The 143,585-nt window shown below is 32.0% G+C and overlaps 5 protein-coding genes and 1 long non-coding RNA gene across 10 annotated transcripts in view; 3 read left to right on the plus strand and 3 right to left on the minus strand.

Annotated features, from left to right (window-relative positions):
* The window catches only part of LOC111702348 (uncharacterized), a 61,868-nt gene extending 6,101 nt beyond the window's left edge, over window positions 1–55,767 (minus strand). The window contains exons 1-26 of the mRNA XM_023474003.1: window positions 55,683–55,767; window positions 52,301–52,341; window positions 51,428–51,620; window positions 50,377–50,507; window positions 46,570–46,709; window positions 46,157–46,210; window positions 45,371–45,567; window positions 44,337–44,443; window positions 43,341–44,096; window positions 42,405–43,099; window positions 41,608–41,650; window positions 40,272–41,510; window positions 38,049–38,126; window positions 36,547–36,606; window positions 36,159–36,208; window positions 34,348–34,509; window positions 33,827–34,065; window positions 31,523–31,584; window positions 30,681–30,830; window positions 30,008–30,085; window positions 29,655–29,700; window positions 29,129–29,418; window positions 28,841–28,909; window positions 28,489–28,534; window positions 27,433–27,647; window positions 26,978–27,042 (exon numbers count right to left, since the gene is read on the minus strand). Of these exons, the coding sequence (XP_023329771.1) occupies window positions 26,978–27,042; window positions 27,433–27,647; window positions 28,489–28,534; window positions 28,841–28,909; window positions 29,129–29,418; window positions 29,655–29,700; window positions 30,008–30,085; window positions 30,681–30,830; window positions 31,523–31,584; window positions 33,827–34,065; window positions 34,348–34,509; window positions 36,159–36,208; window positions 36,547–36,606; window positions 38,049–38,126; window positions 40,272–41,510; window positions 41,608–41,650; window positions 42,405–43,099; window positions 43,341–44,096; window positions 44,337–44,443; window positions 45,371–45,567; window positions 46,157–46,210; window positions 46,570–46,709; window positions 50,377–50,507; window positions 51,428–51,620; window positions 52,301–52,341; window positions 55,683–55,688 (5,212 nt within the window). The 5' untranslated portion in view covers window positions 55,689–55,767. The remainder of the gene's footprint in view (window positions 1–26,977; window positions 27,043–27,432; window positions 27,648–28,488; window positions 28,535–28,840; window positions 28,910–29,128; window positions 29,419–29,654; window positions 29,701–30,007; window positions 30,086–30,680; window positions 30,831–31,522; window positions 31,585–33,826; window positions 34,066–34,347; window positions 34,510–36,158; window positions 36,209–36,546; window positions 36,607–38,048; window positions 38,127–40,271; window positions 41,511–41,607; window positions 41,651–42,404; window positions 43,100–43,340; window positions 44,097–44,336; window positions 44,444–45,370; window positions 45,568–46,156; window positions 46,211–46,569; window positions 46,710–50,376; window positions 50,508–51,427; window positions 51,621–52,300; window positions 52,342–55,682) is intronic.
* A 5,571-nt stretch (window positions 55,768–61,338) lies between these two features.
* LOC111702350 (uncharacterized) lies at window positions 61,339–73,057 on the minus strand. 3 transcript variants are annotated; one of them, XM_023474007.1, is made up of 16 exons: window positions 72,954–73,057; window positions 71,683–71,763; window positions 71,154–71,266; window positions 70,444–71,097; window positions 70,336–70,388; window positions 69,151–69,253; window positions 68,292–68,318; window positions 67,271–67,354; window positions 66,372–66,448; window positions 66,078–66,139; window positions 64,619–64,653; window positions 64,323–64,432; window positions 62,811–62,874; window positions 62,321–62,394; window positions 61,950–62,061; window positions 61,339–61,455 (listed from the first exon to the last, which is right to left on the minus strand). In XM_023474007.1, exons 2-16 carry the CDS (start codon window positions 71,712–71,714, stop codon window positions 61,427–61,429), a joined length of 1,629 nt encoding a protein of 542 aa, XP_023329775.1. In that variant the 5' UTR covers window positions 71,715–71,763; window positions 72,954–73,057; the 3' UTR covers window positions 61,339–61,426. The 3 variants fall into 3 exon arrangements, with proteins under 3 accessions (XP_023329775.1, XP_023329773.1, XP_023329774.1); XM_023474005.1 differs by having other exon boundaries at window positions 66,360–66,448; XM_023474006.1 differs by having other exon boundaries at window positions 66,360–66,448; window positions 71,683–71,773; window positions 72,954–73,051.
* A 4,315-nt stretch (window positions 73,058–77,372) lies between these two features.
* Window positions 77,373–99,444, minus strand: LOC111702353 (uncharacterized). Of its 3 annotated transcripts, XR_002765391.1 has the most exons (9): window positions 99,375–99,444; window positions 89,997–90,032; window positions 89,655–89,706; window positions 89,373–89,409; window positions 82,860–82,946; window positions 81,390–81,477; window positions 79,581–79,625; window positions 78,886–78,945; window positions 77,373–77,620 (listed from the first exon to the last, which is right to left on the minus strand). XR_002765391.1 is itself a non-coding variant. In XM_023474012.1 (8 exons), the coding sequence occupies exons 3-8, from the start codon at window positions 89,693–89,695 to the stop codon at window positions 77,565–77,567; spliced, it is 354 nt and encodes a 117-aa protein (XP_023329780.1). In that variant the 5' UTR covers window positions 89,696–89,706; window positions 89,997–90,032; window positions 99,375–99,444; the 3' UTR covers window positions 77,376–77,564. The 3 variants fall into 3 exon arrangements, 2 of the variants coding, with proteins under 2 accessions (XP_023329780.1, XP_023329779.1); XM_023474012.1 differs by lacking the exon at window positions 78,886–78,945 and having other exon boundaries at window positions 77,376–77,620; XM_023474011.1 differs by lacking the exons at window positions 77,373–77,620; window positions 78,886–78,945 and adding an exon at window positions 78,952–79,114.
* Window positions 83,739–85,032, plus strand: LOC111702354 (uncharacterized). Its single transcript, XR_002765392.1, has 2 exons — window positions 83,739–83,928; window positions 84,616–85,032. It is a non-coding gene; the product is annotated as an uncharacterized LOC111702354 (long non-coding RNA).
* Window positions 99,445–104,470: 5,026 nt separating the features above from the next.
* LOC111702358 (uncharacterized) lies at window positions 104,471–112,565 on the plus strand. The gene is made up of 12 exons (XM_023474016.1): window positions 104,471–104,616; window positions 105,472–105,530; window positions 105,766–105,801; window positions 106,204–106,275; window positions 106,439–106,479; window positions 107,280–107,329; window positions 109,665–109,741; window positions 109,954–110,031; window positions 110,688–110,707; window positions 111,139–111,204; window positions 111,576–111,632; window positions 112,446–112,565. The coding sequence occupies exons 2-12, from the start codon at window positions 105,486–105,488 to the stop codon at window positions 112,507–112,509; spliced, it is 606 nt and encodes a 201-aa protein (XP_023329784.1). The 5' UTR covers window positions 104,471–104,616; window positions 105,472–105,485; the 3' UTR covers window positions 112,510–112,565.
* A 22,489-nt stretch (window positions 112,566–135,054) lies between these two features.
* Window positions 135,055–142,062, plus strand: LOC111702349 (uncharacterized). Its single transcript, XM_023474004.1, has 3 exons — window positions 135,055–135,226; window positions 140,910–141,226; window positions 141,923–142,062. The coding sequence occupies exons 1-3, from the start codon at window positions 135,096–135,098 to the stop codon at window positions 142,060–142,062; spliced, it is 588 nt and encodes a 195-aa protein (XP_023329772.1). The 5' UTR covers window positions 135,055–135,095.
* The last annotated feature ends 1,523 nt before the right edge of the window (window positions 142,063–143,585 follow it).

A 143,585-nucleotide genomic window follows, 5' to 3' on the forward strand; every position in this document is an offset into this window, starting at 1 on the left:
AATGCAATGCATGTATTTTGCACAGTTCACCCAACATCATTATATTATCATAATCGTTCTACAAAGCTGAACAAAGCTCAAGTGAACAGAAAAAAATAGTTATGTTTATTTCATCTTAGATAAAAACTATTTCTGCCTGTGTACAGTCAAATCACATATTAAGAACTCATTTATATAAAACTAAATAAATGAAATGAAATGAAAAATGGAGGGAGGGATAGTGTTCTGTATTTTGAACCCATTGATAACTAGTGTTAAGGGGGAGGAGGGAATATCAAATTACTAGAAATAAATACTGATTAATGTGTGTTAGCAGGAATATATTATTCAAATTCTATCTCATTTATACATTTCACTTACACACGATGTCTTTATAAACTTTTTTATTATTTCTGTTTAGTTTAGTAAGATAATAAAATATGCAAGTAGGAAGTGTCATTAATTCCACCCAAGCTTGGAAACTAGGCATTATTAGGCCTAAGCTATCTTCTGACCACTCAACGTATAAATTCTTAATTGTATTTTATAAGGAACCCTATAATACAGGCGTAGAGTATAGAACATATTGCGGGGTTTACAAGGTTCTAAGATTCAGGCCTCAGGAGAACAATAATCTTTCAAACTAACATCTAAAACTATATTTTTTTTTACTTTTAAAAGTTACTAGAAATATCTAAGGAGGCTATAAAAGTTGCTTCAAAGTAAGCAACTTTTTTTATATTCGTATAAGGACATTTTTCCTAAAAATCCTTTTCTGGTCAATTTTCTTTATAAATAAAACCAACTAAGCGGTTATCAAGGTCTACAAAACCATTTTATGATTTTTTGTGTGTGTGAAAATATCGACCTCTCGTTGACACGTGTTATATTGAGCTAAATATGATTGTACATTTATTATTCTGTTGATAAACATTGTCAGCAATATATTAACCCTAAAGGTATAGGGGTGTGTGTACCTGTACAATGTACTGTGTATACGGTGAACACAGATAACTCAGATATGACAAAATATGTCGGTTTTAATTTTCTTAATTTAAATGTACTTATTTGAATTAATTAACTTATAATAATTGTGCAATGCGGGGCTGAATACATAGGTATAAAAATGTTCGTTTTACACTTTTATTATATATCCTTCCAAATGTGCTGAAAGCCCCTTAACTATATATTTACATTGTACGATAAGTACCAGAGTTAAAACAACAACTGTCTCTGTTGTCCAATCTGTATGCCTGAGGGTACCTTGTTAACCCCTAGTTATCTGCCAAACCATGCAACCAACTTGTATATCGCATGTGAGAGTCTTGTTTTTCAAATGTATTCAAAAACTGCTTAATTGCTAATTATTTAAATAAACACAAATATAAATCTCGAAATTTGAATAATTAAAACTATACAATTTTACAACAAGCTGAAACAGGTGTATCGACAGATAAATAAATTATCAGATCGACAGACGAATTGATCAAGAGATAGGCAAATATAAACGCAAATAGATGATAGAATGACAGATATATAGATAGATATAAGATTGTAAGTATATATTTGAAAAGATAGATAGGTAGATAGATAGATGATTCCAAGGTTATAATGCAAGGAAAGTTAATTGCAGTTGCGTATACTCTGCGTACATATTGAAACCAGTTCTCTCTGTGCGGAATTTGTAAATAAGAGTGGATGCATCAGTGTTCGTTTGGTATCCGAGGAGGTTAAAAGTATTAAATTTTGATAATTTTGATAATTCACATAATAGTTTCCTATGACCAGAATATTTTATAGATTTTTTATGTGCAGATGGATCCCATGTCAGGCTTCGACATCCGTCTGGTGTTTACATTACCGCCCAGAGTCAGAGACAGTACACTGCAGAACAAAACATGCGAACACCTCTGAAATAACTTTCCTTGCATTATAACCTTGGATGAATGGATATAAAGCTAGACAACGAGTAATCTTATATTATTATCTTTAATCTCAGTATCAACGTCATTATCATAGATGGTAGTTAGACGGACAATATTTTTACAGGAGACATTCATAAAATAGACAAAATTCATACAGGAGGCAATATTCATACAAGAGACAATATTCATACAAGAGAGACGATATTCATACAGGAGACAATATTCATACAAGAGACAATATTCATACAAGAGACAATATTAATACAGGAGACAATATTCATACAAGAGACAATATTCATACAGGAGACAATATTCATACAAGAGACAATATTCATACAGGAGACAATATTCATACAAGAGACAGTATTCATACTAGGAGACAATATTCATACAGGAGACAATATTTATACAAAAGACAATATTCATATAAGAGACAATATTCATACAGGAGACAATTTTCATACAAGAGACAATATTCATACAAGAGACAACATTCATACAGGAGACAGTATTCATACAGGAGACAATATTCATACAAGAGATAATATTCGTGCAGGAGACAATATTCATACAGGAGACAATATTCATAAAGGAGACAATATTCGTACAGGAGACAATATTCATACAGTAGACAATATTCATACAAGAGACAATATTCATACAGGAGACAGTATTCATACAGGAGACAATATTCATACAGGAGACAATATTCATACAGGAGACAATATTCATACAAGAGACAATATTCATACTAGGAGACAATATTCATACAGGAGACAATATTTATACAAAAGACAATATTCATATAAGAGACAATATTCATACAGGAGAAAATATTCATACAAGAAAATATTCATACAAGAGACAACATTCATACAGGAGACAATATTCATACAGGAGACAATATTCATACAGGAGACAATATTCATACAAAAGACAGTATTAATACTGGGAGACAATATTCATACAAGACACAGTATTCATACTGGGAGACAATATTCATATAGGAGACAATATTTATACAAGAGACAATATTCATGCAGGAGACAGTATTCATACAGGAGACAATATTCATACCAGAGACAATATTTATATAGAGGACAATATTTATTTGGAAGACAATATTCATAAATCGGCAGACAATATTCGTACAGGAGACAATATTCATATTCAACAATAATCTTTTTATGGCAAACCTTGCTATAATATGGTCACATTGTGAGGTAAAAAATATGTTCTATTGATATGGTCGACTGATTTTAATTAAGTTTATGCAAGTTTAAACTTACAAATTTATGCAATGTATGTACTGGCTAAAAAAAAAAAATATAAAATATTTGCCTTTTCAGAATATTAATGAGATTTGATCTGAATCTGAAATTTACGATTTGACCAGGCCAGGTGTGTTATTTAACCCTGTTTTCTGAATATTCTTGAATATGAATAAAATTAGAGTTCTATATTTCTGAAACCACACTTCAATATCTCGTCAACATATCACCTTTCTCGCATATTATGCAGGGATCGGGGAATAAGAATCCAATAGTTTAATATAGTTTTTTAACTTCCAAAATAAAACGATGAGACAGTTGAATTTGTGAAAGAAAGTAAAAATTTTAAATTCAGAGTTTCCCACAACGGATGAGATTTCATTCTGTTCGGATTTTTTTCTTTCAGTTTTTCCATTTCCGGTTCCCAGCAGCGTAACACTTTCTATCTTTCCCAAATCAATAGGTATTAAGTATACCAATAAAAGAATAAATTTTACATTAATTTCATCAATATTTAAAGAGTATTGGTCGTATTTAAAGTCTCATCCTTTATGGGTAACCCTCTGTATACAAAAACTTTAAAACCTCTTCATAAAGGCGAAAGTGTACAAGAGATTTTAACCAAAAATTTAAAAAAGTACTTTTGCTAAAACAGGAAATATACCCATTCATAAACTGGCATGTTAAACAATTCATTGAACAAAAACTTTAGCAAACTTTTGATTTTACTAATTTGAATTCATTTATGCAAACTGTGCATGCCTATTGCCTTTAGTCAACAATCTTCTACCAAACTTTACTTCCTTCCTTGTCCGTCTCTATATTCACGCATTGAAATATATGCAAGTAACGCATCATGTCAAAAATAGAAAATCTAATTTAAAAAATATGAAAAATTGTTTCTTATTCAAAATCAGCCACACTCTCTTTCTTCTCTAAAAATATTTTCTCCAAATTATGCATGGAAGTTTTTATGTGGTTCTTTTGGATTTTTGACTTCAAGGATGCAAGAGAAATTTGGAAGTTTCAATCCTATCAAATGTTTTTTTCTCCAAATCTTCTTTTAATCCAATATATGTATATATTTGAAAACACAGTATCAGGGTTAAAAACAAAGGGACCTGGAACAAGTTGAGATAAATACGCTGTTAAGGGCGGGGGGACTGAAGCGTGTGATTTTTACCAATATTTTTACGGCTGACAAGTCTATCAGAATGCATTTCGGTCACGAACAGAAAAAAAACCTATTCCCTTCCGTCCTATACATTTCAGTACAAAATATACCAGAAAACAAAGGAATTAGGAAGTATTTGATCCGTGATTCCATCATGTTTTTAACCTTTATATAATTAAGTAAATTGGCCCAATTAGGAAGAATAATATTCCTTATATCTCAAAGTAAATTATCTTTGGAGTTAAATTATTTAAAGTCATCATGGGGTTGAGAACCTATACTATGTTTGAGAATAATGGTGCACGCTGCATATCTTTATCGGAATAACTGCAACAATTTCAAAACATTTAAAAACACGACCAGAGGCCGAATAGCCGCAGCTTAAATTTGAGACCCGGCTCAAATATGGTTGATTCCTCTTTAAATTGTATTCAATGTTTAAAGATTTAAGCCGGCGTTCAATTGAAACCATTTTTTGGCGGATTCTAGACGCGGCTCAAATTCATTAAATTCGGACTCAGCTCATTGCGGCAAATTAACTGATCAAAACAACTAGGTTCGATAAAACCCGACTTAACTTGTTAAACTATTATTGTAATTTTACTTAAGGGATTTAAAATGAAAATTACATTATGTAAATGTCGCCTAAATTACATTATGTATATGTCGCCTAAATTACATTATGTTTATATCGCCTAAATTACATTATTTATTATTCAATGTTAAAAGATTTAAGCCGGCGCTCAATTGAAACCAGTTTTTGGCGGATTCTAGACGCGGCTCAAATTCATTAAATTTGGACTCAGCTCATTGCGGCAAATTAACTGATCAAAAAAACTAGGTTCGATAAAACCCGACTTTACTTGTTAAACTTTTATTGCAGTTTTACTTAAGGGATTTAAAATGAAAATTACATTATGTAAATGTCGCCTAAATTACCTTATGTATATGTCGCCTAAATTACATTATGTTTATGTCGCCTAAACTACATTATGTGTATGTCGCCTAAATTACATTATGCTTATGTCGCCTAAATTACATTATGTATATGTCGCCTAAATTTTGTCAATTGTCAAAGTTTGAACAAGACTCAATCTGGTCAACACTGAAACAAAGAGGGCTTAAAATTCGGGGAATTTTTGAATCCCGGGACAACATGGAAACAAACTAGTTTAAAACTTCAATAGGTTTTCTGAATTAGGCAACTTTTTTCCGTCTTGTTTTTTAATGTAGCTAGGCAGTAACAGGCAGTATAAATCTCGATGCAGGGCAAGGGCTTGAAGGTTGGTTGGTACGTGTCATTAAATATATAATGATCAAGGATCAAGGGTACGGGTTGAAACTGTATTTTGTGATACGTCTATATCTGCTGTCTAATGTTTTGTCCACGCACAATAGTCCATGTCTAATGTAAGTGTGATTATTGTATCCATTTAAAAAATGATTATCCACTTGTCCAAGATCCAAGTGTTCCAAGATCCACTTGTCCAAGATTCACTTGTCCAAGATCCACTTGTCCAAGATTCACTTGTCCAAGATCCACTTGTCCAAGATCCACTTGTCCAAGATCCGCTTGTCCAAGATCCGCTTGTCCAAGATCCAAGTGTTTCAAGATCCAAGTGTTCCAAGATCCAAGTGTTTCAAGATCCAAGTGTTCCAATTTCCAAGTGTTCCAAGATCCAAGTGTTCCAAGATCCAAGTGTTCCAAGATCCAAGTGTTCCAAGATCCAAGTGTTCCAAGATCCAAGTGTTCCAAGATCCAAGTGTCCCAAGATCCAAGTGTCCCAAGATCCAAGTGTCCCAATATTTAGTCGTGCAAGTGTCCCATTTAAGTAAATGCGATAGATGTTAAAAAATTAAAAACGTATCGACCAAGTACTTCTAAACTGTGAAAAACCCATTTTCAAGATTTCTGTTGTTATCTTTATGTTTGAACCTGTGACAGTCGGACATTTAACAAATATGAAGTGAGAAGATTTAGTTTCATAATTAGGAGACAGATAGTTTTGTATACATAACAAGAGATAAGAAAATTACTAAATATGTGTGTGAACATGAGCTGAAATGAGATATGTCTCGTCTCAGACTGATTTTCTGGTTGAAGAATTATATATATTGAAAACATATCATTAGGAAAATATTTCTTGCGTGTTAAAACTATTTGTAAATAAAGATACCATCACATGTAATAGAATACTCCCCTTCCCCTCTCAGGAGGACAGGGGGGGGGGGAAGCCGACATCGTTTCTGCAATTTCTGTCATTTCTGTCCTTTGTCATTTCTGTCATTTTTGTCCTTTCTGTCATTTCTGTCATTTCTGTCCTTTCTGTCCTTTCTGTCCTTTCTGTCCTTTCTGTCCTTTCTGTCATTTCTGTTATTTCTGTCATTTCTGTCATTTCTGTCATTTCTGTCATTTCTGTCATTTCTGTCCTTTCTGTCATTTCTGTCCTTTCTGTCCTTTCTGTCATTTCTGTCATTTCTGTCATTTCTGTCATTTCTGTCATTTCTGTCATTTCTGTCATTTCTGTCCTTTCTGTCATTTCTGTCCTTTCTGTCATTTCTGTCATTTCTGTCATTTCTGTCATTTCATTAATGTCTTTATTCTTTTTTATTTTTACAACTGTAAAAACCTAACCCATAACCCTCTATCAGGTCAAAAATAATAAATAAATCATACATTTTTAAACTTACTAATTAAATTACATTTTCCTCCTTTTTCTCTTTTTCTTATTCTTCTTTAAATTGAGGAAGGTTCCTGTTTAATTATCTGTTAGATCCTAATGAAACCCATTCTCCCCTGCCCTCCTGCTGTATACAATATATACGTTTAATATATTGAATCCCTCTATGCAGTTTGCATTGTTCAGTAACAGCCTTGAACGTATTTCTCAGTTTGCTTTAGTCAATAAATAGACACAAATGTACATACTACAAACTTATTTTTAACTGAGAATTGAAAAATAATATAATTTCAAGAAAATAAGAATTGAAAAAGTAGAATAAAAAATAAGTAAGGGAAAATAGAATCTACATTAATAAAAAAAAGAAAAATTGACAAAAAATGATTAATCTATTATATAATCATCTAGTGAAGACTTGGGGGCTGAATGAGGGGAGGGGAGTATATCCAAACGAGGGGAGGGGGGGAGGGTTATTAAGGAAGGAAGGGGGTAAAATCAAAGCATGACAAAAAACCTATTTAGTAGCATACAACCTTTAATGACATTGGTTATTATGTTAGAGGAAGTAAGCGCCGGGAGGGGAGGTATATTTAAGTACAAAGAATTACATTATTATAATGTAGGAAGGCTGTAGTTTGTGTATAATAATAATAATGAAACACAGAAATGATTAGATGACATCAGTGACGTATTTAAGGAGGGTTATTGAGGTTACTTACCCCCCCCCCCTAGAATCTTGGGGGACATAAATATCCCCATTTAGAAACCTGATCTCCATGTCCATGATTACCATTAAGAGGAAAAATGTTAAAAAAAAATTGCCACTTCGCGCAGATAATCTTACTCATTCAACTTTAACAAAGTAACATAGATAAGTTTTACCAAAAAATCGAGTTTTTTAATGCAGTAGCGTACTTGCACTTCATGTCAAATTAGGTATAAAGCTCTTTCAGGGGTAGGGGGGGGGATAAAATGTTTAAAGATTCAGACTATTAAGAATTAAATTTAAAAAGTAAGACATTTCTCTTTTAATATGGTAAAATTATAATGAATATATATATATATAATATATACACAATGAGTTAAATAAATTCAGTTTTTTACGGAATAAATCATAAATGTAGTCAATGTAATTAGTGAATATAAAGTATCCACTATAAATAGAGACTTAAGAAAAAACGCTCGATTTTTGATAATTTTGAAATTCCACGATTTTTTTTTAGAAATTCGCGAACTTTTGTTTTTTGTTTTACAATGTATTCAACGAGAAAATGTTAACAAATGAAATAGAAGATGGGCGCGATGCGCCCTAAAGGCTAGCGATGAATATTCTTTAAAACAATGCAAGCAACTAAGCTACCAGGGCACAGGTGGCTGATCATCGCGGATTTTTTCATATTGGTGGATTTGCTATTTTATAAGCTGTTTAAAAAGTTTATAATGGACAACCTTTAGGGTATAAATTAAGTCAGGTGAAAACTGAAAGGTGGTAAAGGAAGCCTTTTTTTTATAAAGATTGTTACTCCCAGAAATGATTAGGAAATTGAAATGAAAGCCAGCTAAAACCCATAAATTGATATAAAACCATGAATGGGGTTGTACAATGTCTTGGGGGGGGGGGAAAATATAATTCAGGGGGGGGGGGAAAAAAAATCTGCGCATTACGCGCGCAAAATTTTAAATTTACCCCACCCCCCGTAGAAAATCCGTATTTACGCCCCTGGATGACTTAAATTACATAAATTTATATAAACCATTTCTTGAAAATAATATTAATTGTGATTAACTTTTACTAATTATATTATGCTCTTCTCTTTCTCTCTATACGACCTTTAAACTATATGATCCCTTGAATCCTTACATTATACCGTTTTACTCTGCTTAGTGACATCAAACCACATTTTCCCGAGAACATACCCCCCCCCCTCCCCCCGGCACTCCGCATTCAAGTGAACCATTCCCAGATAGTAAAATATCTCCTTCCAGTTAATTATCTTCCGTTAAATATTCACCCCACTACACCACCAGGTATTGGGTTTAGAGATGGGTAGCGATTATTTTTTCATTCGTGTTTTGTTTACTATTAAAGGTCTTCACAACAATCTGAGGTTTTTCACATGATCAGAAGTTGCATATATTTATTTAAGTAGTAATCTCTATTGGTTTGTTTGTGTGACCGATTATCACTCAGGAACCTCTGGACCGATTTGCCTTAAATTTGGATTGTGGAACTCGGTAAACCCGCAGGAGTGTTCTTAGCTTGACGCTTGGTTTAAAGATCTTTAATTAAGTGGGTTGCCTTTTATAGGAACGTTAAGTTTCCAGGCAAAGCTGGGTTCACAAGCTACTTCTCTAAAGGTTTCGTTTTTTTACTTGAACCAACTCAATTTAATAAAATGACATTATATTTTGTGCCCGAGTAAAAGCTTGGCATTATGTTAAAAAGCAAACTCAAAAATCTTTTAAATGTGATAAACATCTTGGAGCCTCTTTAAGTCGATAAGCTTTGAAGATTTAAACCCGAACTAAAAAACTAAAAAACGATGGCCATCTCTAATTGGGTAGAAGCTTAACACTATCTGATGAATATAATTCCTATTTATCTAGTTTAGTGATCTTAACGCCCTGTATACGCTACATGGAATAATTAAATATTATAATTACTTAAATGAGCTTACACTGGGTTCAATATAATTTTATAATTAGACAAATCTTAGTAGTAATCTTATTATTATTTATACACTGGAGTTTTGGAGGGGAAGTGGAAAGAGAGAGTTTAGAATTAGACACACAATGCACTTCCGCAGATTAGAAATAGCCTAAGGGTGGGGATGGTAGGGTGCAGAGGGAGGGGACAGGGTTGGGTTGGAGAAAAATAGAAAGAGAGGGGGGGGGGAGATGCTGGGATAACAGGAGTAAATTGGTTATTTGGTGTCAATATATATCATGCTTAGTGTCTCTCAATATTGATTCTAAAAGTTAATTAAATCTAGAAAAACTGTTTCTGCCACTTTACTGAAATGTTAAAATAAATTAATGTGAATCAAATTTCATTTGTATGGATAAATTGAAACTCTTGTAGTTTCAATCTTAAATCAAGATTTTCATACCTAAGATACGTTTTTATTGTTAATTGTTCAAATAAGAATATCATGCATGGTCAATGGTCATGCTTAATCATAATTAATATAAATATAAAATACAATAGGTTGAACACAATTGTAGAATTAAGATTGGTTAAATGATGGAAGCCGGAGATTAGAATATTTAAAGGAAGCGTTTCCGCTTTTTCAAGCTTTTATTACGCGCCATAAAATACATTTCCTGTCTTTCAATCTAGAATACTGTAGAATTATTTGATTGGAATCTTCTTCAAAGCGCCTCAGCGACGACCTGTCCTAATTTTTCATTCCGCAATATTTCGATATATTCGTCACTTGTCAAACCTTAAACAATGGTTCAATATCGCCCATAGGCACAAACCATATTTCCTTCTTTTCTTAAATTAATTCACAATAAAATATTTAATGATTCTGTGATTGCCTAATATGTGGATCTGTGGTCAGTTCACGGTTTTGAATAATATTATCACTAAATCTTTATAATTAGATTTACGTGAGTAGTTGTTGCTTCTATTTAGGACGCGCTTCACTGTCCGGATACACTAGATACAAACACTACTAACTCCGATCAAACACTGCGGAGACTAAAGCTGGAGTAGAGGCAGGACGGTCCGGTACATTTACGCAAATCAACGCAAGAGCAGACCGCGTATATACGCTGACAACGACGCGAAAATTGGTATTTCTTGGGCTGTAGTCCTACCAGACCAACTGTAGCCATAGTAGACAAGACAACAATAAAAATAAATCTTTTCAATCCAAACCAAACATTTGGAAGATTCTGTCACCTGCCCCAATTCCCACCAACATTATTCCTACCAGCATGCATGTAACTATCAGTACAGCTAGTTTCTAATCTAAATTCACGAATTGCAACTGTTTCTCTCACTACTCCCTTACAAATCTTGATAAAAATATATAAACGTGCTCACGTCAAACTAAAGTAAATTGTGCGTAACATCAAAATATTTTATGTTTTCAATCATAGCTCCTCTTATTGCAGAGAAATTGAGAAGAGAAGACCTAAACGTGACCAGACATTCTAATACTTGAGATAAATCAAAACTAGAGAAACTACAAGGTTACAAAGTTGTCCAAGTATTGACGCATAATTTTGTCTATTAGTGTATACTAAATCTTAATCTATTGTATAATTCTAAAAACAATTCTCATATACAACACATATTTAGTTTTTGTATTGAGTGTTAAACTGCAAATACGCAAACATTGCATGGGTTTGGCAATCATGCACATTTACAAAACTAAATATGCACAAGCTGCTGCAACCGACCCACGCCGACCACTATCTTGACAAACAAAAAATAGAAGAGGAAGCTAGGATGAATAAAAACAGATGCAAGGTATGTCTACACAGCTCTGAAATAAAACATTATATTTAAATACAAATAATGAAGAAATTGTTATATCCTTCATCGTTTTCTTGAAAAATTTATCTATATATAAATTTGGCTTGTCTGTTTGTTTGTCTGTTTGTATCCAATAAACGTCAAAACGGCTGAACCGATCGGGCCCACATTTTTTGTGGGACCTCGCGTTATCCCAGGGAAGGTTTATGAATGATTGAAATTTTAAAAATTTGTGTTTAAAAGTTTTTTACTTTTGTAAAATTTTGAAAATGCTCGAAAAAATATGATGAAATCCGCAAACTTTTTTTGTTTTTGTTTTATACTGTACAAAGAGAAGATTCTCACAGATAAAGCTACAATTAAAAGTTCAAATAGAAGATGGGCGCGAAGCGCCCAAAAGCCTAGAAAGAATGGCGTGAAGCGCCCTGAATTTCTAGTATATTAAACTTTTAACAGAATTTTAACTTTTTCTCTAAATGTCTGAAAGGATGAAACTTTAATGACGACCTTAAACTCTTTCACGTACTCTTTTGAAGAAAAGAGTACGTGAAATAGAAAAACAAGTAGTTAAAGAAAGCTCTGGAAATAAAGCAATAAGTCCACGAACTGTTCTTGGAAACATCTACAACATCGTGTTGCAAAGATATAGGGATTAAACTGTATGATCTTGTAGAATTCATAGTTTGAAATTGTTTAATACAATGGTCCATTCAAAATCTACCAAGTCCGACGTTTTTTCTTATAAATGTACCCGTCCGACGTTTGTACTGGTCCGACGTTTGTACTAGTCCGACGTTTGTACTGGTCCGACGTTTGTACTGGTCCGACGTTTGTACTGGTCCGACGTTTGTACTGGTCTGACGTTTGTGCGTCCGACGTTTGTACTGTCCGACGTTTGTGGCGTCCGACGTTTGTGCGTCCGACGTTTGTACTGGTACCGGATTAGTGTTTCTGTCTTAAATATAATCTTTTAATAGTTGATGATTTAGCAAAAAAAAAATTATAGCTGCTCTTATATATACTTTGTCTGTCTGTTTGTTTGTATCCAATAATCGTCAAAACGGTTGAACCGATAGGGCCCAATTTTTTTGTGGGACCTCACGTGACCCCAGAGAAGGTTTATGCATGATCGAATTTTCAAAAATTTGCCTATAACAAATATCGATTTTTGAAAATTTTGAAAATCAACGATTTTTTATTAAATCCGTGAAATTTTGTTTTGTTTTTGTTTTCAATTTATTCAAAGAGAACATATTCACAATTGAAAAAGAAGCCTAGTGAAAGTATAAAAGAAGTCTAACACAATTCTTAACAGTCGTCTTTGAAGTTTCTTTCTTTGTGGCTAACCCTGTACATTATCTTTAAAGCCCTTCAATTGAAATTCTAAAGATAGAATTTATGAATGAATCAATCGTTAGATGTAAAGATACAATACAATGTAATGCGAATACTGTAGTGCACAGTGTAAAGATACGAAGAGGAACAAAAACAGACACAGACAGATGAATCAGAGAACAAAACATTTGGCAACTAATACCTAGACTTACACAGGGTACACAGACAACATCTAGACAAACATCCCTTTATAGAACCCAACTTTCAGAATTCAACTCAAGGAAGGAAATTTTAATTAAATTAAAACCTTTTTTAAGCTCAGCAAAACGGCCCATGCAACATCATAAAGAATAAAGAGAATATGAAATCCCAAGATCGTTCCCGACTTTATCTCACTTTTTTGGTTCTTACCAGAGGCGTATTTAGGGGGGGGGGGGTTGGCCCCCCTGGATCAATGAAATCTATGGTTTCCAGGTTTTTTTTAGGCCTAAATAAAGAAAAAAAAATTAAGTTAATCTCCTGGACAAAATTCCTGAATACGCCCCTGTAAAAACCTGTAAAACTGTAAAAAACCTAGCAAGTAAGATATTTTCTTATATATGTTTCAATATTGACCTTATAAAGAAAAGCTTATTTTTCCAAAATATCTAATTTTAAGATTTATTAGAAAAAGAATAAGATTTTAAATGGAAGAGTAAAAATGGATGTAGATTATAAAAAGAATAAGATTTTAAATGGAAGAGTAAAAATGGATGTAGATTATAAAAAGAATAAGATTTTAAATGGAAGAGTAAAAATGGATGTAGATTATAAAAAGAATAAGATTTTAAATGGAAAAGTAAAAATGGATGTAGATTATAAAACGAAAAAGATTTTAAATGGAAAAGTAAAAATGGATGTAGATTATAAGATTTTAAATGGAAGAGTAAAAATGGATGTAGATTATAAAAAGAATAAGATTTTAAATGGAAGAGTTAAAATGGATGTAGATTATAAAAAGAAGATGATTATAAATGAAGGAAGAGTAAAAATGGGAGAAGGTTGTAAAGAAAAAAAAAAGAATATTAACAATGAAAGAAGAGTAAAAACGGGAGAAGATTTTAAAGGAAAGAAGATTAAAAATTGAAGAAGAGTAAAAAATTGGATAAAGTTGAAAGGAAAGAAGATTTTAAATGGGAGAAGAGGAAAAATAGGAGAAGGTTGTAAAGGAGAGAAGATTAAAAATGGAAGAAGAGTAAAAAAGGGAAAGGTTGTAAGGTAAAGAAGATTATAAATGGAAGAAGAGTAGAAATGGGAGAAGGTTGTAAAGGAGAGAAGATTAAAATTGGAAGAAGAGTAAAAAAGGGAAAGGTTGTAAAGGAGAGAAGATTATAAATGGAAGAAGAGTAAAATGACAGAAGGTTGTTAAGGAGAGAAGATTATAAATGGGAAAAGAGTAAAAATAGAAAAAGAGTAAAAATAGAAGAAGAGTAAAAAAGGGAAAGGTTATTAATGGAAGCTAAAAAGCAGATAAAAGAAAAATGTTGAAAAAAAAACGAATAAGTTAAATGAGAGTAAAGAATACGAAGATGAAGAAGAAAAGATGGGTTCGGTTCCGTGCCCCCTGGCTATCTCGAGTATTCAATCAATGATACGATCAACCTAAATATCAATCTAGAATCTAGATTTATCATCAGACCAACATCGTTGCTTAACAATCATAGTAAAATTATTCTAATTCCTGGGATTTATTCTAATATTGTCTACAATTGATGTACGCTGTATAGTTCAAATAAATTATGCGATCGATTTATATTATATGTCTAGAATTTATAGCTATACATATATACGTTGGACACTACGGAATAGTTAATACAGTAATAGGCGATTTAATCAATACAATGAAGACGACTTTTTATTTAGGTTTCGATTGTTAACAAGCTTTTTCGAATTTCAAGTTTACAAGTAATCAAAGAGAAGATTTTTTAATTGCCAGCGTATCTGGACTTCTATGTATTTTTGCTGTTTAACAGGCTAACAGCTTGACATAAATGAAAATTTAAATCAAAAGTCGTCTTCGTTGTATTGATGTAATCGCCTACCACTGTAGCAAAATAGGAAAAAGTCTGCTGAAATAAAATTCCATTTTTTCTTTGTAGCATAAAATAATATTCTTTCCCCAGTTAAAAAATGTCTTTAAAAACGTTTTAAAAGTTTAATACCTCCTTTCCCCCTCATCCCAACCCAATCAAAGAGCAGTGAAACAAACATTATTATCTTTTTGTACTGCTTCACACTAAAAATTTAAACCCGGATAAAGAATTCTTTATTACAGTACACCTGACAAATGACTAGAAATGTACAGCTCAGCTTGAAAGGACGGTTTAAAGCCCGAGGTGGAGGTTTTGAAGAATCATTTTTATCTTTAGGATCCGACCAATAATTGGGTTGAAATATATCTGAATATAATTGTTGGTTGCACTGCAGCTAACCTGGTAAGTATAGATCGCGTCTAGGATTGTATATCCGAGGAATCCAATCATTTAAAAATTTTTGTAAACATAGATTTAGACATAGATTTAGCATTAAAAGTAAATATTGATTATTCACAGGACCGACATAATACCATGATCTAATTGTTGTTACAAGAAAGCCTAGACTGTGCCCTACAATGATATAAACCAGATGAGAATATGAAGAAAGAAACCATTGTTATGAGATCCATGAAATAGATTCCAGATCTTAGATCTTGATAGGTCTGTGGACACCAATCACAAAATGTGAGAATATAATCATCATTTCTTCCCCCCACCCCTACCCCGGTACTATACTCATTGGCACATTTACGGGTTTTGAATTTTAAAATGCACGACAGAATTAAAGATTGCAGAGGGAATAAAGTGAAAAGTAAAAAGGAAAAAATCTAGAATTATTTTCATAGTCTAATGAAAATTAGGTGGAGAGATCGGTCAACTTATGTAAAACAATGTGCTTGTCTATAATATTTTCATCGTTAAAAAAAACCACACCCAAACCATCTTAGTTTAAGTATTATATATAAACCTTATACAGACAGTTTTAATTTAATTTAATCAAAAAATTCCGAATTGGATCTCTATATTCTGATAAATATATCTGATGAATTGTATTATTTGAATTTGATGGAATAAACTTCCAAAATATTTTGTTATGGATTTAAAATCAAAATCTCAGCACGAATATAATCATGCACTAACCTTGCAAATAAACATTTCTTAATGAGCATTTGATTAAGCTAACATTATAACCCCCCCCCCCTCCCCCTCCCATAACGTAGGCATAAAGAAATAAATGCAACAGAAAAATTGAATCAATAAAAATTTAAACCCCCGAAGGATTCAATGATCATTAAGATCTAGTTTTTAAGTGAGACAAACATTCCAGCAAAGATACAATCTAAAAACAATCTAAAAAAGAAAGCACAAAGTTTTGCAAAGAAAGCAGGTTTGCAAAAAATCCTCTGTTTCAAGGTGGGAAAAAGCGTAGAGTGGGGCATCTGTTAGATAAATTCAAAATACCTGCCTTGCATACCAATAGACAAGGTATGGGGGAATAATAATATATGAACTGGGGAAGAAGGGGGAATCTAAACAATATTTTTTTTATATAGAAAAAAAACTGAACAGTTGGAAAATTTTATTTGGAATTATTTTTCAGAATTCTAGAAGTTGGCATGAAGGATGTGATGAAAAATAAATATTTTCTTTAATACAAACTTCGATGACAATAGATTTAATCATTGATGCAAAATTTTTACAAATTTTTCAATAAAAACGCAAATTTTTCTTATTAATATCATTAAGATTGTTAAGAAGAGTACAAAATAAAAAATTTTATATTCATAATAATCAACACGATAAAAAATAAATTCCCTTTAGAGGGGGGAGGGGGGTTATATAACCTCCTCCTGTGCCTGTCTATAAGTCTGAATACTGTTGTCTCTATAATGTTTATCTGACGTCCTTGTGTTTGTGTGACCACAAGACTAGTATCCAAGTATACGGGTATACGGAACTAATTCTTCAAATTGTTTCATCTTTATACACGTACACACTACACTATCAACATACACACCATAAAAGGTATATTCTAAACAAATATACAGTTAGCATTATAGTCTACAGATTTTAGTCTACAGAATTCTCAAATATTCTGGATTTTAGTCTGTTGATATTCTTAATAAATTTGAACCTTAATAGCTTAACTAATAATTTAAAAACGCTGACGTAGAGTAGACAAATTAAATGTCCATGAACAACTTACTGGAAAAGCCGTTTCATAAAAGAAAAAACGAAGATATCCAGATGATGGATGCATAAGATGACCTGCAGTTTAATTGAATTGAATACTTATGGCACTTTTTAAATGTAAGGTCGCTTATTATAACGTTGATATCCACCTTTAATTTTTTATCTTTTCCTCAAAATATTCATGTAAATTTTTAAAATATTTTCAAGTCGAGAATTTGAGCTCAAAATGTGATTTAAATCTTTAAAAATTTAATTTTATTTAAATACTTGAAAAATTAAGAGAGAAGAGTGTGCTAAACAGGTTTTAAAAACAGTAAGCATGCAAATATTTTATATAAAAAGAAAATGAATTAAATCTTTTAAAAAAACATGTTATTTATGATAAATGCCATCTGCAATCTTAGTAAAAATAAAAGAAATAATAAAATTAAAAAAAAATAAAAATTAACAACTACTTAATTTTGCATTTGATTCCGACAAATATTTAATTTTATTTTTAGTTGAGCACGCAGAAAATTCAAGTTGCGGCAAATGTATTTTTAAAAAATGAACAAATCAAGATATGCTACTAAAATAAAAAACATATTTAAAGAAAAAATACGACCTTGGAGACGGATATTTTACACTTATTTGCACTGTGTTGATGATCTACGGAACGGCTGAACCAAAATAGAGGAACTGTTAAGCAAGTGCAAATAAGAATAATTAAGTAGGTTTTTTTTTGCACAGAAAAATAACGTGAAATTGAACTTTCCACTTTTGGCAATGTTAAATTGCAATACAGGACTATCAGATTTAAATCAACGTAATATTACACGAAATTTTTAAAGCTCTTGAAAAGAAGGGCGCGCTTTGCCCTGAATTTCTGGTTATATTATATCTAAAGAGGCGGCTCTGTTCATTTTATGGGTGACTAAGATTAAAACCTGGGGTTAGAAAGGTTGTGAGAGGAAGGTTGGAGGTTAACATCTTTGTTTAAGGTAGCATATTCTAATATACAACGATTTTAATTATAAATTATATTTATAAACTCTAAATTTTTTTTGGTCTATAGTATACATTTACTGTATAGTGCATAAGCAGAAGATTCTGTGTCTGATGTGTTTGAGTGTAAATTTAGTTTGTGCTGAGTTAAAGATTGAGTGTGTGGTGAGTGTAAAGATTGAGCGTGCGCTGAGTGTACAGCTTGAGTGAATGCTGAGTGTAAAGATTGAGTGTGCGCTGAGTGTAAAGACTGAGTGTGTGGTGATTGTAAAGATTAAGTGTGTAGTGAGTGTAAAGCTTGAGTGTGTGGTGAGTGTAAAGATTGAGTGTGTGGTGAGTGTAAAGACTGAGTGTGTGGTGAGTGTAAAGCTTGAGTGTGTGCTGATTGTAAAGCTCGAGTGTGTGGTGAGTGTAAAGATTGAGTGTGTGGTGAGTGTAAAGATAGAGTGGGTGGTGAGTGTAAAGACTAAGACTGAGTGTGTGGTTAGTGTAAAGCTTGAGTGTGTGTGCTGATTGTAAAGCTCGAGTGTGTGGTGAGTGTAAAGCTTGAGTGTGTGCTGAGTGTAAAGCTCGAGTGTGTGCTGAGTGTAAAGATTAAGTGTGTGGTGAGTGTAAAGATTGAGTGGGTGGTGAGTGTAAAGATTGAGTGTGTGTTGAGTGTAAAGCTTAAGTTAATGATGAGTGTAAAAATTGAGTGTGTGCTGAGTGTAAAGACTGAGTGTGTGGTGAGTGTAAAGCTTGAGTGTGTGGTGATTGTAAAGCTCGAGTGTGTGGTCAGTGTAAAGATTGAGTGTGTGATGAGTGTAAAGCTTGAGTGTGTTCTGAGTGTAAAGCTCGAGTGTGTGGTGAGTGTAAAGATTGAGTGTGTGGTGAGTGTAAAGATTGAGTGTGTGGTGAGTGTAAAGATTGAGTGTGTGGTGAGTGTAAAGATTGAGTGTGTGGTGAGTGTAAAGCTTGAGTGTGTGGTGATTGTAAAGCTCGAGTGTGTGGTCAGTGTAAAGATTGAGTGTGTCTGAGTGTAAAGCTTGAGTATAAAACTAAAATACATGTATTGAGTAGCACACTGCTGCAATGGTTCGCATGTTTACAGACACGCATGAATAATTGCCTGCAAACCGCAAACTGACATTGCAAATATTATTCAATTGCGAAAATTCTTTTCCAACCTTTGAATGAAAATGAATGAAAATAAAATGTTGAGAGAATATTAAGAAATCTTGACAGAAAACTCTGGAAAACTTTCAAGAATTTCTGTCTTGTTATTTCAAGCCAATTTATAGCTATTTTACACCGACTGTAAATGCATCTGAAGCAGACTAAAATGGGAGGAGGGGGTGGGTGTAGAAAGTGAGAGGGGTGGAAATGAAGAAAAATATCTTAAAAATTGGAATTCTACTTTTTGAGCATTCTACCTTATATTTCTACCTTTTGACCATTCTACCGTTTGTCATTCTACCTTTTGTATGTTCTACCTTTTGTCATTCTACCTTTTGAAATTCTACCTTTTGTCATTCAACCGTTTCTACTGTAGCCAGAAAAAGTGTCGATTTGATTTTTTTATCCGGCATATTATTAGTCTAAACTTTTCCCTCGTGAAAGTATAAGAAATCTTATTAAATTCTTAATTTTCAACCTTGAATGACTAGCATAACAGTTTAATGTGGTACAGGGAGGTTCAACATACTTGAGAACACTGGACAAACTCACCAAGGTTACAACTGAATGCATTGATGAGGTGAGGGGGTAGGGTGGGGTGGGGGTATAAAACTTGAATAATCCAGCTGTGTAATAGTTATCCTAGCTAGTGTAATGAGCAGAACTAATCGTGGTTTAAAATTTAATTGAATATACATATATTAAAGGGACTGTAAGTGTAATTTCAAGTGAACCTCCATGCAAAGATGGCGATGTCCGATTTACAATGTTTACAATGAAAAGTTTTGTTTAATCAAACATAATTAGATATCAATGGTTTTTTTTGCTTTTTTAATTATTTTTTATTTGTTACTTTTAAGAAACATTGGAGAGATGATCTGAATTAAATACTTATTTAGCTTTCCACATGTTTGATCAGATTATGGTTTCAATGGTACCGTTGTAAATCATTGCTATTCTTGCATGGAGGGTCCCAACAGTCCCTTTAATCAAGAGGCAAGGTGAACTTGTTTAATTCATGAATACAGATGAATCCTTGATAATAAATGAAGAGAGAAGAAATGAACCATGTAATACAAGAGGACGAGGAAAAATAAAATCAATGAAGGAGAACTGTGGATATAATGTAATTTATAATGTAAATAAGGTAAATGTAGGTATATTTACATTGTACACTGTACACTGTACACTTTACACTTTACACTGTACAGTGTACACTGTACACTGTACACTGTACACTGTACAGTGTACAACATTTTCCAGTTCAGTATTGTAAAGTGTACAGATTTAATTTTTAACTTTGATAATTTTGGAGCATCAAGTGAATTTGTTTTTGATATGTGTGCTGCGTATAGCAGAAGTAACAGATATCATAACAATTTTATAACATAATTATTCTAACCCTTAGATCTATTTATTTATACATAGTTCCATGTCGTAAGTCTGGTACCAGTACAAACGTCGGACGGGCACATTTATAAGGAAAAACGTCGGACTTTGGTTAAGTTTGAAAGAAAAGACCATTGCTATAAGAAATAAATTAAAAATCACTCACTTATTGTGATAAAAATCAAAGACAACTGAACAAAGTCTCATCCTTTGAAGGTAGCACTGTATAAAACAACAGACAATAAAGGATTTGAGTTCAATTGTCACAAACTCTGATGCTTCAAAATACATATATCTTTGCAACCCAACATCGTGTAACCTCTAATATTTTAACCAATGAAATCTATAAGATTATACCGTTTGAGTTTGAAAGTATTAAATGTTAATACCATTATCAGGTTGCAAAAATATAGGGATGAGCATATTTGAGTTGGTGGCAAGAACTCAGTTCCTTTGGGTAGATTTTAATTAGACCAGTCGATAATAGGAAATAACAATTTAATAAAAAAATCTTTTTTTTTCCTTGGTCCGACGTTTGTACTGGTCTGACGTTTGTACTGGTCCGACGTTTGTACTGGTCTGACGTTTGTACTGGTCCGACGTTTGTACTGTCCGACGTTTGTCCCAGTCCGACGTTTGTACTAGTCCGACGTTTGTACTGGAACCGTAAGTCTGTATCTGTATAGCATTGTGCATTACAAGTTACGGGACTGTAATATTAAGTGTAAAATACATTACTCCTAAATTACGGTAATCTACGTACGTTTTAAGATAGTCAAGCTTAAAAGTTTTGTAATCTTAACAAAATACGATTTTGATTTTTTTGACAATGCAATTTTTTCTTTCGAATCTAGGTAAATGTTTCAACCCGGCGGAAATTTACCAATCTCACATCCCTCACCCCCCCCCCCCCCCCCCCCCCCCCCCCCCCCCCTCTCCGAAATCAGAGAGTTGGTTAGATTTCATGATGTTCAAGTATTGCAAAGTATTGCATAGTGGAAGTTATATAATGATTTGCCGGTTGGTTGATCCTTCAAATCCTAGGATTTCTAGTAGATGTAGAAACTAGAAGACAGTGGTATTATTTAAATATATATATCAAATCAAATCAAATCAAATCATGAGTGTTAGGGAAAGCTTTAGGCTCCATTCTATAAGCCTGGAGTTTCGAGTCCTGACAGAGATGTTTTTTTTAGCCCGGATTTGTTTAATGTTTTTGCTACTAGATGTTACTAGATGTAGAAACTAGGAGACAGTCGTATTATTGAAATATATTTCTACTGAATGTAGAAACTAGGAGACAGTAGTATTATTTAAATATTTATATCAAATCAAATCAAATCATGAGTGTTAGGGAAAGCTTTAGGATCCATTCTATAAGCCTGGAGTTTCGAGTCCTGACAGAGAGATGGTTTTTCAGCCCGGATTTGTTTAATGTTTTTGCTACTAGATGTTACTAGATGTAGAAACTAGGAGACAGTCGTATTATTGAAATATATTTCTACTAAATGTAGAAACTAGGAGACAGTAGTATTATTTAAATATATATATCAAATCAAATCAAATCATGAGTGTTAGGGAAAGCTTTAGGATCCATTCTATAAGCCTGGAGTTTCGAGTCCTGACAGAGAGATGGTTTTTCAGCCCGGATTTGTTTAATGTTTTTGCTACTAGATGTTACTAGATGTTACTAGATGTAGAAACTAGGAGACAGTGGTATTATTTAAATCTATTTCTACTAAATGTAGAAACTAGGAGACAGTGGTATTATTGAAATCTATTTCTACTAAATGTAGAAACTAGGAGACAGTGGTATTATTTAAAAATATATCTAGTAGATGTAGGAACAGTTGTACTACTGAAATATATTATTAAATATACAATTTGTATTTAAATAATTGAATATTAAATTAATCTGCAGATTAACCAAATAAAGAGATCAAGCATTGATCTCGATATCCACAATACAAGAGTTTCCAGCTCGGAATTAGCTGAACTTATTGTCTAAATCCCTGGATAAAGCCATTAAACCAAGGTCTATACATTACAAAAGTTTTGACTCTTCCTTGAAGGATATATTAGCAAGATTCTCTGAGAAAACCTAGGTTTATCTAGTGCTAATTGGTGGTGAAGCTGGTAAAAAATGTATTTTTTCAATGCAAAACTATATATTTTAGGTTACATGAACAACTTTAAGGAAATAAATTAGACAAAGGTTGCGTGATTAATAAGAAAAAGGGAAGGATATAAAATTAGAAAGAGACAAATATATCTAGAAGAACAATTGGTTTAGAGATAAATATCTTTTCAAACCATCTCCCTTTCCGACTCTTTTTCAGAAAAATTTTGATTGACATGTTAAAATAATTTATAGTTTGTGTTAGTTATATATTCAGTTACTCATCATTCTAATTTAACAATATAAATCAAAATTATAACAGTACCAGGTCAAATCAAATCCGAGTTTCAGGGATATCCATACAACCAACCGAATCAAGTACTGTAACCCAAAAACCAATGTTGTACAGTTCTGCAGGTTACAAAAACCAAATAAGAACAGTCCTATAGTTTTAACATGTCTAGCAACTAAATTATTCGCAATCTACGAACCCCAGAATTATTCATGAAGAGAACGCCTACATTCAAAATACAGAAATTATACTTTGACCTTTNTCTTCCCCATCTCCCTTCACCAAACACAAACTGAATGCGCCGTTTTTGTATTATTTTAATAATTTATTGTTAACAACATTCAGTGTACAGCTTGCATGCTTCTAATACAAACGGTTGGAAAATAATGATAATCACCAGCTGTTAGGGGTCAACTTGGACTTAAAACTAAACCAAAAAAGATCTTTCTGAAATTAAATAAATAAAAAAGTGAATCATTTGCTGCTTGATAGAAAAGACAGTACACACACACCCCTGAATATTATAATAATATATAATAATAATGTTGAAGTATTTAACTATTATCTAGATTCTAGTTCAAACATTATCATCACTTCTACTTTCAAAGGTCAGACAGATTTGCACTTAGGGGTTAACACTTTATAAACCAAAATATAACCACTAGCTGTCATCTCATACATTCAANACTTCTCTTTCATGACATTAACTTTAACGAATCTCCTTGTTTTTCCCTAACTCTTTGTTCTTTTCCCTTTGAATATCGACATTTCCCTCAGCATATCAAGGTTTTATATTTATTCCCCCGCCTGTAAATACTTTACATCCCTCTACCCTCTACTTTTCTTAACTATCTTCAGCAGACATCCTTCACTTCAAGGTTTAGAGTTTAAGGGCCTGTACATACTTTACATCCCTCTACCCTCTACTCTTCTTAACTACAGGGTGGCCAAAACTTTTTTGAACCCATCCGTACAAAAATCCGTACATTTTCAGAAGAAATCCGTACAATCCGTACAATTTTCGAAAAGTGCAATCCGTACAATCCGTACAATTTTAGGGTTAAAAAAAAATCAATCCGTACAATCCGTACAATCCGTACATTTTGGCCACCCTGTAACTATCTTCAGCAGACATCCTTCACTTCAAGGTTTAGAGTTTAAGGGCCTGTACAGTGTACATACTTTACATCCCTCTACCCTCTACTCTTCTTAACTATCATCAGCAGACATCCTTTACTTCAAGGTTTAGAGTTTAATGAACTGTACAGTGTACATACTTAACATCCCTCTACCCTCTACTCTTCTTAACTATCTTCAGCAGACATACTTCACTTCAAGGTTTAGAGTTTAATGAACTGTACAGTGTACATACTTCACATCCCTCTACCCTCTACTCTTCTTAACTATCTTCAGCAGACATACTTCACTTCAAGGTTTAGAGTTTAATGAACTGTACAGTGTACATACTTTACATCCCTCTACCCTCTACTATTCTTAACTATCTTCAGCAGACATCCTTTACTTCAGTCTTCAGAGTTTAAGGGACTGCAGGCGCGTAATATGGCAATGTCCGATTCACAAAAGTACCCTTTCAAACCATTGTCTGATAGTAATAGAGTATGAATTAGAAATCATTGTTTATAATTATGAAAAACGATTTTTTCAATTGTTATTTATCTCAAATGCGATTTACGCATTTTAACTGCAAGAAAGCATAGGAATTATTGGAATTAATCCCTTTTAAGTCTAGAATAACGACACTTTTTTCCACATTAGTGATAAGAAGAATTTGTTTCAAGAGTATCGTTGTGATTTAGGCACTGTCATTCTTGTATTGAGGATCAATATAAATTACACTTAGAGTCCGTTCAAGTGCTCGAGGAAAAATTTTAATTCATTAATTCTGAGATATATATAAATCTTTGATCAGAAGACGTAGAAAAGATTGGAATTGTGTGCAGAGAGATCTCATTAAGTTTAAATTGTATTTGAGAAATCAAAATATAGATTTCAGATAATGAATGGATAATCCGCTAAATTCTTTTAATTCATGAAATTAATTAATTTAAAGACGACTTTAACTTCTCATCTCCTAATTCATAATTACACTAAATTTATCAAATTATGAACCATGAACCTTATAAACTAAAATATTTACTTGCTGCCGAGAAAATCTATTAGTTACTACTTCAAACTAAAACTTTTAACCAATACCCTCCTCATTTAACAACACTTTCAAAAAACTCGGAAATTTTGAAAGATCTATTAACTATCAAATTGACATTTTAAATACAGGCTCATTAGAATATCTTCCCTCATTTGCACTTCTTAAGATATGGAATAAACTGCCACCTGATTTAAAAAGAAGTGCCTCGTCAGGTATATTTAAAAAAGTTTTTTTTTTTAAATGTTATCTGCAGACGCATACATCTCAAAGTGCAATTCTGTTATTCTTGCAAAAAATGAATATAGAACTTTGTAGATTTTTGATGCTTAATCTTATTCTGTTAATTACGTACTAAACATAAAACTGAAAAATCAATTATTTTGTTATGCTGCACCTCGGTCTCTCTAAATTTAACTAGTATTCCCTGACTTATTGTAAACTTTCAAAACCTAGTAATATTCATCATATTGTAAACGTTTTAATATTAATTAGGTGGGGATAATACCCAAAACAGCAAATAGCTAATCTCCACCTAATTGCTAGAATTACATAAGTATAGTAAACAATATAAAAATAGTTGCAGATTTTTTGCCTGTAACATTATAACTTGTATGTGTATTTTTAGCAATAAACTATATCTTATCTTATCTTATCTTATTCAACCCCTTTGGAACCTCTAATAGACTATATCTTATCTTATCTTATCTTACCTTATTCAACCCCTTTGGAACCTCTAATAGACTATATCTTATCTTATCTTATCTTATCTTATTCAACCCCTTTGGAACCTCTAATAGACTTTATCTTATCTTATTTTATCTTATCTTATCTTATCTTATCTTATTCAACCCCTTTGGAACCTCTAATAGACTATATCTTATCTTATCTTATCTTATCTTATTTAACCCCTTTGGAACCTCTAATAGACTATATCTTATCTTATCTTATCTTATCTTATCTTATCTTATTCAACCCCTTTGGAACCTCTAATAGACTATATCTTATCTTATCTTATCTTATCTTATTCAACCCCTTTGGAACCTCTAATAGACTATATCTTATCTTATCTTATCTTATCTTATTCAACCCCTTTGGAACCTCTAATTCCTGAGCTACAAAAAAGTATCAAGGGCCAAAAAAAATTACTAGTCACAGGACTGAGGCCTTGCAACAATTCAATGTCAGTCCGAGTGTCTAGTCCGTTGATTTATTTTCATCATTGGGTAGATTGCATTGTACAATGTACATTGTACATGTTTATGTATATCATTTTGAGAAAATAGTTAATAACTTTATTAAAACTTTATCTTACTAAAAGTTTTCTTTTTAAAGTTAATCTTAAAGTAATTTAGTTTAACTTACAGAATTTTACATTTTGATAAATATACATCATACATTAATATATTATATACATGTATATATACATAAAATTCTTTTATCTGTACCAAACTTGAACAAGTCAAATTTTCTTCAATTTTATAAATATTCTGTAAATTTTGATTTTGATTTTGGAACTGAATTGATATATTTTTTTAACTAATTAAAAAAATTGGAGGGGGTATTCTAATGTAATATTGATACCTATGTATAATTGATACTACCCATGGGCCATATTTAATGTAGATCCTCCTACCCTTTCACTTAAACCCATCTACATTTTACTCACTTTTTGCAGGCCAGGAGAAAACTAAATTTGATCAAAATCCAAATCCTGAATGATAAATTAAATGTTTAAATAAATTTTCCTACCTGTAGATCGACCGCTAGTTACACTTCGCTTGCTCTCAGCTGACACACGGCTACTCACAGACACTCTAAAATAAGATAAATATCCACAGTTCGTAAATAACAGCTTAAATATGCGATGGTGAAATTATACATAAGATAAGAAACAGTTGACCTCAAAACATATAAAAATTAACAGAATTTTTGTTATCATATTTGAACTAAATTGTGCGAAATGATGTGTTAAAATAAAATAACAATGGAATATTTTGGCCACTTTTAAAAATGGCCTCATTTTATGTTACTTCATTGTTTCTTGGGAAGATCAAGTAATAAAACATTAGTTTTTTAAAAATTCCTATTTATATATCTTTAACTTAAAACTATCTCAGGCTTCAAGTTATCTTTTTGGTCTCTGTGACCTTTGAACAAGGAGGTTTACATAATGATAAAATAATTTAATTGAATATAATGATGACCTTGATATTGTGCTGGTATTACTGCCTGATCTTGTTCTATCCGCCAGTCCTGGACAAGGGGAACCTTGTTTACTTGATGGAGGTAAACGTTTTATAAACACACTTTTCTCACTTGACGGACTTAACATATTCTTCGGGGATAGAACTGAGTTCTCATTCTTGGTAATATTTGATCTGACCGGCGGCTGGGAGCTTGTACTATTTGTCCGGAAAACCTAGAGGAAAAATCATCTTTATCAAACTTAAATGAACTGTAGAAGTACATTCAATTGATTCTCTATTAAGGGGCATGTCCGATCAACAACGTTACCCTAAGATCAATAATGAATGAGATATCCATGTTTTTAACTTTTACATCAATTATTTTCAATTGTGGTTTACCATTAAAAGTGGCGTGAAACCCAATGGAGCATTGTTCAGGACTTTACACTTTCCAATCTGTAGAAACGACGATATCTTTTACATTATTGATCATTAAATGTTAAAAGGGTACCATTGTTAATCTATGGCATTCCTCTCTTATGGAGGGTTACTTTAGAATACAACTAAAAACTTTGAAAACCTTTTTATATGAATACAAGCCTCAAATGTCGCATAAGACAAGCTTTTTTTTAGATTTTGATAATGTAAATTGTACTAGTCACTAGAAATGTTAAGGTAAACACTTGTATATTAGAATCAGCAAAACTGATATAAATTGGTCTAAATGTGAAATCAGTTTAACTCGTTTAAAAAACATGTAAACTCTTGACCTATGAGAGGGATAAGAATGAGTTAATCTAAAGAGAAGAGATTTCAATTAGTTTTGCTAATTTAACAATTGTAAGCTTCACATGATTTTATGTAATAAAGCAAACATAAAAAGACATTTTTTAGAGTTTCTAGAAAAGATAGTTGACCGTTCATTGCATGGACATTGGACAAGTCAATGCCAAAGCCAATGATATTGCCAATGCCAATGTAAATGTCAACGACAATGCCAATGACGATGCCAATGGCACTGGCAAAGCCAACACCAATTGCTTCCAATGATGAGTACAAGATGTCAAATCCTACCTGTCTACGACCAGGAGGAGGTCCGTCTGCAGTAACAGGTCGCTTCCTAGCAACATCATAATTTTGAAAAATCAAAAAAATATATAAATAAACCTTCCGACATCAAGGTATTGTGAATTATTCAATCACCATAACGAATGGAATAGAAATACAAGCCACAAGAATGTTATCTACTGCCCAGGAAAGAAAAAATTAAAAATTTGCAACTTTTTGTACACATTGGAAACGTTTTACCCAAAAAATTATTTATTTTTCCTATTTCCGCTAAACAATATTTATGCATACCCCCATTTCTGGGTGAACAAAAAATGATTTTCAAAAAAGGGGGGGAGGGGAATTTGCTCCTACAAACCTATCCTCCATGTTCTCCTTGTTCTGCAGTTTACCAAGCTTACGTTTAGGAGATCCAGTCACACTACTTCTACAATAAATTAAAACAATTAAGAAAATTATTATAAACTGACACCAATAAAAATGTATAAATATAAGTGAAAACAAAGTGAAAACAAAGTGAAAACAAAGTGAAAACAAAGTGAAAACAAAGTGAAAACAAAGTGAAAACAAAGTGAAAACAAAGTGAAAACAAAGTGAAAACAAAGTGAAAACAAAGTGAAAACGAAGTGAAAACACTAATGACAACCTGGGACTGAAGTCCTGTCCACTAAGACTACCAGCTGTATCTTCCATTAGTAGTATCCTATCATGAAGACTATCATTAGAACCAAAGGAGGACAAATCCTGTGTCCTCGAGCTCATGGGGGACAAATCCTGTGTCCTGCAGCCATGGGATACATCATGCGTCCTGGAACTGGTGCGGGACAAGTCCTGTGTCCTGATATGAGAGGATATGTCCTGTGTCCTGGAACTCATGCTGCTCTCTTCTCTGGACAAGTTTGACCTTGATGATTGGCTTCCTGGTGACTTGAACGCCTAAACATATAATTTACAAGATTTTTCATTGTACGTATACTTGTGAAAAATCACCCTGCTTCCTCAGTCCCTTCAATGAAAGACAAAGCGGAAAAATTCATGACTTTATTTTTCCTGAATGTTTACTTTTGGGGAAAATGAATGAATTTACTTTTTTTCAAATATTATGAGGTGAGATAATAACTAAATATATACACTTCAAAGCGATGGAAGTATAAAAATAAAATTAAACTAACCTGGTCTGACGTAGGTTTTCCATCTCTCTGTTTACTCCGTTCTATTCTGAAAAAAGAACTTCAAGATTAATCATCTTATTTAATTTTATTTTAAATAAATTCAATAGTTTGATACCATAACAACGGATCGATATAAAAAAACGAATGAACGTTTTTAGGCGAGAATTAAAAGTCAAACGTAAGTAGAAAATTATTTAAATCCATGGAAAAGAAAAAACTGGAATATTTGGATAAAGAAGAAAAATAGTTTTTAAAAACTTTTGAATTCTAATAAAACTTGCTAAATTTGGATTTAATTAATTATCATTATTATTATCATAATTCAGCAAATTATAACGTTTAATGTAACTAACCGATCCATGATTGCATCCCACTTTCCAGGTTTACGTATTTTCGCAGCAGGTTTACTTGCTCGAGCTTTTACAGGCTCACTGAAAAAAATCTAGCCATTTAGGATGTCAGATTTTTTTAAAATTCTTTATGAAAAATAATTTAATTTTTCCTAATTAAATGGTTTTATAAACGAAAACCAAAGCAATCATGCATCTTCAGGTATTTGATCCAAGAAAAGAAGCCATAAATCATAATTTCCCATGGACTAAGAAAATCTGTTAAAAATACTTTAAACTTTACTTTGATTTACTACAATTACATCAGAGATTCTAGTTTACTGAGCACATAGTTGTCCAAATGATTTAGTTCGTAACAACCTTTTAAAAACGTAGAAAGCTGTAATTAATTTGAGTTTTAAATTAACACTACTCAATTAATATTAAATCTAACTATGAGATTCAAAAGTATCTTTGATAATGATACAATGATACACAAGCATTTGTATGTACATATGATGCAATAATAAATGCAAAATTTTGATGCACAACAGTTGGATTGCCATTTATTTGCTTTAGATGGGTGAAGATTTAAATTTAATCAAAACCTCTAGAAGGTAATGGATTTATAACTATATTTGGACCATTTATTCAGAAAAGTCACGATAAATCCCTTTAAAGAATAACCCTATACTACCTTGTATTTCTTTTTGTTGACATGGTTGATGAGGAGGTTGCTAGTTCTCCTCCTACACCTTTAGCTCTTACAGCTCCAACAGCCCCTCCTCCTCCACCTTTAGCTCCTAAAGCTCCTACTCTAACCTTTCCCAGATCAGTCCTCTCAGATCTTAACAAGGAAAATTCACCGCGGGAAATGTTGCCGAATGTAATTGAAGACAGTAAGTTGTATTGAGGAATTGAAAATAGTAATTGTTGTATTGAGGAATTTGGGGAATTGAAAACAGTAATTGTTGTATTGAGGAATTGAAAACAGTAAGTTGTATTGAGGAATTGAAAACAGTAAGTTGTATTGAGGAATTGAAAACAGTAAGTTGTATTGAGGAATTGAAAAAAGTAAGTTGTATTGAGGAATAGAAGACAATAAGTTGTATTGAGGAATAGAAGAAGTCCCAAATTAAATCAAATCAGACTTAAACCACCACCTTTATTTCAAACTGGAAGGGAATTTGATAAATTTACTAAATTTAAGAATTAAATGATGCAGGTACTTTCTTTACTAAAGACAGTTATAAAAAAGAATTTTCCTGAATAGAAACTTCACAAATGTAGTTTACAAAAATGAACTTCCCCAAGTTTGGGAAAGATCCATTTGTGAATTTGCACATTTGGAAAATGCCCTTGGGAAAGTGCTAAATGGGAAAATTCCTAAATCTTGTAAAGGTTTTAGTTTCCTATTTTTAACACTTTCACAAGAAGCATCTTTTAAAATAAGGTTAGAAAATAAAAAGTGTAGGTATCAGTTATTCTACCATAATATGATAGCTAAATATAAAATTCTTGAGGTTAAGAAAAACCAACCTGAGATTGGATTTTCTTGCGTCAGATTGGTTTAACCCCTTGAGACCAGTTCTTAACCCGTCCTGGAAAATTAGGTTATCTCTAAGGGACAAGGTTTTTAGAGAAGATCATACCTTTTCTATAAAGGTGAAATAGCCCTAATCAGTTAAGGATTTTGATTGGTAAAATTTTAATATTATGTGTTAATACATCACACAGAAAACCTTAAAGAGAATGACGAAAATTCATTGCAAAAAATTAAGAATCAGCATAAAATTAATTGAATAATTAATGTTTTGACTGCATACATCATCTACGGGAATTAATTGGGCATCTTCGCTCTATGCAAAAAAAACTTTTTTTTAATTTTCTCATTACAAAACATTAGATAAAAATATGGATTTCAAGTTCCAACCCGGTTTCTCCAGAACCCCCTTAAATTTTATTTGTAAACACTCCTTTAAGCCGCTGTGCCCGTGCATTCCGATATTTTGAAAGTCTAATTTAAAAAGTTCTTTAAAAATAGTGGAAGATAGGATCTCTCTCTTAAATTAATCCTATTTTCAAAATTCAAATAAAACTACAATCTCATTTATATTATTCTTTTTCTTTTAACTGCTTTCAAAGTAAATATACAATAATTTTATGCTTTCAACAATTAAAAAATAATTCAAAATATCTAGATTATAAACTTTGACGTATAACATCTCACATCCGAATTGACTAATCATGTAGTTTTTGCAGTTCAACTTGTCATATTTTGCACTCCATTTTGACGTATGACATCTTAATCTCAGATATATTTTTTCCCGTTTTTGTTCAATTGAAGACTGACATCTATAACTTTACAAAACTTAAGTAAAAAAGTTAAAAAATATAAGACTTGTCATGTTCATTAAAAATCTGAAACGTGGAGGGGGGGGGGGGGCGCTTTTTTCGGCCGAATCCCAAACAATTTTTTTTCTTTTAAACATTTAGTTTATCCATTCCTCCAAATATTAGAAAATGAACTGAAAAACTTTAGCTTACGATTTTTATGAACTATAATAATAAGATACCGCTCTTGGAAATAGCTTAAGTAAGGATTAATATTTAGGCTTTTTTCAAACCGTGGGTTAACTATTAGTTTTCAGGGAGCCGTTTGTTAATAGCCGCTAATTTTCAAAAACTTTACGTTTCGTTAACTATACGTTGCCCAGCCCAAGTTCAAACTAAAAAATTGCTGAAAAATCATAGGTTTTGTTTTATTTGTATTTTTGCGTATTCATTTTTAAAACTGTTTATTTCATGGAACCTTAATTTTCTGATTGAGCAGAATAAAATAATTTTACTACCCTGAGAACCAAATAGTGTTAGTTGTATACAATTTTCTCCTCACCATGTTGACCCCTCCGTTATGAAAGAAACATTTTATATATGTATTTCACTTTAGCATGGCTCCTGGCTTTGATCGATCAGATAATCTACAAGACTCTACTAAATAAAATCCATTGATTTTACCGACTTTATGCTAGTATTATAGATGCATAAATACTCTAGTATACACTTCATATATACAGGATCAAATATCAACTTCATTATGTTAGATCAGGCCTCTAGTTGTAAACTGTAAAACAATAATACAAAACTATCATGTCATACTCAGTACCATGGTGTCTTAAATATACATATCGTTTTAGAAACAGTTTTATAAGATTAACAATTATGTTTTCTACAGCTAGTGAACTGTTGTATTAGAAAGCACTGTTCTAAAACCTCCATGAGCTTGATAGCCACAGTAAAAACATTTTTTGAAGCTATTAAGTGCTTCACAAGATATGAAACCGCAAAAGCATATTTTCGCAAGCTATCGTTAGAAAAGATCGGAATTTTTGTGACTTCTGATTTCTTTAGGTTTCAATTGTCGTCATTAAAAATATTCAAAAAGAAATAAACTAAATCTGTCGACAGGGGCGGATTCAGGGGGGCGGCAGGACCTTCGCAACCCCCTGAGATTTCAGAATAGCTTCTCACAAGCACTTAAGGGAAAGAAAACAAAGTGCAAAACAGGAAAAATATCTATTTAAAAAAAATTTCGCCTACGGCACGTTTTATTTGTTCCTAAATCTGGTTTTTTTTTGTTCTGAAATAAATCTAGAACCCCTATCACTTAAATTCTGTATCCACCCCTGCAGTCTGTCGATCCATATAAGAAGTTTACTACTTTTAAAGGGATTTTAACTATACAAAAGTCTTAGCCTCAGGTTATACCAGACGTTCATATCAAAAAGATATATTCAAATGCGCGACGGTTTTTACTTTTAACAATTGTTATACATATTTTACCTTAGAATTATTTATCTGCTCCGGCCTTTTCTTTGGATCCTTCCCTTCAGCAACCTCCGATATATCTTGGTTAAAAACACCGGACACTGCCTCCAAAATCTCTTGGTTGGATACTCCGTATATTACCTCCGATAATTCCTGATTTGAGAACCCAGATATATCCGGAGTGCTTCGATCTAGGCTAATTTCTCTGGTTATTGGTCCCACAGGACGGAACTCCTCGGTATCGACTCCGGAACCTAGAAGATCATTTTAAATATAAAAAATTAACTTTTACTAAGTTTGATAACTTTAATGACCCTTTGTTATCAAAAGTGCCGTTAACATTAAGTGCTTTAATTATACATTAAATCTTTGTCAAAGAATATCTTAGATAGCAGCACACACAAATTGCTTGAAAAAAAACACCATGGTAGCAAACTGTGAATTTCAGGTAAACTTATTTATTCTTTCTTTGATAAAGATTAAAACTGTCAGCGTTAACGACACCCTTGAAATGAACTTTTTCTAATATGCTTTACCTTCGTTCCGACAAATTTGTCTGGAAAGTGGAGATATTCCATGAATCTTAAAGTCGCCTTCTTCTATTATCACCACTTTGTGAATATCGTCTTTTCCATCCCGCGGCAGTAGTTCTACGTCTGCCAACGATTTTTCTTCTTGATTCTTCGATATTCTGCCGTCTGAAGAAAAGACAATAAGACAATTCAATTAAATCTAAAATTAAACAAATCCTCTAAACGAATTTAAGGAGGGGAGGAAGGCCAGCCACAACAATTTCTAGTCCGAGCCACATTCTCCTCAACTTTCTCGTCCGAGCCATCTCTAAATCCCCGTCCTTCCAATATTATTTTTTAAAAGTGTTTAGTCCTCCAAGATGAAACAATTTAAGAATCGGGCCACGTTAGGGCATAAATGAAATATTGAATATTAGTAAATCGAACAAAAATAGATTCAATTGAATTAAAATTTTTCGAGTTCTGTGTCCTTAAAATGTTCACCTTTTTTACACGCATTTTCAGATATTCTTGGTGTAGAATGCCGCAAATAATTCCGAGATTATAGAACTTCAATCTTTTTTCTTAATTAAAGTGAAAACCATAGATTCCGGGTGATTCCACGGGGAAAAATGATAGGCATCTGGCATAGGTATGCCAAATAGTTTGCAATTTATTTTATATTTCATATCGAGAAAATGAGGAGAATGTGGCTCGGACGAGAAGTTGTGGCTGGCCATCCTCCCCTCATTTAAGAGGATATGGGATTAGGGGACGGGCAGAGAAATAAGGATGGTTAGATGGAGAGTATCCATATTGGATAATGACACAGAAAATGGAAACCAGGAATGAAATGGAAAGAGGAACAAAATGAGGGTCACAAAGATACACGGTATCCCGTTGAAGAAATTTTAATATGACAAGTTTGGGGTTTTTAAATTATTGTCTTCTATCTTAACATCTTAAAAAATAGCAGATATTTAAAATCTAGATAATTGATTTAATATGGGGGGGGGGATATTCTTAATACATCAGTCATTTCAAAAGGTAAAAAACAGGTAGCTCTGACATCGCTTTTGTTCGCTACTAATCTTACTTCTATCTGTAGCGTTTATAAGGAGAAAATTGTTAACACGACTTTTACTTAAGAAAGTAGCGTCCATACAAATTCAATAAGTTGCAATATACGACTCGTATGGTAAAATAATTAATTTAATTTTTAAACAAATCATTCAGATATTACAACCTTAAGTCATCGATTATTTTTGGAAGCATTCGAATATAGTTATTATTATTTCATAATATTTGTTTTATATACAATGCACTTAACACAAATTTTATTCCGCTATATAGGTGTCTCTGCCATATATAATCATTTAAAGCTTCGAGAGTAGAGACATCTGGCGGCCAACTATTTCGGCGTTTTAAGTGCTTTAATTGTATACAAAACGAATTAAAAATATTATGAAACATTAACTATATACGAATGCGTCGAAAAATATCGATGACTTTAGGTTGTAATATCTGAATGATTTGTTTGAAATTAAAGATTTTTTACGATTACAGTAGAATATTGCAACTTTCTGAATTTGTATTAACGCATACGTTCTTCAGTATAAGTCGTTTTTAACTATTTTCTCAACAACAACAGATAGAAGTAAGAATGGTAGCGATCAAAAGCGATTATTTTTCGCCGTCATCCTATACCCCCTTTCATTTTTTGCGAACACTTCCTTTAATTCTCATGTTTACTGGGAAACACTGTACAAGATTTCAGTTCAGATATCAATATAAAATTCGAAGCTATCATATATTTGCATTATCATTATTCTTACCTATATCTGAGTAGAAACCACTAGATTCCATATCGGTAGATAAAGAAACACTAAAATAATTTTAGAAATATTTTAAATAATTTCCAAAATGAAACTTTTCCCCCTTCGTAAACAGGACATTTAATGCTTAGATTACAGAGATTGTAAGCTTGAATTTCTACAGATTTAACATTTAACATTATATGTAGATTTAAATTTTTTAAGGGAGATGAGTTCGCTTTCCAGCTTCTATCATCTTTAAAATTTCATAATTTTTAATTACAATCTTCAAAAAAGGATTGAGGGTCGAATAATGCAAAATTTAAATAAATTAAAAATAGCCTTGTAAAATATCATTTGCGCCGTGCAAAGTTTTGATTGGTTGTGGGGGTATAAAAACATTTTTTACCTAGCAACCAGCGAATGTATTTCTCCCGTAGAGTATTGGGAATCAAACAAAGAATTCTTCCTGTAAAAAAATTCAATTTTATTATTATATGTTTAAAGAATCAAATAAATTTTATTATTATATGTTTAAAGAATCAAATAAATTTTATTATTATATGTTTAAAGAATCAAATAAATTTTATTATTATATGTTTAAAGAATCAAATAAATTTTATTATTATATGTTTAAAGAATCAAATAAATTTTGAATTTGCTGACCTGTCAAAAACCTTAAAATATTTCAGTTTTTAACGCAATATGGTTAAATTGATTAATCCTTTACGACAAAATATGATATTTTCTACCTAAAAATATGATATTTTCTACCTAAATATGATATTTTCTACCTAAATATGATATTTTCTACCTAAAAATAAGGAAGTTTTAAAATCTAACATCTACTAATGCCCTCCATTGCAAAAAATTACTAGAAAGTATATGTATCCGTCTACAGTGAGAACTCTCGAATAAGAAGACGACTTTTAGACTCAAAGTTATGACTTTAAATAGTCTAATAAACATGAGATATTTTGCAGTGTAAGGAGACCTATTTATCCTAACTGATTTAATGTGTTATTGTAAAATTGTTTGCATGCTATAGTATGCTAAAGTATTGCTATAATGTCGTCTTCACATTTTACAGTTTTCTGGTTTTAACGATGCTATCGTTTGCACATAATTGTCCAATTGAACTAACGCACATTTGCACTAATAGTCAGCTAATCAGAAACAGGTTTGTATTACGATTGAACATTATAGTGCAAATGAACACAAATCAAGCTTTACTGTGTTCAATTGGGCTAAAATTTATTTTCCCGACAGGAATATTTTATTTTCCCGACAGGAATAATTTATTTTCCCGCCAGGAATATTTTATTTTCTCGCCAGGAATATTTAGTACAAATTATCCCTAGTGCAATTGGGCTGGAATACTGAAAATATTTGTTCAAACCAAACTAATTTTTTTCTGTAATTTTAAGTGCAATTGAACGTGTTAGCAACAAAAAATTTGTTTAAACGGACTATAAATGTTTTTATTTTTAAATATTATTAGTGCAATTGAACATTAGTGCAAATAGACATTTCCAACCAAAACCTTGTTTAAACGGAATATAATTGTTTTTATCATTTTAATTACAATTTGAGGGCAACATGGTGGATTTTTGAATTTTAGTTCGACTGAACTTTTTTAGTTCCTTTGCACCAAAATATGTTCAACTAACTTCGTTTTTACCCACACTTTTAGCTTTAGCACAATTGAACATTTTTTGTTCATTCCTACTAAAATATGATCAATGAAGCTATTCAATGAAATGAGCCGAATTTAAAAAGATAATTCTTCACGTGCTCAAAAAATCTTCCACGCGGATGTTAGTTTGATTGAACAATTAAGTTTCATTAGTACGAATGTACGTTAGTCCGATGAGTGCAAACGATTTTTCACCGTTTTAACTATACCCTTACCCCTGGCTATAGGTTGAGTCGAGGAGTGGATCTGAAGACATCTGTAGTTTTTCTAGAAGTCGGTTAAAAGGTCGCAATCTGAACAAAATACGTTCAAAATAAACCTTAAAAATACGTTAATGGATTGATAACGCAATATTAAAATTTACAATACTAAGTGTCATTTACTGCTTAATTCGGTGGCATTCTGTTTACAGAGTTTACAGTAATCTCTTCTCCAAAAAGGGGTAAAATAAAAAATGTCATCCTTGAAGAGATTTTAAGCCAAGCAACCAAAGAAACCGGTCCATGTAACATTTTTCGATTTAGAAGATATATTTGGTTCAGTACCGCACCCTCTCATCATATCCATCATACATACCCTCAAAAGGTTTAATGTCCCTGCAGAAATTCAGCTTTATATCAACACCCTGTATAAATCAACTTTCTCGTGTATTTACGGAAAACTTCTCTACTGACGGGTTTCCCTTTAAAAAATTCCTTTAAAAAGTATTCCTAGGTGACCGCTTGGAGGGACAGCAATCCTATTAAATATATCACTGGATTAATTGATATTTGCTGATTTTTGATGTATGCCGACATCCCGTCCCATACCCTTCCAGGGGGAGGTACCGTCCCCCCCCCCCCACCTCCTTGTGACCGCACAGAAACCAGATCTAGTATGCTATCGATAGAATGGAGGAGAAGATGGATATTTTTGAGCTTACTGTCTTATTGGAAACAAATATAAAAAATGCCAACACTCAAAAGATGAACTAGCATAAACATTTTATGATTTTTATCACAGATATAACAACTAGGGATGTGTCTGTTCACCCTTTTGAAATCGGCTCAAGAGAATATATCTCACCATCAAATAAAGCAAATCTAAAGAAACTGCATAAGTTCTAAAAACCCTGTGTTAGTTTCAAAGCAATGTGCGAAAATCTATCAAGCCTTGCAGTGATGTCATCATACCACATTTTTAGAAAACGAAAAACACTAGACTGGGAACATGAAACTCCATTTCTGAAAACCACCTCTGAATAACTAAACTATACTCAATACACATGCTAAAAGTCTTGTATGGCACCTGTTTTTTGGCAAACCCTGTCAATCATAATATGCGATATCCAGAGAAAAGAGTACTAGTATTAGATTGTTAACTTTTATATTGTTTAATGAAATTTTGCTTTCGACAAATATAAATGATGAATAAAATAATAGAAAGATATAATTAACACATATTTACTTTTACAATATTCTAAATCACTCAAATCAACCAAAAGTTTTAAATACTGAAACGGAATTTACCTAATTTCCTAGGAAATTGACAAAAATATAAAAAAAAAATAATCCTTTTCTTGATTTGACTAGTTAAAGTTAACCTAGTTACTAAAATATAATTCATTTACAACCGTTCAATTAATTACCGAGCCTCAAAACATTTAACAAACTATTTCAAACCAAGATTTTTGTAAAAATTTTAAAATAATAAATAATTTGATCCACCCTAAAAATAATTTGAAATAAAGTCAGAAATGGTAAATAATGTTTACTGTTTTGTTTTTATGTTTCGTTTATTATCAAATATCATGAAAATTCAAAGGAATGGTAAAACTTGAAGTTTCTTGTCAGAATCGAGTTTTATCACGATACAAAGTAATCTTTTCAGGATTAATCCGTATTTTCTCTGTTACTTAACTTAATTCTAAACCCATCACAAATGCTTAACCTGGGTTTCATGATTTTATCTTAACCTCAGCAAATCGTGAACTTTTATTATCTATCACATCCAAACAGTAGTTGAAACATGGCATAAAGGTCAGAACTTTTGTAATGATATTCAGACTAAATTAATCCGTGTTTTGTGTGGTCTGAGAGATTTAGATCTGCTTTCGGTCAATCGAGATCGCAAAAACACAAGTCTGCTGTTCTAAACGGATTAAGTATAATAACTTCCGATTAAAAGTTTCCACTGTAGAGTTATGCGATTGAAGAATGAAGATTACTCCTTTTTTTATTCAAAAATTTCAATCTCAGTTTTTTTCTTCGTAAAAGAAATCACATGTTGGAATCCACGTCCCCATTCACAAAAAGCTAAAATATTTTATGAGATTATGGAAGAGCTTTTCATAAACGATAAAAATAATTGTTCACAAAAAAAACTATGAGACAACATAAAATTATTTTTTTTAAACTAACATGACAACCCTTTGACAACTTGATCGACAAATTTTTTACCTTCTTCTGGTCTCAGGAGTTAAAGGAATATTAATATCTTCTTTAAGCTTCACATCATCTTCTTTAACTTGCCCAGGTTCTAGTGCTACATCTTCCTTTACTATACAAGGACCTCGTGCTAAATCTCCCTTTACTAGACAAGGACCTAGTGCTACATCCTCCTTTAATGGACCAGGTTCTTGTGCTAATTCTTCCTTTAGAAGAGCAGGGTCCACTGCTACTTCATCCTTTAATGAACCATGATTCACTGCTACTTCTTTCTTCAGAGGACCAAGTTCCAGTGCTACTTCTTCATTTGGTGTTCTAAGATTAAGTGCTACTTTTTTCGTTATTTTGCCAGAGTCTAACACAACATCTTTCTTCAGTGGACCAGGAACCAGTGCTAAATCTTTCTCTAGTAGACCAGGGGCAACTGCTACATCTCCCTTCAAAGGACCAGGGTCTAGTGCTTCATATTCATTTAGTGGACCAGGGTCTAGTGCTCCATCTTCCTGAAGTCGACCAGGTGGACCAAGTTCCAGTGCTAACTCTTCCTTTAGTGGACCAGGTTCCAGAGATACTTCTTTATTTAATGGACCAGGATCTAGTTCTACATCTTCCTTTAGTTGACAAGGTTCTATGACTACATCTTCATTTACTGTACATACGTCCTGTATTATACCTTCAGTTGAATACCCGGTATATGTAGCTTGACACTCACTGTCAGTATTTAATCCTGGGGTTGTCTTTTCATTTCTTAAAACACTGTAAACATTAATATTACTAGAATTAAATTCACAATTGTACAACTTTTCTTGGTCTAGTACAGGCGTACACTGTACAGCATGAATAGTACTATCACTGTTTACATGAGGGTTACATGCACCCTGATGTTCTATATCTATACTAGAACTAGAGTAGAAACCAACGGCCTCCATAGACTTTACGGCCTCCACTATACCATAGAGGCTGGTGGGTTTAGTAGCCGTCACGTCATTAATATCAGACTCTATCCCATAGAGTCCAGCGGTATCAGACTCCTCACTGCATTTCCTGACTGGCTGGTACAGGTTGGCGGTTTCGGTCTGTGATATGTTTTGGTTCCAAGGTAGAGGATCAGGTGTGATATAAAGATTAGAGGCACTATTTTCCTTATCAGAGAGGTTTGTGGGTTCATTCAAACTATTTCCAGGATTGTTGTGAAAGACACTTATATCATGTTCACCAAGTTTTAAGGCTTTAGCAGGAACAACATTTTCACTAAACAAAAAAAATTGTTAAAAGGTTATAGGCAAAAAAGAAAATAAGTATGGATAAATGACGATTTTGCTAAATATTCAATAATCAAAATTTATACCCTATACATGCGTCTAGATCTTTGTTGGTCAAAGCACACTCTCCTATAAATAAAAAGATTATACTTTTATAATGGAAAAAAACAAATACAATAGGAAATACAATAAGTAAAAAGTTTATCAAAGTACATTTTCTACAGAAAATAAATATCAATTAATCATTGAAAATATTGTATACACTATACATAGTTAAACAGACTATCAACCGTGTTTAAATTATTCTCTATTTAAAGACCACCATTTCAAAATGTAGTAAAAAATGTCATATTTTCATAATTTTTACTTAAAAATGCGAAAATTAGAAGGCTGATGCTTGAAACGAAGGATCATTTAAGATATAGGTTTTACTTCTAGACTGTTATTGATCTTCGACTTGTTCATAGATTTTATGACAAAGTTTCATTGATTTCTCAGTGCAGTGAATAGTATTTAAGAGATTGATTAAAATGCCTTGCGAAGTTATTTGAAAACTCTGATGAAAAATTCATTACTTATTTGATGTTTGAAAACTACTGAATAATCTAAAAATATTTAAATAACTATGTATTAATTCATAGAACAGAAAAAAGCTTTTTTATTTAGAAAGCGAACCTCGTCCTCAAAGGAAAAATGTTTCACACATTTACACAAACTATCTATTTTCAAATTTAATATTGTTTCGTTAGATGAAGAATGTTTAACTTAATTACTGATCCAATAACTAGTGCTTTCCATTATCAAATAATTTGAGCAATAATAATTATTGGGAAATCCAGGAAGCCCTGATATAAATTAGAAACCAATAATATCATTGTTTCACCTTTGTGGGTTTCTCCGGGTTGAAGGAACAATCTAGAAGATTCTTCTAGGTCTTGTGGGATTTGATCTTGAGGTTGTAGGATTAGTTCAAAGGATTCCTCGAGGGGTTGAAGGATTTGATCCAAGGAATCATCACCCTCTTGCAGGATTGTAGCCATGGATCTTTTTTGCTTTGGAAAGGCCATTTCATAGAATTCATCGTTGCCTTGTGGGATTTGTTCTTGATCTTTGAGGTCTTCTTTGCATTCATATCCTTGCTCCGAAGAGTCTTCTTGGTTTTTACATGTGGAGTCTATTTTTGGTTTGACAAGACTTTTTGCAAACTTCTTGCTGTCTTGTAGAAATCGATTTGGGGAGTCTTCTTGGGGTTGAAGTTTTCTTTTAGAAGACTCATTTTGATGCTTTAAGATTGTATCTGAGGCTTCTTCTAGGGATTGAATGACTAAATTGGATCCTTCATCTAAAGACTCAAGGGAAACTTTTGGAGACTTTTCTACGGATTTGTAAATTGAATCGGTCACAGATTCCTTTCTATTCTTCTTCTTATTAGATCTCGTTCTAGACCTGAGTAAGGATTGAGTTCTCTGAAACAGGATCTTAGAAAGGAAATCTGACTCAGGGGGTGTGTGATAGGATTCAAAGGAGTCATCTAGGAGAGGTGAAGGAGTTGAATATATCTCAATTGTTTGGTCCAATCTGAACAAAAATATATAATTAAGAACAGACATTTAATTATATAAAACATTTTCATATATTTTTTACATGAAATGCTTAACTTTAAAAGGAAAAGAAATTTTTGGTTAAAGCAACTAAAATTCTTCATTTGACCTCTGGTAACGTAGTTTTTCTTGTCGCTTAAATACATTTGGGCGAAAATTTCCTTTACTTCATTTTAATTTTTAACAAAAAAATCTCTAAAGAGTTAAAATAAATATACCTATTTTCGAAGCATGATTGAATGGGACTTGAACCTAGTGCTTCAATTTCTTCTAATTTAGACGAATCAAGACAAAAACGTCCTCGCTCTTGGCTCCCACTACGTTCGTTACTGCTGGGACGGATTTGATGATCGTTTCTTTTCCCCTGAAATCCATCAAATCGTAATTCTTCACTTTCCCTCAACCAGTCCGTTCCTCTTCCAGGTAATCCAATATTTTTCTTCAATTCACTTTCATTCTTCCAACCATACTTATTCACTCTTCCTTGAAAGGGTTCAAACTTCTCCATATCCTCTAGTTCATCTAGAGTAGTGTTCAGCCTATTCTTCGTCTTACCCATGTATGTTGAAGTAAGTTCTAGTTCATCTAGATCTAGAGTAGTGTTCAGCCTATTCTTTGTCTTACCCTTGTATGTTGAAGTAAGTTCTAGTTCATCTAGATCTAGAGTAGTGTTCAGTCTACTCCTGGTCTTATCCGTGTATGTTGAAGGAAGTTCTTTTTCATCTAGATCTAGAGTATTGTTTAGTCTACTCATGGGCTTAACCTTGTATGTTGAGATAAGTTCTATCTCATCTAGATCCATTGTTATATTTAGCTTGCTCCTAGTTTCATCCTTGTGTTCTAGTTTTAGTTCTAATTCATCTAGATCCAGGGTTCTATTCATCTTACTCTTGGTCTTATCTATGCTAAAGGTTTTGTTGAGCATTGTGATAGAGGTGGTGGATAAGGAGGAGGAGGAGACTGCCGGATTACATCTTAAAATATAAAATAATTATGATGTTATTTTAGCAGTTTCCCAGTCACGGGATTTTAGGTCAAGGATTCTAAAATGGAGCATAGATAAAAATTCTAAAATGTGTGTTTCCTCTTCCCCCTCTCTCTCCTAAAGTACCTCGCATAATGCAAATCCTTAATAATACAAGTATGTTACAGATTCCCCAACCTTTCTCCCTTGAATTATCTTGCATATTCCCCCCTTCCCTCCCTTTAATTACCTTCTATTGTCTGTATGTGTCTGTGAATTCAAATCATCCCAGGATAGATCTTTGACTAAACTAGAGACAGAAACCAAACTCTGGGACATCGAGTCAATAGAAAACTCCTGGAAGAGATTATTTTAAATATGAATCAATTCCCCAAATATATAGCAATTTGAGAAATTTCCAAAACCTTAAAAATATACAAAACTCATATACCTAAAGGAATTTGGGAAATTTCACAAATACCTGGGTATCTGGAAAATTTCCCAAATGCCTGGGTATCCGGGAAATTTCCCAAATGCCTAGATTTATTGGGAAATTTGCCAAATGACTGGGTATCTGGGAAAACAAAATGCCTAAGTATCTTTGAAATTTACAAAATTCCTGGTCATCTGGGAAATTCCCAAATGCCAGGGTATCTGGAAAAATTCCCAAATGCATGGGAATCCGGGAAATTTCCCAAATGCCTTGTTTTTGGGAAATTTCCCAAGAATCCCGTCATTTGAGAATTAAAAAATCCTAAAAATATACCACCCTCAAATACCTAAAGGAATTTGGGAAATTTCTTAAATCTGGGAAATATATTTCTAAGATTTCTGAAATGACTGGATATTTAAGGAATTTTTCCCAGATACCCAGACTTTTGGGAAATTTTCAAGATAACCCGATATTTAGGAAATTTCCAAATTACCCAGACATTTGGGGAAATTTCCAAATACCTATTTTAATAAAAAATGTAAATACTGTCGTGTCATGAAATCCCGTCATTCATTGTAAAGAAATATGATACTTGTAAGTGATAGCATACCATTTTTTATTCAAGCAGACAATTTAAAAAGATCTTTAATTTCTAAATTAGAAGAAAACACTTAATGTCTTCATTCAATAAGACCCAATGAGACCCATAAACTGTGGACTATGAAGACAAGCTTGCTTATTGGGCTGTTTCAGATCATACCTTGAGTCTAATCTAATCTACCCATTCCAGTTTAATTGGTTTAATGGTTTAATATTTTAAAATAGTTCTGATTTTTTCTTTCAATATTTACCTTCATCTGGCCTGGACTGAGGATACCCAAACTATCCTCCATATCACCTGAGGACCGTTTACTCCCCTGAGAGGTCTCTGATCTTTGATCAGATAAATCTGATCTGAGGTCACAAGAGGTCACTATATCCGGAGAGTTTATAGAGTTCAAAGAGTCCAATGTAAAGGTTTTGTTTAGTTCAGTGCTGATGGGAACACCTAAGATCAGATTAATAGAAAATGGTTTTTGCTTAATTTAATGTACTAAAAAGTAAGCAATTTTAAATAATAAAAAAATAAATAATTCTCAAAATTCAATAAAATACAATGTACTAAATTTGTCATAAGCAAAAACCGACTTTTAATTATATAAACTGAAACATCTACAGGTAACCCCTTAAAAAGTAAATGTTTAAGAAGACTGCACAAAATCTATTTGGTCAAATTTCTTAAATTCGGGGTTTTCTGCAGCTGAACCTTGATTTCTTTGCTGCATCGATTATCAGTATTTGATTTTATTTATATATTTCACAAAAGACAAAACCTAACCATATCCGTAATATCACTTATAAACTGAAAACTCAACTAAATAGCACTAAACTAATGGGTTATTTCCTGATTAGTACCATCTTGCCCCCCCCCTCCCCATTTTAAATGTACACGGTTGCATAATTGTTATATTCTATCTAAGTATCTTAACCTAACCTAACTTGTAATAGATTGTATAGATGACAAAGTACATAATACATAGAGGGGGGGGGGGCACAATTGTTCTTGAGATTGAATATTTGTAACTAAATGAAACTACCTAGATCTGAGGGTCGCCAGGCTGTTGGCTGCAAACTTCTATTCCGCATAGAAACTGAAGAAAAAAAATCACAGATTTTGTTGTCGTTAAATAATTGAGAATTTTTGTTAATCAAAAAATATAAAAGCATAGAAGTAAGATAGTTTTATTAACTTTTATTCCCCAGGTTTTATTGCTTTTCATTTTATTTTTATTCCTCTAAAAATCTTAAAAAAGATAAAATAAGAAATGGAAAATATTAAAGATTAAGCCTTAATGTAATAAAAAAGGCAAAATAAAGATTATATATTTATTTCAAAATAAAAAAAATATATAAGTTAAAATTTGCTTAAAAGATTTTTGTACAAAAGAAGATTTTAAAATATTTTTTTTCACCAATTTCCTACTTACTTCTTAATCTAACGATTCTTTACCTGTATTAGTGGTTGCTGTCTTCTGCCTGCGCGTAACAGCTGGTTGTTGCTGCTGTTGCTTCTGTCCAGTAGTAGGTTGATGTTGTTGCTTAAGCCCAGCAGGTGGATTCTTTCGCTGCAGCCTAGCTGACCCTTGCATTCTTCAGTAAAAATAATTAAATAATAATGATGAAATAATAAATAAGTTGTTTTCACAACATTTAACAATTCTGAGGCCGAATTTAAAGAATTTGAGCCGCGGCTTAAATCCGCCAAAACCCGGTTTAAATTAAGCGCCGGCTAAAATCTTGAAACATTTGATACAATTTTAAGTGGAACAAACCATATTTAAGCCTCGGCTTAAATTTAAGCTGCCGCTCAAATTCTTTAAATTCGGCCTCAGGATTATCAACTGAAGATTTCACAAAGCTGAGATCATCTCTAAAAAATGATTAAACTCACTTAGTGAAGAAAGTTGATATTCAGATACATCAAATATGATACAAACGACAATAAAATACTGAATGATACAATAAATGGTACAAATAAATTCTAGTAATTAATGATACAATAAATACTAGTATATAAATATAAGCACTAAATGTTACATGAACAATAACAGTGCATGATTTAACAAAATTTAAATACCAAATGATACATAAAGTAAAATAATTATTAGTAACGCAAGATAAAATGAAAAAAGTACTGAATGATACGCTATGATATTTGTTCAAAGTTTATGAAATGTAGTGGTTATTCTGCAGTATGCAAATACGAAATCTGCAAACTTTATCTTCATCAAATTTCTGCCAACCCAGTCAAAACTTTTACAAAGATAAATTTTGAGTTTCTTATTGTAACTTTTTTGCGAACATTTTGTGTCGGAATATAGACTTGTCATTTAGATGCATAACAAGAAAATGTTGGAAAAAAATTAATTGTTTGTTGTACATGAGTTGCTAGCCAAATAAGCTGTAAACTATAATAACGTAGAGGATCAGATTATAAGACGGTATAAGATAGTTGTATTTTCTGTTCGTAACTTTTGGACTTCATAATCATATCTCCAATGAACTCCTGGCTAATGGCTCAATTAACCGTAACCATCATTGAGTTCAAATATGGAATCAGTAGAGAATTCTAACAACAATGTACTGTACAGAATACTAGAAGAAATTGATATATAACTAGGGGTGGGGGGGGGGGTAATTTGGCAATAACCATACTTTTCTTCCTGCAACTGATTTATTTAATATTATCCTTTACACTGCCAGACCAGAGGGAGGTGGGTGAGGGGGGTGTAATATTCCCCTTGATATTATTAATATGTCTAACAAAAGAATGGTTGCAATCATATAAAAATTGAAAATATTAAAAATAGAATTATTCAGGAAATTTCTTTCTTTGTTTTCAAATTATTGGGTACTTAATTTCACCCTAGAATAATAAAAAGCAAATAGTTTTTTCTTTCTATTCTTCTGGTTAACTTCTGTATTCCATATACTTCGATATACTTCGATATACTTCTGTACACTTCTGTACACTTCTGTACACTTCTGTACACTTCTGTACACTTCTGTACACGTCTGTATACTTCGACATACTTCGACATACTTCGACATACTTCGACATACTTCGACATACTTCGACATACTTCGACATACTTCGACATACTTCGACATAATTCGACATACTTCGACATACTTCGACATTCTTCGACATACTTTGGTATACTTTGGTATACTTCGGCATACTTCTGTATACTTCTGCATACAGAATTCTGAATACTTCTGCATACTCTTTTGCATACTTCTGTATACATTTCTTTATATATTTCTGTATATATTTTTGTATATATTTCTGTTTATATTTCTGTATATATTTCTATATATATTTCTGTATATATGTATGTATATATTTCTGTATATATTTTTGTATATATTTTTGTATATTTTTCTGTATATATTTCTGTATATATTTCTGTATATTTCTGTATATTACTGTATTATTATGTAAATTTATGTATGATTATGTATGATTATGTATATTTCTGTATATTTCTGAATATTTCTGTATATTTCTGTATATTTCTGTATATTTCTGTATATTACTGTATTATTATGTATATTTATGTATGATTATGTATGATTATGTATATTTCTGTATATTTCTGAATATTTCTGAAAATTTCTGTATATTTCTGTATATTTCTGTTTATATTTCTGTATATTTCTGTATATTTCTGTATATTTCTGTATATTACTTTATTATTATGTATATTTATGTATGATTATGTATGATTATGTATATTTCTGTATATCTCTGTATATTTCTGTATATTTCTGTATATTTCTGTATATTTAGGTAAATTTCTGTATATATTTCTGTATATTTCTGTATATTTCTGTATATTTCTGCATATTTCTGTATATATTTCTGTATATTTCTGTATATATTTCTGTATATATTTCTGTATATATTTCTGTATATATTTCTGTATATATTTCTGTATATATTTCTGTATATTTCTGTATATTTCTGTATATTTCTGTATATATTTCTGTATATTTCTGTATATTTCTGTATATTTCTGTATATTTCTGTATATTTCTGTATATTTCTGTATATTTCTGTATATTTCTGTATATTTCTATATATTTCTGTATATTCCTCTTCCTTTGTATATCGGAGCATTATATACGTCCCTTACAGGATTAAGGAGGAATTTACCATGATTTAGTTAAGTATAAATATTGCCTTTAATACGCTAAACCTAGAGGCCCCTTTAGTTATTAAAAACTATCTTTCTCACATTTTTTAAGTTAAAAGATTAGCACAATTGCAAAATTAAATTTAAGTTCTTAAGTTAGATATCCTAGAGAAGATTTTTATATTTGGGTTGTTTTAAAACTTCCCCTTCCCCTAAAACACTATAATCTTTTCAAACATTAATCCAATTAATTTCTGATTAAATCGAGTTTCTGGACCCAATGTCTAAGTATGTATATTTAAGTATAAATATTTAACTATTTTCATTTTTCTATTTATTTTAATTGTATTTCTTTTAAGTATGTTCTGTTTACTGTGAACTATTTACATTGTTCACACAATAAATACATTCTGTTTACTAATGGGTAGTTAATTAGTTTTTTTTTTGTAGAAAGTAAAATAAAATGGAATAGTTTTAATGGGCAAAAGCAAGCACATTTAAAAATTTAGTCTCAATAAACTGCATCTATGTTTACGTGATGGCTTTAAAGCAAGTATTATACCCCGGTATTTGGTAAACTGTAATCACGTTCCCAGGGTATGATTTAGTACTGAATTCCTACCCTTGAGTATGGTTTAGTACTGAATACCTACCCTGGAGTATGGTTTAGTACTGAATACCTACCCTGGAGTATGGTTTAGTACTGAAAACCTACCCTATAGTATGGTTCATTACTGAATACCTACCCTGTAGTATGGTTCAGTACTGAATACCTACCCTGGAGTACGATTTGGTACTGAATACCTACCCTGGAGTATGGTTTAGTACTGAATACTTACCCTGAAGAATGGTGTAGTACTGAATACCTACCCTGGAGTATGGTTTAGTTCTGAATACCTTCCCTGGAGTATGGTTTAGTACTGAATACCTACCCTGGAGTATGGTTTAGTTCTGAATACCTTTCCTGGAATATGGTTTAGTACTGAATACCTACCCTGGAGTATGGTTTAGTACTGAATACCTACCCTGAAGTATGGTTTAGTACTGAATACCTACCCTGGAGTATGGTTTAGTACTGAATACCTACCCTGGAGTATGGTTTATTACTGAATACCTACCCTGGAGTAAGTTTGTGAACTGGAACTAGAATTCCAAAACCAGGAGGACAAGAGAAATACCTCCGACCATCCACGGATCCTCCATGTTTTCCAACTTTCCGATCCAACTCAACCCCACACCATACACCATCCTTAACAGTATATGTACATTGATGTAAACTCAACTGTACACCACTACTTGTACAAAGTAAATTCTCATTATAAACCATCATGTGCAATCACTTTGTAGTCTATATTGTACAATGCACATATATACAAGTGTTAAGTTTAAGTTTGACTGAACAGTGTACAGTGTATACTGTACGTGCTGCAGTACTGAAAATGAATTCCTTGCTCAGCATTTACTTAATACTAATCATGTACAGTGTACTGTACAGTACATGAAAATAAATACACTGTATACATTCTCATTCAAATTTGCAAGAAATGAATAAATGATTTCTATTGATTAAATCTAGCCGATTAAACGTTAATCTTGAAGTTAATTTAAAATTAGATTATTGATTTATATGAAAATATCCAATTCTTAGAGAGATTTGTAAATTCATGAAATCATTTCATTATTCTCGTAAAATGTGTGATGAGCCATTAGTTAATTCTTCATTAAAAACTAAATTTTAATTCGAAAATATTTTCTTGCATTTCCCTTTCAAGTATGAAATCATTGCATGAATGTAATCGAAGTTCTAAAACTAAGACATTGTTAAAGTTGGCTCAGATTGTAATCAGTTCGTTTATTAAATAGATTATCAAGTACAATAGGTGACACTAGATAATACATTTAGTACAGTTTGTACAGCTGTATATGTATATACGTCACTGGGGACATTTTAATCTCAGTGTCAGACAAAATATTATATAATGTTGATGCTAGCGTACAATTGGCGCAATTTTATTTGACCTTTTTCTTTAATATACTGCTTCTTTTCATTTTCAACCAAATGACACCACGCATATTTGCTTCAAAAATTCCATTGATACCTATTGTACTTGATAATCTGTTTGCTTGTCTATAAAATAAACGTTCGTACTTCAGCAGTAAAGAACTAACCTTAAAATGTACTGCTCCGATATATTTAATGATTCCTGTCTCGAACCCCTTGACATTAACCCTATCTCCGACCTTGAACCCTCTCCCGCTCTCAGGTCTAACCGGAGCATCCGTCCTTGTTCCGGGCCCTGGTCTGAATTTTGTGGATGTGTTTTCCATGATGGGACAGGTTTCTGCAAGCTCCCAACACTCTCTAAAGTTCAAGTCATCAGTTCTAGAACATCTTGAAAGAGAATATAAAATACAAGGCTATTATGGCACTTCTCGTCCCATTTTTCTAGTAACACAAATAGCTACTAAATTTGGTTTTCAAGATATTTTCTTTGAACATCAATTTACTTTAAGTAGATTTCTTAATTATTTGAGCGTCGACATTTTTTAGGCAAAATATCTAACTTTCGACCATGGTGATAAAAAAGTTATTCTGACCGGCCACAAGAAACAAACAAAGCAGATTTACATGTAGAATGGAAAAAATTGAATTTTGACCAAAAATTGGAATTTTGACCATAAATTGGAATTCCGAAGAAAAAAATCGAATTTATTTAACCTCTGTTACCCCAATACAAGGATTTCCTCAAAAAACATCAGTCAATTTGGTTCAGCCGTTTAGCACGTTTATTTGTATATATGCAAAGAGCTTTATTAAACATATGAGTTCCGACAAGCTTTTTATATCCATTCACGGCGTTTAAATCAAGGGAAAATAAAAATAGTTTTTCCATAGCCCTGTGTCTAAAAAAGTGTATTTTTACTTTCTGTTATCTATTTTTCGTTATCGGGCTGCTCATTATAATGCATTATTTATTCTGTATCAGAAAAATTCGCAATAAAGGCTCTTTTCATTCTTTCTTTCTTTAAAAATATTAATACCTCCTCTTGGCGTAGCTATTCCATACCGGTATCCGAGATTTCTAAAATATCAAAATATTTCGATTTATTTAGACAATACTGTTAAACTAGCTGAACAATGAGTAATACACTCAGTGTAAATTTGATATCTATCCAATCTCATATTGGACATTTCACGGTTGTTCGCGGTTGTTTTGCTGACGGCTTTCCTCCACCATAGTCACAGTTAAACTAGAGTAAAATAATTTTAATTTGATCATTGGGCATAGAAATACAGCAATACTGTGGGAAAAATATTTCTATTCAAATTTTGGTCTTTGAGATTATCCTTTTATTTTATTCATTTTTTAACTCCTAAAATATGTATTTCTCAATTTGAAATATTTCTTTTAAATTCAAGTTTACGGATGAGAGATTTTAAACAAAATAATGCTTCGGCGGATTTAGTTAAACATTTCTAAATATTTTGTGATCAAAACTTTGTGTAGAGTGAGTTCAGAAACCCGGCCCTACATCCACATGAAATATACAAGTTATGGGGATCACATTTTAATATAAAATAGCATCTAAAGAAAGAGAAAAATCTCAATCAACTAGTATAGTGATACCTACTGAGAAAGCTGTAATCTGTAGGGCGTGACCGCAGCGCCCGGCCCCTTAGCATACCAAGCAGTAGCGCTCGGCCCCCTAGCCTGTCCTAGCCGCAGCGCTCGGCCTAGAAATTGTATTAACCAAAAATCGTTCTCTAGGATAGATCCAAAATAAGACCCACGTTCTTACTAAAAAATGTGTTCATACTTTTCAGAATTAATTTGAGATTTATTCCACTTTTAGTTTTATCGCTCTTTTCAATGTCATTACAGAGTGCATGTGTACTGTAAAACAGTAAAGTTAAATTTGTACAAAAATGAAATGTACTGTGTTAACTCTGTACACAACAACCTCATAAATATTCTCAATAACATAACCTTTCCTCAAATACAATCAAATACTTAGGTAGGGGCAAAGCAACTTGCAAGCTCAGGGGCGTATAAAACAAGTAAGGGCTAAAACAGGAATATTTCCTTAACCTCCTTTCGGGGGAGCTCGAAAGCCGCCCCGATAATGGCTAAAGGGATATTCATAAAGGATATTAATTGGGTGGTGTATATTTTTCGACCTACGCAAATCCGCTAGACTCTACTTCTGACCTACGCCAAATCCGTTATTATACACATCCGACCTACTAGCACGTGGTTTTACAGGGGTCCATACATATCCAAATATAACTTATAATTTTCTCGAAAAATATGCTCCCACAGTATTTTTTTTTTAACCTGCACTCATTTATGCCCCTTAACATTCTTCAATATAAGCTCAGGTTCTTTTTATTTTTGAGACAAAGACTAAGGATTTGTCTAAATTCACTGTTAATACAAGGAGAGAAAAGTTTTAGCCTTCTAAAAAGAATTCTTCATTACACAAGATGTACTGTGGGAGAGCAGAATTAACGATCTTGCACTTAACGCTTTACACCCTATAAGGCTGTCTGAGCTCGACTCTACTGAAAAAGTTATTGAAATGTTTGTGCAAGGAAATCCCAGAAAATTCTAGCTTAAAAGAGTTGGGGAATATGTAGATTGAGTAAATTCTATCTAAAAATTTCTGAAGAAATTTCGTTTATTAGTAAAAATATAATCTTAATTTTAAAAATTCAATGATGGTGATGGACCAAACCTCTGTAGAGTAAAAAAGTATATGCTAGTTCCACATTTATTGAAAATATATTTCGGTCTGGGTTGACCCTCGTCAGTTCTAACGATATAATAACCATCAAAATCGATAAAAAAAAATAAAAAAAAAATAAAAAAATGTAAAAATCACAAGAAGATAAACAAACAAAAAGATTAATCAAAATAAAAAGTTGGGCTGTCAAATGGACATAAGGGAAAATTTTTAATGATGCTGTGATTATTGATTTAGTGAGCTGTGATGGAGTTAAGTGATAAATTAATAAAGTTAAAAAGTTAGTTTTTCTAGCAGAGGAATAATTTTTAGACTCTATAAGGTTAGTAACCACCCAAAAATGTAGTCTTTTTGGTGTAAATTTTTCTCACGCGCGCACATTGTGCCCCCCTAAGCAAAAGCCCTAGTACGCCCCTGATTATACTCACACTTTCTTATTTAATACAGGGGCGTATGAGGGCATTTGTTTAGGGGGGGCACAATTTGCGCGCGTGAGAAAAAAAATTTGGGTCCCTCCCCTTTTTTGAAAAAATATTGGTACCTTTTTTTAATTTTTTTTTGCCCCTCCCCTGGCTGTTTTTTGGCCCCCCCCCCCACCTCGAATTGTTTTGTTCACCATAAAATACACCAAAAAGACTACACTAACCTTAAAGAGTCTAAAAATTATTCCTTTTTTTTTAAAAACTAACTGTTTAACTTAATAAATTTATCACTTAACTCCATCACAGCTAACTTAATCAATAACTACAGCATCATTAAAAATTATATTTTCACTAATAAACAAAATTTCTTCTGAAATTTTTAGATCGAATTTTCTCAATCTACATATTCACCAACTTTTTTTAATCTTCAATTTTCTGGGATTTGCTTGCACAAACATTTCAATGATTTTCTCAGTAGAGAGCTCAGACTCCTCAGACAGCCTTGTAGGCCGTAGGGTGTAAGGCTATAAGTGCAAGATCGTTAAGTCTGCTCTTCCGTCATAGTACATCTTGAGTAATGAAGTATTCTCTTTAGAAGGCTAAAACTTTTCTCTCCTTGTTTTAACAGTGAATTTAGACAAATCCTTAGTCTTTGTCATTATCAGATGTTACTTTTAAACGTTGTTTCCTTTTAATTTTGTATTTTCCAAGGTAACAGGTCCTCCTCCTGGAACTCCCAGGGGGGCAAGAGGACTACTGAGTACTGCCCCCCTAGGTACGCCAGTGTGCCTGTCCTAAGGAAGGGAAATGCAAGCAGATGTAATATTAAAAGAGCCTCCCCCAATGGGTGCCCCCCTCAGCCTCTCAGGGGGGGCACGCGTAGAGGGGGGCGGGGGCTCCCCCCTCGTACGCCACTACGTATTTAAATCGCTCACCAGACTTAAATTTGCCCCCTTGTTTAGAATGCCACCAAATATTTATAATCTGCACCTACATTTTATTTATTTTTATCCCCAAATGTTTTATAAATACACCAAACCTTAAGGAAAGAAGTTTTACTCCCGACAAAAAAATAACCCCCAAAGGAGGCAAAAAAATATTGCCTTTTGCCCTTTGCCTCCCCTTGCTGAATGTCTAGTTGCGCGCCTGCACAGCCTCCCCCTCCCCCTCCTATCCCCGGGTTTAAGGGGGTATTTCAGGTTCCAGGGGGCTGCTGAGCATAACATGTAAAATGAAAGTATAAAGTATAAACCTACCTTCATGATACAAGTTTACATTTTGTAATTCTTTTCTAAACTTTGCAATGGTTACTGCAGCTCATTTTAAAGCAGCATAATTTCTGCAAAAATACATTCTTCTACATGTACAGGGTGTCCCAATAAACATGGGAATTCAGTGACGAATTCAATATAATCTTTTTAAATAATTCTTTGATTTAGTATAGTGATACCTACTGAGAAAGCTGTAATCTGTAAAAATTTCGTCTGCTATGTTCACATTTTGCAGTTTGCTTATGTTTTGACTGCATACGGTTGTACTTAGTATAAAACAAGAAAATTGCAGTATACAACTAGAGTAAACTTGTCCGTCTTCTCTTTTCATCCTGCGGAGACATTATAGACACATCTTTACAGCCATTTACCGCTTTCATAAAATAAACTGTAGCAGACATAATAATGGCTTTTGAAATTTGGTATTGCAATGCTAATTCGTAACACCCTGTATTATTCATGCATATGTATGTGGTTTCCTTAAACTGTAAACTTGCCGTGACAGAAAATATTTTATAAAGTAAAAAATAGGAATTATTCCTTAGCTTTTGATCCGGTCCCGGAATATCGGAATATCGACTTTTACTCCTTTAGTCAATTTAGTTATTTAATGTTGAGAAAGAATTATAAGAAAAATTGGTTAAAATTTTAATCATTTAAAGTTTTAAATCAAAACTATTACACAAAAATTAAATATGGTTTATTCTCTTTTTTATTGTTTTAAAGGGAGCGTTTGACTAGACATGGATAGTTGAGCTGAGAATACAGTTTTTAGAATTCATTTGAAGTGTTTACGGTGCATATTTGTTCAGCAAGAGCGCAAATTCAATCTTTATAATCCTTTTTATTGTTTATTTTATGGAGGGATAATTTTGAGAATCGGTTTGTACATTTTTTTTCAATAACGACAACTAAAAATTTAACAAAACTTCTACAGTAAACTTATTATAGATGTATAGTCCATAATTTTTAATTTAAAATATTGGAAACGTAATAATTGTTTCGAAGAAATGAAGATTTGTCCTTATGTTTCTTTAACCTCCCTGGATATAACCCCATCAATTATAAGCACAGACATTTTATCATTCTCTGGTTTTCCTAATAATTGGATAACTGTTCTACAAGTTTACAACTTTGCAAAACTCAAGACTAATTTGTAAAGTTTTGCGGGCAATTGATCTTTGTAGTAAGCTTTTTGCTAATCTACTTTTCTTTGTGCTTTTATTTCGGAATTTTAATGAAATATGAGCATTAAAGTTATCTGATCATTTCTAGCTGTTAAAGGGAGTGACCGGAAATGTATGGTAGTTGAACTGAGAATGCAGTATTGTGGAGAAATTTTTTAGGAATCATTTGAGACATATACGGTATATTTTGTTCAGCAAGAGCGCAGATGAGTTATTGGTTTCTGTAATGTCTCATTGTTCACACATATTTTCTATAGATTTACTGGAAATTTTATTGAAAAGACGACATTTGAAGAAATCTGCGAACAAATTCATAAAGAATAAGGAATTCAATGAAATAATGGAAAAGAAATAATTGATTCTAACATTGACTTACTGAGAAAATTTCAATTGAAAAATATGTTCCAAAACATCTAATCAGTTTACTATAGAATTTTATTTACATTTTTTGTCGATCGTTATTCATTAATTTAAAAAAATGGATTCTCAAAACGTAATCACCAAAGACTTTGCGCTTCAACTCAGTAATTATACATCATTAAAACGTTTTATATGTCTCAAATATCTCCACAATACTACATTCTTAGTCCAACTACAATACATTGCCGGTCACTCCCTTTAAACATTAATGAATAGAAAACATTCTAATGCGTAGGTAAGGGTACAGGCCCCCCACCCCGTTTATACATAGATTCTGACCCCCCAGCCTTTATAGGATTAATCTGCTTGCGTTGACGTATTATGACAGCTCAAAAACTAGTTTTATTGTAAACTATCAACACTAAATATATTAAATATATTGTGATTGCTCAGGCCATGTACTCAAGAAATCTTCTGTATTTGTTAGCTATTCTAGAACGTCAGTAAAAGCTAAAAAAAATTATGTTCTATTGTTTCTTAAAAAGTACTAAATTAAAGTAATGTGTACCATGAACTGTTGTACTGTTGTACTCTGTATACGGTGTACTCTACTTAGTTATGGGCGGGCAATAAGTTGGTTCGTTAATCCAAAAAAAAGAAATCTATTTGTAATGAATTGTTTTCTAGTTCTTTGACTGCTTTCAGGGTAAACTTTTTGCATAAAGTGTTAAGATTAAGTCAAATATTTAAATTAAGTAGATGTAAAAAATAGAATTTCCAAGATTTCAGAAGAACACTTTTAAAATTCCAAAAGCTTTAAAAGTTTTAAAAAAACAAATTAAATTATTGCTGATCATTATAACTGTGCCTTGCGTGACGTTTGCACCAGTGGCGCAACTAGGGGGGGGGCGAACCGAGTTTCGCCCCCCCCTCAGCATTTTTCGCCCCCCCCTCGCCCCCCCCTCGACCCTGACACTATTTACTATAATTTTTGTTTTTTGGCGCAGTTTAAACAAATCTGGTCTACTATATTTGAAAAAAAAAAATTTTAATTATTATTAAAACAATTTTCTGTATAAAAATTATTATTATATTTCAACTTTTATATCATGATTCATGGTTAAATCCATAGTTGTGTGACTCAAGCTGTTCAGGGTCAAGGAATACATATATTTGTGTACACACAGTATACCTATACTCTTCGTAATTCAAAGTTCAAACTCAACTCAGTACGAAGCGAGTGCAACAGTGTCCGTGACCGTAGCAAACACTAANAAACCCTTGTATAGGAGTAGGGTTACGGCTGGGAAAGTGAGTTTCGTAGTGATTGTGGAACATATGAAGCACCATTTCTTCGTATTTATGCTTTAAATGGCTTCATATATGTTCCAAATACTTGATCAATTAAGATCTCTCTCTCTATAGACTCGATATTGAATAGAGTACAGTCAAATCGAACTTAAAAACAATTTTCTGTTAAAAGTGAATACAGTAATTTATTTACGTTTATCTGCTAGCAGCCCCGTACCAGGGGGGTGCAAGGGTGCAGGTGCACCCCCCTTTCTTCTAAAAGAGGGGTGCAATAACTAATTTGCACCCCCCCCCCCTAGTCCCATATAACAGAAATTGTTTTCATAAGTTTCTAAAATCTAGTTATAAATTATATAGCCCGAGTAAGAATAATAACATCAATAGACTGCTGAAGAAAAATTAACATTAATCTACCTAATACATTAAAATATTTTTTTCAAAAAGTCCTGTAAATCACTTTTGCTTAAAAATCTTAATGATATTGTAAAAATTTAGTATGCAACAGAAAAAAAAAATTGTAGCCTTAGAAATTTTTTTTAATGAGATCCTTGTGCATAAAAACCTTTTTTAAGTTAAATAAGTACCAAAAATATTCTTTAAACTAAAAGAAAGTCTCAGCAAATTCACAAATGTATCTGATGACATCACACAACTACAGATATTTAAAAAAATCTGTAGAGTGTAAATTTAAATCTTTCCTTGGATGGGCCGACTATTACGCCAAAAAATGGATACCAATTTGATCACTTTCAAGTGCGTAGCAGCTTTATTCATAAAACACCACAGCTGGAGACTCCAACGACAGCATATTTTAACCCAGTTTCCTAGAGTTTAAAAATACGTTTTAAGAACATGAAACCCGAACTCTGCCAAACCCGGGTTTCAGGAAACCGGGTATCGTAGCGAGTTTTATAATTTTCTTTGTACTTGTTATTCTATCTGAAAACTGACGAGGATGTACTAGTTATTCTATCTGGGTGTTTGTATCAAGTTTTGCACTCTGCAGATTATGTGTACCGTATAATGTGAATTGTGTATTGTGTATTGTGTACTGTGTACTGTGTATTGTGTACAGTTCAAGACTATATAATAGTGAGGAGTAGTGTGTGCAGTAAGTATGTACTTACAATCTAACTACTGTGTACCAAGTACTATGAACACTCTAAGATCAGTTGGAGTGTGTGTACTGTGTACTGTGTACTATGTACAGTGTACACTCTAAGATCAGCTGGAGTGTGTGGAGTGTAAGTGTGAACGGTCCAAGACCACTAAAGAGACTGGAGGCCCCACTATACATGAGAAAACAACCTCCGAAAATTCAATTAGATTTTAATCTATAGAAAAACTTCTCACCACTTTCTTATATCTGTAAAACATGAAACATAAGTGCATTAGGTTGATGAATAAAGCTTTTCTTTAATTAAAATATGGAATTGAATTCTTTAAATAAGTTCTTAATCTATATAAGAGCAAACTGAAGTGCCCAGCGTTGTCCGTGAAATAAAAAATATCGAATTTTTAAAATAAAGATTGATTTTAAAAAACATTTTTTTAGCCTATGTTATCCCAGGGTATCAATGTGTTCCCTCAAAAATGTTTGCCCAATCGGTCCAGCCGGTTGGCCAGTTAGCTATAGCTAAAATGAATACATACACAATATTCAATGTACTGTATGTATGTACCTAGTACAGAGCTAAATTCATAAGTTAAATTTCATCTGAAACACTCCGGTATGATGAAGGAGCTATCTAGTCTAACTTAGGAATAACTTACCTAAGGCGAAGAGCTTTATTATATAGTTGATTTTCATAGAGTTCGGCCCTAAATCAATCATACACGACAATCCTTTAGTAGTTTTGATACGCTTTTTAAAGATAAATGTGATTCTTGTGGCCTTATGTATTATATTACATATTACATATATTACATATTACATATATTACATATCTGTATTGTATTGCTATACAATACATGAAGTCCTCTGCAGACTTGATAATTTTTTTTATCTTCTGTGGAACCATAGCACAATTACATTTGTTATCCCTGAAATCTGTGTTTAAAGAAAATCTTTCTTTAAATATACGGAGACTTCTATTATATAAAGTTAAAATCTCTGTTTGGATGTTGTTTGTATGAATGAAAGATCATAACTCATGAACCCCTTGACCGATTTGCCTCCAACTTTGGTAGGGTACCTCGTGAGAACCACGGGAATGCTTTATTTTGAGTGGGTCCACTTTAACATGGAAGAATAGCTAAAATCAAGAATGTAATGCAAGGAAAGTTAATTGCAGTTGTGTATACTCTGCGTACATATTGAAACCAGTTCTCTCTGGGCGGAATTTGTAAAAAAGAATAGATGCATCAGTGTTTGTTTAGTATCCGAGAAGTTAAAATCATTAAATTTTGATAATTAACATAATAGTTTCCTATGACCAGAATATTTCATTGTTTTTTTTTATGTGAAAGATGGATCCCATGTCAGGCTTCGACATCCGTCTTGTGTTTACATTAGCGCCCAGAGACAGTACACTGCAGTACAAAAGATGTGTTCACTTCTGAAATAACTTTCCTTGCATTTCATCCTTGGATAAGATCGTAATTTACGACCAAGCGCGGGTAAACGGCGGGAGTAACTATGAGTACCCTGGGCAACGTCAGGCACTTCAGCTAGATATAAAATTGCAAAGCTAGTTAACCAACTCGTTCATATTAAAACAAAGATTCAAAAAACAGTTTACCGAATACTGTTTGATTATTTTTTTCGGAAACCTCTGTCACACTGATGTTTAAAAAATCTTTTATTGTTATTAAATTCTGAAACCAAATCACAAAATGATTAAATATGTTGGATAGTGGATAAATGATGGTTTACACCTTCTTACTCACTTCAACTTCATCTGAAAAATTTTTTTTTTTTCAATCCTTGAAATTGAAGATGTTTTTTTTAAGCAGAAATTAAGAAGTCGGGCTTTTTCTACTGTTAATCTTTTATTGTTCAATGTGATTTAATTTAATTTAAAGGTTGGAAGCTCTGACGCAAAAATCGATGAGAATTTTGCAAATATTTCCTTAAAAGCCAAAGCCAACAATAAATGTAAATTTTACAAAAAGGCATAATCTAGTTAAAGTGGTAAAATTAAAGCTCAAGGCGTTGCGACACTTCTAAGTGGACCCTGTTTTGAAAATTGATCTTTTCACAGCATGCTGATTCTATGTTTTTTTAAAGGTTTTGTCTAATCAGAAGCCACAATAAAATAAAACAGGCAACGTCGGATGTTTTTTATTATTTAAAACATAAAGAGAAATGTTTAGAATTGTTGAAAAATTTAGGGTTGAAAGTTTTAGTTTAATGAAATAAATTTTTATAGACAAGCAGACTTAAAATGTTTACCATTGAGGTGGATGTTTGCTAAGTCATTCTTGTCTAAGAAGACGACCTCCTCATACGTTGGTAGAACAGGGTTGTAGGGCTCCTTCTTCAGGGTATAGTAATCGTCAGTATACTTAATATAAACATACGGAAATATCGTCAGGCTTTGGATTATATTAGCTTGACATAAATACATTCAAGGTCGTCTTCAAAATAGGGTTTTAGAGAAATAATTTCTAGAAATGAACAATCCAAAATTTTAGATTAAAGTCAGCTCTGACCCTCGGTCCATAGCGTCAATTCTTAACTGAATCTTGTTTTTCAGCTTAAAATTTAGATTTTTCAGAGAATTTGAACGGAACCCCCTATTTTAAACCAATTTATAGAATCACCTGAATAGGTTTAGGAGTTTTCTTACAAAATAAACATTCAAGAAGACCAGTTAGAAGAGAACTCAGACTGAAACCTTAAAAAGACATTTTATTTGTCAAGAATCCGAATTTTCAATGTGAATGTAATGTAAATCAGTTTTTAAACTTAAATTAACACTGAGTAGAGACATAATTATTCAACTTGTAAAAATTTTACACAGTACAATTTATAGGTACAAAAGTTTAATTTCTCTAAAGAAAAATCGTTAGATATTCCACAGTTTTTTTTAATGCTAGCAGTCCCCATAATAATGAATGTGATAAGCAAGATTTTTGTTCTTATAACTTGGACTGACATAGCCCCGGCTCAGTGGGAGAACGGCGTAGTTAGAATTTGAAATATTAGCAAGCAAGATTTGTTAACCCCTAAACCGTTGAGTTAGCTCGAAATTAATTTCATTTCAAATCTTTAAAAAAAATTAAATATCATATTAAAGTAAATAAATATTACCTAACATAACGATTAAAATAAAGGTTTGGAAGTCAAAGTTTCTGAATGCTGTTTTAACCTTGTCCTTAAATAAATTAAAAACTTAACAAATTAAAAATCGTAGAAAAAGTTGGATTATTACACACACTAAACTGAAATACAAGACTATACCATATTAAACAGAACTAAACTAAACTATGTAAATTTGAATAATATCAAACTAAACCAACCTAAGCTCAATCAAACAAACTAAACAAACTAAACAAAACAAAGCAAAAAATATAAACCAAACCATACTAAACTAAACTTGACTGAACAAAACTTAACTAAACTAATTCAAATTAAATCTACTTTTTAATCAATTTAATTTATCCAATTTTTCTTAAGCTGAACTGAACTAGCCTAAACTAAAATAAGCTGTAAGCTGACTAGTGTATCATGTGTATCCTAAACCAACCTTTGATAAGCTGACTATTGTATCATGTGTATCCTAAACCAACCTTTGCCAAGCTGACTATTGTATCATGTGTATCCTAAACCAACCTTTGCTAAGCTGACTATTTTATCATGTGTATCCTAAACCAACCTTTGCTAAGCTGACTATTGTATCATGTGTATCCTAAACAAACCTTTGCTAAGCTGACTATTGTATCATGTGTATCCTAAACCAACCTTAGATAAGCTGACTATTGTATCATGTGTATCCTAAACCAACCTATGCTAAGACTAGTGTATCATGTGTATCCTTAACCAACCTTTGCTAAGATAGTACACTCGTGAGTATACTAAACCAACCTTTGCTAAGTTAGTGCAATCGTGTGTATCCTAAACCAACTTTTACTAAGACAGTGCACTCGTGTGTATACTAAACCAACCTTTACTAAGACAGTGCACTCGTGTTTATACTAAACCAACCTTTGCTAAGACAGTGCAATCGTGTGTATACTAAACCAACTTTTGCTAAGACAGTGCACTCGTGTGTATACTAAACCAACCTTTGCTAAGACAGTGCAATCGTTTGTATCCTAAACCCCCCTTTGCTAAGACAGTGCAATCATGTGTATCCTAAATCAACCTATGCTAAGACTAGTGTATCATGTGTATCCTAAACCAACCTTTGCTAAGACTAGTGCATCATGTGTATCCTAAACCAACCTTTGCTAAGCTGACTATTGTTTCATGTGTATCCTAAACCAACCTTTGCTAAGCTGACTATTTTATCATGTGTATCCTAAACCAACCTTTGCTAAGCTGACTATTGTATCATGTGTATCCTAAACAAACCTTTGCTAAGCTGACTATTGTATCATGTGTATCCTAAACCAACCTTAGATAAGCTGACTATTGTATCATGTGTATCCTAAACCAACCTTTGCTAAGCTGACTAGTGTATCATGTGTATCCTAAACCAACCTTTGCTAAGATAGTGCACTCGTGTGTATCCTAAACCAACCTTTGCTAAGACTAGTGTATCATGTGTATCCTAAACCAACCTTTGCTAAGACTAGTGTATGATGTGTATCCTAAACTAACCTTTGCTAAGACTAGTGTATCATGTGTATCTTGAACAAGCTGGGAAGCAGAATATTGTGTTTCAAATAATTTATCAGGTATATTCATCTCATCCCTGTCATTCATTAGACCTATGAATATAAAGATATGTAAACATTTAATTTTTAAAAAAATTTTACAACAATTTCCACAAAATTTCACGTACTCAATTGAATTGCTGATATATTGCAAATTTCAAATTTATTAGTTTGAAAAAATCCGTTTAAGAAAATTCAAAGAATTCTTTCTTGAATCAAAGATGATAGATATTATCTTACCTCCTTTGTTCTGATAGTTTATCATCTGCAAATATCTTAAGAAAGAAAAAAATTTCAATTTCATAAAAAGATGTTTCTGATTTGTAGCGTACATTGTTCAGGCGTTAAAATATGTATGGCAGGAGGGTTCTAGGTTTGTCTGGAAAGTTTCTATGTTTGGTTGGAGGGTTCTATGTTTGGTAGGAGAGTTTCTATGTTTGGTTGGAGGGTTCTATGTTTGGTTGGAGAGGTTTTATGTGCAATTTGAGAGGTTCTATGTTTGGTTGGAGAGGTTCTATGTTTATTTGGAGAGGTTCTATGTTTATTTGGAAGAGGTTCTATGTTTGGTTGGAGAGGTTCTATGTTTAGTTGGAGAGGTTCTATGTTTGGTTGGAGAGGTTCTATGTTTAGTTGGAGAGGATTTATGTTTGGTTGAGAGATTGGAGAGGTTCTATGTTTAGTTGGAGAGGTTCTATGTTTGGTTGAGAGAGGTTCTATGTTTGGTTGGAGAGGTTCTATGTTTGGTTAGAGAGGATTTATGTTTGGTTGGAGAGGTTCTATGTTTAGTTAGAGAGGATCTATGTTTGGTTAGAGAGGTTCTATGTTTAGTTAGAGAGGATTTATGTTTGGTTAGAGAGGATTTATGTTGGGTTAGAGAGGTTCTATGTTTGGTTGGAGAGGTTCTTTGTTTGGTTGGAGAGGTTCTATGTTTAGTTGAGAGAGGTTCTATGTTTGGTTGGAGAGGTTTTATGTTTGGTTGGAGAGGTTCAATGTTTAGTTAGAGAGGGTCTATGTTTGGTTAGAGAGGTTCTATGTTTTGTTAGAGAGGATTTATGTTTGGTTGGAGAGGTTCTATGTTTGGTTGGAGAGGTTCTATGTTTGGTTAGAGAGGATTTATGTTTGGTTAGAGAGGATTTATGTTTGGTTAGAGAGGATTTATGTTTGGTTGGAGAGTTTCTATGTTTGGTTAGAGAGGATTTATGTTTTGTTGGAGAGGTTCTATGTTTGGTTAGTATGTTTGGTTAGAGAGGATTTATGTTTGGTTAGAGAGGGTTCTATGTTTAGTTAGAGGGTTCTATGTTTGGTTAGAGAGGATTTATCTATGGCAGAGGGTTCTATGTTTTTTTTTAATGGCGGAAGGGTTGAGGTGTTTTTGTTTTTTTCCTTTTATAAATAAATAAAACTACATCTGAAAAATTATGATTATTATCAATGTTCTTGTAAAGTAATATCTAGATTTTCACAAAGGAAAAGCAGTAATATCCTTAATATTCTTAAACTATGGAAAAGGACGAGTAGAGTCAATATGAATCGTAGCAAGTGTTCAGTGTACACAGACCTACTTCACTAAGTAAAACTGATTTTCAAGCAACTGAAAAACTATTTGATTCAAAACAGCATCAAGGTTTTTTAAAATATCGTCTTCCTTTTCCACAGTTTTATGGGTCTCATTGTATAGTTTAAAGAATAATAATCGAACCTCATCCACATGAGAAAGTCGAAAAGGTTTCCTATTTCAACTTCAGAAGATTCATCAGCACTCTAGATATATATAAAAAAGTAAAACTAAATAGCAATTAATCCGACCAACCTCAGTTTTCATGATTTAGTAATATACAGTTTCGGATAAGATCCTCTTTTGGTAAAAAAAATGGGTAAAGTGGTCACAAAAATTATGGATTAAAAGGTATAAATACCAAAACTTCTTAAATGATACACATGTAATTGAAGGATTATATGGTATCAAAAAATGTTTACCAACCTGATCACTTACAATGTAAAATTCCGGGATTGAGTTTTCTTGTATCTCAGGTTCAGTTTCAGTTAGATCAATTTCATCGTTCTTATCATCTTTACAATTATTATTGATGTTTTTAGTTAAACTTAATACTATTCTTTATTATGAATTATATCAACTATATCAATTTTTCAACGCCATTTTGAAAAAGGATTGTCAGAATAATACTTGAACCAGCGCAGTCAAAAATAAGATTTCACCATTAACCCTTGCCAGAACTGTGTTAAATAAAAAGTTAAATACTTGAGACAATCATATAAAGTTAGTTTAATGGCGAGTAAAACTATAATTAAATTTAACAAACAAATGTTTAACTAGAAGAAAGAAACATTTAAAAATAATTGTTCTTAAAAATTAAATATTTCATCTCTTATATTTTGGTTGGATAGATAGATAGTTAATCAAGATTCTGCACCCTTGACTGTACCTGTATTTGGTTGGATAGATAGATAGTTAATCATGATACTGCACCCTTGACTGTACCTGTATTTGGTTGGATAGATAGATAGTTAATCATGATACTGCACCCTTGACTGCACCTGTATTTGGTTGGATAGATTGATAGTTAATCATGATACTGCACTCTTCACTGTACCTGTATTTGGTTGGAAAGATTGATAGTTAATCATGATACTGCACTCTTCACTGTACCTATATTTGATTGGATAGATAGATAGTTAGTCATGATACTGCACCCTTGACTGTACCTGTATTTGGTTGGATAGATAGATAGTTAATCATGATACTGCACCCTTGACTGCACCTGTATTTGGTTGGATAGATAGATAGTTAATCATGATACTGCACCCTTGAATGCACCTGTATTTGGTTGGATAGATAGATAGTTAATCATGATACTGCACTCTTCACTGTACCTGTATTTGGTTGGATAGATAGATAGTTAATCATGATACTGCACCCTTGACTGCACTCCAGATCTTGTTCTATCCCGGAGCATCCTCAGAAAAAAATAGTGTTAAAATTTCAAACTGCATTTTATCACTACAGTTTCAGTAGAAGTAAATATTTCAATTTACTATTAGTGCCGTTTAAAGGATTCATATCTCTAGTTGGATGATGAGATAGATAGAAAGATAGATGTTACCGCCATACTATTTCTATTGGTTCAGAATAGACAACAAACACATGACTAAACCCTGATTGGATCAGGCGCTAATGGAATCGGCATACAAGAGTTTTGCCCCATCTAACCACTTTTTTGTCAGCTGGTTGATCACTTTGTTGTCTACAGCTTTATTGGCCCTGTGTATAACTTTATTGTCCCCTCTGGGTTTAGAATTTGTAGTAAAGAATATTTTTAGTGATTTCTCAATCATGTGACAAAAACTGCCTATGTTGGTCGAGAAATAGATATTTTGAGTTGGAATTTCTTTCTAACTTTTCAAGAATTAAGAATAAAATATGGTTAATGACAGTGTGAGTGACTCCTTATTATCTGAGCTTCAGCATGGCAAATCTTGTCTGTGTCTGAAAACGACGGAAATATTGAAAATAACACATTTTGGTGAAAATTGTTCAGTTCGAGGATTTTTAAATTTAAAGTTTTACTGTTATAATCTTTAAATAAATTAGTTTAACGGAGAAATGAAGTATTCTGAAGTTTGAAAACACCTGTCTTTAAATATATATTAGTAATTAAATATACAACAAGGTTTAGAAAAGAAAACTTCCATAAATAGCTAAAAATTATGTTTTTCTTCTAGGTTTCATAAATAACAATTTTATGGAGATAACACTTTCATAGAAAATTGCACTAAGAAAAGGCAATAAAAACACTATATAGTTTTAACTTGTGAAGACAGTCACTAGAAGACAAAAACATAAAACTAAGTTTTAATTAAAGAAATCCGGGAAACGCAAAAAATCTTTTTTTACCTTGATTGCAGTAATGGTTTGCCTCATCTGAAAAATAAAGTTTCTATAGACTTCATAAAACAATGATGTTTTTTGGCAAACCGTATTTCGTTAAAAAAACACGCTTACTTTATAAAAGATTTACTATCGTAGTTGAATGGTCCGTATTTAAAATCTGCTCTTTTAATGACTCTCAGAGATATTTCGTCGTTTTAAATTTTTAAATGTCTATTTTCTTTCTTTGTTAATGCCGCGAAAAGTAGCGCTGGCATTTTGGTTTAGTTGATGTCGAATTTAAAGAATTTGGGCCGCGGCTTAAATTTGAGACGCGACTCAAATATGATTGGCTTCACTTAGAATTCTATTCAATGTTTCAAGATTTAAACCGACGCGCAATTAAAATTGGTTTTTAGTGGATTTGAGACGCGGCTCAAATTCATAAAATTCGGACTCTGTTTAAATATTTAATTATAAGAGGTCAGACTTTTTTTTAAATTGGCGCTAATCTTCAGAAATTTGGAAGTAAGGAATTAACTAATTCAATTGGACCACAAAAGACGCATATTTGCTCTCTGAAGAAAAATACTCAGGTTCAGATTAATATTGAAAGACTAGTTTTGTAATTGTTTATGACTGTACAATTACTAAGAATTTTTGTTAACTATCTTTATGTATGAATAGATTTTGCCCCAATCTCTGGTTTTCTAATCACTACATTTTTACAACCCAATGTTTTAGACCTTACTCATTTCAAAATATGAACAATACTGGATCTAATAATCTAAGATTGAAATATCATAGGTTGACACCATCATATTGCAAAGATATAGGGATAAGACAATTCAAGTTTGTGGCAAAAACCTCAATTCCTTAGCATTACCTATAGAGTCCTGTTTACTTCTAGCTGGATATTGAACCTGGTTGTCGCTAAAGCTGAGGTAGAATAGGTTACAACCTTGATTACAGGCAGCATTATCTAAGAACTAAACAAATAAAATACAAAAATTAATTAAAATAATTATTAATGCCATCTTCTTATCTGTTGAATTGAACCAACAATTTATAAAAATAAAATAAAGATAAAAAAGGTTTCACAAAGAAAAAAATAGACTAGTTTTTCAAGCCTTTACACTTTTCATTGTTCTATAGGCAAGTTTTCAGAAATTTGTTAACTAGGCTTTAAAGCCAAAAATAGTATTTGTTTTCTTAACTTCGCCCATAGCCCTACCATTAACAAAAAAGATTTGACTTTTTGTCATCGATTCTTTAGATATTTTGGATTTGGTGCGAATTTACAGTTTAGCCCAAAACTTCGGAAACATCGAAAGAATTTATAGAATGTCGTTTTCTCATGAAGCTTTTAAAACTGTTCCTGCGACTGTTAGTTTATTATTACAATTACTGAGATTTAGGTACAGGGTGTTCCACAAAACATGAGTTGGTAAATAGTTTTTAATGTATTAGATATTAAAGGCTGTTTGCAGTTCATTTCGTTTAATAAATCTTTTGCTCAAATATATTTTACTTTGAAGTTAATATTACTATAATATGACTCATATATAATATTTTTATTGTTGTCTTTGGTATTAAACAACTTAACAATTTATTGAAGAAGACACTCTAAACTATTTACCAACTGTCATGTTTCGTGGGAAACTCTGTATTATAATACAAAAACCATTAAAAAATTATCAAGGCGACATTTTATAAATTCTTTCAATGTCTTTGAAATTCTGGGTCTCAACAACAACATTTCCAGAAAATGTGAAAGCAATGAGATCTTTCCTTGGATTATTAAATACTCTCAGAACAGAGCAGTTCTCCCACAAAACTTTATAATTGAGATGATAACATTAAACCCTATAACCAGTGCTACAGAACCATACAATCCTGAACAAAGACACAAAAATGCCTTTGACAAGCTAAAAAGTAAAAGTCCTTCTCTCAACATCTCCTGTTTACAGGAATATAATTGACCCAAACTTTAAAAAAAATACTATTCACAGATGCAAGTGACAAAGGATGCTAAAGTGCAGTTATGGGAAAAAATTAGAATTAATATTACTGTTGAAGAACAATATGATCTGCATTCATCGAAGAACCATTTCAGAGCTTCATCTGACAAATATTCTTATTATTATTTTAATAATTTTTTTTCGATGCGCTTACTTACCAGACACAATATTTCCAGATTCATTTACTTCCATCTTCTCAACTTCATTCAGATTCTCATTTAAAGCTTTATCTTCTGAAGTATCTTCTTTAAACGATTTGATTTCGTCTACTTTTGAATCGGAAACCGGCTCACTCTCAAAATTATTAATGGCTTGTTGAGAATCATCATTCAAGTAATTTTTAGGAGCTTTGTTCAAATTTTCCCCGCGGATAATTTCAAGATTCTCGTCCGTATCTGTTTTCAGCGCTACTTTGGAAGCTGTATCCAGCTTTTTTTCAACGGACACATCAATATCAGCCTTGGAATCAATTGAGTCTTCTGAAATAGCATTGTTATGATCAGAAACTTTCCTAAGTTCATTTGTATCAATATCAAATACTTTGGGTTTCAAGTCCTCCATCTGATTTTCAACCTTATCTACAGAAGATTTGGATTTGATTGATTGTTTTGGAACAACCTTATCTTCAAGCCAACTCCAGTCCTGATCTTCAGCACTTTTAGATTCATTGGACTCCTTGGATTCATTGGACTTCTTGGATTCATTGGACTCCTTGGATTCATTGGACTTCTTGGATTCATTGAACTCCTTGGAAACTGGACTGGATTCTTCAGACTGTTTTACATATTTCCAAAAAAATTTGGAAATATCCTCTGAACAAAAAATACTTGAATTAAGCGTTTTTTCAAATCTATCGCAATGTCCTCACCTCTCACATTTTCAAAACTATTAATTTGTTGAAAGTCGTCTTTTCTCAAAGTATTTTCCACATCCGAGGTTAGAGCTTGACGCAGCAAGCTACCCTCAAGGGTGGAGCTCAAACTTGAAATAAAATAATTGTTTAAAAGTTTTTGCTTATATAATTTTAGAAAAAAATCAAATAATTAAAAAACAGCGCGAAGAAAATATCAAAAACAATGTGGGAATAACTACAGTGAAAGTTGATAACCAGAAAACTGTGGAGCAGGAAGAAGGCACTATACCAATACTTAAGCGTATTTGATGTTGTTACAAAGCAAATAGTTTCACTACGCACTTTTTTAGTGAAATGGGTCTAATTACACTGCAAAATTGCAGTGTTCCATGCTCATTGGACGTTTTAAAGTTATAACTTGATTATAAAAGTCGTCTTCTATATCTCCGAGTTATAACTTGATTATAAAAGTCGTCTTCCTATCTCCGAGTTTTCTCGTTATAATAAATGTTTATTGCTGTATGTCTCATGAACAATTACTGACCTCAGAAAGCTGATGAATATAATCAAAATCATTGTTTTCCCTTCTTCTCCTATTTTCAGTTTCTGGTGAGAATTCGTCCACCTTATGCAATCTTTTAAAGGTCTATTACTTGCAAACTTAATTTCAAAGATGACAATACCCGATTCACAACGGTACCCTTTAAGCTTTTATTTGATCAATGATGTGGAAGATATTGTCGTTTTTTCTAGGTTTAAAAGTGTTTAGTTCTGATAATTCCCATATATTTTCTTGCAGTGAAAATGCGCAATTCACTTTAGCAGAGCACCCACAATACAATTAATCAGTATTATAAACATTGTTTTCTAATTCATGCTTTGCTTTTTTGGTACCGTTGCAAATTGGGATTTGCCACATTTGCACGGAGGGTCACGTGAAATTACGCTTACAGTCCCTTTCTTATTAAAAGCAATCGTGCCCTATCCCTTCCTATCCCTGCCCTATCTCTGCCTACTGTATACACTGTACATCTGATTAAAGCTGTGTAAACCTATACCCTGACTACTGTACACTGTACATATAATCAAAAGTAGTAGAAACCTATACCCTGACTACTGTACACTGTACATATAATCAAAAGTAGTACAAACCTATACCCTGACTACTTTACACTGTACATATAATCAAAAGTAGTACAAACCTATACCCTGACTACTGTACACTATACATATAATCAAAAGTAGTTCAAACATATACCCTGACTACTGTACAGTGACGTACACCGTACATTTATTTAAAAGCAGTAATAACCTATATCCTGACTAGTGACTACTGTACACTGTACACTGTATACCTAATTAAAACACTACTCACCTATTAGCTGACTACTATACAGACTACATATAATAAAATATAATAATAATTACTGTACTGCAGTGTAAACGATACATCCAATTAAAAGTAGTACTAACCTATAAACTGAATACTTTGCAGTGTGCAATGTACACCTATATAAAAGTAGTACTAACGTATACCCTGAATAATGTACACTGTGCACAGTTCACCTATATAAACGTAGTACTAACCTATACCCTGAATACCGTGCAGTGTGCACTGTACACCTTTATAAAAGTAGTACTAACCTATACCCAAAATAATGTACACTGTACACTGTACACCTATATAAAAGTAGTACTAACCTATACCCAGAATAATGTACACTGTGCACTGTACACCTATTTCAAAATAGTACTAACCTATACCCTGAAAAATGTGCACTGTGCACTGTACACCTATTTAAAAGTAGTACTAACCTGTACCCTGACTGCTGTAAATTACTGCTGCTAAGTATGTGTTTAACTGAATATTTCTAGAGTCTGCTTGAACAGCAGATTAACAGTCATAAACAGCAGCTAGCAGAGAAACAGGTGTTTAGGGTAGCCAAACCTAAACCTACCTGGGGANGGGGGGTTGCCGTACTGAAGAACAACCAAACAATAATATTTTTATTTTATTTTTCTGAAGTGCTGATATTAAAAGATTCAATTAAGACTTTCGATGTCCTTAGCAAAAAATTTCTCATGTTAACTGTGTATATTTTGTTGTACTGGACATTCTGACTTCAAAATATTTTTTGATAAAAAACATCAAAAGAAGAGATATTTCTAAACACAATTTTAATGACCCCTGTTCATATCTTCTGCATTTAACAACTGTTCTCTAATTATCTTGTAAAAATTAAAATTATGAAATGTTTAAAGATCTTTATGAATCATCATGCAAGACAACATTGACCATTTTATATTTTTCTTTCTTTCAAATTTCAAAATTTAAATAAATTTAAATTAACTGTTACTTCTTTGTAAAAAAACAGCTAGTATCGTTTTTTTATTAGTTCATGCTATTTTTATTGTTAAAATCTTCCCTTCAGATAGGTGTCTCTTAGACTCGTTAGATGACTGTTGATAATGGTCATATTTGCCAGTAAAAAAACCACGTAACCGCACATAAAAAATGTTTTCAAAATTCTTTCTTTTAGCAAATTTCTTAAATATATCGTCTCTGGATGATGGTAATCGGTTTTAGTGATTATTCCACACACTTGGATTACAAGTTCTAGAACACTTCACATTTCAAACAAACACTAAATAATTTTTGGAAATTTACGTTTTATTTTTCCCTTGGGTCATTTGAGGTCCCAAAACTAATAAGTTTGATCGGTTCAGCCGAGTTCATTAAAACAATCAATTATGTATAGATACCCAACTCCAGATTAAATAAAGCAGTTATTGAATCAATGTTGTTATTTCAAATCTAAATTTATTGGTAGTAAAATGTAAACAGGGAATCAAGTCATAAAAGTTTAGTTTAGTGCAGACAAATGAAAAATATATGTATTTATATTTTTGATATTCAATATAACGAATCGCTATTCAAAATCAAAAATATGCATAATGTATCCTTACCATCTAATAAAACTGGCATAAAAGAATTGAAATTATGTTTTTTTCAATGTTAAAAACCTATGATCTCCTGACCAATAAATCTAATTAAAACTTTTTAATATAGTTGATTCATAATTAGCTTATCACGGTTTTTTTCTCCACATTTTTAGGAATTCCTGGAAAATTGAAATAATGTTGTTTTATAGATAGATAAATATATTTTATATCATTTAGAAATCTTTTGTGAAATTTAGCTCTATTGATGTTGGACATTATTTTAATCTGTTATCCTATTTAACCGGATATTATTGTAATCTGTTATCCTATTTAACCGGATATTATTGTAATCTGTTATCCTATTTAACCGGACATTATTGTAATCTGTTATCCTATTTAACCGGACATTATTGTAATCTGTTATCCTATTTAACCGGACATTATTGTAATCTGTTATGCTATTTAACCGGAAATACTTCCTACCCACCATAAATCTAGCTAGTTAGTAAAATATTTTTTTCCAAAAAGAAGCTGGGAGTTTGTTTTTGTGAGTAATTTTTTTCTTTCTTTTTCACAAATCTTAGAAACGTAGAGAAAAAGATTAATCGTTATAAACAATTATATCTTCACAATATGATGTAATAGAAATTTAAAATTATGAATTTTGTTAGATTAAATCGTAAAAGTTTAAAATATCAAAGATTTATATTAATAGGTTGCGAAGATAGAGGGTTTAAAATAAAGTATTAAAAAAGATAATTAATGAGTATTTGAAATTTTATTCATACTCATGAAAATAATTCTTAAAATTTAAATCTTTATTGATATATTAAAAACGATATTATAGTTAAGAATGCTATGATTTATAATGATATAACAATATGTATAATTTACAATAATTCATGAATATACAATACATATATTGATATATTGTTTGAGCAAAGTGGAATAGATTTCGTTTATGAAATATATGCAGAAGCTGAAACATACTTTAGTCGCAGAATTATATAACAGAAAATATCTCATTTACTTTTAAAGTTGAAGTTTAGAAGAAAATAATAAAACCTCCGTAAACGCCTTTCTTGTTCAGATTTAACGAAAACAAAATTGAACAAATTGTATTTAAAAAAGAAGATTGTGAATTACTGCGGACAGAAAAAAAGAACTTATATAAATATAAATCACAAAGTTGAGCAAAACTTCAAGGTCAAGCATGCATATGAAAACTGCAAACAATTAAATTGTGCACAATATTTTATTGTGTTATTGAACAAAGTTGACAAAGAACATAAATGTGCCAAAAACATTTCAATTTGTAAATAGGTACAAGAAAATAGATACAGGGTGTCCCAAAAAACATGGAAATTCAGTGACGAATTTGATATCGTCTTTGTTATGAATTAGCATTGTAATACCTAATTTCAAAAGCCATAATATAATTATGTCTGCTAGAGCTTATTTTATGAAAAGGGTAAAAGACTGTAAAGATGTGTCTATAATGTCTCCCTGCAAGATGAACAGTGAAGACAGACAAGTTTACTCTGTTTGTATACTGCAATTTTCTTGTTTTACTAAGTACAACTGTATGCAGTCAAAACATAAACAAACAAAATGTAAACATAGCAGACGAAACTCTGACAGATTACAGCTTTCTCAGTAGGTATCACTACACTAAATCAAAGAATTATTTGAAAAGACGATATCGAATTCGTCACTGAATTCCCATGTTTTTTGGGACACCCTGTACAAGAAAATAGGTACAAGAAAATAGGTACAAGAAAATAGATACAAGAAAATAGGTACAAGAAAATAGGTACAAGAAAATAGATACAAGAAAATAGAAACAAGAAAATAGGTACAAGAAAAAAGGATACAAGAAAATAGATACAAGAAAATAGGTACAAGAAAATAGGTACAAGAAAATAGATACTAAAGATAGGTACAAGAAAATAGGTACAAGAAAATAGAAAGAAGAAAATAGATACAAGAAAATAGATACAAGAAAATAGAAACAAGAAAATAGGTACTAGAAAATAGATAAGAGAAAAAAGATACAAGAAAATAAATACAAGAAAATAGGTACAAGAAAAATGATACAAGAAAATAGATACAAGAAAATAGGTACAAGAAAAAAGATACAAGAAAATATATATAAGAAAATAGGTACAAGAAAATAGGTACAAGAAAATAGATACAAGAAAATAGAAACAAGAAAATAGGTACAAGAAAAAAGATAAAAGAAAATAGGTACAAGAAAATAGATATAAGAAATTAAATAGGTACAAAAAATAGATACAAGAAAATAGGTACCACAAATTTTTTTTTTAAATGATCACAAAGTTTTTAGATGAAGTAAGAGCACTGTGTTTTTACTGAAAATATAAATTAAAAAAACTGATTTTATATAAGATGCTTATAAATATAATGTTTTCCCAAAACAAGAAAATGAGTAACATCCAAATATCTAAACATATGTAACATCAAAACGTAATTCAACATTTTCAATGCAAAAAAAGCATAATTATTATATGTTATATTTAATACTTTTGAGAATAATTTAACACCTCTTGAAATATTTTAGAATCTCAAACATTTTTTTTATAATTGATTGTGCAATGATCACAACTGTGCATTAGATATACAATAAAGTATAGACTGTAGAAGTAGAAGTAGAATGTATAATTTATTATTAAAAATTTATTTCAAATAGTAAGTAATGAATTTATTTAAATTAAACATATATTATGAAGTACAATAGGGGCATTTCATTTTCACTTTTTATGAAAAAATAAGCCCCCTTGATAAATATTTACTCCATCATAAATGTAAAATTTCAAATGATTATTACTTTTGTCATTTTAAGTAAACGAAACTGAGTTTGGTTTTAACTCTCGTTTATGTTACAATAAGTTTCGTCCACTAGACCGCTACTACTAAGGGTATATGAGAGAAGGGTGAATCTGAGTAAAAGATGGAAATATCATGCAAATATATTTACAAAATGTTTTCGTTATATAGAATATTATTACTAGGCAAGTTTTGAAATATATTGAGAAGAGGTAATGTTTAACATTTTGATTAATAAGGAAGATACATTAATGTAAATACCATTAAAGAGACTGGTCAGATATTTGATACAAAACTTATATTTTTGGCTTTTAAATCTTAAAAATTGCCTGAAATCTTGATTTAGTCTAGATCTTTAGTCGGACTTTTTCTTGTCTTATTTAATTTTTAATTAAGTTTGTCTTAACAAACAGATTTATAAAAATAACATCCAAATTCAAATATTTTAAATATCTGAATAATCTCTTTATTTAAACAGTTTTTAAACATCTTTCTAAAAAGTCAAAAAAAAATTATTTCAGCATTTAGTGAAATCTGGATGTATATGAACTATAATAATCGCCTATTTTAATGCGGCTGCCCGTTTTAAAATTTTAAATCTTTACACGTGGTTGACCCACGTTTCGCCGCCATGTTTTATTGACTGGACTGGGTTTGGTTTGGTTCTGCATCTTGTCCAGCTGATACAGCCTCTAGTTAGGTAATATTTCGTTAATATTTTATTAATTAGAGAAAATGAATCAGAATAAAATTTTCCTAAAATACTTGTATATGTAAAGATTTATGCTAATTGTCGTTATCAGCAAAAAACGTAATACATTTGCAGGCATGCAGTAATATGAACATGAAAATATAAATTAACCAATTATTTTTTTACAACCCGTTAAGAATTACAGCGATGTCTATCATCAACCTTGATTTAAGTTATGTGTCTTAAAATCAGATTTGTTCTTTTACGGCTTTTACATATTCATTATTCATGCAGCATGTATTTTATGTTTGATGAAAAAACAAGCCGTTTTTTGTTTAAATAAATCGGATGCGTTAAAGGCTATATTAAGAGTTGTCTGAGAATAAATCTAGAGAAAAGTAAATCTGAAAGTGCATATGGGAATACTATTTAATATATATTAAATACGTGCAGCCAGAACCTTTCATCTGGTGTTTCAGAATGTATATACAGGGGGACCCACAAAGAATGAGACTTTAGAGACGACTGTACGGATAGTATTTAGTCCTTATTCTTGAATTTATGATTCTCTGCGTGTAAAATTAGTAACTTTCTTCGTCTTAGCATAAAGTAAACTAATAAAATACAATTTATAATGCTTAAGATCAACTTGACTCTTGCTATCGTCATATTCAAAGAGTTTCGGGTCGTAATTAAAGTCTCATCCTTCCTGGTTAACCCTGTATGAGATAAATTTTTGCTCACAAGTTCAACTAAATAGAATTATACTTGAGTTAAAGAAACTAGACAAAATATGCTCAAGATAAGCTACCTAAATATATACTCGAGTTGAGTAATAATAACATGTTCGAGTTAAACTACCTAAATATATACTCGAGTTGAGTAATAATAACATATTCGAGTTAAACTACCAAAATATATACTCGAGTTGAGTAAAAATAACATATTCGAGTTAAACTACCTAAATATATACTCGAGTTGAGTAATAATAACATATTCGAGTTAAACTACCTAAATATATACTCGAGTTGAGTAATAATATCATATTCGAGTTAAACTACCTAAATATATACTTGAGTTGAGTTAAAACAGTATATTTGAGTTAAACTTGCTAAATATCTATTCGAACTAATGAGTTAAAACAGTATATTTGAGTTAAACTTGCTAAATATCTATTCGAACTAAACTACCTAAATATATACTTGAGTTGAGTTAAAACAGTATATTTGAGTTAAACTTGCTAAATATCTATTCGAACTAACCTACCTAAATATATACTTGAGTTGAGTTAAAACAGTATATAGCTAGATATACATTCCGTTTAAGCTAAACAATAGTATTATAATTCTCATGTTGAACTTGGATGTTTAATCCACTTATATATGCATAAATGAATTTAAAATAAACGTAAATGAGAAACTAAATTAAAGTTAAGATAAATCAGGTAGTTCTGTTGTTTCAAGTAGCTTGGCAGCCGCCGCAGCTTTGATTTCAGCTAAAATAAACACTGCAGTCATCTGTTATCCTTGCTTTGAAAACCTTTCCAAAAATGTTAATCAAAATATGGGGAAGTTTTGAAGTGAAAAAACTGATCATAACTGCATTTACTAAATCTTAAAGCTTTATTGAACAGCGCAAATCTCTATTCTTTTATGAGTCGTGGGTTTTTAACAATTTTTCTTGTAACGTTTTAGTACTGTAATTGTATTAGTTAACGCAATGCCTCTTTATTTACAGAGCTTAGATTCATGTCCAATTCACAACAGAACCCTTTTTAGATCTTTATATGATAATTTACGATGGAGATATCCTTGTATTTCTATACTGAAAATTAAACTTACGTTTCCTTGATTATACGAAGGTTAAAAGGTAATGTTGTGAAAAGAAAATACCACTCTCTTTAAATAAAGGGACACTTTAAACTACGCCAACAGTCCCTTTAAATAGTTCTATTTTTGTACCTTGTTGTGCTTCGAGTTCACTCACAGCCTGTAGTTGTTTGATAACTAAATTTTTCATTCTTTATTAAAATTGAAAACTTAAAATTGCATTAATAAAATCATATATAAGAGAACAGAGTGTTGAAAGCATTATGAAAAATGCCATATAGCTCGTGAAAGGTTTGACATAAAACTCTCTATTATGAAACCTTAACAACTCTTAACTACCTAGCAAACAGACAATAATGGTGTAAAACTAAAAACTTGCAAAGGTATGTGACCCCTGTTCACAAAATACAAAATGCACAAGTTAAATTTGGCCTGCAAAGCTAATTCTTTTTTCAATTGTATTTTCCTATTCCATTTTTCAAGAAACCATCCTTGAAAGTATTAGAAAGTATTGGCATTTCAAATTTTCCGAATTTTATTCTAAAACTAAAATAGATGTTGGACACAGACCTTGCATAGCTCCCAGATACAGAGAACCTAGCCTAGCTCCCAGATACAGAGAACCTAGTCTAGCTCCCAGATACAGAGAACCTAGCCTAGCTCCCAGATACAGAGAACCTAGCCTAGCTTCCAGATACAGATACCTAGCCTAGCTCCCAGATACAGAGAACCTAGCCTAGCTCCCAGATACAGAGAACCTAGCCTAGCTTCCAGATACAGATACCTAGCCTAGCTCCCAGATACAGAGAACCTAGCCTGGCTCCCAGATACAGAGAACCTAGCCTGGCTCCAAGATACGAAACTCTGTCCTAGTCTATCTCCCAGATACAGATACCTAGCCTAGCTCCCAGATACAGGACCCTGTCCTAGCCTCTAACTCCCAGATACAGGACCCTGTTCAAGCCTCCAGCTCACAGATTCAGAATCCTGTTTTTCTAGCTCCCAGTTATGGGATCCTGTCCTAACCTTTAGCTCCCAGAAACAGGATCCTGTCCTAAGCTCTATCTCTCAGATACAGGATTCTGTCCTAGCCTCAAGCCTCCAGATACAATCATAATCTCAGGTTTTACCTTTAGGATCTAATTCTTTTTTCCCTGAGTTCTAATTCTGAAAACTTTCTTGCAATAAAGGAAAATAGGAATTTAAAATCTAAAAATTGAGAACACTTCTTTTTGTTTCTGAGTTTGAAAACTATTCTATTATTAAATTCAATGAAAAAGTATTTCATGAGAGGGTAAAAGGTTCGAAATGCTCCTGAAATAACTAAAAATATATAAATCAGAAGTTGAAACCTTTCCTACAACCTCGCTCCTTCTCCTATTTGCAGTGAATAATATATCAAAGCTAGAGAGGCGGCAAGAAAATACAAAATCCTACAAAGCTACCAAGGATGGTATGAAGTAAGGATAGAAAGGTAGAAAAGTACATTAATAGTTACTCCAAACCAAATAATATAAACAATATCTTTGTTTGCATAAAATATGTACTGCAGTTTCTGAAAGAAATATAAACAAAACTCGGCCAAGTTATACGTGCACTGAGTTTGTTTTCAATCTTTATATAAACACTTTAAATTCATATTCTTTATTTTGAACAATTCTTGAGAAAGTATAAAACTTGAAAGGATTGTATATTGTATATATAGAAGATATGTAAACTAAGTCTTACCAAAAGTACTAAAAAGAACATTATTCATTTATTCATTTAAAACTCCTTTTTTTTAAAGATAAACACCCACACAGCCGAACCATCAAAAAACAAATAAATAGAATGAATTTATAAATTAATTGAATGAATATATGAATGAATAGATTGAATGAATATATGATGAATAGGTTAAATAAACATATGAATGAATAGGTTGAATAAAAGAATGAATGCCTGAAGAGAAAGCATATGGAATAACTGTCACCATAATGAATATTGTGAGGAGTAAGATGAGTACTGTTGGCATTATTGCTCGAATGTCCTTAACAAAAAAATTAATTAAAAAATTAAGTTTTTAGGAAATTACCGATAAATATTTATATATGAAGAAAGAGCGTTGGAATTATGAACAACTTAGTGAATTTATTTTAAATGTCGTCTGTATATCTTGTAACTTGCTATGGTTACCAAGAGAAAAATAGTCATGTATGCTCGAGTGTCTAACATTTTACACTGCACATTTAGCATGTTTCCGAATATGTTTGTATGTAATGAAAAACATGTATCTATACACGCCCCGAATTCTCTTCTATACACTACAGGTTTTTTTGATACAAGAGAATACAGGAAATACAGGTCGATTTGCTAAACATTAATATTTCTTAACTCATCGGCGAAAGCATAAGACTTCGATATTTTTTATTGTTCCAAAGAAACCAAGAAGTAAACTGTACAGAAAGCAAGGAAATTTCTGCTCAACAAGAAGAAAACCAAGAAGTAAACTGTACAGAAAGCAAGGAAAGTTCTGCTCAACAAGAAGAAAACCAAGAAGCAAACTGTACAGAAAGCAAGGAAAGTTTTGCTCAACAAGAAGAAAAACATAAACTGTGGATAAAAGTGCCAACACACGTTTGGGCAAATTTAAGTCATACTATACTATATATATATAAAAATTTAAGTCATACTACACTATATATATATAAAAATTTAAGTCATACTACACTATATATATATATAAAAAATTTAAGTCATACTACACTATATATATAAAATTTAAGTCATACTACACTATTTAAGTCATACTACACTATATATATATAAAAATTTAAGTCATACTACACTATATATATATAAAATTTAAGTCATACTACACTATATATATATATATAAAAATTTAAGTCATACTATACTATATATATATAAAAAACAATGAAAGCATTGTTGAGAAAACTTGTGAAAATTTTTTCAAATACTGTTTTGAAAATAATCCTTATTAATGATAAAAAAGAGGCAGATATAACCCTCAATTGCAATAAGTATAGTGTTTTGATTCTGTTTCTGATAAGAGATTATTTTTGTCTACAATTGTCATAGAACATTATAGAACATTATTATAATCTATTCACTCAACCAAGAAATGGAACAGAACACAAAACATAGGAAGTCAATGCCAATTTATCAATAAACATAAAAGAACAAAATATTTTTTAGAAGGAAAAAATAATAATTTTGGCGAGAGAACGTCAAAATGAAATTTTCAAGCTCAAACATATCATTATATATAAAGCCAATGGTCTGAAGTTTTGAAAATGTAAAGGAAATATTGCAAAATGTAATTTGTCTCTATAAAATATTGTTTATTATGATTATGATTGTGACAAAGATATTGATATTATTGTTTTTATATTTGTTAAAAATAATTACCTTGCATGTTATTCCTCTGTCTTCTTTAATAGTAACTTTGCTCCTACCGCTCCCCCCAGATAATACGGAGCCAACATCAAGGGCTCCCTAAACACAAACCAGGCTTACACAACAGCTCCACATGTACACATATATTGAATAAACACAAACCAGGCTAACACAACAGCTCCACAGTCTACTTGTATACATATATTGATTAAATACAAACCAGGCTTACACAGCTCCACATGTACACATGTACATATATATTGTTTACACACAAACCAGACTTACCCAGCTACACATGTACACACGTACATATAAATAGATTAAACACAAACCAAACTTACCAACCTACACATGTACACATGTACATATATATTTATTAAACACAAACCAGGCTTACAGACTCAGCACCACTCGTACATATATTTTAATTAAAGAAGATCTACGATCTACGATCTATTTTAAGTTAACCTCTATCTAACGTTATTATTTAGTAAAATAGGAATAATCAAGATTCCAATTTAAAAAGAGACAATTGATCTGAGTTGGGTTAAAAGCCAAGATAACCTATCGTAATTGTCTAACTTTTTGGCTAAAAAAATTGTCTTTCACTGAGAAAGAAAAAAGTCGGACTAAGTCGGTTAAAACGCTTCAAATTTCGAGGTTTGTTTGGAGTGATTTGACAATTGTCAAATAGGTTGTCAAGTACAATAGATGGCAACACAGAATGCGTACACTTTAAGTACAGCTGTTTAAACGTCATAAGTGTCAACTCAAATTTTCTGTTTGACAAAACTATAAATAAAAGTGATATTTTTAGACTAAAATGCTTATTTTTTAGTGAAATTAGTGCAATTTTATATTTTCATTATTTCTGTTTTTACACTTTTTCATTTAACGTTCTATAGACTAAATAACGGGGTTGAAACTGATTTTGTACATAACCCTTTAACAATGTAATTCGAAAGTATAACGTTAAAACATATTTCAGAAATGTTTAATGATATCTTTGGAGAAGTGCTCTGGAAAGGTCTAATCGAGGATAAACCCCCAGATCCGGGGGAAATACAGGCAAAAAGAAACGGTAATTTTCTAATGAAATGTCGTCTTCTAAGAATATTTAATTTTTTTCTCAAATGTCGTATTTTACTATTTTTGGGAACATGTAAGAAATATATAAAATTTTTCAAAAGCGCTTTATTTATGAAATCATTGGAAAGTCTATATGTAGATATATATTATAAACAGGGTGTCCCAAACAAAAATTTAGAGTAGGGTTGGGTACTGCAGAGGCACCAATTTTTATTTAATGTTCACAATCATGTTAACATTAGAAATGGAAATCTTGATATTTCAGTTATTTATTTCCAGGCATTCTTTTTATGTTACAATCACTTCTTTAATTATGAAGCATGAGCCGAAAAATCGATTTCCCAGATTTTTCAAATTTTGATTTTTTACATATATTCATTTTTTCATAAATAACCAAAATATTCACAAATTTTCGTACATTTTATGTAAGTTATCTGTTGCAGCCAAAATTTTGGATCTGCAAAGTGTTTTGTGAGATAACATGAATATTATATTGAAATTTCGCAAAATGGATGTCTTGTGATTTGTTTTGATAAAAAAAGACAGATCTATTTTATTTATCTTAAATCCATCAAGGTGGGGGGGAGGGGATACTTTAAAGGTATACTATGAACATATACTAAGTCAACATTACATTATGATATTTTTTGGTCTTCATTGATTATATTTTTTCATTTAGGGGGCAGGCGAAGAACTTGTTTTGTGCCTGGATGCCGTCCACCCCCTGGAACATCCAGATTCTAATTTCCAAAGAACAAAAAGAAGCAGGAATTGTGGCTGAATTCTTTGAAGATTGACGACACTAATGAAATCGGAGATAGCAGAGTGCGTGCTCTTCATTTTGCTATGTCTGATTTTAATCCAAATTTGAGGACTTTTTCGAAACTTCCAGAAATCTCCCCTGCAAGGAAATTTCTCTGATCTTCTGCAATTCCATCAATAACTGTAAAAGAACCAAGATCTCCATTATCAACCTTTTTTGTAAAATTCCAAAGAATAAGGCATCTAAATGTTTTAGTAAACAAACAAGGGCATCACATGATACGAAATTTAAAACAAAAAGGCCAATTCATGTTTTAATAAATAGTTAAAAATATTCTTGTATTTTTACTATTGTTTTTTTGTTGTTGTTGTGTATGATGATATAATGTGTATACTTCAGTCATTATTTAAACCACCAAAACTTCGTCACTTTTAAAACAAGGTAATCCAGATGATTTTTTGTAAAATTTGTATAATGTATGAGTGTTTCAAAAAGTTAGAAGTCTAAATTTTTTTAAAAATTAGCTGGCTTTAGAAATTGAACAGTAAACCTATAATAAACCTAGAAATATTTACTTTAATGCTGTTTAGAGGGCTGTGGCCTGGACGCCCCCCCCCCCTCCCTCAGACTATTTAGTTTACATAGATATACAGTGAAAAAAATTAAGCCACCAAACGACAGTAAAAATACTCTTATCTAATTTTGAGTTGTAAATATTTTTTACGTATTCCTACAAAGACGACATTTATCTCCACCGAGTCTTGGAAATTATAACAACTAATTAGAGGACATGTAGTCTTTCTTTTTTCATTTGACACATATGACGTTGTGCGCAGTTAGTCGATTTTTCTGTTGCCATCTATTGTACTTGACAACCTATTTGGACAATTGTAGTTTTCTCAATTTGCGATTTGCGGCATTAAATCTGGCCCCTCTGAGTTGCGGCATTTAATCGGGCCCCTCTGAGCTTGATATTTAAGTGTCAGTTGCAAACTATATTAATTATAAAGGGGGTTTGCATTAGTTGATTAATTTTGAAACATTATTATTTTTTTATTTGTGAAAATATCTTTTCATAGGAAAACGCCAAAAAATTTAGTCCAGAACTCTGTACGCAGGTTTTTGTAAGTAAAGATATATTGCAAACCTAAAATAAAAAGATTCCTGTGAAGTGAGAAGTTTTCAAAAGAAGTTTGGAGGGCCACTGAGTTAATTCATCTTCAATGTGAACTCATAAATTTTCTTATTAAACACACAGCTCGTTTGTTTTTAAGGTTTCAACATTTGGGATTTCTGTTTAATAACTGTGTTTACGAAGTTAAATAATTGAAAATAATAATTTTTGAATAGTTTAATATTTTAATGTTTGAGAAAATAGAAGTAACGTTAAGAAACAATATTTTACTAAACATTAACACATATATATATATATATATATATATCTACTAATTCACGTTCATTGCTGATTTATTAAAAAGTTTTTTATCTTTTTGATTAAGTTTCTTCTTCTTCAACTTTATAATTATGTTTTGTTGTGGTGCATTGAGCACTTAATTAGAGATTAATTTAACATTTATACTGCAGAGACTACCAGGGCCTGACCAGGGATACTATGGACCTTTATCACTTTATACTTTCTAACTTTTTTATGTCAATCAACTTTATCCGCATTCTATCTATCTATCTATCTATTATGGGACAGAGTAAGTGGGGAGGGGGTGTTTTTTTCTGAAAAACTTTTAAAAGGACAAAAATGTAGTTTAAAATTGTTAAAAATGTTTGAGCAAAGTTTAATCAGATTGTGTGAAGGAAAAGCGGAGATAGTATTGGTTCTAAACTGTATAAACTTTGCAGAATACAAATATATTTATATATTTTCAATCAAATATAGACTGGGCTAGGTTTAACCTTGGAAAGAACATCTTGGAAAGTTTACTAAAGAGTTACTTTTCTTAGCCATAGCCACCTATTGGATAACCCCCCCACACTGCAGTACACTGAAGTCCAAAAGATGCGTACACCTCTGAAATATCTTTCCTTTCATTATAACCTTGATATGACGGGAAAACTGGACTATAAACCAAATGAATCATCTTCTCCTAGTGAAAGTAGTGCGTAATGAGTAGAATTAAAGAAAATAAAACCTCGGATTTATCATTCGGAGCGTTGACTACAATTTACTTCATTTTGACAATGTCCCCCGGACCTATTTTGTGTTCATTCTTTAAGAAAATGGTGCAATTTGTTACAGTTTGTAAACAATTCAATTAAAAGGGAGAGTGAAAGGGGATATATAAAAAACCGAGGAAAATACCAGGAACTCTCATACTTTTGTTGACAAATAGTTTTTGGAAGAAATAGTACTGTAAACTTATTTAAGCACCGGGCAGACTTTTAAATAATTAGAGCAGACTGTACAGTACGAGTACACATACGGACTATGTAAGGCAAAACAGAAGAGTAAACCAAATGAAATAGCCCCTTTAAGTGATATTGAATGCACTGTGTAGTGTGTACTGTCGACTGCATGTAGAAAAATACCTCTGGTACCCTAAAGTACATTGTACTGTAACCGATTTGTAAATAGCTTTCTTGTAGTCTATAGTACAGTATACTGTAAACTGTTTGTAAACAACTCTTTAGTATTCTGCAGTACAGTGTACTATGTACTGTATGTAAATAACTCTCTAGTATTGTGCAGTATGAAAACAACGCTCAAGTGCCCTGTATAAAAATAAAAACAAGTCTTTCTACAATAAATCTTCAGGAAAACAAGTCTAGCTGTTAAACTACAATAAATCTTCAGGAAAACAACTCTAGCTGTTAAACTACAATAAATCTTCAGGAAAACAAGTCTATCTGTTAAACTACAATAAATCTACAGGAAAAAAAGTCTAGCTGTTAAACTACAATAAATCTACAGGAAAACATGTCTACCTGCAGAACTACAATATATCTACAGGAAAACAAGTCTAGCTGTTAGAACTACAATAAATCTACAGGAAAATAAGTCTAGCTGTTAAACTACAATAAATCTACAGGAAAACAAAATGAGTATATCAAGAAAAATCAAAGATTATAACAATAATAAAGACAATTAAAGACAACAAAAGAATACAAAAAAACAATAAAAGGCACTAATAGACAATACTCGAGATAATGAATACATTTCAAGCTAATGCAAAACAACAAAAGACAATGAAAGACAATAAAAGACAATGAAAGACAGCATTAGAAAGATAAAAAAGGCAAGGAACGACAATTACAGACAATGAAAGAAATTTGAAGATCAAAGACAGACAATACAGACAATACAGACAATACAGACAATACAGACAATACAGACAATACAGACAATACAGACATTACAGACAATACAGTCAATACAGACAATACAGACAATAAAAGACAATCCAAGACAATGAAATAAAATAAAGAACGACTGTTATATACTCTGAAAGACATTTAAAGACAATAAAAGACAGTGAAATACAATAAAAGACAGTGAAATACAATAAAAGACAGTGAAATACAATAAAAGACAGTGAAAGACAATAAAAGACAGTGAAATACAATAAAAGACAGTGAAATACAATAAAAGTCAACAAAGACAATTGAATCAATCTTTCGGTTTGAAAGGATATTTTCGAGCTTATCAGATTTCGAGTTTAAAACTTTTAAACCTTTGAAAGTATTGGGTCGTACATTATTTCAGACGGGTCCCAACAAATTTGTAGAATTTATTTTAATGTAAATTCTGCATTTACAGTCATGACAAAAAATTAGGCGTTGTTTAAAATTCTACGGTTTTCTAAAAATGGTTTAAATATTAATGAAACATGATGAATAAATAATTCACAGAACTCATTAGACTCTAGTTAAAATTCAGACTCAGCCGTTTATCTGTTTTTATGGAAATGAGTTTTATTATAATTATGCAAATTTCCATTTTCTGAAACTCTAGAATATGCATGATATTGGAAATGTGAAAATAAGCCCCTAGAAATTTAAAGGGTGTGTTTATGGAAAATGAAATGATGAATGCAGAAATCTCCGCTGACACATACATCGAATATTAGAAATTAAAATTTTAACAGCCTCATACGTTGGCTTCTGACAGAATGATTTCTTTGATACTATGAAAGCATGCTTCTATGACAAATCTGTTAAAAATTATTTAAAACTATCGGTAAACATAATGTTAAAAAAGTGTAATTGTAATAAATCAAAAATATTTTGGTAAGAACATTTACTAAAAGTTTAATAAGTTTATAGTTTTTCTACAAGCTCAAAGCTAGTCTATTTTAAAATATAATTTTAGTAAGAATGGCGAAAAGAAAGTTAAATTTATTCTAAAGATTAAAATTTTATTCAATTTATTCTTCTCCTGCATATAATTTCTCCTCTAAAAGGACAATGCAGGGCTTTTTAAACAAGAAAAATGAGGAGGAGGTTGGGGGGGGGGCACGCACCTCTGACCCTTAAATAAAAGTAAATTCAACCTAAAGTCTGACCGCGTCAACCTTGTTGCACGAGCTAGTCCTATTGAGTGTCTGCTTTATTTAGCCAATGTCTGGGCGATACAGTACAAACTGGAACCGGAATGGTTGACCAAGCTCGGAAATTCAAATGCACTACGGCTGCCCGAGCGGGGGGGTTGTAGTTTATAGTACCTGACCCTCGTCATCACTGTTTGGAAGACGACTTTTTCTGAAATAGAAAATATGATTTTTAAGAATAATAATCTAATAAAACTTTAATTACACCGCTTTAAAAAAAGCAACAATTTTAAAATAGGTGAAAACTTTGCACTGAAACCTGATTAAAACAGCGACCAATGAGAATTTAAATTGGATTAAATTACAGAAGCGACTTGGATTAATTCTAAAGGACAACGACTTAGCTCGTCCAATTATTTCCAAATGTTTCCAACTTCCTCTGGTTTTTGTTTCTACCTGTTCATATTTTCTCCTATAACTACAGATACAGGGTCCATAACTTGAGACTCTAGATAATTAATACTATTGATGGATTAATTATAAAAAAGACTGCGACCTATACAGAGTATACAATATTGTATATTATTAGTACTTTTTGTGTGTCAAATATATCATTAATGAAACGAAATTGCTTATCTTCAATTGTACTCATTTTTACAGGGCGTAAAATAATACTATTTCTAAAGAAGAAAGCCACAGGGGATTATTATAAACCTAATTAACTAATTATTCCAGAAAAAGTTGGATAAAATGCTTGTTTTTAAATTATCTTTTTATGATTAAGTTTTTAGAAATTACCTTATTCCTGACCTGCAGAAATACGAGTACACAATCCTACAATAAACAAAATATTTTTTTAAACAATAATACTTCCTATTTTTGGTATTATCAATTTTTTTAATTTCTACATAAACCAGTAAAAATGATGTGGTTGTACTCCGGTATTATTCTGGTATCTGATGTACTGGTACATAATTTTTATCAATGAGTACAATCTGTGTAAGCGTACATGATAGTCTAAATATTTGAGTACAGGGACCGAATTTAATGAATTTGAGCTAGAGTTAGGCAGTTCAGCGACTCCGCAAATTCATTAAATTTGGTCCCAGGTAATTTTGTAGTATTAGAAATTACTCAATGATATTTTTGTATCAAAAGCAATTAATCTACGATAGAAACACAGAGCACTTCTCAGACCAAATTTTATTCGTAATTCTTCACACAGCTCAGTTAGAAAACAAACATATTTGGTTCAAAATTATAAATACAATGCTACAGATTACTCACAGATCTTTATTATTCAATCAACATGTCTGTAATTTCAAACGATATGTTTGTAAATGCTTTTTAAAAAATGGGGTCTCAGCCATATTTGTTATCAAGATATAGATAAATGAATACACAAATAGAAACAGCTTAGCTGGCCTTGTAAAATAAAATGATGAAATAAGTTTGTGCAATTTCAGAACTTCTTTGTATTCCCTTTTATTCTATGTTTACTGTTCAGATATGATAAATAAGCTGGAAACCAGAGAAATAAACTCAGTTTATTATATCTCGGAATTCTAATATTGTAAACATTTCATTTTATAGATAGATAGAACGTCTGAACAAAATAGAACAGATAGATAGAAAGTCAGAACAAAATAGAACAAATAATTAGACAGTTGGAAAGAAATTGGATTGCTATAAGAAAGTCGGAACAAAATAGAATAAATAGATAGAAAGTCGGAACAAAAGATATATAATGGATAGATAGAAAGTCGGAACAAAAGATATATAATGGATAGATAGAAAGTCGGAACAAAATAGAATAAATATATAGAAAGTCGGAACAAAAGATATATAATAGATAGAGAGAAGGTCGGAACAAAATAGAATGGCTAGATAGAAGGTCGGAACAAAATAGGATGGATAGATAGAAAGTCTGAACAAAATAGGATGGATAGATAGAAAGTCTAAACAAAATAGAATGGATAGATAGAAAGTCGGAACAAAATAGGATTGATAGATAAAGAGTCGGAACAAAATGGGACCCATTGAGAGCGGAAAAAATTAGGGCAAGATTCTGCCTGAAAATCTAGAACTGTAAAATTTGACCCAGTTAATTTTTAAATATTTAAAACCATTCAATCAAAATTTGATGCAAAGCGACTAAGAAAACAGACAAACAGAAAAACTACTTTATATATATATATATATTGATGAAAAAAGAGGAAATTATATTTATATGATTTGAATTATATCACATCTTAACCTGGGTTTCCAATCAAATAGAAATTATATGATGTTCGACCGGAATACATGACAAAAAATTATTATGTTACACAAAAATCTATAAAGAAGGCAATAAAAGCAAAATCTTAGGTTCTTAGATAAAAAAAGATTGCTATATAGATGGGCTACTTAGTTAGATGCTGATGAGGGTAGAGGGTAATTTATTTGTTATACAATTTCCGCATTATCCTGTACTCTTCCCAAACCTAGAATCCATCTTGATTTGTCTTAATGTATTCCTTAATGTTTATGTTATATTTACTTTTATACATGTTGTTTTCAAAACTAGTTCAAACAAAACTAAACAGTTTTTAAAGTGCAATAAAGGGGTTAAAGAGACTGTAGACGTAACTGAGAGAATGGAGTTTCCGATTCACAACGGTACCCATTAGTAACAATTTTCCTCTGCATTGTAAAGTGATAAATTCTAAAAATTCTCTTTAATGTCCCTGGAGTATATATCCGTTCGTCACATTTATACAAAAATTACGGAGGAAAATTATTAATTTTTAGCTAGAGAAAAAGGAAATCTTATTTATTCTAGATTAGTTTTCTAGGGTTCGGTTGTGAATCAAATATGCAACTGAGTAAACGCCTCTAGTTTTCCTTTAAGCAGAATCTAAAACTAAAATCTAAACCCAGAGCCATGGCAAAGATTGATCCAAGAACCATACCAAGGGTTGAACAATGACAATGTGCGAAGGGTTAAACTAAGAACTGTACCAAGGTGTAACTAAGAATAGTGTCAAAGTTAAACTAAGAACTGTTGAACAAAGAACTGTACCAAGGGGTGAACTAAAAACTGTACCAAGGGTTGAACTAAGAACTGTGCCAAGGGTTGAACTAAGAACTGTACCAAGGGTTGAACTAAGAAATGTACCAAGGTGTAACTAAGAACAGCGTCAAAGTTAAACTAAGAACTGTGCCAAGGGTTGAACTAAGAACTGTACCATGGGTTGAACTAAGAACAGTACCAAGAGTTGAACTAAGAACTGTACCAAGAGTTGAACTAAGAACTGTACCAAGAGTTGAACTAAGAACTACACCAAGAGTTGAACTAAGAACTGTGCCAAGAGTTAAACCAAGAACTGTACCAAGAGTTGAACCAAGAACTGTACCAAAAGTTGAACCAAGAACTGTGTCAAGAGTTGATCTGAGCACTATACCAAGAGTTGAACCAAGAACTGTACCAAGAGTTGAACCAAGAACTGTACCAAGAGTTGAACCAAGAACTGTGCCAAGATTTGAACCAAGAACTGTACCAAGAGTTAAACTAAGAACTGTGCCAAGGGTTGAACTAAGAACTGCACCAAGAGTTGAACTAAGAACTGTGCCAAGGGTTGAACCAAGAACTGTACCAAGAGTTGAACTAAGAACTGTGCCAAGGGTTGAACCAAGAACTGTACCAAGAGTTAAACCAAGAACTGTACCAAGGGTTGAACCAAGAACTGTACCAAGAGTTACCAAGAGTTGAACTAAGAACTACACCAAGAGTTGAACTAAGAACTGTGCCAAGGGTTGAACCAAGAACTGTACCAAGAGTTAAACCAAGAACTGTACCAAGGGTTGAACCAAGAACTGTACCAAGAGTTCAACCAAGAACTGTACCAAGAATTGATCTAAGAACTGTACCAAGAGTTCAACCAAGAACTGTACCAATAACCAAAAATCATGTAAATATATAACAATGTGTTATTTATGAAAATGTATGTGGAAGAGAGTTGTGAATAATACTCTGGGGAACACTTACTTCTTGTACATAGTACATATTTTATTGTACATAATCGTATATTTACTGTACATAATACATATATTTATTGTACATAATACATATTTTACTGTACATAATACATATATTTATTGTAAATAATACATATTTTATAAACAATACAAATGTAAACTAATGTACATATCTAAAACAGATGCTATTTCTGAAACATTTAAAAAGTGCGAGAGGGAGGGTATTTCAATTTATGATGCAAGATAAGAAATTGCGAATTTCCAAACCTATATTTATTGAAAAATGTTCTTCCTACTGTTTAAACCTGCAATGTAGTGCAGTATTGTTACCCCCCCCCCCCCGGCCCCTCTCTCGGCCGTGTAGAAGTACATTAGTTTCTCAGCTAATGACTTAGCCTTTTTGTTAATATGTTTACTGTACATATTGGACAGAGATATATTTAGTTATTTCGTTAGAAAACTAGAAAATGCGTATGTATACGTATGTAATCCCACTACTACGATGTATGTATTTTTGTAAATGCGTCCTTAACAGTAGCTCTGTAGCAATGCGTCCTCAAACTTGCGTTCACAACATTAACACGTCCTCTTTTTTTAAGGAGTAATGTGGATAAATGTCCGCATTCGAAATTATTTGTTAATTTTTAGTTCTAAAAGAAACTGTAAGCGTAATTTTAAGCTAACCTCCATGTAAAGAGGGCAATTAACAACGGGAACCCTTGAAACAGTAGAAAGATCTTTCTGTTAAAACATATTGAAACCCACTTGTTAATTCCTCTAAAACACGCAATTGTACTCTGTGTACAAACAGTTGATCAAACATGCAAAAGTAAATTTAAATTTTCTGCCTTTTTAAGAAATTCACTTTTGTTATTTCTTAAAATATAACAGCTAGCAAACAAAGTGTTGTGCAATTAAAACACCTTTCAATAGATTAATCTAGGGATATGTCCGACAACCTTGATTAGTCCAAGGTTTAAAGGGTATTGTGAATCCTTGATTAGTCCAAGGTTTAAAGGGTATCGTTGTGAATCCTTAATCAGTCCAAGGTTTAAAGGGAATTGTTGTGAATCCTTTATAAATCAAAGGTTTAAAGGGTATTGTTGTGAATCCTTAATCAGTCACAGGTTAAAGGGTACCGTTGTGAATCCTTGATCAGTCCAAGGTTTAAAGGGTATTGTTGTGAATCCTTGATCAGTCACAGGTTTAAAAGGGTACCGTTGTGAATCCTTGATCAGTCCAAGGTTTAAAGGGTATTGTTGTGAATCCTTGATCAGTCCAAGGTTTAAAGGGTACCGTTGTGAATCCTTGATCAGTCCATGGTTTAAAGGGTACCGTTGTGAATCCTTGATCAAAATAATAGTTATAAACTAGTTAATTTTGATACTTGATAATAATAATCATATATTTGAACTAAAATATCAAATATTAAATAAAGGTTATAAACTAGTTAATATTTGTTAAAATGAAAACATTTTGTCAATTTATGTAAATTCATTCCATTTAATATTCCAAGTTAAAAGAATTGAGGACTAAAGAATTCTGTTTGAATTTAAAGTTTCCCAAAGAGTTCCAACCAAGGAGTATGAAATAGAAGGAGATATAACTGACGCGGCCTGCCCTACCATATGATTATACATACATGCTTTGCAGACGGTACTCCATTTGAATAAGAAATATTTGTCTGATGTACAATTACCGCGTATACAATAACCTATTCTGAATATTTATTGAAGTACCCGTCTGCAAAGCATGTATAATCATATGGTAGGGCAGGCCGCGTCAATTGTATCTCCCTTCTATTTTATACTCCTTGGTTCCAACTCCAAGGACAGCTGGATAGAATAGTAGGAATTGTTTTCAACAATTTCAAGTTTTAAACTTAACCAATATCTTCTTTCAGGGTTGGTTAAGAAAGGAAAACACTTTTAGTTCTAAAATGATTTAAAGTTTAAATTTACTGTATGTTAAAAAAAAAACAAAGTAGTCAAAAAATTTTAAATGATTGGTTGTATCAAACAATTTTGTTAATTTGGTTGTGAAATAGCTTAATATTTAAATTCAAAATTCTAAATTAATCTAATTTATAAAATTTATTAAATTTGCGGTTGCCCACCCTGTATTTGGATGAAGTGTTTACTTACTGTTTACTGGTGAGGGAGGGGGGAGAGGGGGAGGGATGGAAGGAAGGAGGGGGAAATATCGAGGTTTTTTTCCTTGTCTTGTCAATCAAAGTTTAATCCTTAACTAGAAAGAGGGGGGGGGGGGATTTTATAGAATTTGAAAATAAAACATTTAAAATGAGACCAGCAAAGAAAAATACTTAACTTTTTTCGAACAAAAAATTATTTTTCGAAATTTTGTTTATATTCTCTTTATGAATATTTCACTTCCGGTTAGAAATATTCGATAAAAAGTCATTTAGTGAGAAAAAAATGATTTTATTTAATAATTTATCAAATAATTCACGGTTTACACATGGAAAACATTAAAAATTGATAAATGGAAAATTTTCTGTCTTTTTCGTTCAACATTTTTTCAATGTTATTTGTGGATAGATAGAAAGAAACAGAATATAGACAGAATTAGACAGAATAGACAGAATAGACAGAATAGACAGAATTAGACAGAATAGGCAGAATAGACATAATATGCAGAATAGACAGAATTTAAACGAAACTTTCTTGTTCAATTATCAAGCCAAAGTAAAAGTGACGATCAAGGGGAGGGGAAGGGAGGATTATTATAAACCTNTTTTCTACAATGGAGAGACTGTTAATGAAACTTCAAATATAGAAACAGTCCTTCAAAACATTTGTTCCTTAATGAAAAAAAGTTTTTTTTTGTATGCAACAATTTTATTAAATCCCACTAGTTAAAAAAATGCAAGGACTAAAAAATGCCCTCTTTCATTGGAGAAGAATCGTTTGGTGTTATATTTTTTCTTTTTATTGACTGTATATTTAATGTATACATATATATATATGTATATATATATATATATGTATATATGTATATGTATATTTCATTAATTGAATGAAAAGTACTTTTTATTGAATTGCAACACTCTTGATATCTTAGAGAAATTAAACTATTCAATTACACTGCATCAATAATTCTTGAGATGGTGCAGTCTTAACTGGAATTTTGAGCAGAAAAATGAAATAAAGTATAACACAATTTTAAATTTGCAGCAGATGAAAAAAAAAGAGTTCATCATGATCAATAAAGAGACAGGTCTAAATGTTGAATGCTAAATTTTGAGCAGCTTAAAAAAAGGAGGGACAAGTCAAAATTGTAAAATTTGAAAAAAATAAAACGACAAATGTGTTCAGCGAATGAATTCCTATAGTCTTATGAATGGTTTTTTTGCGTTACTTTTTAATTCAGTAAACTTAATTTATTAATTTATTTGGCATTCTGCAACTTTTTCCAGAGTTTAAAAAATGTTAAAATCATATTTTTTAATATTCATTTCTCACTCTGTTAATATCCTTTGCTCAGAATATACATTTTCAATTTCATTTATCATTGTTAAAAGCTGACACCTTGAATAAGAAATATTAACTTGGAGGAAATATAATCTCTGCAGCAGGGAAATCAGAATTTCCCAGAATTTTTAAAATAAAATCACGAAAGTTAAAAAATTATGCTAAAAGGACAGTTGAGTTAACATTCTCAATTGACCCTTCATTTAAAAGAGTGGAATGTCAGATTTACAACGCTACCTTTCAAACCATTATCTTGTTCAGAATAAGAAAGATATCGCTGTTTTTCTTTCTAAAATGTTTAAATTATGAAATTTGTCTTTATTGTCTCTGCTGCATTAACCCATAAGTCTTATTTTAGAGAAACCACAATTTGAAATTTAAAATGTTAGGATAGCTAAACAAGGATATCTCAGTCAAAGAAATGTTTAAATGTATCGCTGTGAATCGAAAATATCACTCAATAAATGGATGGTCACCTCAAGAAAAAATTCCGTATACATTCCCTTTCCCGGAAGTTGAGGGAAAAGGGATGGGATGTATATTGATATGAAAGCGCAGTATGATATAAAAATATTTACCATATTTCAATATTGAGTTCTAATAATCTTTAATTATTTCGCAGTAGAAGCCAAACTCTCCGTTGGTTTTGAAATAAGAAATGTATCTTCGCTTTACTCCAAAATTGAAAATAATTTCTGAAGAAAAATGTATTTATATTCCGTCTTATAAAAATCGTTTTGTTTGTTGTTGTTGTTGTTGTTGTTGTTGTTGTTGATGATGATTAAATTTGTTTGATCAGAGCTGAAAACTTCAGAACTGGATACCTTTAATCCCGATTGCTTAATCTGAATATCCAAGGTGGACACAATTTTAATTTCCTTCTTAACCCGCTCTTTTTCTTTCTTTTTCTCTCCCTGCCAGTTTCCGACCAATAAGAGTTCACGCATTAGTTGGCGCGCAAAATTTCAGATTTCTGATTGGCTGTTCTGGTTTCCCAAAAACTCCAATCGATTGGTTGAGTTATATACACTTTTATTGATAAAAATTTAAAATTAAATAAAACTTGAAATTTACAAAAAGATAAGATTAACCATTGATCCCGATATTCATAATTCTAAAGTTTTTAGCTCTGATGAACGTATCTGTCGCGCGGTAAGTTTGATGTTTTTCTTGTGTATTTGTAATTCTGAACTTTTCAGGTATTCTAGGGCATTTTTGTTATATTGTGTCGGAATTTTTACCTTTTAATTTTTGTTTGCTTAGAAACTTTGTTTTTAAGTTGCTCAAGTGTTCTTAATAGCTTTTAGTTTTGCATGTTCGAAGAATTTTCAGAGTTTCTGGTTTGCTCTGTTTCTACATATTTTATTTTTGCATATATCGGATTGTGTTATGCTACGTTTTCTAAGGTTTGGTTCAGTTTATGGTCTTCAATATTTTTTATATAAGTGTATTTCGCTAGGTTAGATATGTTTTGCTGCATTTGGTTTGGTTTGGTTTGGGTTTAGTTGGTTTGGTTTGGTTTATTTTGGTTTGGGTTGGTTTGCTGTTGGCAGTTTGTACTTCATATATTTCCCTTGGGAGTTTCAGACTAGAGTTTACAAAAGTATATTTATTATTCGCCTGTAATAGACCTACTTTTTAAACCTGGTAAACCTTGTAAACCTTGTCAATCTTGTAAACCTTGTGTAAATCTTGTAAATCTTGTAAATCTTGTAAATCTTGTAAACCTTGTAAACCTTGTAAATCTTGTAAATCTTGTAAATCTTGTAAATCTTGTAAATCTTGTAAACCTTGTAAATCTTGTAAACCTTGTAAAATTTTAGCCTTAAAAACCTATCCGCACATTTATTATCGTTGAACCTTGCCAACTCTCTTTATCTGGATCAGGGGCGTAGTCAAGATTTTTTTTTTATTTCAGAGGGGGGTTTCAGCAACCTGAAATCCATAGATTTTACTGGTCCAGGGGGGGGGGTGAGCCCCCATAGTCCCCCCTGAGTACGCCTCTGATCTAGATAACTTTTAAATTCTTTAAATGAAGATTTAAACAAAAACTAACAGATTTCTGATTCTTTAGTGAATTTTTAAATGTAAAAAATCCGAGTATTTTAAGTCTGATATTTTTAAATCCTAAGTCCTTAGTTCATTTGAACTTTTAGCCCTGTTGGTTTAGCCGTTTCACGTTTATTGGATCCAAACAAGTGAACAAGGAAAAGTTATATAAAAGATAAATGTTCTATAAACAGTTCCTCATCAAGATATTGTATATATATAATATATATTGTGTATCTGGCTATAATCCTACAACTCTATTACAAGATGGTAGATACATATTACTAATTTGCAGAAACCTAATATTATAATAATAATACAAAGATTTATTATTACATTAATGTATCACGGCAGTAATCTGATTAAAGGAAATGTCGACATAATTTCAAGTAACCCATTATTTATAGAAATCAATGTCCGATTTTTAACAGTAACTTTTAGAACTGTTTATCGTTTGTCTGTAGAAAACTCAATTAAAATTATCAATTTTTAGAAAAAAAAACACTGTTATCTCCATCTTTTTTAATTATGTATGAAAATCTTTAAATGGAGGATCACTTGTAATTGCGTTGAATTTCACTTTTAAAAATGACATATTTCAAGAATATATAGATTTTACCTCTAATACTAGGACCATTCCCTGCCAACAAAAAGTTTTCAATTGAAACGAATGAGCCAAATTATTATCTGAAATTATAAATCAAATTATGATAGAAGGTCTATCAGAATTTTAGAGTCAACACCATGATTACCTTTATGCATTTGCATTCTGACAATGCATCTTGTTTTTGTTTTAAATTTATTGCATGCAGTTAAGTTTAAATGAGAACACTGAAGAAAGGCAAAGGTGGCAAAATACCTTGTCCATAACTTTAAAATCAATCCGTCCCAACTTCCAATAGAATAAACAAATTTCGGAAGTACACGTATTATTTCTTCATGTGAACACTATTTTTGAGACCAAATTGATCTAATGTTTAAGGGATCGGAGCACTGGAGATAACTATTGCTTAACGAAGGTAATATTGACAACTTATGATGCCACTGTAAACCAAGATGTGCACACTCTCATGCCAAAATTGAGCCGTATTTTGCCAGATAGAGCCGACGGCCAAGTCGTTGTGACACTTTTATTTCAAGGCTGCCTAAAATTTGATGAATTTAATAGATATATCTTAGAGAGGCTAGAAAGTTTGTGCCTTTTTCTATTAAAAAAAGGATCTAACAAATTTTGTGAGCTGAATATTTTTCTCAAGTCTATCTTTCTAATCGCAATATCTTGACAACCTGATTTAGTTTTAGATCTTTGATATTTTAAACGATGAATTCGGCCACAAATCAAAAACTCAAAAGTGAAAGGTTTGTGTCATCAGGTTTCAAAGAGATTAAAAAAAAATAGAATTTGAGGAGGGTTTTCACGCCCATTATTCAAAATCAAATAAACGATCGCAAACATTTGATTTGCTGATTCTGAGAAGAATTGCAAATATTGTTTTTTCAATAATATATACTCTTTTCCTTTATCGATAACTATAGGTAGGAATATACATTGTACGTGATGTATTAGGTAAAAAGTAAGAGTTTTTACAGGGTGTCCCTTAAAAAACTATAGTTGATGCCAGAGCTCTAATTTTAAACCATTATTCGTTTTTTTTGTCTATATTAATATTATCTATGAACAATTTCTGATCTAATGGTGCAAGTTTTTAAACCTTGTATATCATCTAAAATGAAACATCTGAAGTTTGAAAGATCCTCTGATGCAGTAAAGTTTCGTTTTTGCAGTGGGCTAACCGTTATTTTGCAAAGAAAGCTTTTTGAAACTGTGTTTATTAGAAAACATAAGTTTAAGAGAAAGGAACAGTGACTGTAGAATTAGAATTAGAAAAGGGAAGGAGATGGGGAGGGGGGGAGGGATAAGGTCGGAAAAGTGGGGAGGGGCCTAAAGTTCTACCGGATCCCATCAAGTACTTCTTTCACAGGGTATATACTATATAATAGACCCGGCCTGAGTAATACTATCAGGGTTCATACAATATATAGGGTACTGGCATTCAAACAAATTATTTAGTCTTCTTAGAAACTTTTTACTTTTTCAACTTTTTTAAAACTTTATTTCCTTCTTCTATCACGCGCTACAATGCAAACTTTAATTCTACATTTCTCACCAGATTTCTTAGTTTTTACAATCCAGATTTTTAACTAACAACAGACTTGTACTGTTTTTGACCCGGACAAAGATTAAGATTACTCCTGGTTCTAATTTTACATAATTCTAACTTTAAGTTCCAACAAGATAAAGATTAAGATTACTCCTACCCTTCTTACTTTTATTTTGAACCGGACAAAATTCAGTATACTCCTGGTTCTAATTTTTATTTTGAAACAGACAAATTCAGACTACTCCTGGTTCTAACTTTTATTTTGAACAAGACAAAATTCAGACTACTCCGGGTTCTAACTTTTATTTTGTACCAGACAAAGATATAGACTACTCCTGGTTCTAACTTTTATTTTGAAACTGTCAAAATTCAGACTACTCCTGGTTCTAATTTTTATTTTGAACCAGACAAAATTCAGACTACTCCTGGTTCTAACTTTTATTTTGTACCAGACAAAGATATAGACTACTCCTGGTTCTAGCTTTTATTTTGAACCAGACAAAATTCAGACTACTCCTGGTTCTAACTTTTATTTTGTACCAAACAAAATTCAGACTACTCCTGGTTCTATCTTTTATTTTAAACCAGACAAAATCTAATTCTAACTTTTATTTTGAACCAGACAAAGATATAGACTACTCCTGGTTCTAACTTTTATTTTGAACCAGACAAAGATATAGACTACTGGTTCTAGCTTTTATTTTGAACAATACAAAGATATAGACTACTACAAAAGTTGAATCTCTATCTAAATGGAAGTATGAAAATGTACTGAGAATTCAAGTTTTGCATTAAGTGTGTGCAGAAAAGAAAAAAATGGTTTCACCAAAAAAAATTTACTTTTGGTGTTGTGCAATGTTATTTTATAAATATTTCCAAGATTTACTCAATAATACTCAGCTCAGCACCATAAATTGACAAAAAATATAGGACATTTCAAACCCCTGGCTATATATTCTAAAGGTGCAAACTCAGATTATTTGATTTAACACAATTTATAGTTTGAAATATCAAAACTGGTTCTAACTTTTATTTTGAACCAGACAAAGATATAGACTACTACAAAAGTTGAATCTCTATCTAAATGGAAGTATGAAAATGTACTGAGAATTCAATTTTTGCATTAAGTGTGTGCAGAAAAGAAAAAAATGGTTTCACCGAAAAAAATTTACTTTTGGTGTCGTGCAATGTTATTGTATAAATATTTCCAAGATTAACTCAATAATACTCTCTCAGCAACATAAATCGACAAAAATATAGGACATTTCAAACCCCTGGCTATATATTCTAAAGGTGCAAACTCAGATTATTTGATTTAACACAATTTATAGTTTGAAATATCAAAGGTCTTCGACATTCGGCTAAAGGATACAAAAATCAGAGTTTATAGAACATACTTCCGTATTGTCAAAGAATACAGGACCTTTCATAAATTCATAATGAATTCATAATTAAAAATATGAAATTTGGCAAAATTAAAGCAACGATTATTTTAAGATAAGTAAAATTTGCATAATTTCAGGGAGACATGTAAAAAGTGTAGGATTAGTTTCATGCTTGTCCCTTCGTATCCACGGATATAGAAATATATCTCATTTAATATCCAGTTATCCCTAGTTGGATATCTAGATAACCTCTGGTAGATATCCTGTGTCTTCAGAGGCCAGCTAAAGACTGGAGGACAGAATGATGTCTAGATAGATAGATAGAGGATATCTACTTCGGTCCAAACTATGCCTGTACTAAACCAACGGAATGGAAATTTGTATTTTCCGAAAGAACGAAGATAAACAATAAACATATTTTCAAAATCATACTGCAGTACTCTAGTACCGGCCTGGCTTACCCCAATCAAGGTTATACTGCAAGGAAAGTTATTTCTGAGGTGTACGCATCTTTTGTACTGCAGTCTCTGGGTGGTAATGTAAACACCAGACAGATGTCGAAGCCCGACATTGGATCCATCTTGCACATAAAAAATCATTGAAATATTCTGTTCATAGGAAACTATTATGTGAATTATCAAAATTATCAAAATTTATTGCCTTTAACCTCCTCGGATACTAAACGAACACTGATGCATCTATTCTTGTTTACAAATTCCGCCCAGAGAGAACTGGTTACAATATGTACGCAGAGTATACGCAACTGCAATTAACTTTCATTGAATTACAACCTTGACCACAATGCTCTCATTGTTAATGCATAATAAGTAGTACTCTTGGTCGTAAATAAAAAGATCCAACAAATTAAGAAAACAATAAAAATAACCTTTAATTCCAAAATCATTACCAAAATTGATCACAAAGAAATTTTCTAAAAAAGAGTGTTTTAGATTTTTTATTTGATCTCGCAGAGGTATGTTTTCAGGAAAAATTGCCCTAAACATACATTTTTAAACTGAATTGTGAAAAAAGGGAACTTTTACGAAAAAATGGAATAGAAACGAAACCATTTTTATTTTCATCAATAGTTTCTATTAAGAGAATAGAATCCGTCCTTAGTCCGCTCAAAAACTTTATTGGTAATAAGGTTTTATGAAAGGAAGCAAACTATGGGTTGGATTTAATCAAAAAACCAATTCCATGTACAGTACATGTCGTAGACCTTAGATATTTAAAACTATGAATTATGATGGATCAATTAATCTAAGTTTGAAATATCCAAGCTTTACATGGGTTGCAAAGATAGGAGAACTATAAAAGGGTGAACGGTAAACAATTGTATTTTTAGTTTTAGGTTCGTAAACTATGGATAATTGAACAAAATTAATCTTTAAATCGGCGATGAAGTTCGTACATATATGTAACAAAGAAGAGATTAAAACCTTCCTTGATAAATTCTGAAATTCAAATGTGCCCTCACAAGCCATTTATAATGCTGTACTTCATGATTCCCTTATGGATAGAATAATTCAGTCCACATTCTCATCAGAAACATTGAAAAACTTTACACAAATTTATTTCAGCAGAGAAAAAAAAAGTATAATTAATTCATTAACATCCTTCAGGCTATAGAATAAGAAAAATACTGCCCAAGGGAACAGAAAAAGACGAATTAAAGGAACAGAAGAGATCCTTTAAAAATGTTGCTCTAAGGGTATAATTGCATAATTTATTATTACTAAAACATTTCAAAATGTAAAAAAGATTTATTATGAATATAAAACTAAAAAATATTTAAATTATATCAAAAGACAGACCAAGTTATGATCTGTTTAAAAGATCCTAAAAATTCTAGAAAAAACCTTTAATTGATCATCGAGGACAGAGAACTCAGTGTATATGTCTCTCAAATGTTGTGTAAAAAGCCGTAAAATTGGAGTTTACGCTAGCGTAGTGTGTGAGCTCAACACGGATGACGTCAGATTTATTCTTAGAAAATCAAGAAAATTTTATGTCCAATGCGGTTTTTTAAAAATTAATATTTTTATATGCTGCCACTAGTAGAAAGTAAACATTAATATTCCTTAAATATAAAACAGCTTGCAAACAATTATAGGGGTTTCTGCAGATAAATAAGGAAAAGTCTTTCATCCTTGAAGACTAAAAGGTTTTAAGGGTACTGTTGGGAATCGGGGAAACCCATCTTTAAATGGGAGGTCACTTGACATTACGCTCACAGTCCCTTTAAGGTTTAAGATTGCTGGAACATATTTGTACCTAAATACGATAGTTTTATCTTCTTCAGTACTTCTAGGGATGTTTCTTGTACAAACATTTTTTATATTCCGGCTTTATTTTCCTTCCACATCCATACTCAAGAACTTTAAACGTCTCAAACCACACTTTAATGTCCCAGCTGGATATATTTAGCCTAACTTGTCACTTATCACTTGTTCAGTTTAAATCCCGATCCAACCTTAAAATGTCCCGCCTCAATCTTTGAAAAAGTACAATGGTCGGCGATTATATAAATACAATGAGTACGATTTTTTATTAATAATGATTTGATCACCAACAAACATTTTCAAATTTTCAAGCAATTTTCAAAGTTTACAAGAAAACGAAGAAACACTGTTAAGCTCTTTGTTGTCATGTTTGTGTGTCTCTGCTGTTTATAACAGATTGGTAGAAATTAAAATTAAATATAAAGTCGATTTCATTGTATTGATATATACGACGGCGCCTGTACATGAATATTTGATTTAAAATGATTATTTACAGTACACATGAAGCAGTTCATAAACTAAGGAACAACCCTAATACATCAGTACCTTTGTTCATTTTTGTTCATCTTTGTTTCGTAAACATGATTTTGTTGTTTCACAGTTAAAACATTTAACACCGAAGACTTTCAGTCTCAGGTCTCGTCCACAATATGGAGTTGCAAAGATATCGGGGTTAAAAAAACTAAGTTTGTGGCAAAACTCAGTTCTTTTAATTAATTCATTAGATAAAAAAGAATAAAAATGTATTTTTGCAGCGTCGGATGGCTCTCATATTAGTATTCATTAAATACAGCTCAAAATCCCAAGAAAATATTTTTTTTGTTTCACCATCCACATGCTATATGTAGTATATGTTGTAAAATGTACATGATAACACTGAACAGCACTGTTACTATCGATGTACTGTCTGTATTGCACAGACCAGATGTCCAACAAAATTGAGGAAATATGTTATATTAATTTTAAAAGATTTTATAAATTATCAATTGATATTTGTGTGAGTAAAAAAGATAATCCGTGATTCCTCGAAATAACCAATATTTTCTTTTTTTGATATTTTTTGAGAACATTCTGATAAGTAATAAATTTAGCTCAAAACATTTAAATAATTTTACACAGATTGTTTAAAATACATCAAAAAAAATATATTCAAATTTAACATATTTTTTCTTCTGAAGATAATCTCCAGACAGATAGATAACAAAACGGATGAGGTAAAATAAAATTGACATGGTTTTATTAATTTAGTCCATATTTTAACAAATTTAATTTATTATAATTTAAATAAAATTATAGAAATTTTCTCAACTTTTCAATATTTTTTTTCCCAAGTAATTAAAATAAATGTTTAATTAATCAGGCAGTAGTGAGAATAAATGTTTTATTAATCAGGCAGTAGTGAGAATAAATGTTTTATTAATCAGGCAGTAGTGAGAATAAATGTTTTATTAATCAGGCATTAGTGAAAATAAATGTTTAATTAATCAGGCAGTAGTAAGAATAAATGTTTAATTAATCAGGCAGTAGTGAAAATAAATGTTTTATTAATCAGGCACTACTAAGAATAAATGTTTAATTAATCAGGCAGTAGTGAGAATAAATGTTTTATTAATCAGGCAGTAGTGAGACTGAATGATCTGGAAATGAAACTGAATACATTAACAATAGATATTCTAACTAAGAAGCAGGTAAAATTAAATATGTAAACAGGGCAGGGGAGGGGGTTGGTATGCACTATGCACACTCTTTAAAGTTAAAATTAATTGTGGGCTCCTGAATTCAGTTTTTTGAAAAAAATTTTAAGAAAAAGACGACATATAAACTTCAAATATTATTATACAATTTTTCTAGGAGAAAAGTGAACCTATCTGGCCAATGTTTGATTGCTCAAGGTATGCTGCTATTTTTATTAAATTTTTTGTTTTAATAATATTAGTCTTGTTATTTTTCTTATTTTTATTTCTGTTATTGATAAAAAAAATGTTGTTACTTGATTATAACTTTGAATATAACTAAGTGATATCAAAAGAATAAATAAAATGTCATTTTTAAGTTTCTGAGAATGGAATGAGCTACAAATATTTAGTTTTTTAATGTAATAATTTTATGGAGCTCTTTAAAACTGTTCCCGCATATTTCATGGCTATTAATTATTTTTACAATTAATGAGTTTTAGTTATGATACAGGGTGTCCCAAAAAACATTGGAATTCAGTGAAGAATTTGATATCGTCTTTGTTACGAATTAGCATTGTAATACCTAATTTCAAAAGCCATAATAGTATTATGTCTGCTAGAGTTTATTTTATGAAAAGGTTAAAAGATTCTAAAGATGTGTCTATAATGTCTCCGCATGATGAACAGTGAAGACGGACAAGTTTACTCTATTGTATACTGCAATTTTCTTGTTTTACTAAGTACAAAACATAAACAAACAAAATGTGAACAAAGCAGACGAAACTCTTACTGATAACAGCTTTCTCAGTAGGTATCACTGTACTAAATCAAAGAATTATTTAAAAAGACGATATCTATTTCGTCACTGAATTCCCATGTTTATTGGGACACCCTATAGTATAAACCCCATTGAAAATTATCAAGACGACATTATATAAATTCTTTCCATATCTCCAAAGTTCTGAGTTAAACTATTATTATTATCATTATTATCATTACTATCATCTTAATTTCAGGACGAGTAGGCTGCATGATCGAGGAATAATAACTTATAATACTTGTCTAGGTAAAAATTAAAATCTATTAGATTTTCACTATTTTCACCTTTTTTAAGATAAAATAAATTTTAATTATTTCTGACCCTGTGTAATAGTACGCAACGTATGCATTTTGTGTTGTGTAAGCCATAATTTTTGTTCGTTACTAAGCAGAAGGAAAGAAAAGTTCTTTCTTGAGGCAGTATGCTACAGTGAAACCCTTAATAACGAATACATCGGAAGAATTTATTAAATGTCGTCTCGACAATTGTTATATGAATTTTATACTTTATTACGTAAATTTCAGTATTTGCGAAAATAAATAAATAGCCATGAATATGCGGGAACAGTTTTAAAGAGTTCCATATAATCATTTAATTAAAAAACTAAATATTTGCAACATTACATTATCAGAAAGTGAAGAATACGACATTTGATCAATTCTTTCGATGTATTCGTTATTAAGGGTTTCACTGTAGGTTATATCCAACTTCCATATTTAGACTTTTATCATCTGTTTACAAAATATAAAGTATAGTGAATATTCTCCAGTTTATACCGGGTGTCTCTAAAAAGTGCTTTTAAGCTTTTTAGTCTACAGAAAAGTGGCGACTTTCAGAGCAACATTAAAAACTAAAATTGTTAATAGGCGCACATAATCCAGTTCGAATATATTTAGAAGACGACATTCTATAAAGAGTATGCATATTTGTTCAATTAGGATACTTAGTTAAATAGTTGTGTCCCTTTTTAATGCAAATGTTTACAAAATTCTGTATTTTTTACTAATACTACAGAATAGTTGTACTACATGTACATTTAACATGCAATTAGTTTCTTGCTATTTTTGTGATTTCATAAATCAGGAAAGAATTTTGAAGTGACTCACTGTTAAGTTTATTTCCTACAATAAGATAAAATTCTTACTTTTGTATTAAAATCTATCATCATTTGATAATTTATGGAGTGTTTCCATGATGATTAGTGTAGTATATATGCTTACCCCAGGAAAATAAAGAAAATAATTTTTTAAATGTCGTCTTCATATTTCTGATGTTCTCTCCGCCTAGTATTTGTTCTGTCTGGATGATGTGAGGACCTTAAGAGCCTAGTATTTATATATATATGTATTAAACATAAATTCTCAGATATAATAAAATGCTGACGCAGCACTTATATACTTGCAACCTTTCATATGCACTGCCTGATACAGAAGTCATTAATGCTTTAACCCAATTATTTTAAAAGAGTTTGCACTCTAAAGATGAACTATATTGATAAAGCACAAACATTGAGAGTCATCAAGTATTAAACTTTTATATCTTGTATTCCTTACACACACTCTTTTGATGCAGACACACAACATGACTACAGTCAAGGAAATTGCAGAACAATGTCGTCAATTATAATTAAAGTTGAATAACGAGTGGTTTATTGTAAACTTTAATCAAATTATATTCTTTGCATGAAAATTTGGCTTTATAGTGTTGACTTAAATATGTAAATAATATATTACATGCATATTAAACTTATTTTTAAGTAAACAATTAACAATAACAATAACAAATGTACTCTCCTAGACTGTACAAATACCGAGATTCTTATGTACCGTATGTACCTACAGTACACACCTTCGGTTCGGTATTCCTTACACACACTCTTTTGGTACAGACACACACACATGACGTTTCCGCCCCCTGGAATTACTTTTGATTATGTTTTTGCTCATGATCATGTCTTTACTCATGATCATGTTTTTACTTATGATCATGTTTTTACTCATGATCATGTTTTTACTCATGATTATGTTTTTACTTATGATCATGTTTTCATTCATGATCATATTTTAACTCATGATCATGTTTTTAATCATGATATGTTTTTTCTCATGATTATGTTTTTACTTATGAACATGCTTTTAACTCATAATCATGTTTTTACTCATTATCATGTTTTTACTCATAATCATGTTTTTACTCATTATCATGTTTTTACTCATGATCATGTTTTTACTGATGATCATGTTTTTACTCATGATTATGTTTTTACTTATGATCATGTTTTCACTCATGATCATATTTTAACTCATGATCATGTTTTTAATAATGATATTTTTTTCTCATGATTATGTTTTTACTTATGAACATGCTTTTAAATCATAATCATGTTTTTACTCATTATCATGCTTTTACTCATGATCATGTTTTTACTCATGATTATATTTTTACTCATGATCATGTTTTTACTAATGATCATGTTTTCACTCATGATCATATTTTTACTCATGATCATGTTTTACTAATGAACATGTTTTTACTACTGATCATGTTTCTAACGTAGAAAGCAATAGTATGATATATCTAGTGGATACTACGAATGGTTCCATGAATCCTGCAACAGGAATATTTACTACAGCAGATTCCCAGCCTGGTATTTATCAGGTTCAGTAATTTCTTCAAAATAAGAATTGTAATGTCGTCTTCAAACATTTTCTTATTAAAAAAGATATGAGTCTGGGGAGGATAAATATGTAGCGCCTGTATTTAGTTATTTCTAGATATCATTTACTGCTAAATATGTAGCGCCTGTATTTAGTTATTTCTAGATATCATTTACTGCTAAATATGTAGCGCCTGTATTTAGTTATTTCTAGATATCATTTACTGCTAAATATGTAGCGCACAGTAATGGAAAGTTTGGTGCTTGGTCGGATATTATGGTCAATGACAAGGTAAAAACAAAAACAAGAAATTTAAATACAGTGATAACCAGAAAACAATGGAATAGAAAGCCGACATTATGGTAATACTTAAGCGTTTTGATGTTACAAAGCAAATATTTTTACTAGTAACTTTGCCAAGCACCATTACAGTGAAATGGGTCTATTTACACTGTACAATTGCTATGTCTAATGTTCATTGAACTAGTTTAAGTCCTAACCTGAGTTTAAAAGTCGTCTTCCTATTTTAGAGTTTTCTAGGTATCACTGTATAATAGTTATTCACACTAAGTTTATTGTTTATTCACATCTTAGCTATTTTTTGGTGATATTACGACCAACCTTTCGTACAACAATTTTACTAGTACATACTCTACTATTTGGTGTGACTGTTACATTTTCTCTGTATTTTACAATAATATTGTTATACAATGGACTTTTTACTGTTATAATTTGATTCTAAAAGTTGTCTTACTATTTCAGAGTTTTCTAGTTATCAGTGTAGTTCACAAATTTTTTTTCGATTAAAATTATTATTATCTTCTAATATATGAAAATATTTTTCCAAAATGGAATACTCCTTACAAGCCAAGTCACAGATAAAAAATTTGAAAAAAAAGATAAAAGTTAAATACAAAGATTGATATATAAGAAACGTCTATTTTCAGGTTGTGGGGGACTCACAACGGTAATTTCTTCTTCAATTATTGCTAAATCCGAATAAAAAATTTCAATAATATAATTATTTATAATCTTTAAAACCCTGATGTTGGTTTACGTTTACTATGTACTGTAGTAGATAACATATAAAAGTAACTAATTTTAAATTAATGAACTTGTACCTTAGGAAAATCAAATTGAACATCCTGCTTTGCGCAGTTTTCTTTAAAAATTCCGTAAAAAGATGATAAAGTTGTAATGTAAACAAAAAGTTTTCTCTGATTTTGTGACCCTTGGTCAAGTAAATTTGAATGATGATAAAATAATCTTATTGAATATTATTGTGACCTTGATATTGTGATATTGATATTGTGATATTGATATTGTGATATTGATATTATGATATTGATATTGTGATATTGATATTGTGAGCTCGATATTGTGATATTGTAATTTCAGCGAATACAATGGAAACAGTAGAACAGAGAGCAGTACTCATACAGTTATTCTTCTTCATATCCTTAGGTAAAAATAAAAGGTCACCCACAAAGGATGAGACTGTAAAGACGACCTGAAACTTTTCAAATACGATCAGACCCCAAGGGTTAATTGATTGTTCTGCCTTAAATTAGTATTAAAATGGATTATTTAATGATTTATCAAAGAAAGAAACAAGTTGCAGGGATTCATGAATATAAGGAAACAGAGAGTGTAAATTCCGTACAGTCGTCTTTGAATTCTCATTATTTGTGGGTAACCCTGCTAGAATAAAACGATAAAAAAGAGAACAGTTCAGAAGAAAGCAGTACAACATTGTTATGTACAGTACCGTCAATCATAACATGAGCTCTTTTTTTCAACAGCAATACGTTTACACACTATTGTACTCTGTACAGGGCTGCAGATACAGTACGTGTACAATTCAACAAGGATGGAAGCAGCTACATACACAGGAACTGTACAATGAACACTTTTTAAAAATGTCATCAAAAAGGAATTGAGTCCTTGCCACAAATTCTGATTTTCTAATCCCTATATCTTTTGAACCCTAAGTCGTAAACCTTTGATATTTCAAATTTATATTATTTGATCTATCATAAGTCATAGATTGAAATGTCAAATTTCAACAACATTGGACTGCAAAGATAAAGGGATTAGAAAATCAGAGTTTGTGACTAAGACTCAATTCCTTTAATCACATTTTAGATCTGTTGACTAAAGATTTTAATGTTTACATTTTCAGTACGTTATTTTTTTCATTTTAAACCAGAGCCCAAAACTTAAGACAGGGTATCGTTATGAAAACCAGTTTTAAAACCCGGGTTTCACAAATGGGGTTAGGCAGTTTTATGAATATCAATATTTTTGTAATAAAATATTATTTTTTTCACTTGATTTATATTCTCCATTTTTTTCGAATCTCTTAAATCAAAATCTACACAAATGTTAAGACCCCAAAAAGGAAACTCGGGAGTTTCGTTCAACGATACTCTTTTAAATTTCGGGCTCTGTAGAGCCCTAAATTTATCCTATTGTATTGTCTTGAACCCCGGCATTAGAACCCGGGTTTCGAAAATGTGTTGAGCAATTTTAATATACATAATTTTTTATTTTAATTATTATCTTATTTATTTGTCTTTTAATTTTCTTCCTAAAATAAAACTCTGTTATATTTTCATTCAAAGTTACTCTTTTAACTTTTCGCTTCAGGATTCTTTACTCAAATATATTTTCCTTGTTTTACTCCTTGACTGTACTGTCTGTAGTGATGACGACCATGATGTACACTTTACAGTACGTAAAGTAGCTGATATACCTTCCTTCATGTAAACAACTATCAACTTTATATGTAATGATGAAATATATATAAAACTAATCACTGAAAATTGATTAATCAATTAAATTGGATGAAGTTAAGGGGTTTTAAGAATGAAAACGGGAAGGATGAATATTTGAGAAAATGACTGGATGAAATGAAATGAGTTGAGAAGTGATGTTTAACGTATTATTATATAGATGCTCATCACATCCTCCAGGTTATACTAAAGATAGATATAGATGAATGAGGGGGTGAAAGGAGGGGGGGGGGGGGTAGGTATAATGAATTCTGTGGGAGGTTGAGTTGTTGTTGAGGTACCCATTACGTACAATAAGATAATAATAATAATAGTATATTATTATTGTGTTTCCGGATTCAGGTTGAGTCATGATAAATGTGAAATGAAGATGTTCATATGTTAACTTTATTAATATATGTACATTTTACGCAGCGCTTCTAGATCTTCTTAACTGTCATTATCTGCAACTTTGATTTTATTTTCTGTATTCCTCTTTCTTTTTGTGCATCATTTCATTTAATGGTGAATATTTTTACAATTTTCCAATACATTTAATAAATAAATTGTTCATTTTACCAATTAACCCGGCATATTATTTATCATTTAGACATTTGGGGGTTTCAGATTGGCACAGATTTACTTCAATATATTTGTGAGTTTTAATGTTAAAAACACAACTAAACATAATAAAGTACAATAATTAGCAAGTTTTAACGATGGTTGTTTTTTAAATTGCAAAAATGTCAGTGTCATGCTCTAAATTAAAAAAGAGGGTCTATTGAAGCCCGAAAGATTTAAAAAGTTTATTTATATTAAAAACCTGGCCATAGTACTGTGGTTTAAGTTGGGTTTGTAAGCAACTTCTATCTAAAAATACTGCTGACCGATGACTTGTAGATCTCTTGATTTAGCACCAGAAATTCCATGCCTTGAGTATGGAAATCTATCCAACAATGTAGCCAATCATCGTAAGAACATCATTTTAAATCTTTTTTGCATTCCTCATGTCATTTACCTTTCAAAAAGTGTTTAGAATAACAAATAATGCTTTTGCACTACATGTGAAGGGGCTTGAATTGAAGATTTTTTAAAATAGCATTTTTCCTTAGATCAGGAGAAAAAGCAGAAAGATCTTCTCTTAAAAAATAATATTCTAAAATTTAAAAAAAAACTTTAAAGATCCTTTTTTTAGGGGGGGGGGGGGCGTAGGCTCGCTCCTAGCTATTTGCTAAGAGTTCAAATTGCAGTAGCTAGCTAGCTTATGATTTAAAAATGAATACTTAAATATTATAAAGAAAAGATCGCGTGTGTTCACGAATAATCTGGAGGGTGTGTTTGTGTGCATGTTGGTTTGTTTGTGTGCATAGGTTCGTTAATCTGAATATTGCGAACTAATGACGAGTGCAGATTGCAACAGTGCACATCATGCACGCAGTATTAAAGTACGCGCACCAGACAGTATATCCGTATAAACAACATTCCTAATAAGGCAACTCAGAGAAGGAAAAGTTAAAGGAGCAGTCTACATATTTAATACAAGACTTTATTCTGTAATCAACATTGTTTTCAACAAACTGTCAGAGAATGAAAAGTACGTACTCAAAAGACTTAAAGCCAGACATTTTGTGAGAAAAATTTTTTTTTTTTAAGAAAACAATTACTTATTTAACAGTAAGCACTGTTGTGTTCTTCAAAATTGATTGATTGATTGTTTTTCTTGGTTGCTGATACAGAGTTGTGATACAGCATAGGGAGAGAAGTGTGATACAGAGTAGGGAGGGTGTTGTGATACAGAATAAGGAGGGTGTTGTGATACACAGTAAGAAGGGTGTTGTAATACAGAGTAAGAAGGGTGTTGTAATACAGAGTAGGGAGGGTATTGTAATACAGAGTAAGGAGGGTGTTGTGATACAGAGTAGGGTGGGTGTATTAATACAGAGTAGGGAGGGTTTTGTAATACAGAGTAGGCAGGGTGTTGTGATACAGAGTAGGGAGGGTGTTGTGATACAGAGTAGGGAGGGTGTTGTAATGCAGAGTAGGAAGGGTGTTTTAATACAGAGTAAGGAGGGTGTTGTGATACAGAGTAAGGAGGGTGTTGTAATACAGAGTAGGGAGGGTGTTGTGATACAGAGTAGGGAGGGTATTGTGATACAGAGTAGGGAGGGTATTGTGATACAGAGTAGGGAGGGTGTTGTGATACAGAGTAGGGAGGGTGTTGTAATACAGCGTAGGGGGGTGTTGTAATACAGAGTAGGGAGGGTGTTGTAAGGCAGAGGGTGTTGTAATACAGAATAGGGAGGGTTTTGTGATACAGAGTAGGGAGGGTGTTGTAATGCAGAGGGTGTTGTAATACAGAGTAGGTAGGGTGTTGTGATAAAGAGTAGGTAGTGTTTTGTAATACAGAGTAGGGAGGGTGTTGTAATGCAGAGTAGGGAGGGTGTTGTGATAGAGAGTAGGGAGGGTGTTGTAATACAGAGTAGGGAGGGTGTTGTTATTAAGAGTAGGGAGGGTGTTGTAATACAGAGTAGGGAGGGTGTTGTTATTAAAAGTAGGGTGGGTGTTGTGATACAAAGTAGGGATGGTCTTGTGATACACAGTAAGAAGGGTGTTGTAATACAGAGTAGGGAGGGTGTTGTGATGCAGAGTAGGGAGGGTGTTGTGATGCAGAGTTGGGAGGTTGTTGTGATGCAGGAGGAGGGGGGGAGGGGTGAGTTACAGAGATAGGTTTGCGGTGAGATAGTGAGGATTAGAGGAATGAGGTATAGTTTTCTCAAGGACTGGTTTAGGGAGGTTCCCCTGCATTCCTTTAACTAATGATGCAATTTTATACTTTAGAGGAGCATCACGGAGCCATTTCAGTCAATATAGGGATAGATGCTTATTGTGAATATATAAGAGAGGATATAGTTGAGCTTTTAGAGGATAGAATAGATGCTTAAAGTAGACACAGAAGAGAGGATAGATGCTTATAGTAGATATAGAGGATAGGATAGATGCTTATAGTGGATATAAAGGATAGGATAGATGTTTATAGTGAATATAGAGGATAGAATATATGCTTANAGGATAGATGCTTATAGTGAATATAGAGGAAAGGATATATGCTTACAGTGGATATAGAGGATAGGATATATACTTATAGTGGATATAGAGGATAGGATATATACTTATAGTAGATATAGAGGATAGGATATATGCTTATAGTGGATATAGAGGAGAGGAGGAGAGATGCTTATAGTGAATATAGAGGAGAGGATAGATGTTTATAGTGAATATAGAGGAGCCGATAGATGCTTATAGTGGATATAGAGGATATGATAGATGCTTATAGTGAATATAGAGGATAGGATAGATGCTTATAGTGGATATAGAGGAGCGGATAGATGCTTATAGTAGATATAGAGGAGAGGAGAGATGCTTATAGTGGATATAAAGGATAGGATAGATGTTTATAGTGAATATAGAGGATAGAATATATGCTTATAGTGGATATAGAGGATAGGATATATGCTTATAGTGGATATAGAGGATAGGATAAATGCTTATAGTGGATATAGAGGATAGGATATATGCTTANCTAAATATGTAGCGCCTGTATTTAGTTATTTCTAGATATCATTTACTGCTAAATATGTAGCGCCTGTATTTAGTTATTTCTAGATATCATTTACTGCTAAATATGTAGCGCCTGTATTTAGTTATTTCTAGATATCATTTACTGCTAAATATGTAGCGCCTGTATTTAGTTATTTCTAGATATCATTTACTGCTAAATATGTAGCGCCTGTATTTAGTTATTTCTAGATATCATTTACTGCTAAATATGTAGCGCCTGTATTTAGTTATTTCTAGATATCATTTACTGCTAAATATGTAGCGCCTGTATTTAGTTATTTCTAGATATCATTTACTGCTAAATATGTAGCGCCTGTATTTAGTTATTTCTAGATATCATTTACTGCTAAATATGTAGCGCCTGTATTTAGTTATTTCTAGATATCATTTACTGCTAAATATGTAGCGCCTGTATTTAGTTATTTCTAGATATCATTTACTGCTAAATATGTAGCGCCTGTATTTAGTTATTTCTAGATATCATTTACTGCTAAATATGTAGCGCCTGTATTTAGTTATTTCTAGATATCATTTACTGCTAAATATGTAGCGCCTGTATTTAGTTATTTCTAGATATCATTTACTGCTAAATATGTAGCGCCTGTATTTAGTTATTTCTAGATATCATTTACTGCTAAATATGTAGCGCCTGTATTTAGTTATTTCTAGATATCATTTACTGCTAAATATGTAGCGCCTGTATTTAGTTATTTCTAGATATCATTTACTGCTAAATATGTAGCGCCTGTATTTAGTTATTTCTAGATATCATTTACTGCTAAATATGTAGCGCCTGTATTTAGTTATTTCTAGATATCATTTACTGCTAAATATGTAGCGCCTGTATTTAGTTATTTCTAGATATCATTTACTGCTAAATATGTAGCGCCTGTATTTAATTATTTCTAGATATCATTTACATGCAAAATATGTAGCGCCTGTATTTAGCTATTTCTAGATATCATTTACTGCAAATATGTAGCGCCTGTATTTAGTTATTTCTAAATATCATTTACTGCTAAATATGTAGCGCCTGTATTTAGTTATTTCTAGATATCATTTACTGCTAAATATGTAGCGCACAGCAATGGAAAGTTTGGTGCTTGGTCGGATATTATGGTCAATGACAAGGTAAAAATAAAAAAGAAAGAAATTTAATTATTTAATGGAATAGAAAGACGACATTATAGCAACACTTAAGCGTTTTGATGTTGTTATAAAGCAAATATTTTTCTAGTGACTTAGCCAAGCGCCATTAAAGTGAAATGGGTCTATTTACGCTGTACAATTGCTATGCCTAATGTTCATTGAACTAGTTTAAGTCCTAACTTGAGTTTAAAAGTCGTCTTCTTATTTCAGAGTTTTCTAGGTATCACTGTATAATAGTTATTATCACTAAGTTTATTATTTATTCACAACTTAGCTTTTTTTGGTGATATTACGGCAAACCTAATTTCGTACACTCTTGTAAATACGCGTACTAGTACTTTAATAGTACATACACTTACAACTATTTTAATAGTACATACTATAGTATTTTCATATGACTGTTATAAAGTTTTTGGGCTAAGATTTCCTCTGTAACTAACAATAATATTGTTTTACAGTGATATCCAGAAAACAAAGCAAATAGTTTTACTAGACACTTATCAAATGAAAAATTGCTATGTCTCCGCAGCCTCACTCATAGACTTTTTACTGTTATAATTTGATTCTAAAAGTTGTCTTACTATTTCAGAGTTTTCTAGTTATCACGTAGTTGACAATTTTTTTTTCGATTTAGATCATTATTATCTTCTAAGAAATGAAAATATTTTTTCCAAAATGGAATACTCCTTACAAGCCAAGTCACAGATAAAAAATTTGAAAAAAAAGATAAAAGTTAGATACTGTAGGATACTGTAGGATACTGTAGGGTACTGTAGGATATTGTAGGATACTGTAGGATACTTTAGGATACTTTAGGATACTGTAGGATACTGTAGGATACTGTAGGATATTGTAGGATATTGTAGGATACTGTAGGATACTGTAGGATAATGTAGGGTACTGTAAGATACTGTAGGATACTGTAGGGTACTGTAGGATACTGTAGGATATTGTAGGATATTGTAGGATACTGTAGGATACTGTAGGATATTGTAGGTTACTGTAGGATACTGTAGGATACTGTAGGATACTGTAGGATACTGTAGGATATTGTAGGATACTGTAGGATACTGTAGGATAATGTAGGGTACTGTAAGATACTGTAGGATACTGTATGATACTGTAGGGTACTGTAGGATACTATAGGATATTGTAGGATACTGCTAGCTTATTGTACGGGAAAAGAGGGATCCAGTCAGAGATTAGGATGATTAATTGGTTGCAGGACGGATACAGACTGGACACACTTTATTAATGAATAGATGGAGAAGATTGGATTTGTAAATATGAAGACGGAATTTAGTAAATCAAAAATTAATGATCAACAGACAAATTGCAAAAGTTTATTCGAGCCAAACCTTTGTATGAATTTCCTTGACTGATTTGTATAGTACACCAAACCTTCACTTGACTGGTTTGTCTTGAAAAACAAACCTTTCCTCGACGGGTTTGTATTGTACACTACAGCCTCCCTTGACTGGTTTTTATTGTGCAATTAAAACATTCTCTTGGCTGGTTTGTATTGGAAAACAAACCTTCCTTTGACTGGTTTGTATTGAAAACCAAACCTTCACTTGAATGGTTTGTATTGTACACTAAACCTTCCCTTGAATCGTTTATACAGTACACTAAACCTTCCCTTGAATCGTTTATACAGTTCACTAAACCTTCCCCTCTGAGATATATAAAACTCTGTAAGTTAGTCATCAAATTTTCAGACAGCCTCAATTTTAATGTGTCGCAAGGCCTTGGCCTTTTGTTTTACCTTACCAACTCACTTATACTTTTTTGTAGACCTAGACATACACTTGCAAAGCAATTGTTTCTAACTTAAGTTAAAAAGAAGTATTTGGGAAAATGTTCTTGGTTCGCAATGTCCCTTGAGTAGTTTGTATTGTACACACTAAACATTCCCTTGACTGATTCGTATTGTAATATAAACCTTCCCTTGACTGATTTGTATTGTACAATAAACCATACCTTGACTGATTTGTATTGTAATAAAAACCTTCCCTTGACTGATTTGTATTTTACATTTAAACCTCTTGACTGGTTTATGTTGAACACTTAAACCTTCCCTTGACTGATTTGTATTGTACACTTAAACCTTCCCTTGAATTAAAAAAAATGTCCCCCGCGGCGCGTCTTTTGATTCCTTAATCTGGATTTTTTTTCCAAAATAAACACTAGCACCCCCTAACTTAAATCCTTCTTCTTCTTCTTAACAACTTTATTCAATACAAAACAAATCAACAATGGTATTTTCATTTATGGAATCATTGAGAAAAAACGACGAAAAAACCGTCTCATTCTATCTTATACCTATTGCTGTAACGAGTTGCTTTTCGCAGAGCTCTCCATTAATTAAGGTTAATCAAAAAATATAATTTGCAAGCGTAGTTGCAGACTTTTCATCTTTAAATTGAAATATGAACACGAATAAAAATAGAACTGCAGAAATCGAGTAAATAAATTTTTATATTATATTATAAATTGCAAACGTAGTTGCAATTGAATGACTTTTCATCTATATGATTAAAATATAAAAATAAGATAGCAAAAAAGGACACAAAAAATTAGAGTTCTGGAAAACCGAAAAAAAACGGAAAATGACTTTTCATCTCACTTTTAGAAAAAATCAAATAAATCAAAGAAAGAAAAACTATCTAGATAAAGACTTTTCATCCAGGATTTGAATAAAATAGTGAAAAACGATCAAAAGTGGTAGAAATTAGAAAAAATATCGAATATTCAAAAGTTCAAAGCTTATATATCAATACTATTCAACTGACTATAATTCACTGGTTGGTTTTCCGGATATCACGATTTTATAAGTTTATATATTCAGGGTATTAGAGCTTTCAGTATCCTAGTTTCCTGAATCACTCTGTGTACTTCCTTAGATCCTATTCTCTCGACTGAGCTTTAAACCTTCATTTTTAGATCTGGCCCGACATTCTGTTATTCTGTATATTGCCTTGTAGTATCCAACGCAGGTTTTTCCCATTCTAATCCTAGCTGTATCTCCCAAATGCAACATGTCTTTCGGCTTGATCTCTCTCCATTGACCCATTCTGTGAGTTAACCATCCTTCCATTAGTGTCCTTGGTCCTGTAAAGTGAGAAGATTTCTTCGTTCTTATTCCCCATGTATGAAAACAAGGTGCAAGACGTGTCGGAATGATTGGATGAGTATTGGAGCAGTTGTATTCTCTAATCTTGGCTGTGAGAGAAACCATCAGTTCTTTACGGTTGTTGATTATTTTCCTGTGGTCTCTGTTAATCACCGTAATCTTCGGAGGGAAAGGGAGAGTGGCAGCAGCAAAACTACCTTGATATATATCTCCTGTCCTAGCTGAGATTGATCTTACGGAGCTTTGGAAATGATCTATGTCTTCCATGATCTCAGAGACTGTTGCTCCACGCAGAATATCATTAAGTCCAGCGACCAGAAGGACATCTACAGGTCTGTGTACATTGCCGTATTCAGCCATGAAGGCATGCTCTAGTTCTCTTACTGTTGCTCCAGGGATTGTAATGTAGTCAATATGTATGTCATCTCCCTGATATCCATTCATTGACCTCATTCCTTGCCAATTATTCAGTATTGATGATGAGACGAGAACAGGATATCTTGTACCAATTTTGTGCGAATGTGGAGTGTTTTTGCAGGTAAAACAGTGATAGTTCCCCCACATATCTGCTGGAGCCGATATTCTATAATCTTTCGAACTGTTGTGAGTATGGCAAACAGTAGAGCTAGCAGTGTCACCTGGCAGGATATATTCAGAGCATATCGCACAGTATTTCTCCAGGTTTGAATTCGCTGCACGAATGGATTCGTAGTATATTCTCTTTGCATTTAAGTACATAGCATGCTCTCCGGATTTTCTACTTAGTGATATATCTTTCATCTGTTCTTCAGCAGGGAAATTTCTTAAAAGTTTATCAGCATATGCAGGGTAAAGCATGGATCTATATGCTGGGGGGAGAGGTGGCGGAGGTCTCCTGGTATCTGGTAGACTCCAGATTGGTCTCGTTCTCTGATCCGTCATCCTGGATTAAAGGCAATTTTAGATATGTTAAATAGTTGATAACTAGATAACAGTTTATTTATGTAAGCATACATAATATATTCATTAATTCCATTTAAGTAAAATATAGTTAATGATAAAATGAAATAGTAATGTTAAATACTATAAATTAAATTTATTCATTTCCATCCTAGAGATTTAACAATAATTCTATTCTGTAATTGTTATCGTTAAGATAATTAAATCTAGGATCATTTAAGTAGGACATATGATTGATTTTTAGTTCAAATTTAAACCAGTTTAAGAATCCATTAATGTCAAGATTCGCTTTTCTACATCTTGTAACCCATATATAATATTTGACATAAAGGATTAGAAGGTTCTCAGGGGAGTACATATTCTTTGTTTTAATACCAAAAATGAAGTCTTTCCTATTCGGTATTGCGGAAATGGAGTCCCATTTAGTAACAAAATAATTATAAATGGATATGAGAAATGTCGAAACTTTTTCACATTCCCAGAAAAGATGTAAAATATTTTCAATATAGTTTTCACAGAACGTACAGTTGGCATTGATACCTTGTATAAATTTTGAGACAATTCTATTTGTTTTTAAAGTGCCTCTAACTATTTGAAACTGCATCCATTTTAATCTGTTATCAAAGAAAATATCTCTAGTCATTTTATATGTTTTCTCCCAAAAATCAATTCCCTGCAATGCACCTAACTCTAACCCTAACTTAAATCCTGCATCCGCCACTGCCGGGCCCGCCTCCATCATATTCCTATACCTTCCTCCTAACACATTCCCCACCCCATCATCATATTCCTCCTAACCCTTTCCCCCCTTACTGAGTTCTCACCATACTATTCCTAAGCCTTCCTCCTAGCCCCCCCCCCCTCATATACTATTCTAACCTTTCCCCCCATAAAGGGGATGGGGGGAATAAGGAATAATGTTCTACTTTACCAGAAAACATAAAGAAAAAAATGTTAATTATTCATTGTTCTCAAATGATATAATTGCAAAGCTCTAACGTTGAAAAGACATTGAAAGGGGTTTAATGTCTCCGTGTACAATGTACATTATGATTTTTGAATTAACAATTTTCAAAATATTTAAATTTGATATTTTCCTCTTTGTTCCTTAATGTAAACTTGGAAAATATGGTATCATAAAATTCGAAAATGGCTGAATATTACAATAACGATCATATAACTTGAAAATTATTGTGTTAAACCACTTTATATACTGTCTATATGAAATTTCGGATGAAGGGTGAAGGGAAGGGGGGGGGGTTGGCGGGGAGAGGGTATATATTAAGAATTCAAATTAGTTTAAATGATAGGAAATTATCTGAATTTAGTTTCCTGTTAGATGTATATGTAAATACTCAACTTCTCAACTTTATCCTGCACTATGTCAGTCTGTCAACCTGTCAGTTTGTCAGTCTGTCATTTTATCAGTTTGTCACTCTCTCACTCTTTCTGTAACTCTGCCAGTTTGTCAGTCAGTCAGATTGGCACTCTGACACTCCTTCTGTCACTCTGTCAGTCAGTTTTCCAGTCAGTTAGTTGGCCCGTCTGTCAAGTTTAGTATAAAAAGATATTCTTAGGATCAGAAGACAGGGTTAGGATCACAAGACAGGTTTAAGATCAGAAGACAGGTTAGGATGAGAAGACAGGTATAGGATCAGAAAACAGGTTTAGGATCAGAAGACAAATTTAGGGTCGGAAAAAAGGTTTAGGGTCAGAAAAAAACGTTTAGGATCACAACAAAAAAAATTAGAGTTAGACAAAATGTTTAGAATCAGAAAACAGGTTTAGGATCAGAAAAAAAGGTTTACGATCAGAGGAGAGGATTAGGATTAAAGAAAAGGTTAGAATCGGAGAAAAGGTTTAAGATCAGAGAAAGGGGATGTATCAGAGAAAAGGTTTAGAATTAGAGAAAAAGTTTAGGATTTGAGATAAGGTTTAGGATCAGATAAAAGGTTTAGGATTATAAGAAAGGTCAAGAAAGGGGTTAGGATCAGATGAATAGTATAGGAACAGAGGAAAAGTTTAGGGCCTGGTGAAAGGTTTAGGATCAGAGGAAAGGTTTAGGATCTGGTGAAAGGTTTAGAATCAGAGGAAAGGTTTAGGATCTGGTGAAAGGTTTAGGATCAGAAGAAAGGCTTAGGATTATAAGAAAGGTCAAGGAAGGGGTTAGGATCAGATGAGTAGTATAGGAACAGTGAAAAAGTTTAGGATCTGGTGAAAGGTTTAGGATCAGAGGAAAGGCTTATGATCTGGTGAAAGGTTTAGGATCAGTGAAAAGGTTTAGGATTTGAAAAAAGGTTTAGGATTTGAGAAAAGGTTCATGGTGAGAGGAAATGTAGCCTAAAACAAAAACAAAGTTAACCCAATACAAACAAGAAAAATGTAAGATTACTCCTTCCTCTTTATGCAAGCTAACCAATAACTTTAGAACTCCTGCGAAACTCTATACGCAATTTGTTTGGGTGTAAGAAATGGTATATGCATCTTTGACGCAATCTGAGTAGGGGGGACTGGTTCATGAATAATCTAGATCAATCTACATACATACGCAATACATATTAACTCATTATGCGTAAGATAATCTATATATCCAGTATCTGGGATATATTCAGTATTGTATATATATGCATCATGCAGATGTATACAATAGGGACAAAGCCGTATAAATTGGCACACTATTGTATTTAATGTGCATTTAAATAAACATGTGATGTTTTTGCGGATATGCAAAAAGTTGCAAATCTCCTTTTTGTCAGAAATGAGGGCGAGGTGGGGGGTTCTTGTTTTTATTCTTGTTTTTATTCTTGTTTTTATTATTGTTTTTATTCTTTTTTTTGGTCCATGCTAAGAAATTGCTTCTTTTCTTGAATATTTCTTTTTACGATTTGAATTCGTCGGTATGAAGTGTTATTAAAGTGAGAATTTTAATGGGTATAAACAATAGGTGGTACAATAAACACATGTTAAAGGTTACCCAGTGAAGGGCGTGAAATTTCTGTTTATTATATCAATAAAAAATAATTTAAATTTTAAAATTATAAATTCTTTCGTTTCGTTTTTAGTCTCATGGCTGGCAGTTCTTTGTTTATGTTTAGATAATATTACCAAAGAAAATAATTTTGCGTTGAAAATATTTTTGGTATTTTAAATTTTAAAAGATATAATTCACGTTATTCTTACATAAATTTTTATAGATTTTATCTCTGATTTGCCTCGGAAAAGATGTTAATATGTTCCAATGATTCTCGGACAAATATATATTATCTTTCACTTTTCCATGTAGGATTATAGGAATGCGAATGTAAAGAAAAGGAACTTAAAATTGTTTAAAATCAAATGATTTATCTTTCCTTATGTTTGGATAATATGTCTATAAATCCTTCCTGCCGCTAGAATATCACGTTACGCTACCTCTCCATGAAGACGTGAGGGTCTCCTGAAAGTCTGAAGATTTGACGGATTCTTGAACCAGGATTTAAACACACTCCTGGGTGTGTCAACAACAGGCTTGATTGAGCTTGTGTGAGTTTGTGTGTGTTCAGATTTATTTGCATTTGTATTCTATGTTTTGTGTTTTAGTTTTGGGTTTACATTATAAAACAAAACAATGCTTTTAATTAATCCTATTCCCAATGGCAGGAACAATTTGGCATCCATGCTGTAAGTAAAAAAGTACAGCATTTAACCTAAAGTGAGGGGTATGTATTGGTTAGAAATAAATCCATAATATAATAAAAAAGAAATAAATAAATAAAGAAATAATGTTTAATCCAACTCTTAATTCTTAACGAATTCAAAATTTCACGGATTATTAAAGCTATCAACGTAAATTTAAATGTGGAGCTAATGTGTAAAATTTCCTCCATTGATAATAATCTAAAATGGGAATTATAAATCTGCTTCCTATCTCAAGCTATCTGGATTCTTTTTAGGGAGACTCACTTTAGGCGGGCCGGGGGGGGGGGATAAATAAATAGGCGTATAATCCCCAGCCCCCCTCCTTCAAAAAAGGTTACTGCGTGCAACTCTTTGAATATAAATAGTTGAGAGGTTAATCAGTTAATCCTATTCCATCAAATGCATGGGTGTAAGTTGTTATTTTTTCAAGTAGTTTTGTGTTTAACTTTATTCTTTAAAGATTAACTTCAAACAGCTGGAGAAAATACAACCATATGCAGTCTACACATGGATCCAAACTGTTAGTCCATCGGCTTTCCAGACATAGACATATTAATTTAAGAACTTTAACGCAATTAAATTTAGCTTTAATTTTAAACAAGTAATTCTCATAGATTTTTGCCTGAGGATAGAAGGATAAAAAGGAAGACAAAAAAGGATAAAAAGTTCGACTGACAGATACCAGATACCAGATACCAGATACTAGACTTGAACTTGTAACCCCATGGCGCCATTTATGTATCTTTCCATTTATCTGCTAACATATCTATCTAGCTGTTTTCCTATATTTGTGTCTATCTATCTTCTTATGTTTATCTTTCTAACTATCCATTTGAATTTGAATTTTTTAAATTCTATTTGGTAAGCGCGGCAATGATAATTTCATATATATTATAATGAATGTTCGATAATCCTAATGCTTCCAAAATGTGGATGTTAAAGAAATAAATGAAATCTAACATGAGATATATGTAAATATATTCTAGTAGAAGAATAAAGAATGTGATATATGTATATATGTATTGTATGGTATGTAGCTCATATATTTATTCAAGTGTGGTATGTAGGTATTCTATTTCCAAGGGCTCATAACTTTTATAAATGCCTGTAAATGCAGTACAGTGTGTTGTGGGATCTTGCATACAGATATTCAAGCACTTAAATCTACTTTTTTTACCCTTTTACCCCGGTGCAAGACTAATTAAAAACGTTTATACAAACTAGCCCAAGTTTTGGAAACTGAGTTTTGCTTTTAAAATTAAGAGGGTTGTTATTGAAGTTATTAGTTGATCCTTTAATTGATCCTTTAATTGATCCTTTAATTGTTCCTAGAATTCTCCTTTAATTCATCCTTTAGTTGATACTTTAATTGATCCTTTAACTGGTCCTTTAATTATTCTTTTAATTGATTCTTTTATTAATCCATTATTTAATCTTTTATTAATCCTTTAATTTACCTTTTAATTGATCCTTTAAATAATCATTTAATTGATCATTTAATTAATGCTTTCATTTATCCTTTAATTGATCCTTTAAATGATCCCTTAATTGATCCTTTAACTGATCCTTTATTAGAGCCGTTAATTCTTAAATTTGATATTTACCCTTCAAAACATTATCTCGTGAAACATCTTCATTTTCCCAAGAATCAACTGTGAAATAATTCACTTTAACAATGAGCAAAAATCGATTAAGATTTTACCAAATACTTTTTAATCTGAACTATTAAAAAGCCCATTGAAGCTTTAAAATCTATATATACAAGGCTACAAAAAAAGTATAACTGGGCTGGTAAGATAAGACCAAGGGCAAAGTCCTGCCCCTTCTTCCTTGTGTTATAATATTTTTCCAAAAAAGCAATTAAAGCAAAAGCACCAAATTTGTAATTTGAGTTATAGACGAGGCTAGGAAAGAATCATCAGCATTGGGGAACTATTGGAGACCCCCTCTCATTGAAGACCCGTATATTTGCATTGGAGACCACAGTTTTCGTTGGACAGTCCAGGTTTTCGTTTTAGACCCCAGAGAGGGGTCTACAATAGTACTCCAAAGCTGATGGTCCGGTCTGTTAGAATGAAAAAAAATAGATAGAAAGAAAGATAAAATATGTACGATAACCTTTATATGGTATCAAAATCATGCATTACAAAAAGTATTAAATAGAACATCTCTATAAACGTAGTATTTGGCTATATATACGTACCTAGTACTTTTTTTAAATTTTAGAATTTACAAATTTGAATTTTGTTGCTAATGCATTTACCAGCCCTAGTGTTAAAAACAGGGTTACCCACAAAGGATGAGACTTCAGAGACGACTGCACGGAATATATTTAATCCTCTTTCTTACTTTCACTACATATTGTCTCTTTATTTGCCAAATTAGTTATTTTTAACGTACAAAACCAAATTCAACTACGGATCGTCATATTTTAAAAGTTTCAGGTCGTCATTAATATCGCATCCTTTCTGCGGTACCCTTTGTGTAAAATTTGCTTGTTCACTTCATATTATGGAAAAGGTGTGAAGTGTGAATATTATTTTACCTAGAGTGTATGGTGTAGACTTTAGATACCCATTCCAAACTTAACATATACTAAACAAAATATGAAGAATTTCAACGTAAATTAAGAAAATTCTAACGCGTCAAAAAGACAAATTATATTTTAGATAAAATGTGGTCAGAAGATCTTAGAGTATCCTTGTATTCTCTTGTATCCTTGTATTCTCTTGTATCCTTGTATTCTCCAGTATCCTTGTATTCTCCAGTATCCTTGTATTCTCCAGTATCCTTGTATTCTCCAGTATCCTTGTATTCTCCAGTATCCTTGTATTCTCCTGTATCCTTGTATTCTCTTGTATCCTCATGAATTCTCCAATATCCACTTACACTCCCTCTGTACCCTCATTTACTCCCTGTATCCCTTATATTCCTTTAATACCCTGTATCCCTCTGTATTCTCCAATATCCCCCGGTTAACTCCCTGTATCCCTATATCCCATTATCTTCCTGTATCATCTTATATCCTTTTATATCCTCTTGTATCCTCTTGTTTTACCCCTGTATCCTCATATAACCCCATGTATCCCCATGTCCCCATGCATCCTCTTGTATCCCCCTCTGTATCCCCATCTGTATTCTATTCCTCTGTATCCCCTGTATCCTATAACTCTGTATCCCCATCTGTATCCTATTCCTCTGTATCCCCTGTATCGCTATGTCGCCTTATCTTCCTTGAATTCTATTCAAAGATGAAGAAAGTATAAAGGCTCCAAACTGAATAATAGGATATAAATTCGATACACTAAACTTCAATACCTTGCATACATTCCTTACAATACTCACTCACATGCACACACACTACCTTACCCTCCACCTCGATCTCACACTCCACCTTCTACACATACCCCTCCACCTCATACTACACCTTCTACACACACACTCCACCTCCTGCATACACCCCACCTCCTACACACACTTCATCTCCTACACTCACTCTACCTCCTGCATACACTTCACCTCCTACACACACTTCACCTCCTACACTCACTCTACCTCACACTCCACCTCCAACACACACTCAAAAGCACACACCTAGATATGTTAAATGTGTATATAATACTCGTGTTTAATCTTGCATGAATCTGTATACATTTAAACACTTCTCCAACTCTATGCATGGATTTCAAGTTATACCTTATTTATTACCCAGGAGATTCTTCAGGTTTAACCCCTCCAGATCTTTATCTTTAACTGCAAAAATAACTCACAATCGACCTCCATGAAGTGAGCCATATCCTTTCAAAGTCGATTAGGGGCTATGGGCCAAAATATAATCCTTTGGTATTGTACCCTTGAAACCCACCTTGAAAAAACAATCCTTCTAATTTTGAGGTTCAATTCAACAAAAATATCTATTACAAAGTATATTTACTTCTTGATATCTTTCATAGTATTTCTTTATATGTATTTTTTTGTCAAAGTTATCCATTTTTTGGTACCTTTTTCCTAAGCAGTGTGCTTGATATCTGATATTATATCTACACAGGGTGCTCAAAATTCATGATTTGTATTTTTACAGGGTGTTCAATTTTAATAATTTTTATCTATACGGGGTGTTCAATTTTAATGATCTGTATGTCTACAGGGTGTTTTTAATAATTTCTATCTATACATATTGTTCAATTTTATTTATGTTTTAACTACAGAGTGTTCAGTTTTGATAATTTGTATCTTTACAGGGTGTTCAATTTTATTTATCTGTATCTCTGCAGTGTGCATGGTTTTTAGTATCTGTATCTTAATGGGGTGCTTAATCTTAATTATCTGTATCTCAATAGTCCGGGTGCTCTATTTAATTTCAGTTTTTTATTGTTTCAGAATATTGACATTTTTTGCATCTGTATCCTTTACAGATTTTTCAATCTACTGTATCTGTATAATGTATTTGTAATTTGTACAGGGTATTTTTCTTATACAGGGTGTTTAATCTGTAGTATCCGTATTCTCTACAGGGTATTAAATCTGCATTTCTATACAGGGTATTAAATCTGCATTAACCATATCCTCTACAGGGTGTTAAATCTTCAGTATCTGTATCTTCTACAGGGTGTTAAATCTGCAGTATCGGTATCCTCTACAGAGTGTTAAATCTGAAGTATCTGTAAGGGGGGGGTCTAAGGCCATAATGAACTTTGATATATCAGAAATACAAGATTAAAAAGTAGTTTTTAAAAGATTCTCAATTAAAAAAAAAACTTAGTTGGTAACTTTTAATGAAAACGGAACTTATTTAAATTGGTTCTAATAATATGCTGAACACATTATAATATCTTTTCTTGATTAAAAGTTCTGAACTTTGAGCTTTGAATTTCTAATCCATATCTTTGCAACCCAGTGTCTTCGACCTTAGTTATTTAAAACTATTGTTCTGTTATATCAAATAATCTAGGTTTGAAATATCATAGGTTTGTTTATATGTCATTCGGTTGCAAAGATACGGGGATTTGCAAATTTGAGTTTGTGGCAAAGGCTCAATTCCTTTAAGAGAAATAGTTTAACTCATTTGAATCGATTTAAGTTAGTTTCTTCAATTCAAATCCATGGTTTCTGTTGATTTTTTATTACAATTTTTTTCGGATTCTATAAAAAAGGACAAATATTTTCCTGTCAGAAATGTCCGTTCTGCGGAAGACTTGACATTTTTCTTCGAAACCTAATTCTTTGTATTGTTTGCTCAATCAACCAAACACAAATTTTGACATGTATCATTTTTTTAAATTTAAATTTAAGAAATCCACGAAAATGTTGCTAAGAATGCAAACAAGCTTTTTTCGTTCGATAATTCATAAAAAAAAACTTTTCTATGTAATGATTTTACCTACCAGGCTACCACATATAAAAAGTTTGATCGGTTCATATTAATTTCCCGGTGTAGAAGCATAGGATAGAAATAGAAATGTTGTGAATTAATGCCGAATAGGATTCAGATTAATCCTGCAGCCCTTTCATTTTTTAACGAACTCCTTTTAAAGACGTATACTTTATTTTACAGCTGTATATTCTGATCACAATGTATTAGCATCTCAGTGTTCTATACAGGGTTACCCACAAAGGATGAGACTTAAATGACGACATTACGATCTTTAAGTCTAACAATCTGAGATCTGAACTAAAGTTTTTGCCTTCAACAAAGTCTTTTGGTGAAATATTAAACGATTTGTCAATGAAAAAAAACATTTTACAGGAGTAGGGAACCGTTTATTTTACAGGTACAGGGCACCAGGTATTTTACAGGTGTAGGGAACCAGGTATTTTACAGGTACAGGGCACCAGGTATTTTACAAGCGTAGGGAACCAGGTATTTTACAGGTGTAGGGAGCCAGGTATTTTACAGCTGTAGGGGACCAGGTATTTTACAGGGGTAGGGAACCAGGTATTTTACAGGTGTCGGGGGAACCGTGTATTTTACAGGTGTATGGAACCGGGTATTTTACAGGTGTAGGGAACCAGATATTTTACAGGTGTAGGAAACCAGGTATTTTACAGGTGTAGGGAACCAGGTATTTTACTGGTGTAGGGAACCAGATATTTTACAGGTGTAGGGAACCTGGTATTTTACAGGAGATGGGAATCGTGTATTTTACAGGTGTAGAAACCAGGTATTTTACAGGTGTAGGGAACCAGGTATTTTACAGGGGTAGGGAACCAGGTATTTTACAGGGGTAGGGAACTAGGTATTTTACAGGTGTGGGGAACCGTGTATTTTACAGGTGTTGGAGGAACCGTGTATTTTACAGGTGTAGGGAACCAGGTATTTTACAAGTGTAGGGAACCAGGTATTTTACAGGTGTAGGGAACCAGGTATTTTAGAGCTGTAGGGAACCGTGTATTTTACAGCTGTGGGGAACCGTTTATTTTACAGGTGTAGGGAACCGTGTATTTTACAGCTGTGGGGAACCGTTTATTTTACAGGTGTAGGGAACCGTTTATTTTACAGGTACAGGGCTCCAGGTATTTTACAGGTGTAGGGAACCGTATATTTTACAGGTGTAGGGAACCGTCTATTTTACAGGTGTAGGGAGCCGTGTATTTTACAGGTGTAAGGAACCGTGTATTTTACAGGTGTAAGGAACCGTATATTTTACAGGTGTAGGGAAACGTCTATTTTACAGGTGTAGGGAACCGTGTATTTTATAGCTGTGGGGAACCGTGTATTTTACAGGTGTAAGGAACCGTATATTTTACAGGTGTAGGGAACCGTCTATTTTATAAGTGTAGGGAACCAGATATTTTACAGCTGTGGGGAACCGTATATTTTACAGCTGTGGGGAACCGTATATTTTACAGCTGTGGGGAACCGTGTATTTAAAAAAATGATCTCACTAAATTCTGTACAGTCGTCTCCATAAAGTTTCATCCTTTGTGGATAACTCTGTATTAACTAACTAACATAATTTCCTTATAATTAAAAATGTATATACAATTCTTATCTTTAGCGTCATTCTAAACCGCGCATCTTCCCCTTATAGTTAGAATTGCAGTTTACATAATCATCCCATGGTTAGACAAATATACAGAGTTTTTAGAAAAGGAATTGAGTCTTAACCACAAACTCTGGTTTTCTAATCTATATCTTTGCAACTTGAAGGAGTACGCCTATGATATTTTAAGCTCAGAATGCGAATTAACCAATTTCATTGTTTGAAATATCCAAGGTACAAAGATATAGGAATTAGAAAATCAGAGTTTTGGCAAATCAGAATACATCACCGAGTCTGGCTAGTATATACTGGCTATATCAAATAATTCAAATATTATTCCAAATCCATCGAAAATAGCGCAGAGAATTATTAAACGTATAGCCTTCAAAAAAGTATGAAATAGAAAAAGCGAAAAATCTACATTCGATGGATGAATATGGGTTCTCAAGTAAACGCTTGCTGACTTTTAATCACTTTTAAGTCACAGTGGCGCTTTTCTCCAATAGGATCCACAATTTAAAAATCCAATTCTTTCAATTGGGATTTGAAAAAGTGTATGGTGATCTAAAACTTTTAAGTAAAAACATGATTCATGGAAAATTGTTTAAATATTTTTGGCGCCAAAATACTATTTAATTATTTCATAATCATCAAGAAATTACATTTCGTGCATTTTAGTATAAGCCAATTCAAATATGTCTGATATTATAGTTGGAACTGTACTCAGTACTGTACACCGTGTACAGTATTCGCCAAGGTAATCACGCCATTTTACTGCAGCAAATCTGTTAATTTATTTATCTCTGAAATATATTTTCCTGCTAAATTATTTGTTTGCAGCTAACTGTTTATACTTCAGCAATGACACAGGGTTCAATTGTTAAAACCCACACTGCCATGAAGAATAATAATGAAATAATTCATGATTATCTTCAAGTAGAAGAATGTTTTTAACTACAATGATATCTTATTTGACAAATTTACGTAAACAATGTTTAATCTTTATGTTAAAGTTCAAAAATATGCAAAGAATTTAATTAAAGCCATATTTTAAGCGGACGGAATAAATTTTGAAGTAGATAGTAGGTAGTAGATAGTAGATAGTAGATAGTAGATAGGAGATAGTAGATAGTAGATAGTAGATAGTAGATAGTAGATAGTAGATAGTAGATAGTAGACAGTAGATAGTAGATAGTGGATAGAAAATGTAGAAAGTAGATAGTAGATAGTAGATAGTAGATAGTAGATAGTAGATAGTAGATAATAAGATAAAATAAAATAAAATAAAATAAAATAGAGAAAAGTTTTGAAACTTTAATATTTAATTGAATTAGGAAGAGTTTATCAGACTAATTATTTTGATTGGCCGGTAGTATATTTAAATGGAGTGTTCACAAGATTTGTTATGATCAAACATTTTTCAATGAAATAAGGATTTGATGTGATGACACTTCTTCCAAGGAAATAAACTCAGTAAATCAACCAGTTTTAATAATTTGAGATCCAAGCTAGATTGCAGTTTTAAATGCAATCTATGTATACTTTGCTTGTCTGTCTGTCCGTTTATTTGTATCCAATAAACTTCAAAACAGCTGAACAGAATGAGCCCAAATTTTTTGTGGGACCTCGCGTGATCCCGGGGAAGGATTAGGATGATCGAATTGTCAAAAATTTGCCTCTAACAAAATTCGATTTTTGAAAATTTTGAAAATCCACGAATTTTTTTTTCTCTATAAAATCCGTGAAATTTTTGCTTTTACAAGAGAAAATGTTCACAATTGAAATATTAGCTCTCTAAAAGCCTAGAATAAAAAAAAAAGTAAATTAGAAATTGGCGTTCGGTCCCTTTATTATTTCTAAATAGAGGGGAGGATAGTTTACGAACAAAATATATACAAGCTCCGCCCATAATCCTCATTCGCCCCTCATTTAACATAAACAGGAAATATCTTAGATCCGCCAATACACAGGAAGGGGCAGACGTAGAGCAGGTGTAGAGGGAAGTATGGAAGAAAGGGAAAGGGAAAAAAGAAGAAAAGGTGAAGGGAAGACAGGAAGAATTAGGAAGGGAAGTAAGGATGAAATGGGAAGGGAAAATAAGATAGAAAGGGGGAGGAAAAGATCAAAGAGAAGGAAGGGTAAGGAAGGGAAAAATGTTGGGGAAGTAGGGAACAAAGCGGGAATTTAAGAAGATAGAAGAGGGGAAGTAAGAAAGAAAGGGTAGGGTAAATAAGTAAGGAAGAAAGGGAAGTAAGTATTAAGAAAGAAAGGGTAGGGAAATTAGTAAGGAAGAAAGAGAAGTATAGAAGAAAGGGTAGGGAAATTAATAAGGAAGAAAGAGAAGTATAGAAAAACGGGTATGGAAATAAGTAAGGAAGAAAGATAAGTATACAAGAAAGGGTAGGGAAATTAGTAAGGAAGAAAGGGAAGTATAAAAGAAAGGGTAGGTAAATTAGTAAGGAAGAAGGGGAAGTATAGAAGAAAGGGCAGGGTAAATAAGTAAGGCTAACTATATATCTATCTATCAATTTATCTATAAATATATCTATCTATCTATCTATCTATTAATCTGATTATCAATGTATTTGTCTATCTATATTATTAAGAAGTTTATCTAATTTAGCTTGTAATCAGTGACGCCCTGCTTCTAAATAAAGAATATAAATCACCGGCATTCTGGCATTCTGCATCCCCCAACACACCTTTACAGTAAGAATTAGTACAAGGATGAGAATTGGGTTCAGGATAAAGCTAAGAATTAGTACAAGGATGAGAATTAGGTTCAGGATAAAGCTAAGAATTAGGATAAAAATATGGTTCGGGATAAGGTTAAGAATTAGTACAAGGATGAGAATAAGGTTTAAGACAAGGTTAAGAATTGGTACAAAGATGAGAATAAGGTATAAGACAAGGTTAAGAATTGGGACAAAGTTAAGAATTAGGACAAAGTTGAGAATTTGGTTTAAGACAAGGTTAGGAATTAGTACAATGATGAGAATTACAAGGAATTAAAAAAAAAGATTTTCAACCCTCGGTTTGGATAACTAATATTTTGTTTCAGAAAAATCAGTGAAACATAAAATGAGATTTACAAAGTTTTGTATTCTCTCCATCCTTCTTCCTTCTCTTCTTACCCTTCTCTCTCCAACCCTGGCTCAATCCTTCTCTCCGTTCTCTATCCTGGATAATTTTCTCAACTCACCAAACATCAGGCAAACCTGGAAACAGATAATCTATCAAACCTATAATCTATCTAGGATACCTTTCAAAACTCTGGATATAAAAATCTATTTAAGTATAAGAAGCGCACCGGAAAAAATAGTTTATTTAAGATTTAGTAGGAAGCACTGGGCGTAAATAGTTTATTTAAAAACCCTGGATATAGATTATAGCCTATTAAAGAATTAGCAAGGTAACCCTGGATATTGATAGTTTATTAAAGAATTAGTAGGGCAAACCTGGATATTGCTAGTGGTAACCCTGTATATAGATATTTTATTCAGGAATTAGTAGGGTAACCCTGGATGTAGATATATTATTTAAGAATTAGTAGGGTAACCCTGGATGTAAATATTTTATTTAAGAATTAGTAGGGTAACCCTGGATGTAGATATTTTATTTAAGAATTAGTAGGGTAACCCTGGATGTAGATATTTTATTTAAGAATTAGTAAGGTAACCCTGGATGTAGATATTTTATTTAAGAATTAGTAGGAAACCCTTTAGTTAGAAATAGTTTATTTAAGAATTAGTAGAAACCTGGATATAAATAGATTCATTAAGAATCAATACAAATCTATTAATAACTCGTAATACCAGTAGCTCAGGGAGTCATAATAGTCTGTTAAATTTTCCAAAATTGTCTTTTATCAATGTGTTTAGCTTTTTGTTTTAACTATATAAGTGATAAAACTTATGATGAGGAAACATGACATTAGAATTTTAATAAAGTCTGCAGGGGAAGATCACAATTAAAATAATGATCGTAATTTTACAAATAATGATATGTTCATCATCTATATTTGTAACATCCCTAACCCTTTAAACAACTTTAATTACGACTTTTAGAAATGAATGACAGCACGCAACAATTGACGAGTGAGGGGGGGGGGCTTCCCTAAAACTTTTCAGAAAATAAATACTTTGTCTTATATTCTTTCCTCCTTAAAAGGAAGTAATTGTCAGATGCCATATGAGATACCTGCATGTGCATGTGCGAATTATTACATTGCAATATTGTTGTGCAAAAAGTTTTAACTTTTAAGGAACTCCCTTTTCCTTCTAAACAGGGTATTATGTTTGGGAAATTGTGAATTTTTCTTATGTACAATTTGCACATCTATAGTGATGCAGTGTATGTACACTGTTCAGTGTACAATGTACACATCTATAATTGGCGATAATTGTCTTTTTATTTGTTCGTGTCGAATAACAGAATTTTCAAAGAAACATCGAGAGGCGTAACTTTTTTCAATTTTTATTGAGTTAACCATTAAAATTAGAAAACTATAGTAGACAGCTAATCAGTTCTACTATTCAAGGCTCCACATTGCAAAGTTCTTTACTAGCATAGAGAATAGAATATATATTAGAGGGGAATTTACTAGAAAAAAGTGTAAAACGGCCATTTTGTTGTACTGTTTCAATTGTTATTGTTGTTTAAATATGGCTGCAATTATTCATGAGAAACTTTTTTTGTAAAAAATCCTAACCTTAAATCTTTCTGAGACAAAATCACGTGATTTTTACAACTTGTTCCTGTTTTTTTATTCTGACATATCCCCCTTTCCACAATCTCTAGGATGGAAAGGGAGAACCTAGCTACAGAGCGTCCCATATCATATTGAATTATCTCCAAGCTTTAACGCAAAAATACGCACATATGCATCTTGGGGACACAAATATCCTCGTTAGAAACTTTATCTTTATTTTCCATGTCCATGATTACCATTAATGAATGCAAACATGTGTAGAAGCCCCCCCCCCTCCCTTTACGAATATCAAATCAAATCAAATCAAATATATATATTTGTCCCAAGCCAAAAACATAGAAAATATATTTTAAAACATATTTATAAACTTGAGACGGGGAAAATTCAGACGAAAGAAAATTCCATGCAGTGGGAAATGAGTAAAAAGGAAATCGTCTAAGAAATTCTGTTCTTACTCCCGGCACATAAAAGTCATTTAAATTTCTCATAAAATAAAGGTTTCCACAAGTGAGAAAGTAAAGTCTGAAAAAGATTAGTTAAAGTTAGTTAAGTAAGTAAATGTTAAACTTTTTGTATCCCACGCCCACATTGAATACGCCTTCTTCTAATTCTTTCATCGAGTTTTTGCTTTCTAGGCGTCGATAGAAGAGGGTGTTGACTGTTGAGGGTCAGATATTTATGAAAAGTTGCAGATTATATTGTTTATTGTTTAGTGTGATTTGAAAAAATTAGATGTCGTCGTTTTTTATCTGGTGATTATTTTTAACTTTGAAAATTCATTTTTTTCAATTATAGTTTCTTTATAAAAGTGTCTGAAGGTTTCAACTGCAGTAACACTGGAGAAAATTAACAGAATTAAAAACTAGTTAAGATCACGCACACCTGACCCTTTAGTAAAAGTAAATTTAACCTAAAGTCCGACCGCGTCAACCTTGTTGCACCGGCTAGTCCTATTAAGTGTCTGCGTTATTCGCCCAATGTCCGAGCGATACAGTACAAACTGGGACCGGAAAGATTGACCCGGCTCGGATATTCAAATGTACTAGGGCTGTCCGTGAGATAGAAAACAACAGGTTTAAAGGGTATCATTGTGGATCGGACATACCAGCTCTTTCATTGGGGATCTTAAACCACAGCTTTATTTCAAGTGTTGAAATATTAATCAGTCTTTAAACAATTTTTTGGGACGAATCCTTGTGATAACGGACACACATATCTGTCAAAATGATTCGTAATTTCCGTCAAGGTTGGGGTTGAGTAATTAGCAGAGTTGATTGTCTTGTTGTAAAGTAAAAACACTAAGGGTTCTGGGTAACCACGAATATTTCAACCAGGACGATAAAAATTTACTCAAAATTGTTAAACCTTTGTTTTAAGGAGTTTCATTTTTATATTTTTAATATAATCCTTCTGATTATACATATATATGTATATATAGTACCCGCTCAAATACTCGGCGTTGCCCGTGGAATTGCTTGAAACAACACTAAAGAAAAAAAATTAATTTTCGAGTGATGAAAGAAATCATCGCTTTTTAGCAAGTCACTCCCGAGGGTACTCACTACCCAGTACCCATGGATTTCCTAAAAAATTCAGCCAATTTGGTTCAGCCGTTTTGCCAGCTATAGATAACAAATATGGTTAATATATATTAAAAGGCTTTATTATATAAATGAAAAAAGATATGTTAATAAAATAGTGTATTTCTGCAACGAATTATGTGAAATCTCTAAAGTCTCTTCCTTTGTGAGAAACCCTGCATATTATAATTTTGCGTTTACACTGTGCGTGCAGTGTGTGCAGTGTGTGCAGTGTGTTTTATGTGAGATTAAGTTTTTATGAGTTCACACAAGATAAAAGATTGAAAATAATTCTTTTTAATGAGTTTTTATATTTGTTTCTGACGACTTTTCTCATCTCTCATTAATCTATTTAAAAAATATTTTAAATTAAAGAAAATTGCATTTCTTGACATTGAACACAGTTTTAAATTAAATTAAGATTAAAGTATTTTTGTTTAATGATTTCAATAGTTCCAGCCAGCATAAAAGTATTTAAAAGATATCAAAAGACACTGCTATATGAAAAAGAAAAATTGCGCGTTTTCTTATTTCTCGAATACAAATTTGAAGAGTATTGTTCGCAAAATAAAGCTTATAGTTTTCCATCCTATCCTACCAATTAACATGTCAAAACACTTCATTTCTACACCCAACAAGAAGGATAAGGTCATACAGGGTGTTTCGTATAAAATCATACAATATAAAATATTGAATAGAGAACAAGCATAGCACAAAATGTATGAACTTGGCGGAGCAATCATTCATATTTAAAAGAAATATTACGCTCGCAATTATTCGATCTTGAACTTGCCAACATAAAAAATTCACCAGGATTTTTTTAAAACTTATGTTTGTTGGCACCCACTGTTTATGCATATAAGAACTGTGAACTATGAACCTACCCTTAGCCCCAAGGTATATACAGGAAAATGCAAAAATAAGATTGAAAATATAAAATAGATTTTATGGTGTTCAAACCATTTTCCATTTCTCAATTAATCAAATATATTAACAAATCTATTTATTTCTGAAAAAAAGATTTATCTAATTCCTTGTTTTTTTATGGGGGGGGGGGAGGCTGGCTGTATATATACGTACATCCTTTAGGAACTTGCAGGTTATAGCGTAGAAGAACAACATCCTGGGAAATCGGTGGAAAATGACTTTTCTGCTTTAATGAATTGTAATTCTTAGAATACAAGTTAGTGTGTGAAAGGTTCTGCAAGCACGAGAGCTAGAGTGTGTGTATGTAAATAATTGTAAGATAAGCGTGCAAGATTGTAGGATTAAAGGGAGAGACTGGCCAGGTAGCGTAGTTGAACTGAGAATGCATGGTATTCATTTGATACCAATGAGAAGTTTTTACATTGTATAAATTCTGCGTAAAAAAGTAAATTCGTTTGTAAAATTTCTCCAGAGGGGACGGTCCGTGAAGAAACGCTTTTTAACATTTTTTAGATTGATATATATATATAAAAGTGTAGGATGAATATGTATAGTATAAAAGTAAATTCCAATCGGAATTCCGTTGCGCGGAATTGTGCGGAATTAAAGAGCTCACAAGCAAAATCCACTTGCGTTGGAAACCCTATTTAAAAGTATATGATGAGGTTTTGAATGAATTTTATGACCTTGTTGTCTTTAAAAACAGAAAATGTGTGAAAAAGACAAGAATGTTTTATTCTAATTTAGATTTGTATCTCCCCGCCTCCCCACCCCCTCCCACAACTCGGTTCTTTTTCTTCATTATACTCGAATCCAGTTTTAGCCTTTTCCATTTGAATTATGTCTGAATATCATTTTCTGTATTTTAACAAGACCGGGATAGTATGTAAATCTCATCATTGAATTCTCACAATTTTCTTAGAATCAACGGATTAATATTGATTGATCCTCCACCCTTTCTCAATCTTAATATATGACACGGATAACTCCCCCTTTTAGTCGCTCTTTTTTAGTTATTCATTGGTACCCCTATGGAACTATGTATCTACATCCTCCCTCTCCGCCTTACCATCCTTCCATTGCACCATCTTGGACCCTTGGTACGTATGTTTGCGTCAGTGCGTATTGTATATGGTAGGATGCGTAAATGAGAAAACGTGAAGATGTATAAACGAGGAGCACGATAAAATATTCAAGGAATTCAAGATTTGGAAACCATATTAAACATATACATGGAGACACAGAAAGATTAGGTTGCTAAGGACTAAATACTAGGGCGCTCAACGAAGCATGACACTTCATAGACGACATTTATAGAAACATTTTTCTTGGATCCCTAGCAAAAGTATCTAGTTTATCATTTAAGAGTAAAAGTATTAACATCTTAACAAAGGAAGATGAAAATTCTTCCCTAAATCTTATTTTACCTTTAAGATAAAACCCTGCACGAGAATTTTGGCAAAGAATTTTTACAAATTTTTAATCCTTCTCTATAAAACAGATTTTAATTCTTTAAATGCTTTTACTTCGAAATAGAATATATTCTTACCTGCTCCATGATTATCTACTAGATGAGTGACTGAGTAAACTGTTTAACAAGCCGACAATATATTTTTCAAAATATTCATAAATAATGAGCACCCTCCAATCAAAATAGCAAGACAGGTTTGATTCTAGAAATGGGTTTTTAAACACAAAACAGTCTCGGAGACCAAGATTCCTGCATCCAAGTATTCGACCTCCGGATCCTAACCTCCGAGCTCCAGACTTCAGCCTCCGACCTCCACTACCTAACCTCCAGCCTACGGTGTTTAATGGAGGCTCTGGAAGTGGAAGACCTGAATTTCAGGATCAAATTGGAAGCTTTGACTTTCAGAAACCGGTTTTTATCAAGACCTTTCCTAAACCGGTTTTCAGAGATGTATCAACAGAACCAGTTTTCAACAGAAACCCGGTTGAACCCTTGGTGTTTACTACAATATCCCCTGTTTCAGGTAGATAATATAAAAAATATTCAGAATAACGAATTAAACAGAAATACAATAGTATTTCAGCTCTTTTTCCACTTTATACTATTTGTATACAGTTAAACCCTAAATACATCGAAAGAATTCATCAAATGTCTTATTCTTCACTTTCTGATTTTGGAATGATGCATGGATATTAAGTTTTTTAATTAAATGAATATATGGTGCTCTTTAAATCTGTTCCCGCAACTTCATGGCTATTTATTTATTTTGCAAATACTGAGATATACGAAAAATAGTATTAAACCCCATTGAAAAATTGTCAAGACGACATTTGATAAATTCATTCGCTGTCTGGCTGATGTAGGGTTTAACTGTATTTAATAATATAATCCATTAAAGGGATTGTATACGTGAATTCCCATTTATAGATTGAAATGTCCGATTCACAACGAGAACTTTTAAGTCTTTGTCTGATCATAGCCGACGATCAGATATTGTTTTTCTGTCTGAAAAATAATATTTTAAAAACAGTTTGTATACTTGTTCATGTTTAGTTATCAACAATTACATTAATCATGAAATATTTCAAGACAAAAGTTAAAAGGCACTGTTGTGAATCGTATAGATGGTGGGTAACTTAAAATAGCGTCCACAGCCTCTTTAATTAAAAAATCTCTGTTTTACAGCTTGTTTTAATTTTTAATTTATTATCTTATCTAGCTGTGGAGAATAGTTTCAGCAATCAAGGATTCAAAGCTTCTCAGGTAGATTTTGTATCATACATTTATTTTACCCCTCCCCCTCCCCTCCCTATAGGTCTTTATTTGGGGAAAAAGGGGATACAACACACTTATTTTTGATGATCTTCAGAACATTAGTTTATCTTCAACGCAATAAATATAGAATAATCTGTTGAATAAATAAATAATTACTTTGACCCCTATTACATCCATAGTGTCAAGGTACTAAGGCAAGGAAAGTTATTTTAGAGATGTACGCATCTTTTGTACTGCAGTGTACTGTCTTTGGGCGGAAAAGTAAACACAAGACGGATGTCACAGCCCGACATATTGAAACCATTTTCACAAAAATAATCTATGAAAATATTCTGGTCAGGAAGCTATTATGTGAATTATTAAAATCATTAAAATTAGATGCTTTTAACCTCCTCGGAAACTAGATTAACACTGATGCATCTATTCTTGTTTACAAATTCCGCCCAGAGAGAACTGGTTTCAATATGTACGCAGAGTATACGCGACCGCAATTAACTTTCCTACATATATGTATGTTCATGTTCATACGTAGATTACGGGAACGGAAAGAGAGATTACACAAGGGGGTAATCTTATGAAAATAGTTTAGGGCAAGGAAAGGAAAGGGGGGGGGGTACTGTTGGCTCTACACACCTGAAATTAGCGACACTCTCGATCAGAGCTGTTGGCAGAGCTGCTATATATAGAAATATTTACCCATCATAAATTATCCAAACTAGATGCAAACCAAACAACACATGGAACACTTTATTATTCCAAACTAGATGCAAACCAAACAACACATTGAACACTGTATTATTCCAAAATGCACATTGATCATTCCAAACTAGATGCACACCAACCAACACATTGAACACTTTAGTATTCCAAACTAAATGGAAACCAAACTGCACATTGTACATTACAAATTAGTTGGAAACCAAACTGCACATTCTACACTTTATCATTCAAAACAAACTGGACACCAAACAACACATTTTACACTTTATTATTCAAAACTAGTTGGACACCAAACACATGGTACACTTAATTAGTCCAAACTAGTTGAAAATCAAACACATTGTACACTGTTTCATTCCAAACTAGCTGGGCACCAAACAACACAATGTACACTTTATCATTCCAAACTAGTTGAATAGCAAACAACATATTGGACACTTTATTATTCCAAACTAGTTGGAAACCAAACACATTGTACACTGTTTCATTCTAAACTAGCTGGTTGTACAGTTACATTCCAAATTACAAACCAAACACATTGTATACTTTATTATTCCAAACTAGCTGGAAACCAAACAATGCACTATAACACACTATCCTAACTATGTTATAAACCAAACAACACTTTAACACACTATCCTAACTATGTTATAAACCAAACAACACTGTAACACACTATCCTAACTATGTTGTAAACCAAACAACACTATCACACACTATCCTAACTATGTTATAAACCAAACAACACTATAACACACTATTCTAACTATGTTATATAAACCAAACAACACTATAACACACTATCCTAACTATGGTTTTAACCAAACAACACTATAACACACTACCTCATCTATGTTATAAACCAAACAACACTATAACACACTACC

This window comes from Eurytemora carolleeae, unplaced genomic scaffold (genome assembly GCF_000591075.1).
Source record: "Eurytemora carolleeae unplaced genomic scaffold, Eaff_2.0 scaffold503, whole genome shotgun sequence".
Lineage (NCBI taxonomy): Eukaryota > Metazoa > Arthropoda > Copepoda > Calanoida > Temoridae > Eurytemora > Eurytemora carolleeae.

What these genes read in the sequence shown, in the direction of transcription:
- LOC111702350 (XM_023474005.1), bottom strand. Translation starts at nt 71,714, where the DNA reads ATGATTTTGATTATATTCATCAGCTTTCTGAG. An exon ending in TTTACATTGTAAGTGATCAG is followed by an intron (nt 66,140 to 66,359) that starts GTTGGTAAACAT and finishes ATATATATCTAG; the next exon opens with AGTGCTGATGAATCTTCTGA. An exon ending in GACTTTCTCATGTGGATGAG is followed by an intron (nt 64,654 to 66,077) that starts GTTCGATTATTA and finishes TTCTTTCTTAAG; the next exon opens with ATATTTGCAGATGATAAACT.
- LOC111702353 (XM_023474011.1), bottom strand. Translation starts at nt 89,695, where the DNA reads ATGGACCCTGTATCTGTAGTTATAGGAGAAAATATGAACAG. An exon ending in ATAGGAGAAAATATGAACAG is followed by an intron (nt 89,410 to 89,654) that starts GTAGAAACAAAA and finishes TTTCTATTTCAG; the next exon opens with AAAAAGTCGTCTTCCAAACA. An exon ending in ACAGAGGAATAACATGCAAG is followed by an intron (nt 81,478 to 82,859) that starts GTAATTATTTTT and finishes TTTTTTGTTAAG; the next exon opens with GACATTCGAGCAATAATGCC.
- LOC111702358 (XM_023474016.1), top strand. Translation starts at nt 105,486, where the DNA reads ATGTACTGTCTGTATTGCACAGACCAGATGTCCAACAAAATTGAG. An exon ending in ATATTCTAACTAAGAAGCAG is followed by an intron (nt 106,276 to 106,438) that starts GTAAAATTAAAT and finishes CAATTTTTCTAG; the next exon opens with GAGAAAAGTGAACCTATCTG. An exon ending in ATATTATGGTCAATGACAAG is followed by an intron (nt 110,032 to 110,687) that starts GTAAAAACAAAA and finishes GTCTATTTTCAG; the next exon opens with GTTGTGGGGGACTCACAACG.
- LOC111702349 (XM_023474004.1), top strand. Translation starts at nt 135,096, where the DNA reads ATGAGATTTACAAAGTTTTGTATTCTCTCCATCCTTCTTCCTTCTCTT. An exon ending in CTCAACTCACCAAACATCAG is followed by an intron (nt 135,227 to 140,909) that starts GCAAACCTGGAA and finishes GTTTGATTCTAG; the next exon opens with AAATGGGTTTTTAAACACAA. An exon ending in TACAATATCCCCTGTTTCAG is followed by an intron (nt 141,227 to 141,922) that starts GTAGATAATATA and finishes TATCTTATCTAG; the next exon opens with CTGTGGAGAATAGTTTCAGC.